At 41.0% G+C, this 144,179-nt stretch overlaps 2 protein-coding genes across 4 annotated transcripts; both read right to left on the bottom strand.

Annotated features, from left to right (window-relative positions):
• Window positions 1–7,406: 7,406 nt before the first annotated feature.
• On the bottom strand, window positions 7,407–15,141 carry LOC133576550 (uncharacterized). The gene is made up of 2 exons (XM_061929855.2): window positions 14,768–15,141; window positions 7,407–9,194 (listed from the first exon to the last, which is right to left on the bottom strand). The coding sequence occupies exons 1-2, from the start codon at window positions 14,958–14,960 to the stop codon at window positions 8,395–8,397; spliced, it is 993 nt and encodes a 330-aa protein (XP_061785839.1). The 5' UTR covers window positions 14,961–15,141; the 3' UTR covers window positions 7,407–8,394.
• Window positions 15,142–26,687: 11,546 nt separating this feature from the next.
• map3k7 (mitogen-activated protein kinase kinase kinase 7) lies at window positions 26,688–82,283 on the bottom strand. Of its 3 annotated transcripts, none has more exons than XM_061929853.2 (18): window positions 82,079–82,283; window positions 80,286–80,392; window positions 80,103–80,213; window positions 70,402–70,467; window positions 70,181–70,226; window positions 68,797–68,935; window positions 64,767–64,895; window positions 63,809–63,933; window positions 63,585–63,715; window positions 55,901–55,982; window positions 49,676–49,794; window positions 49,455–49,587; window positions 48,917–48,997; window positions 42,802–42,869; window positions 36,620–36,665; window positions 36,385–36,446; window positions 36,073–36,188; window positions 26,688–28,235 (listed from the first exon to the last, which is right to left on the bottom strand). In XM_061929853.2, exons 2-18 carry the CDS (start codon window positions 80,367–80,369, stop codon window positions 28,055–28,057), a joined length of 1,719 nt encoding a protein of 572 aa, XP_061785837.1. In that variant the 5' UTR covers window positions 80,370–80,392; window positions 82,079–82,283; the 3' UTR covers window positions 26,688–28,054. The 3 variants fall into 3 exon arrangements, with proteins under 3 accessions (XP_061785837.1, XP_061785836.1, XP_061785838.1); XM_061929852.2 differs by having other exon boundaries at window positions 82,060–82,282; XM_061929854.2 differs by lacking the exon at window positions 48,917–48,997 and having other exon boundaries at window positions 82,060–82,283.
• Window positions 82,284–144,179: the final 61,896 nt, after the last annotated feature.

Genomic DNA, 144,179 nt, shown 5'->3' with positions numbered 1-144,179 from the left:
CATATACGTGAACATAACAAACAAGTTGTACTTTTTATATGTCAGGGCCCTATGCTGCATTGCATTTGCAAAAGACCAAATTAGCCAAGAGTCTGTCAGTCATTTGTGCACGATGGGGGCGTAGTATGATGCCACCATGGCTGAAAACTCGCTCCACTGGAGCACTGGAGGCAGGCACTGCCAAGACTCTCATGGCCACTCGGAACAGTGAAGGAAGAGTCTTCATGTTCAATGCCCAGAACAAAAGGGGGGGGGGGAGTTTTTTTGGGTTGGTGCACTACTTGTAAGTGTATCTTGTGTTTTTTATGTTGATTTAATAAAAAAAAAAAAAAAAAAAAAAAAAAAATATATATATATATTTCTTGTGCGGCCCGATACCAATCGATCCACGGACCAGTACCGGGCCGCGGCCCGGTGGTTGGGGACCACTGAGGTAAACAACCAACAGTATGTCAGAAAGCTAGCTAAAACGGTACACATATTCATAATATAGTATACATTTTAACTGACCTTTATTTGACTATTTTTGTCTTTTTTTAGGTGGCTAAAATACGCGGTGCTGCTGACCGCCGTCTAACGTTACGTGTGATATATTGACGAACGTAACCCTGCTTAAAAAAATCACTGAACAAAAAGTATGAATAAGGTAGTGAACTGCAACAGATTCCCGTGTTTGCAATAACGTTATAACGTTAGCAGTGAGTTTACAGCCTCACTGATTTAACTACACAGCAAATAAAAGTCACGTTACTTAGCCAATAAACGTTATCTTACATTCAAAACTTACCCTTCTTTGTGCAGCTTCAAATGCCGGACGAAGTTGGAAGTTGTTGCCTCTCCATCAGTCATTTTCGAACCGCATGTGTTGCATACTGCAAACCGTTTTGTTGACCACCTCGTAATTTTTATACCCAAACGAAATTATTTTAGGTATCATTTTTTGTTCACTGGCGTGTGGTTTGGACATGTCTTCTTCGTTGGTTGTCCTGCAATTTGATTGGATGAATGCTGTGTGATGAAAACAAAGTAGATGTAATTTGATTGGCTGTTGTACTGAGAGCACACCAGCTGACACACGCAACGCTGATAGACAAGTACACAATGAAAAATACGGAGCGCTCCCGAATAACTTTTTCATCTTTGGGTTTTGGGGAAAGTAGCAAGTCATGTCAAGTCATGTCAATTCAAAAGGCTCAAGTCCAAGTGAAGTCACAAGTCATTGATGTTAAAGTCTAAGTCGAGTTGCAAGTCTTTTTACATTTTGTCGAGTCGAGTCTAAAGTCATCAAATTCATGACTCGAGTCTGACTCGAGTCCAAGTCATGTGACTCGAGTCCACACCTCTGTTGGTATGTCAGACTTAGCTTTGTCGTGGTTTAACTCTTATCTTACTGACAGGATGCAATGCGTCTCCCATAATAATGTGACCTCGGACTATGTTAAGGTAACGTGCGGAGTTCCTCAGGGTTCGGTTCTTGGCCCTGCACTCTTTAGTATTTACATGCTGCCGCTAGGCGACATCATACGCAAATACGGTGTTAGCTTTCATTGTTATGCTGATGACAGCCAACTCTACATGCCCCTAAAGCTGACCAACACGCCGGATTGTAGTCAGCTGGAGGCGTGTCTTAATGAAATTAAACAATGGATGTCCGCTAACTTCTTGCAACTCAACGCCAAGAAAACAGAAATGCTGATTATCGGTCCTGCTAAACACCGACATTTATTTAATAATACCACCTTAACATTTGACAACCAAACAATTACACAAGGCGAATCAGTAAAGAATCTGGGTATTATTTTCGACCCAACTCTCTCCTTTGAGTCACACATTAAGAGTGTTACTAAAACGGCCTTCTTTCATCTCCGTAATATCGCTAAAATTCGTTCTATTTTATCCACTAGCGACGCTGAGATCATTATTCATGCGTTCGTTACGTCTCGTCTCGACTACTGTAACGTATTATTTTCGGGTCTCCCTATGTCTAGCATTAAAAGACTACAATTGGTACAAAATGCGGCTGCTAGACTTTTGACAAGAACAAGAAAGTTTGATCATATTACGCCTATACTGGCTCACCTGCACTGGCTTCCTGTGCACTTAAGATGTGACTTTAAGGTTTTACTACTTACGTATAAAATACTACACGGTCTAGCTCCGTCCTATCTTGTCGATTGCATTGTACCATATGTCCCGGCAAGAAATCTGCGTTCAAAGAACTCCGGCTTATTAGTGATTCCCAGAGCCCAAAAAAAGTCTGCGGGCCATAGAGCGTTTTCTATTCGGGCTCCAGTACTATGGAATGCCCTCCCGGTAACAATTAGAGATGCTACCTCAGTAGAAACATTTAAGTCCCATCTTAAAACTCATTTGTATACTCTAGCCTTTAAATAGCCCCCCTGTTAGACCAGTTGATCTGCCGTTTCTTTTCTTTTCTCCTCTGCTCCCCTATTCCTTGTGGAGGGGGGGGGGGCACAGGTCCGGTGGCCATGGATGAAGTGCTGGCTGTCCAGAGTCGGGACCCGGGGTGGACCGCTCGCCTGTGCATCGACTGGGAACATCTCTGCGCTGCTGACCCGTCTCCGCTCGGGATGGTGTCCTGCTGGCCCCACTATGGACTGGACTCTTACTATTATGTTGGATCCACTATGGACTGGACTCTCACAATATTATGTCAGACCCACTCGACATCCATTGCTTTCGGTCTCCCCTAGAGGGGGGGGGGTTACCCACATATGCGGTCCTCTCCAAGGTTTCTCATAGTCATTCACATCGACGTCCCACTGGGGTGAGTTTTTCCTTGCCCTTATGTGGGCTTTGTACCGAGGATGTCGTTGTGGCTTGTGCAGCCCTTTGAGACACTTGTGATTTAGGGCTATATAAATAAACATTGATTGATTGATTGAGTAATAAGCAGATCGAGCTACAGTATACTGAAACACTAAGCATTAGGCCCTTTTCCACCACAGGAAAGTTCCTGTGGTGAAAACACGGGGGTAACTTTATTTACCCGGATGAGTGGTAAAGTTACCACTCATCCGTCGTTTCAGAAACTTATATTTTTGAACCTGAAACACGGGGGTAACTTTATTAACCCGGATGAGTGGTAAAGTTACCCCCGTGTTTTCACCAAAAATGACCTGGGTACATTTAGTTCTTCAGGAATCTTTCGGAGATCCTCCGAGCTAGGTGGGAGATTCCAAAGCTACCCTGAACATTTTCGGGGGCGGGCTGTCTTGTCGAACGCTGATTGGTTGAACACAGTTAGGGTCGTTCCTGAATTTTTTTTCAAAGGCATGACTGCCAATGTGGAGTATGTGAGGACAACTTGTTTATTTCTTATTTCTTGTGTGTTTTTATTACAACAAACTTGACAATGGAGAGAAAGAAGAACAAAAGGAGCTTTTGGGGTGCTGAAGAACGCTGATCAGTGGAACTATTTTGCAGTGTTTTTACTCAACCGAAGTGTTAAAACTCTATGCTGGTTTATGTTGTTTATTATTTTTACAAACCCTATTTCGATACGCAAAACTAGGAGAAGTGGACAGACTCTTTTAAACGTATTTACGGAGGATTATGAAGACGTCCTCGAAGCAACGACCTCAGCTGCTTACTACTCTGACTTTGTTGGATAAATGTGTAATAAAGGCAGCAGCACACAAGTGGAACAAAGGTAAATAGCATTAATTATTAACTATTTACTTTATTACATGTTGTAAAAGTAGTCAGTGACACTCCATTTGTGTTCTTATTAGCCTCCACCCGAGTAAACACATTGCTAATGCAAACAAGTTAACACTAAACCCGGTCGGTGTGAGATAAACTCTGACATTTATTATCTATATAATGTTATTTACAGCTGAAATGGACCAGAAGGAATCACCTGACCTTCATGAATTCATCATATTTACAAAGAGGACGACTTTCAGACGTTGCGGACAAAAGACTGACTTTTTATAAACAATTCAGTATTTTTTTTTTTTAAATCATATCGTTTTGTAAATTATTACTTTGTATTTAATTTATTGCTATTTCCTTCAAAAACAACTAGTACTAATTGTGACAGACTTTATGAACGCCAAGAAAGACTCACTCACTGCAATGAAGAAGCAGCCAGTCTGCGCCAGTTCAAACGGTCCTGGCTCTGGAGTCGACAGGTCCGTCCATGTCTTGACGTTGTCTGACCAGGATTTCCGTGGTCTTCCTTGCTTCCTTCCACCCTCTAGTGACAAAGACTACTTTGGGACAAAAGATGATCCAGAATCTTATACTTTTGAGAATGAATATAAGGAGGATGACTCTGAGCTACAAGTTTTAGAAGCTGAGTGATAAGCAGATCCAGCTCTAGTGAAACACTAAGCCTTACATAGCACTATTGATAAGTGCTAAACAAGAAATACAAAATATAAACAATCACTTACTGGACAATGTCTGCTCTCACTGGGATGCCGACTGATGGGATGTATTTATCTTTCAGGCAAGACTTGTGTTCCCCCGTAAAAATGTGTCATATTTACTCCTGTAAAAAAAAGGTAGGGGCAAACGTGCATCTTGTCGCATCATCCTTGCGACGTATAATTAAATTCTACATTTGACCAACTTCTGGGCTTATGGCAACAAAGTGTGACCATTTTGGAATAAAGCAGTAACATAACAAAATTGAAGCGCTGCAAACACTTTTCGGATGCACTCTACTTTTAGTTACCCTGCAGATAGATTTAAGTGAAGTACCTCAGTTAAAAAAATGACATTTATTAAAAGTGTACTTGTTGGGGTTCCGTAACCCCCGCCCCTCCGTGCGTCATTCAGTGCAAAAATACTGGAGTGAAATTGTGGTGATAAACAGCCTGATTTATTTTAAATCTAGTCATTGTTCATTGTACTGTTGTTTTTCTTTTACCATATGGATGGTTTTATTTTTATACAAAACATGAATAAAACATTCAAATGTCACAGCATGTGACATCATAGAAGCTCCTTTGAAAAAATTGCGAGAAAGGAAGTGACAAAGTTTTTTTTGCATGCGTGGGCCGATGGTGTGTCCCAGTAACGATTTTATAGGAACAAGGAACATGCCCATGCCGTGGAAGGAGAGGATCCTTTTGAAAGGGAATTGCACTTTTTAAAATGTATTTTGTCTACATTTCACAATCTTTATGAGACAAAAACACGTGCTTTTTTGTTTTTTGTTAACTCGTAAATAAACATGAATAAAAGTGTGCTTACAATGGAGTCAATGGGAGGTCCTCTCTTCTGCCCAAAAGCCACCAACAATACTCCATTTACGTTTTGTGACCTAATATTAACCAAGTATTAGTGATATTGGTATTATAAGCGCTAACACAGACTAACTATTTCTAGAGAGCTTACTTCCTTATGCTGCTATGTTGACATCACCAACTAGTGAGCTGCTTCCTCGCCTTACTCATGAAAGTTTATTCTAGATTATAAATCATGCCTATCACCTGGATAGTAAAAGGATGAGGACATAATCCAAGCGGTTGGTACACTTTGACAGCCAAGTTAGACCAAAAAGATGTTTGGTTCCACCCCCTTTTTTCTTCGCAAGGATTACGGTCATCCTTCATATAAACGGGAATATATGAACATCCTATCAGTCGGCATCCCAGTGGGGGCAGACATTGTACAGTAAGTGATGTTTTATTATGTTTGTTGGCTCTCATGAAGTCTGAAGTGAGTAGTAATCAGTGATGTTGTCGAAGGAAACGGCGACCGTCGTGATGCATTTTTGAAATGAATGCTTACAATGTACATTTGTAAATATGACATGTTATTGGAAATGTGCCTGTTACTACATAACATACAGGTAAAAGCCAGTAAATTAGAATATTTTGAAAAACTTGATTTATTTCAGTAATTGCATTCAAAAGGTGTAACTTGTACATTATATTTATTCATTGCACACAGACTGATGCATTCAAATGTTTATTTCATTTAATTTTGATGATTTGAAGTGGCAACAAATGAAAATCCAAAATTCCGTGTGTCACAAAATTAGAATATTACTTAAGGTTAATACAAAAAAGGGATTTTTAGAAATGTTGGCCAACTGAAAAGTATGAAAATGAAAAATATGAGCATGTACAATACTCAATACTTGGTTGGAGCTCCTTTTGCCTCAATTACTGCGTTAATGCGGCGTGGCATGGAGTCCATGAGTTTCTGGCACTGCTCAGGTGTTATGAGAGCCCAGGTTGCTCTGATAGTGGCCTTCAACTCTTCTGCGTTTTTGGGTCTGGCATTCTGCATCTTCCTTTTCACAATACCCCACAGATTTTCTATGGGGCTAAGGTCAGGGGAGTTGGCGGGCCAATTTAGAACAGAAATACCATGGTCCGTAAACCAGGTATGGGTAGATTTTGCGCTGTGTGCAGGCGCCAAGTCCTGTTGGAACTTGAAATCTCCATCTCCATAGAGCAGGTCAGCAGCAGGAAGCATGAAGTGCTCTAAAACTTGCTGGTAGACGACTGCGTTGACCCTGGATCTCAGGAAACAGAGTGGACCGACACCAGCAGATGACATGGCACCCCAAACCATCACTGATGGTGGAAACTTTACACTAGACTTCAGGCAACGTGGATCCTGTGCCTCTCCTGTCTTCCTCCAGACTCTGGGACCTCGATTTCCAAAGGAAATGCAAAATTTGCATGGTTGGGTGATGGTTTGGGGTGCCATGTCATCTGCTGGTGTCGGTCCACTCTGTTTCCTGAGATCCAGGGTCAACGCAGCCGTCTACCAGCAAGTTTTAGAGCACTTCATGCTTCCTGCTGCTGACCTGCTCTATGGAGATGGAGATTTCAAGTTCCAACAGGACTTGGCGCCTGCACACAGCGCAAAATCTACCCGTGCCTGGTTTACGGACCATGGTATTTCTGTTCTAAATTGGCCCGCCAACTCCCCTGACCTTAGCCCCATAGAAAATCTGTGGGGTATTGTGAAAAGGAAGATGCAGAATGCCAGACCCAAAAACGCAGAAGAGTTGAAGGCCACTATCAGAGCAACCTGGGCTCTCATAACACCTGAGCAGTGCCAGAAACTCATCGACTCCATGCCACGCCGCATTAACGCAGTAATTGAGACAAAAGGAGCTCCAACCAAGTATTGAGTATTGTGCATGCTCATATTTTTCATTTTCATACTTTTCAGTTGGCCAACATTTCTAAAAATCCCTTTTTTGTATTAGCCTTAAGTAATATTCAAATTTTGTGACACACGGAATTTTGGATTTTCATTTGTTGCCACTTCAAATCATCAAAATTAAATGAAATAAACATTTTGAATGCATCAGTCTGTGTGCAATGAATAAATATAATGTACAAGTTACACCTTTTGAATGCAATTACTGAAATAAATCAAGTTTTTCAAAATATTCTAATTTACTGGCTTTTACCTGTATATACTTACAGTGTGTATATAAAACCTTGATGGAAGTGTTTGTTTTTAAAGCTCTTTATAGGCGCCATTTTAAGGAGACATTTCTTTACTAATTAGAACGCATAAAAAAAAAGAAAAACATGTGTTCTTGTCTTACATAAGGATTTATGAATGATAGGCAACATTCCAAAAAAAAGAGCAGTTCCCCTTTAAGCCCTAACCAACGTGATTTTTTAATGGTCGGGCCTTCCCCAGTCACAGCTAATACTCTGTACATAATCATATATCACTCTTCAGGAAATGTAGGATGACTCGTTCTTTTATCGAACTTGAATGACACGACATAGTTTTAATTCAACAGCATAATTGGTGTACTGTACTTTATCTCCAGGACTCCACCGCCCCATTCTCCCTGCTTGTGATCAAGATTCAACCTTTGGTACGTATGAACGGTGCCAGACAGAAGTGCAAGCTAAAATGTTATGACCCTCGCTTGGAGTGACAATGACTTCTTTTCCATTCACAATAACACACAAAGTCTCTTTATAGTCAGTTACAACCACCATCATACATTGACACAGGTGTACAGTCATTAACGTTGGCATCTTTTCTTTTCACGTTCCTCGAAGTGAAATTAATTATATTTATATAGCGCTTTTCTCTAGTGACTCAAAGCACTTTTACAAAGTGAAACCCAATATCTAAGTTCCATTTAAACCAGTGTGGGTGGCACTGGGAGCAGGTGGGTAAAGTGTCTTGCCCAAGGACACAACGGCAGTGACTAGGATGGCGGAAGCGGGGATCAAACCTGGAACCCTCAAGTTGCTGGCACGGTCACTCTACCAACCGAGCTATACCGCCCCACAAAAATTTAAATTGGCCTTTCATGATGAAAAAAATAACACTTTTGTAGGACATGTAAATGTTACAAGCAAATGAACAACAGTTGCAGTATTTTATACACCAGCAATGATATTACAATTGTTATCAAAATATATTTCATTTACGGCTGCTGTTCTCATGAGCACACTTGTGATTGTTAATCTGGTACTTATAAAAGAATCTTTCATTGCACACATTGCAACTGAACACTTTCTCACCAGTGTGTCTTCTCATGTGTACTACAAGTGCTGTTCGCTCACAAAAGCTTTTGCTGCAGATTACACAAGAATATGTGTTTTCTCCGGTGTGTATTCTCATGTGTCTTTTCAAATGTTGAGAACGTACAAAACCTGCACCACAGACTGAACATGGAAACGGTTTCTCTCCAGTGTGTATTCTTGTGTGTATTTTAAAATCGGCCTTCTGATAGAAAGTTTTGCCACAAATTGAGCACACAAATGGTTTTTCTCCTGTGTGTGTTTTCGTGTGTCTTTTCAGACTACAACGATGATTAAACGTTTTGTCGCACTGAGAGCATTTGAAGTATGTGTGGTCAGTGTGATATGTCATGTCAGCTTTAGGGTCTTCATCATCAGTGTCAGGAGCGTTGGATGTTGGGTCGTACCTATCTGACAGTGGAGCTAAGAGATTGTCTGCCTGTGATCCTCCATCAGCTTCTGTTGTCATGTGTTGTGTTGAGCTGCTGCTTGAAGGCTGCACCTCTAGCTTCTCCTTATGTTCATCTTTGTCTCCATCATCTTCATTTTTCACAGTGACACTAATCTCTGGGAACTTCTCCAGTTCCTCTGGGCTGTGAAGCTGGTCTTCTTCTTTAATGTGACAAGGTTGTGGCGGCTCCTGCTCCACCCTGGCGATGAACTCCTGCTGCTCAGGCGAAATATGTTCTTCATAAACGTCTGCAGGACATAAGAACAACCACAAATACGTGCTTTAGGTAAGTCAAGCTTTGCTCTGTCACACTCGTAAATAAACATGTGCTTACAATGGAATCAATGGGAGGTCCTCTATTTCGCCCAAAAGCCACCAACAATACTCCATTTACATTTTGTGACCTAATATTAACCAAGTATTAGTGATATTGTTATTGTAGGTGCTAACACAGACTAAGTATTTCTAGCGGTGCATTGTCACAGAGAGTTGACTTCCTTATGCTGCTATGTTGACATCACCAGCTAGTGAGCTGCTTCCTCGCCTTGGAGCTCATGAAAGTTTATTCTAGATTATAAATCATGCCAAAAAGATGTTTGGTTCCACCCCCTTTTTTCTTCGCGAGGATTATGAGTCATTCGTCATCTAAACAGGAATATATGAACATCCTATCAGACGGCATTCCAGTGAGAGCAGATATAGTATAGTAAGTGATGTTTTACTATGTTTGTTGGCTCTCATGAAGTCTGCAGTGAGTAGTAATCAGTGATGTTGTCGAAGGAAACAGCGACCGTTGTGATGCATTCTTGAAATGAATGCTTACAATGTACAACATTTGTAAATAATACATGTTATTGGAAATGTGCCTGTTACTACATAACATATATATAAAACCTTGATGGAAGTGTTTGTTTTTAAAGCTCTTTATAGGCTAGTAATCAGTGATGTTGTCGAGGGAAATAACGATCATTGTGATGTGTTTTTGAAATTAATGTGGCGCTGTATGCTTACAATGTACAAAATATGTACATTGTAAAATGAGGCATTTGGTCAGGTTGACCTGGTGTGCGTGCACCGTCTGTGCGCTCCATTTTCTATCTTTTTAGTCATGTTTTTTTTTCTTTCCCGTTTTTGCTCTCCCGATAGACAAGGCCATATTTAGTACGGAAAGGATGAATTGTTGGATGTTAGAAAGCAGTTTGGACATTATGCACACCCACAACTAGATTGTATTCCACTAGAGATTCAGCGGACTACCAAAGCCTCCATTATCCCCCATCTGAGGCGCTGGAGACATCGAAGACACCGTAAATAAAAGCTGGGTTGGAGGAAGGGCCTGCAGGCTTGGCTACAAGCTAAGACACACAAACCGGCATTTCCCAGGTTTTTTCTCGCCTCCGGTCACCATACTTTCCAACGCTCTCGATTTTTACGAATTTCAGTGCACCTCCCGAAAATCTCCCGGGGCAACCATTCTCCCGATTTTCACCCGCACAGCAATATTGAGGGCGTGCCGTGATGGCACTGCCTTTAGCGTCCTCTACAACCTGTCGTCGCGTCCGCTTTTTCACCATACAAACAGCGTGCCGGCCCGGTCACTTGTTGCATGCGGCTTCTACAGGCACACGTAAGTGACTGCAAGGCATACTTGATCAACAGCCATACAAGTCACACTGAGGGTGGCCGTATAAACAACTTTAACACTATTACAAATTATGCGCCACACTGTGAACCCACACCAAACAAGAATGACAAACACATTTCGGGAGAACATCCACACCGTAACACAACATAAACACAACAGAACAAATACCCAGAATCCCTTGCAGCCCTAACTCTTCCGGGCTACAATATACACCACCCCCCCACAATCTCCCGAATTCGGAGGTCTCAAGGTTGGCAAGTATGCCGGTCACTTGTCATTAGGTTGCACACAATTAGACAGAAAATCACCTGACCCCAATTAGCTGTGCAGGGACCATAAAGTAGCCTACTAAACTGCCCGTTTGAAAAGCATTATAACTAGCTCATTGGTCAAAAGTACATCAAACAGTCAAATGGAACCAATCACCCAAGGATAACCACTTTTCCCTCTTATAGTGTGGAGGAGTGTATCCATTCAGAAAATGATAACTATTTATTTCCGTGGGGAGGGGTTGAGTGAGTACTTATTGGCCATCCTTTGAAATAAGACCCATCCATCCATCCATCCATTTTCTACCGCTTAATCCCTTCGGGGTCGCGGGGGGCGCTGGAGCCTATCTCAGCTACAATCGGGCGGAAGGCGGGGTAGACCCATTCATTTGAAATAGGATAAATAATCGCACAAAATATGGGCATGTTATAGGTTCCCGACGTGTTGCTATGGGGCTAAGGTCAAGGGAGTTGGCGGGCCAATTTAGAACAGAAATACCATGGTCCGTAAACCAGGCACGGGTAGATTTTGCGCTGTGTGCAGGCGCCAAGTCCTGTTGGAACTTGAAATCTCCATCTCCATAGAGCAGGTCAGCAGCAGGAAGCATGAAGTGCTCTAAAACTTGCTGGTAGACGGCTGCGTTGACCCTGGATCTCAGGAAGCAGAGTGGACCGACACCAGCAGATGACATGGCACCCCAAACCATCACTGATGGTGGAAACTTTACACTAGACTTCAGGCAACGTGGATCCTGTGCCTCTCCTGTCTTCCTCCAGACTCTGGGACCTCGATTTCCAAAGGAAATGCAAAATTTGCATGGTTGGGTGATGGTTTGGGGTGCCATGTCATCTGCTGGTGTCGGTCCACTCTGTTTCCTGAGATCCAGGGTCAACGCAGCCGTCTACCAGCAAGTTTTAGAGCACTTCATGCTTCCTGCTGCTGACCTGCTCTATGGAGATGGAGATTTCAAGTTCCAACAGGACTTGGCGCCTGCACACAGCGCAAAATCTACCCGTGCCTGGTTTACGAACCATGGTATTTCTGTTCTAAATTGGCCCGCCAACTCCCCTGACCTTAGCCCCATAGAAAATCTGTGGGGTATTGTGAAAAGGAAGATGCAGAATGCCAGACCCAAAAACGCAGAAGAGTTGAAGGCCACTATCAGAGCAACCTGGGCTCTCATAACACCTGAGCAGTGCCAGAAACTCATCGACTCCATGCCACGCCGCATTAACGCAGTAATTGAGGCAAAAGGAGCTCCAACCAAGTATTGAGTATTGTACATGCTCATATTTTTCATTTTCATACTTTTCAGTTGGCCAACATTTCTAAAAATCCCTTTTTTGTATTAGCCTTAAGTAATATTCTAATTTTGTGACACACGGAATTTTGGATTTTCATTTGTTGCCACTTCAAATCATCAAAATTAAATGAAATAAACATTTGAATGCATCAGTCTGTGTGCAATGAATAAATATAATGTACAAGTTACACCTTTTGAATGCAATTGCTGAAATAAATCAGGTTTTTCAAAATATTCTAATTTACTGGCTTTTACCTGTATATATATACACACATTATATATATATATATATATATATATATATAACCAAGGGTCCCTGGTTCAATCCCCACCTAGTACCAACCTCGTCATGTCCGTTGTGTCCTGAGCAAGACACTTCACCCTTGCTCCTGATGGGTGCTGGTTAGCGCCTTGCATGGCAGCTCCCTCCATCAGTGTGTGAATGTGTGTGTGAATGGGTAAATGTGGAAGTAGTGTCAAAGCGCTTTGAGTACCTTGAAGGTAGAAAAGTGCTATACAAGTACAACCCATTTATCATTTATTTATTATTATATATATATATATATATATATATATATATATATACATATATATATATACATATATATATATATATATATATATATATATATATACACATTTTATATATATATATATATATATATATATATATACACATTATATATATATATATATATACATACACACACACACACACATCTTACCCATACATACATACATACATACACATTATACCCACACACACACACACACACACACACACACACACACACACACACACACACACACACACACACACACACACACACACACACACACACACACACACACACACACATATATATACACCAGTGACGTGCGGTCACTAGAGGCAGGTGAGGCAGGGCCTCACCTGCCATCATGGAAAGGAGAAAAATGTAAAAAGAAAAAAAATAATTAAATTGTTATATGTATCCAGTGATTATACTATAAAGTTATTTTCCATTTAACGTCACCAGTTTTAGATTATCTTTATTCAAAATCGCTGAATTTTCACATTTGCCGTTCAAATACTGAGAAGAGACGGTGCGGTGATCAGCAGCCAGTTGAGGCACGTCACTCAATTGTGCCTCAACATGGATTGCGCAATGACTCGGCTAACTGCTGGCCTGTTGTGCAGTGAGACCGTATTGCTATATGAATTATATTATACATTCCCATAGTTTAGTTAGCTGAGGTATATAATGTACAGTGTATTTTGTCAACAACTGTATGTGTGTAACGTATTTCTTGTGCTGAGCAATCATAAAACTGCTGCGAAGACGCACTGTGTGAGGCTTGCGTAATCCCGCCTGGTGCCTTAACCGGTTAAGGCACCTCCGCCGCAGACTGCACCCCCAGATGGGAGCGCCACACCAACCAAAGCCCACACCCAAACCCTCCACGTGCAAGACTGAATCCACCCAAAAAAAGTCACTTAACAAGAAGCCAAAAAGTGCAAAAACAACAATGCTCGCGCCGGAGGAGCCACGAACGACTGCAGGGACACAACATTAGGTACACCTGCAGACTGCAGCACAGATTTCATATTTCATTCATTCACAACTCCTCCAACACGAACACCACTGTTCCCGCACTTATAAGTAAAGGTAAGACCATAATAACGTTTTTTTTGTTAAATGTGCTTTTTTGTGTGCTACAGTTTGTATGTGTAAAGTTAAAGTTAAGTTAAAGTACCAATGATTGTCACACACACACTAGGTGTGGTGAAATTTGTCCTCTGCATTTGACCCATCCCCTTGTTCACCCCCTGGGATGTGAGGGGAGCAGTGGGCAGCAGCGGCGCCACGCCCGAGAATAGTTGTTGGTGATTTAACCCCCAATTCCAAGCCTTGATGCTGAGTGCCAAGCAGGGAAGAATGCTGGTATGAGCTTTTAAACATAACCCGTTAACTGCTGCCAATCAAATGGTGAATAAGATATTTTTTAGGGTTCATATGTTTGTAAATCTGACTGTGATGAAGTCAGTGCCTCACCAGTCATGAACCTCACCGCACGTCACTGATATACACACACACACACACACACACACACACACACACATATATACATATATATTCCTCGCGCAGTAATGAACTGAAAGAGCGCTCACTTGCCGCGCGCTCGCCAGACACTGCGGCGCAAGCGATGTCGCCGTATCGTTGGGAACATGCATTTTTAGACAATATGATTTGCCTGCGTGGCACGGAGACCCCGAAAGTAACAAGCGGTAGAAAATTGATTAGAAAAGACAGATTTAAAAATAATAATAATTTTTAAAAAATGCTAATGGGGGTCCTTCAGGCATTTGCAGGGCAGCTCATTACTTATTTATTAGGAATATTTAGCTCCCAAAGCTAATAGTAATAATAGTTCACTCAAACACGCAACTTCATTTGGCTTTCACCCATCTCTGGCTTCTTCGCAATCTTACCCCTAACGCACCACAGATGCCACACTGACCCCTAGTGGAGTTCTCTCGGAACTACATTATAAAATCCCTTTTTTTCCCACCGGCTACACTGTTATTGACCAAATATAAATGTAGTAAGAATGAAACAAACCTGCTCTCTGTAACACAACCTGATTGTTGAAAACAGCGTCGAGTAGTTGACGTTGTCGCTCGTTGTCCTCTTTTGTTCGAGAAAGTTCCTCCTCGAACTCTGCTATCGTTCTTTCTAACACTAGAAATATTTCATCGACAGCCACATTTAGTCGCTGATTCACCAAAGTCCGCAGCATTTGTGTCTTGCACATTTTCACGCAGCCACGACACTACACTCCCACGGAGCAATGAGCTGAAAACCCCCGGGTCTCTTTGTTGGCAGTTAACAAGCTAACCAAGCCTGAGAAGGTTCATTAGGTGGACTGAGACGCCTCCATCCTGACATTAACAATACAAATGTAGAGACCAATTACCCGGAAATTCCCGTTGCCGTTTAACTACTTCCGGTAACACACAGCTACTGCGTTACAGCGCATTACTGCCCTCTTTAGGTGTGGAGATGTCATTACCTCCTTGATCGATTCAAGTATGTGGTGAGAGAAGAGTTCTTGTCAATGGACCATAATCATTCAGTTCAAAGTAAAAGCGACATAAAAAATAGTACATTAGCACGAAATGCACTTTGTTCGTGCCAGTACAGTTTTAAAGTTATTATAAAAACATTTTCTGACTGCTGACATCATCCAGTCCCGCGCCTCCTTTCCAAATCACCCCAAACTTGTTCCAGAATTCGTTTGTGCAGCAATTTTCTTTCGTCTATTATATTTTTTGTAATTGATTGTTTTATTATTCATAACCATTTAAGCTTAAGGGTAATCCTTCTTAGTTTAGGATGCCCCATGTTGCTCTCATATTGTTTTTGTTCCTGTGTGATATTATTCCATGCATGTCATTTTATTTTTTTCTACCTTTCGTACTTATTGTCAGACCTTTGTGTTTTAAATCAAAGACTTCAAACGTTTTCTATATTTATTGTATTTTCTTGTTACAAGCATTTCTCAATCATGGGATTACTTGTGGTGCGCCAAATAATTACTCAAGTAAATATTGTAATGACGTGACTCGAACTGTTATCAAAGCCTTCAATGGAAGTCAATACAATCCAACTACTATAGGCCGTAGACGATGACAAAACAAGACGCAAACAGATTTGTAGAGTGTTTTGTTTCCCTATATTCAAACACAGTGTTACTGTTCAAACTGTGCGTAATGTTACAGTGGCCAAAAATATTAAATGCACTTGTTAAATAATACATCTGCCTTGTTTTAATGAATACTTGGGCCTACTTTTATTGTTGGTTATTATGGTGGTACTCGGAGAGCAGAGTGTTTTCTGAGGTGGTACTTGGTGAAAAAAAGTTCATAGCAACCTTCATATCAGCTTGGCATCGTCTTGCTAAAATAAGCAGGGGTGTCCATGAAAAAGACATTGCTTGGATGGCAACATAAGTTGCTCCAAAACCTGCATGTACCTTTCAGCATTAATGGTGCCTTCACAGATGTGTAAGTTACCCATGCCTTGGCCACTAATACACCCCCATACCATCACAGTTGCTGGCTTTTGATCTTTGCACCCAGAACAATATGGATGGTTCTTTTCCTCTTTGGTCCAGAGGACACAACGTCCACAGTTTTAAAAAACAATTTGAAATGTGAATTCATCAGACAACAGAACACTTTTCCACTTTGCATCAGTCCATCTTAGATGAGCTCGGGCCCAGCGAAGCCGGCGGCGTTTCTGGGTGTTGTTGATAAACGGCTTCCACTTTGCATAGTAGCGTTTTAACTTGCACTTACAGATGTAACGACAAACTGTAGTTACTGACAGTGTTCCTGAGTCCATGTGGTGATATCCTTTACACACTGATGTTGCTTTTTGATACAGTACCACCTGAGGGATCGAAGGTCACAAGCATTCAATGTTGGTTTTCAGCCTTGCTGCTTATGTGCAGTGATTTCTCCAGATTCTCTGAACCTTTTGATGCTATTACAGACCTTAGATGGGGAAATCCCTAAATTCCCTGCAATAGCTGCTTGAGAAATGTTGTTCTTAAACTATTTGCTCACAAAGTGGTGACCCTCACTCCATCCTTGTTTATGAATGACTGAGCATTTCATGGAAGCTGCTTTTATACCCAATCATGGCACCCACCTGTTCCCAATTAGCCTGTTCATCTGTGGGATGCATATCAGCCTGGGAACAGACTGACTTTTCCTTCTGATTTAAAACTCCTTCCATCAACCACAGAGCCTTTTGAATGATTTGAACAACATCTGCGATGAGGTGGCGACTTGTCCAGGGTGTACCCCGCCTTCCGCCCGATTGTAGCTGAGATAGGCTCCAGCGCCCCCCGCGACCCCAAAGGGAATAAGCGGTAGAAAATGGATGGATGGATGGACATTCAACATTATGTTAACATGATTCTTCATCCGAATAATTTATTCTTTCTTTGCTTTGGACCTGCATCCGCCCCGATACACTCTTGGTAGTAGTGTCATGTTTGTAGCACAATCCAAGATCATTTTTTCATCCATCTATTTTCTACCGCTTGTCCCTTTCGGGGTCTCGGGGGGTGCTGGAGCCTATCTCAGCTACATTTGGGCCTGGACAAGTCGCCACCTCAACACAGATAGACATACTTTAAATAAAAATGCATTAATAAAATGCACTCACTTACATAACATAATAGTAGTTAATTACCAATATGCTTTAAATAAAAATAGATACAAATTACAAAATATATCAAATAAAAATACAGTACAAATTGAAAAAAAACATTACATGAAATAAAAACATCATCCATCCATCCATTTTCTACCGCTTGTCCCTTTTGGGTTCGCGGGGCGTCGCTGGAGCCTATCTCAGCTGCATTCGGGTGGAAGGCAGGGTACACCCTGGACAAGTCGCCACCTCATCGCAGATAAAAACATCATACAATCACATGAATTAAATAACTAAACATGCGGTCGGCTATTTAACATCAGCACAGCCATTAGAGACATAATATTTGTCATCAGTTAGAACAAGTTGTAAGGATCCACAGATGACTAGTGTGACGTCATAGGTCACCGGCGTCAAACTCAAGGCCCGGGGGCCAGATGTGGCCCGCCACTTCATTTTGTATGGCCCTCGAAAGCCTGGAAATAAAATGTATCAATTAAGTACTGTAACTTTTCTTACCAAGTGTACTCTTTCTTTCTATTTTGGCAGAAAAAAAATGTATGTACTCCAAATTAAATGTATGTTAACTTAAATAATGTCTAATTATACAAAAATATATTATCAAACAAGTTTTTAAATAGAAATAAATACTAATAATAATGATTTCAAAGCAAGTTATCCATCAGATTGTGCAATGTAAAAGTAGCAATAGATTTCATGGTAAAATTGTTAAATTTACTGTGGTTTTTACAGCATTTTTCTCTAAATGAAAAAGACAGTGCTTTTTTTTACTGTAATAAACTGTGGTGCCGTTTTGGCATTTACAGTAATTGATTTGTGGTATTAAAAAAACAAAAAACTGGCAGCTCAGGTGCCAAAATGTTACTGTAAAATTTAAGTTTTTTTTTAATTTACAGTAAAAAAACACATGTAAATTTTACAGTAACATTCTGGCAACTGAGCTGCCTTTTTTTTAACCATAAAAACAGCAGTACCGTTTTTCCATTTACAGTAATATACACTAAATTTTCAGGTAAAATTATTGCAACTTACCATATTTTTTTTTACATTTTAGCTAAAACAATCTACTAATAAAATGCATAAAAAGATGGTGTAATAATAGTATTCTCTGTTAGAAGCGGCCCTCTGTGGCCAAACATAACTGCGAAAACTACTTTGACACCTCTACCATAGGTCAACCGGAAAAGGAATTCATTTAACTGCGCTAAAATGAAATACGTGAGGCACACGGCGTATTACTAAGTCGCATTAGAGAGTGCACGGACACTTGGACTTCACACATAGGTGTGAAAATACAAAGAAAACGAACCATTTGAGAAATCAGACTAATTTAGTGCATAGACACGTAGTGACTATGTTTGCAGTAAAAAAAAACACCTTACTTTGATCAAGTGATTCTTTGGCGTACCACTATGGAGCCCAAGTACTACTAGTGGTACACGTACCACAGTTTAATAATCATAATAATAATGGATTCGATTTCTATAGCTTTTTTTCTATCAACTAAATCAGGGGTGTCAAACTTGTTTTCATGGAGGGCAACATAGCAGTCATGGCTGCCCTCAGAGGGCCGTTTGTAACAGTGAATGTAAGAATATAAAAGTATAATCGCCTCATTATATTATTGCCTATATATTTGGTTATTTGATTTTCAGTTCAGTTGATTTCAAACATGCATACGATACAATGTAATTCACCACACAATTCCAGTTGTTTCATGACAGCACAAGGAGTAGGAAGAAGCAGTGCTTATTTAATCCACATAGCAACTTTATCCAATTTCCTTATTCTCTGTAACAGAACAGTGAACAAATAATAATAAATCAATAATATACCATATTAAGCAAACAAATATTAAATACATAAATAATCTTTGTCTCAATAAAAAAAAGGGTTCAAGATGTTCAATATAATTCTTGTTCTATGTACTTTTTCTGTGTTTTTGTACATACAAATTGATGGATAACTTGCTTTGAAATTGTAAGTCAAGATGACAAGCAGATATTGAAGTATTTATTGTTATTTTTACAAACTATTATACGGTATATAATAATTAGAATCGGAATTTAACGGCGAGGTGCCCTAAGAGTCACACCAATAATAATTGAATATTTGTTGCATGAGCAGATAATATCAAAGTTGAAAACATATTCAATTGAATGTATTACGTACATTTTTTTCTGTCAAAATGGAAACAATGAAAACATTTAGTAAGAATGCACATTATTTCAAGGGTTTCAGGGCCCACTTTAAATGACGTGTTAGGCCTTGAGCTTGACACATGTGACCAAGATACTCAGTCTGAGCTACATCATTTTCACTGTACACATTGTCCTGATTTTGTTCTCTCAGATCATTCTTCAAATAAAAGCATTCATACATTTTTCTGAAATGTGTTTTTGTCATCCACGTTCCTCCTCCGTAGTTACCATCATAGATTGTGAAAGCTGGTAGCAGACCACTTGTTGTCAAAATCATTGTTAAATATATTATCAATGAGCGTAGCACAGGTCTTGTAATTTTAGGATATGAACTCATGCTATACATTTGATCTATGGTCTTAAAGGGGTTCTAGAGGTCCATAAAAAAACACTGAGGTTGCCTCGACCCAGGCCTCAAACTCAAATAACCTTATTGACCTCATTAAATTAATCTAACTTTGTACATTATTTGTTTGTGACAAATTGAGTACAGGAAATGAACAAACAAATGTGTAAGAAATTGCTATGAAATGGAAAAGGGGTAAGATTAAATAAACTCTGCTAATTCCTACTCCTTTTCGGAAATGTAAAACATGTGATGTACCATATTGTAACTGTGTGCGTGTTAAAAAAACATTTACACATTTATTTTTTGTTTCCTGACAGCATTTAAGGGAACTGCAATGTTGTCTATTGTTCACAATCATTTGAGAGACAAGAACAAGGACTTTAAAGATGATGGGGAAAAAAACGCTTGAAAAATGCGGCTCATGGTAGCCTTCAAATCCCTCCCTGTAATATGTTCAATATTTACTTTATTTTGGTCATTCTAAGCATTACCGGAACTTATTTCCTCAGCACATTTATTTCCATTTCCATTGCAGCACACTTCCAAGTTTCGTGAACAAACGCGAGTGTGCTCTAGTCACGGCAGACTAGTTAACAGACAACAAAGATGACTGTTTTTGGTCAAATGAGGATTCACAACCTTATCTTTTTGAAGCTGAATACACGTTGCTTGTACAAACCCCAAAACCAGTGAAGTTGGCACGTTGTGTAAATGGTAAATAAAAACAGAATACAGTGATTTGCAAATCCTTTTCAACCTATATTCAATTGAATAGACTGCAAGGACAAGACACTTAACGTTCGAACTGGAAAACTTGGTTATTTTTTGCAAATATTAGCTCATTTGGAATTTGATGCCTGCAACAGGTTTCAAAAAAGCTGCAACAAGTGGCAACAAAAGACTGAGGACGTTGAGGAATGCTCATCAAACACTTTTTGGAACATTCCACAGGTGAACAGGCTAATAGGGAACAGGTGGGTGCCATGATTGAGTATAAAATCTGCTTCCATGAAATGCTCAGTCATTCACAAACAAGGATGGGGCGAGGGTCACCACTTTGTCAACAAATGCGTGAGCAAATTGTCAAACAGTTTAAGAACAACATTTCTCAACGAGCTATTGCAAGGAATTTAGGGAATTCACCATCTACGGTCCGTAATATCATCCAAAGGTTCGAGAATTTGGAGAAATCACTGCACGTAAGCGATGATATTAGGGACCTTCGATCCCTTAGGTGGTACTGCATCAAAAAGCGACATCAGTGTGTAAAGGATATAAAAACATGGGCTCAGGAACACTTCAGAAAACCACTGTCAGCAACTACTGTTCGTGGCTACATCTGTAAGTGCAAATGAAAACAGTACTATGCAAAGCGAAAGCCCTTAATCAACAACACCCAGAAACGCTGCCGGCTTTGCTGGGCCCGAGCTCATCTAAGATGGACCGATGCATAGGGAAAAGTGTTCTGTGGTCTGACGAGTCCACATTTCAAATTGTTTTTGGTAATTGTGGACGTCGTGTCCTCCGGACCAAAGAGGAAAAGAACCATCCGGACTGTTATAGGCGCAAAGTTCAAAAGCCAGCATCTGTGATGGTATGGGGGTGTATTAGTGCCCAAGGCATGGGTAACTTACACATCTGACACCATTAATGCTGAAAGGTACATACAGGTTTTGGAGCAACAAATGTTGCCATCCAAGCAACGTCTTTTTCATGGACGCCCATGTTTATTTCAGCAAGACAATGCCAAACCACATTCTGCACGTGGCTTTGTAGTAAAAGAGTGCGGGTACTATACTGACCTGCCTGTAGTCCAGACCTATCTCCCACTGAAAATGTGTGGCGCAATATGAAGCCTAAAATACCACAATGGAGACCTCGGACTGCTGAACAACTTAAGCTGTACATCAAGCAAGAATGGGAAAAAATTCCACCTGAAAAGCTTAAAAAAATGTGTCTCCTCAGTTCCCAAACGTTTACCGAGTGTTGTTAAAAGGAAAGGCCATGTAACACAGTGGTAAAAATGCCCCTGTGCCAACTTTCTGCAACGTGTTGCTGCCATTAAATTCTAAGTTAATGATTATTTGCAAAAAAAAAAAATGAAGTTTCTCAGTTCGAACATGAAATATCTTGTCTTTGCGGTGTATTCAATTGAATATAAGTTGAAAAGTATTTCCAAATCATTGTATTCTGTTTTTAGTTACGATTTACACAACGTGCCAACTTCACTGGTTTTGGGTTTTGTACATGAATATTTACAGAATATACATTTACTGTTACAACTAAGTGGCCCTCAGAGGTCAGCCCTTCCTGCTAAGTGGCCCTAAATGAAAACAAGTTTAACACCCCTTGTTTAAGCAGAAGCAGCATCACATGAATAATATACATATTATTTGTACCATTGGTGTTTTTGTCTATTGTGTGTCTTACTGTATGTTTGTTTTTCTACCTGCTTTAGGACATCCATCCCATCCATTTTCTACCGCTTATTTGGATGCAATTTAGCTTTTGGGCTAATTCCAGCATATTTATGTTGAAGCTATTTTTGCTCACACATTGATTAATATGTACTGTCCTAATTCAAATAAATACACAATATACTTCATCAGACTGTCATGTAGCTCACCTTTGGACCTACCTTTCATCTCAGTTTATATTGCAATCATTTTAAATGAAATACAATTTGAGAACTATTTTGTAAAAAAAAAAAAAAGATCTGCCTCCATTTCCTTATTAAACACGACAACTATAGTTAAATAGGTGTTTTTTTGTTTAAGGAAATGTCGGAGCAGTTTTCAGCGCCTCTTATGTTGTGGTTGATTTAGCTCCAAATAATGTCAAAGGATTGCACATTGTTATTATTAATCTGTCTGATGCCGGAGGTAAGAGGTGCTATTATCAAAACATATTAGGGGATAATGGACGACATAGAGAATACATTTTAGTTTGAAATGAATGAAAAAAGGGCCCCAGCAGAAGAGGTACTTTTCTTATGCTTGAGCACCAGTGAAGGTCAGCACGTGCCTGCACATTTACCAAGTACAGTTCTGTAGCAGCCTCGACACCAATTTATACAATTACATTTGACGTTCTACATCACGCCCCTTTGGTTCAAATGTTATGGTTAAATGTACCCTTTCAGTATTTTAAATGCAGAGTTGTGCACTTTGTGAAGATTTATGGACTCACAAGTAAACTTAACACTCTACTAAGTTTATAAGCCATCACATGTACAGCTGACCAGTTCGTGCTGAAGGTGAAAATGATGATTTAAAGCTGATATGTAAGACAGAACAGTAACTCAAAACTCAACTCAGCTCAATTGCCACTAAGTCAGTACGCGTCCATGCACTAAATTAGTCCGATTTCTCAAATATTTCGGCTCTAAATAAGCATCCGGTTACGTTCTAGCGTGGCGTCGTTGGTCTGGACCTCAGGATGCAGATAGGGCAATGTATTTATTAACACAAATACAGATGTAGTGCAGCAGGGAAGTGCACAGGAAGCATGGGGAAACAATGCAGCATGGAACCAAACAAAGCAACAAGCAAAATGATCCAGCCAAGTCCAGAGGACGGGGCTGGCATAAGATACAGCCTGATTGGCAACTTGGAACAGTTGTGTCCTGGTTGCCAATCAGGGACAGGTACGGGATCTCAGAGTAAAGAAGTGGTGGCAAAATGAATGAAAACAGGAAGAGCGCTGGAAAGGAAGTAAAACTAATTACAATGAACTAATAATAATTGTCATGTGAGATCATGACAGGAACAGCGCGCTTAAGGAACAAAATCTCAGACCTGGAAGGTGGAACTGGCGGACGGTGCACCCCCGCAACCAGGCCAAGCCATGAGTCCCTGCTGCAAGCGAGGCAGAGTCAGAATGCGGCGGCGGGTGGAACGCTACTGGGGCTGGCAATAAGAAAGACGACGACTGCGGGTTAATTGCATCATTAGCAGCGAAAGTCCACGGCAAAAGTCCTTGCTACTGTTTGTGCAGAGGGCACCTGTGGGGAAGGCAACTACAGGGCTAAAATAATAGGGACGGCGTGGCGCAGTGGAAGAATGGCCGTGCGCGACCCGAGGGTCCCTGGTTCAATCCCCACCTAGTACCAACCTCGTCGTGTCCTGAGCAAGACACTTCACCCTTGCTCCTGATGGCTGCTGGTTAGCGCCTTGCATGGCAGCTCCCTCCATCAGTGTGTGAATGTGTGTGTGAATGGGTAAATGTGGAAGTAGTGTCAAAACGCTTTGAGTGCCTTGAAGGTAGAAAAGCAACCCATCTATCATTTATCATTATTTAAAATAAGCACGCTGGGCAGGAAATAAAAGAAAATATAAGAAACTAATAATAACTGTCATGTGGGATCATGACAATTAAGATGCTTTTAAATTAGGTGTTAGTAAGAGTTCAAACAAAATAATACATTCAAACAGATTTGATTTAAGAATACAACAACTAAATACTGACCAAAATGAGTTTTGTAGCTCAGCCCAAATGACATTTTAACAGACCATAGGTCAAATTCATGAAGTAATCGGGGCAGATGAGAAAAGCAATTAAATAATTTTGACAATTTTGTTTATTTGTGATGTTTTGCTCAAGGTCAAATGAAGCCACACATTAAGTTTGTTACCACGTGTATGCCAATTGAATACGTCACCAGAAAAAGTATGAAACAATTTGTGACCATTCATAGCCGTGCGTTAACTAAGCAATTTAAAAGAACAAATCTTCTAGTAAAACTAGAAATGCTAAAGTGGGAGATAAATAGTTTACTTCACCAGGCAGAACATCTGTTGTGTAAAAATATGTCTGGAATACTACATTCCAGAATGAAACCAATTACCGTATTTTCCGTACTATAAACAGCTACATTATTCCTACGCTTTGTACCCTGTGGCTTATAAAACGGTGCGGCTAATTTATGGATTTTTCTTTGCCAATGACCATAATGTTTTGTGTTCGACAAATAGTTTTCATATTACACAGACATGTTTGAGCAATGGTGTTGTTGTTTGGACAAGTTCTCCTACACCTAGACAAGTTGTAATATACAGTTGCAAGAAAAAGTATGTGAACCCTTTGGGATTACCTGGATTTCTGCATAAATTGGTGATAAAATGTCTTCTGCTCTTCATCAAAATCCCAACAATAAACACAAACAGTTTGCTTAAACTAATACTACACAAAAATGTAGGTTTTCATCTTTTTATTGAACACAAAATGTAAACATTCACAGTGTAGGGTGGAAAAATATGTGAACCCTTGGATTTAATAACTGGTTGACTCACCTTTAGCAGCAATAACCTCAACTAAACGTTTCCTGTAGTTGCTGATCAGACCTGCCAACGGTCAGGAGGAATTTTGGACAATTCCTCTTCACAAAACTATGTCAGTGCTGCAATATTCTTGGGATGTCTGGTGTGAATCGCTCTCTTGAGGTCATGCCACAGCATCTCAATCGGGTTGAGGTCAGGACTCTGGTTGGGTCACTCCAGAAGGCGTATTTTCTTCTGTTTAAGCCATTCTGTTGTTGATTTACCTCTATGCTTGGGGTCGTTGTCCTGTTGCATTACCCATCCTCTGTTGAGCTTCAGTTGGTGGACAGATAGTTTTAAACTTGGGAATTTGTTTTTCCATTGATGAAAGCAATCCGTCCAGGTCATGAGCCAGCAAAGCAGCCCCAAACCATGATGCCACCTCCACCATACTTCACAGTTGGGATAAGGTTTTGATGTTGGTGTGCTTTGCCTGTTTTCTTCCACACATAGCGTTGTGTGTTCCTTCCAAACAACTCCATTTTGGTTTCGTCTGTCCACAGAATATTTTGCCAGTAGTGCTGTGAAAAATCCAGGTGCTCTTTTGCAAACTTCAAAGGTGCAGCAATGTTTTTTTGAACAGCAGTGGCTTCCACCGTGGTGTCCTCCCATGAACTCCATTCTTGTTCAATGTTTTACGTATTGTAGGTTTGTTAACAATAATGGAGATTTCTGTAAGTCTTTAGCTGACACTCTAGGATTCTTCTTCACCTCACTGAGCCTTCTGCGCTCGGCTCTAACAGTCATCTTTACAGGTCGACCACGCCGAGGGAGACTAGCAACAGTGCTGAACTTTCTCCATTTGTAGACAGTCTGTCTTATCGTGGACAGCAAAGTTTTTACAGATACTTTTGTAACCCTTTCCAGTTTCATGCAAGTGAACAATTCTGAATCATAGATCTTCTGTGAGAAGCATGGTTCACAACAGGCAATGCTTCTTGAGAACAGCACACTTTTCACAAGTGTGTGTTTTTCATAGAGCAGGACAGCTTTAACCAACACATATGATCTTGTCACATTGATTAGACTCCATGTTGTCTTTGAGTTCTGGCTCCAATGAGCTCTTGGAGAAGTCTTTAGTCAAGGGGTTCACATACTTTTTCCACCCAGCACTGTAAACGTGTACATGTTGTGTTCAATAAAAAGAGGAACACCGATCATTTTTTGTGCGGTATTAATTCAAGCAGACTGTGTTTTTCTATTGTTGTGGCTTTGATGAAGATCCAAACACATGTTATGACCAAGTATGCAGAAATCCAAGTAATCCCAAAGGGTTCACATACTTTTTCTTGCAACTGTATGTAAAACTATTTTTTTCTTCTACAATTTGGGGGGTGCGGCTTGAATAGCGGTGCGCTCTATAGCCCGGAAAATATGGTACAACTGCTTTGGGTATAAATGATTCTTACTTACATGAGACGATAAACCTGTTTCATTCAACTACGCTTTTGTCATACATTTCATTAAATGTCTACAATGCAAGTCAAGCGGGCGACTTCTAAGGCAACATGTGAACTAAAAACAACGTACTGTATACAAGGTACAGGCTCTCTATTATTTCCACACCCCCATAAAATATGTCCAAAAGAAAAAGGTCAACTACTGAATAAAAAAGGACTAAAAAAATGTACAATAAAAAAACCAACACTGGCATACACTCAAATTATTTTTGTGGAATCCACAGCTTGTCTAATTTGCGATGAAAGCTTATTTTTGTGTTTTTGCCGTATATATATATATATATATATATATATATATATATATATACATACACACACACACACGCACACACACACACACACGCACACACACACACACAGTACAGGCCAAAAGTTCTCATTCAATAGGTTTTCTTTATTTTCATGACTATTTACATTGTAGATAGTCACTAAAGGCATTAAAACTGTGAATGAACACATGTGGAGTTATGTACTTAACAAAAAAAGGTGAAATAACTGAAAACATGTTTTATATTCTAGTTTCTTCAAAATAGCCACCATTTGCTCTGATTACTGTTTTGGACACTCTTGGAATTCTCTCGATGAGCTTCAAGAGGTAGTCACTTGAAAGGGTTTTCACTTCACAGGTGTCATAGTTTTGATGCCTTCAGTGACAATCTACAATGAAAATAGTCATGAAAATAAAGAAAACGCATTGAAATGAGAATGTGTGTCCAAACTTTTGGCCTGTACTGTATATATGTATATATATGGCAATAAAGTCATTTTTAGAACAAAGATACATGAAAGGAAAATGTGTTGGTACAGGAGGTGGAAGATGAAATACTATGTGATACAGGGTGCATCTTTTGCACAACAGGCATCCCCCATATTCTCAGAATTCTGCAATAGAACTTGTTGCTGAACTTCTTGCTTTTTTCACATATTTGAGGACAGCGTGTCTATTGGCTGCTAAATTGTTACTGAGTCCCCCAGAGGATGCTGAGGAATGAAAAAAACATCAACTGGTCATCCAAGAGGCCCTGAGAGCAACATGTAGAAATACACAATCCAGCCTTCAGCAGCCTGCCATTTTACAAGGCCGCAATAGATGCAAAGCTCCATTCTGAAACCCAGCAGGCCAGTGATTGTTTGGTCGACAATCACAGAATACACTGTGAGGATGTGCAATATATGTACAGAAGACACCTTCCTGTTGGACAGAGGCAAAGCGACTACAGTGTGCGACATGCAAGGCACATCAGCACTGGACTGGGAACTGTTATGAGTTTGTTTATATACTTGTTTGTGTTGAATGGCAGGAGTTCATATCACGTCTATGATGGGAAATGTCATCACGATGTCCCCTGTCTCTTCTGCTGCTGGACCCGGATCAGCTCCAGCTGTTTTTTGCACTTTTGGTAGTATGTGGACAGACTCTTGTTTTCTTCCAGTAGTTTTTTATGCTCTTGCACCAGACGGGATGTGTTCTGCTGGTCCTTCTCATCTTGGTCCAGTTCAGCAATTAGTTCTTTTCTGCACAAATGGGTGATAAAAATTTAAAAAAAATGGTATACCATTACTCAGTCCCATCTGGATTTCGCAGGCTTTCTTTTGATTATTGCGGCCTGAAATGCCTTGAATTTGTGACAGCTTTTTCAGAAAGTTGCAGGAAAAGTTCTAATATTTTAGGCTCATTAAAAAAAAAAAAACAGTCCTCCACTGGGAGGAGAAGATGCAAATATAATTTAGCGCGCGCAATGTGATTTATGGTAAATGGTAAATGAGTTATACTTGTATAGCGCTTTCCTACCTTTTTTTAAGGAACTCAAAGCGCTTTGACACTATTTCCACATTCATCCATTCACATACAGATGGTGGGAGCTGCCATGCAAGGCGCTAATCAGGAGCAAGGGTGAAGTGTCTTGCTCAAGGACACAATGGACGTGACTACGATGGTAGAAGGTGGGGATTGAACCAGTAACCCTCAGATTGCTGGCACGGCCACTCTCCCAACTTCACCACGCCGTCATTTATGAACACGCATCACGGCGAACAATGTTTAGCGTTTTATTTAGCATAGCACGGTCAGAAGTACGTGCAAACTGACAGTTGCACACACGGCTGCAGGATCAGTGCTCACACGACAAAAACAGATGATGGCCAGATTATTCAATAGATGCATTTCGGTGTCCTATAGTATTTTTTTTTAAATTATGTTTGTCTTTTTCACATATAATATCCATCCATCCATCCATCCATTTTCTACCGCTTGTCCCGTTCATATTATTAAAATATTTCTTATATGAAAAAAACTTCTTAAATACGCATTTTTGCATTTTGAGCGCAGTAAGCGCAGCCTCACTCCCATGTACCTTTAGTGGCAAAAAATAAAAGTGATATCAATGTAGATGCATTGGTTATAGATAGATATATTGGTTCTGTGATGCGGCTCCTAACCCAAAATACATGTCTCTCTAATCAATGTTACCGATTGAAATGTATTGAAATTTAATTATTCCGTTTTGGGACCTCCAATCACACCAAAATTTAAACATGTAACATGCTTTTAAATAAATAAAAAATAAATTTAGATAATGAATATTGTAAAAAAAAGAATACAATATAGTGTACTACAAAAAAAACTACATTTGTTTTATTAATGAATGTAATAATAATGGACACCCCCCTCATTTTCTGTGTTGTTTTGAGTGGCAACAGGCATTCATGAGTTCAGCTTTTTTGTGAGTAACGTTAACGTTATCCCCTTGTTGCAATGCGGGGCTGATAATGTGTCTCCGGCACATTTGACTCCGTTTTGAGAGAGAAAACGCACGGTTACCAATTTCTAAATAAATGTAACGGACAGAAATATCTCAGGTTCGTATCATAATGGATCAATGTAGCCGGGCCCGATAATGCTATATAAATAGATTTAGATTTGAGTGACGCTTAGTATAACTAAACATTATGAAGGTGCTGGAATATTTCATGCTATTATTCAGAGGCAGTCTAAAATGAATCCTTTATTATTCACAACAGAAACGTGTACAATATCTGATTCCGTTCTGATCTGATGAGTTACATTTCTGTCTTATTATTGGTGTATGCTGCATCCCCAATGTCCATTTATTTCATTTAGCTTTTTTTTTAATGTGGTGGCGTATTTGCCTTTTACGTCAGAAATGATTAATTAAATCAACTATGTATGTATTGAGTTACATGTAAATGATGCTACTATGTACAGTCATTATATGGTTTCTCTCATTTCAGAAAGAAACAAGCCAGCATTAGTGACTTGGTACAAAGGAAGGTATGCACAACACAGCAAGCGGCTGCATTGACTGAAAGGATAGAAATGTAGTTTGTCTCTTTTACCTGATTATTAATCGAAGTAATAATCGACAGATTAATCGATAATCAAATGAGTTGTTAGTTGCAGCCCTAGTTACAATGCATAAAAACATGTGTGCATGTCTCACATAAGGATTGTGAATGATAGATTGGGATTTTGCCTATTGTTCACAATCATTATAAAAGACATGACGATGGAATCTGGATAGATATTTTTTAATGCATTCTAAATATTCAATGAATTTAAGAAGTCCACTTAAAATGGAGCATATGGGAGCTGTTCAATTCTGCCTATAGAGCCCCAAAAACATATCCAAACACCTCCAATAGGGTTTTATATACAAACCCCGTTTCCATATGAGTTGGGAAATTGTGTTAGATGTAAATATAAACGGAATACAATGATTTGCAAATCATTTTCAACCCATATTCAGTTGAATTGTCGTTACCTTGCGTAACGACAATAAAGCTGATTCTGATTCTGATTCTGAATATGCTACAAAGACAACATATTCGATGTTTAAACTGATTAACTTATTTTTTTTTTGCAAATAATCATTAACTTTAGAATTTCATGGCTGCAACACGTGACAAAGAAGCTGGGAAAGGTGGCAATAAATACTGATAAAGTTGAGGAATGCTCATCAAAGACTTATTTGGAACATCCCACAGGTGAACAGGCAAATTGGGAACAGGTAGGTGCCATGATTGGGTATAAAAGTAGATTCCATGAAATGCTCAGTCATTCACAAACAAGGATGGGGCGAGGGTCACCACTTTGTCAACAAATGCGTGAGCAAATTGTTGAACAGTTTAAGAAAAACCTTTCTCAACCTGCTATTGCAAGGAATTTAGGGATTTCACCATCTACGGTCCGTAATATCATCAAAGGGTTCAGAGATTCTGGAGAAATCACTGCACGTAAGCAGCTAAGCCCGTGACCTTCCATCCCTCAGGCTGTACTGCATCAACATGCGACATCAGTGTGCAAAGGATATCACCACATGGGCTCAGGAACACTTCAGAAACCCACTGTCAGTAACTACAGTTGGTCGCTACATCTGTAAGTGCAAGTTAAAACTCTCCTAAGCAAGGCGAAAACCGTTTATCAACAACACCCAGAAACGCCGTCGGCTTTGCTGGGCCTGAGCTCTTAAGATGGACTGATACAAAGTGGAAAAGTGTTCTGTGGTCTGACGAGTCCACATTTCAAATTGTTTTTTGGAAACTGTGGACGTCGTGTCCTCCGGACCAAAGAGGAAAAGAACCATCCGGATTGTTATAGGCGCAAAGTTGAAAAACCAGCATCTGTGATGGTATAAGGGTGTATTAGTGCCCAAGACATGGGTAACATACACATCTGTGAAGGCGCCATTAATGCTGAAAGGTACATACAGGTTTTGGAGCAACATATGTTGCCATCCAAGCAACGTTACCATGGACGCCCCTGCTTATTTCAGCAAGACAATGCCAAGCCACATGTTACATCAACGTGGCTTCATAGTAAAAGAGTGCGGGTACTAGACTGGCCTGCCTGTAGTCCAGACCTGTCTCCCATTGAAAATGTGTGGCGCATTATGAAGCCTAAAATACCCCAACGGAGACCCCCGGACTGTTGAACAACTTAAGCTGTACATCAAGCAAGAATGGGAAAGAATTCCACCTGAGAAGCTTAAAAAATGTGTCTCCTCAGTTCCCAAACGTTTACTGAGTGTTGTTAAAAGGAAAGGCCATGTAACACAGTGGTGAACATGCCCTTTCCCAACTATTTAGGCACGTGTTGCAACCATGAAATTCTAAGTTAATTATTATTTGCAAAAAAAAAATAAAGTTTTTGAGTTTGAACATCAAATATCTTGTCTTTGTAGTGCATTCAATTGAATATGGGTTGAAAAGGATTTGCAAATCATTGTATTCCGTTTATATTTACATCTAACACAATTTCCCAACTCATATGGAAACTGGGTTTGTACATATATACATATACATACATACATGTTCCTAACATATGGTATATCCATGGATGTTATATATCCATCCATGGATGGATGGATGGATATATACATCCATCCATTTTCTACCGCTTTTTTTCTTTCAGGGTCACGGGGAGTGCTGGAGCCTATCTCAGCTGCATTCGGGCGGTAGGCGGGGTACACCCTGGACAAGTCGCTACCTCATCGCAAGGCCAACACAGATAGACAGACAACATATATATATATATATATATATATATATATATATATATATATATATATATATATATATATATATATATATATATATATATATATATATATATATATATATTATTTTATGTGCATATATATATATATATATATATATATATATATATATGTCTTAATAAGGTTATCCAAAAAATAGTGCTCGATACCGTAGTAGAGCGCAATATATGTATGTGTGGGGAAAAAAATCACAAGACTATTTCATCTCTACAGGCCTGTTTCATGAGGGGGGGTACCCTCAATCATCAGGAGAAATCTCCTGATGATTGAGGGTACCCCCCCTCATGAAACAGGCCTGTAGAGATGAAATAGTCTTGTGATTTTTTTTCCCACACATACATATATATATATATATATATATATATATACTCAGTATATATACATATACTGTGTATATACATATACATATATTGTGTACAAACAGTATATATACATACACAATAGGAGATTAATTTCAGAAGGCGGGGACTTGTAAAAAAATCACAATTTCCCAACTCATATGGAAACGGGGTTTGTACATGATGTAAGTATATATGTAATGTAGTAACAAGCACATTTCTAATAACATTTAATATTTACGTATTTTGATCATTTTAAGCATATGAGGCGCATTAATTTAAAAAACGCATCACAATGTTTGCTTTTTTTGTTTTCTTCATCACTGATTTCTGCTCGCTGCAGACTTCATGAGAGCCAACAAACATAATAAAACATCACTCACTGTGCAATGTGTGTTGTCATTAGGATGCAGACTGCTAGGATGTTCATATATTCCCATTTTCTATTCTCATAAACCTCGCGAAGAAACGGGGTGGGGGGTGGGAGGCGGGGGAAGAAGTGCTTTTTGTGTCGTCCTCGACAGTTCCAGGTCCTAAATGGCTGTCAATGTGTCCCAACTTCCATCCATCCATTTTCTACCGCTTATTCCCTTCGGGGTTGCCGGAGCCTATCTCAGCTACAATCGGGCGGAAGGCGGGGTACACCCTGGACAAGTCGCCACCTCATCGCAGGGCCAACACAGATAGACAGACAACATTCCCACTCACATTCACACACTAGGGCCAATTTAGTGTTGCCAATCAACCTATCCCCAGGTGCATGTCTTTGGAGGTGGGAGGAAGCCAACTTGTCGGATTATATTCTCAGCCATCTACTTTTCATGTGAGAGTTATAATTTATAATCTACAATACATTTATAGGGAGCAAGGAAGCAGCATACCACTCAATGATGTAAACATAGGCACACAAGCTTGTGATCACGGCGCCGCTATAAATAGTTGCCTGTGTTAGCGCTTATAATAACAATGTCACTAATACTTGGTTAATATTCAAATCACGAAATGTAAATAGAGTATTGTTGGTGCTTTTTGAATGATTATTTATTGGATTTTATGGGCGGAATAGTGGAGCTCCTATTGGCTCCGGTGTGAGCAGACTTTTATTTACATGTATTTAATATTTAGAATGCATTAAAAAAAAATCCATCCATTGTCATGTCTTTCATAATGATTGTGAACGACATGCAAAATTCCAAAAAAAGTGCAGTTCCCCTTTAAGAGCAATATCCCCACCTCCAGCGGCTCTCCCTGCACGGTGGCGTCCTCATGCTGGTCTTAACAAGAATTTTCACAAAATAAATTTCCATCCATCCATCCATTTTCTACCGCTTATTCCCTTCGGGGTCGCCAGAGGCGCTGGAGCCTATTTCAGCTACAATCGGGCGGAAGGCGGGGTACACCCTGGACAAGACGCCACCTCATCGCAGGGCCAACACAGATAGACAGACAACATTCACACTCACATTAACACACTAGGGCCAATTTAGTGTTGCCAATCAACACTAAATTGATCAGGTGCATGTCTTTGGAGGTGGGAGGAAGCCGGAGTACCCAGAGGGAACCCACGCAGTCACGGGGAGAACATGCAAACTCCACACAGAAAGATCCCGAGGCCGGGATTGAACTCATGACTACTCAGGACCTTTGTATTGTGAGGCAGACGCACTAACCCCTCTTCCACCGTGCTGCCCAATTGTTAATATTTAATTTAAACCAAGAGGAAGAGACAGCAGATCCCTTTGCTGTCTCCTCATTTTACCTAGCATATTCAAAAGATAGCTACATTTTACTGTTTGATTGAAAAATGTTTTACAGTGGTTCTCAAAGTGGATTCCAGGGACTCTATGGGTTCCAAGTTTAAGGGATCTAGACACTTCCCTGCTCTTCAAACCTTAGTACTTTCTTTATACCACTTCTCTTTCATTCTACCATTATCCTGATTTACTTTCTTATCATCTTTACTTCCACGTCAACCTTCATCTCCTCACTCTGGTTCATTCACAATACACAGCTGTTAGCTTCTTCCCTGCTTTCTTCATTCTTCCAATCAGTTCTTTCTTTAAAGTTCGTAGATTCCCAAGGCATCTACGAAGCTTCTTTTGAAGTTTTTATCCAAACATTTTACCATACACAAAGCATCCTTTACTTTAAAATCGTGGTCTTTCGCGCGTTGTGACAGTCGTCCTTTCGCGTTTGAGTACCCAAAACCCACCTTACGTTGGTTCTAAATTGGTTTATATTGTGTGGTGCCTTTGTGGTTGGTTATATTAAACCACATAGGACCGATGGATTGATTTGGGATCTCGGCCAGTCAATCAGCGTTACTCAAACTACGGCAAGTCTCAAGCACCAAAGCTTATGTTCATGAAAAAATATATAGTATTAAATGGGGATAGACAAGCGTGAGAAACGTCAAGTGTGACGTGTTGCATGAGAATGGGTTAAATTGCGTGACTGTCATGCTCAAAGCTAAGGATTGGCAGCTCTGAGTATGGAGTCGAAGTAGACTACTGTAGCAGTAATATGCTCACACTGCTTTACCAAGTTGGCTCCATGCAAAGCTAAATTTTTGATGATTTTTTTTTTTTTATTCACTGAATAGTTGAAATATATCCTTCTCAGCACTGTCCTTCACTCTCAATTTCTTCCGACCCATGGTTTGAAAAACAAAGTCATGTCTTGCTAACAACTAGCTAATGCTAGCGAGACACTCAACGTTTTGGTTGGCTATTAGGGGATTCATTGGGACATTTGCAACGGCAACTGACTGTGGGAAGGTTCGTAACCCAAATTTTTGCTTGCAACCAAAAGCGTAACAATTAGCTGAGACACATCAGATACATTTGTAAGCTTTACTAGAAACGTGATTTTGTAAGGTTTGCGAACATAAAAATGTGTTTTATTCTATATGACAGTAATGTTCTTACAATCCTGAGATAATGCGAAAAAAGCAATACAAATCTATTCAAGCATAACTGCTAAACCAAACATGCAATATGTCTAATAATGCCTGTATTAATGTATCTTTGTGAGTTTTACTATAAACATGTACTTTTGTATGGTTTGCAAACACAAAAATTGGTTTTTTACTCGATATGACAGTAATGTTCTTAGAAACCTGAGAAAATGTGTTGAAGCAATTAAAAATTGTTTCAAGCATAACTCCAAACCATACATGCAATATCTAATAATGCCTGGATTAATGTATCTTTGTGAGTTTTATTAGAAACATGTGCTTTTGTAAGGTTTGCAAACACAAAACATTTTTTTTTACTCAATATGACAGTAATGTTCTTAGAATATTAATGTGTCAGATGCACAGCTGTGGCACCCGTAAGCTGAGGTACCACTGTATCCTTTTTGTTTTGGGTCTTTTTCTTTTGTCAGAGTTAAACTTTTTCGGGAAAACATGGTCTCTTTTAGTGTGACTTTACTTACTTTCTCTGGATCAGCAGAGCAATCTCTGTCTGCACTTTCAGATATTCTTGAGCCATTTTGCAGTGTTGCTCAAAAACAGCCATGGATTCTTTTGAGTTGGGGAAAGGCGCTAAGGGCTAGAAATATAAAGTTGTCGTTTACCACTTATGCATTTCACTTTTCAAATTGCATGACGGTATTACTTTTGCTATTTGCAACATATCTCAGTTGTCTTTACAGGAAAACCAAATGATAGCAGCACCACAAAAAAAAATCAATGTAATAATTACAATCATGTAACATTAGCAGTAGTAGCTAATGCAGCATGTTTACCTGAAGCTGATGATCAAGCGTGAGGTAAGCCATGGGAATGGAATTGTCTGAGCCATTGGTGTCTAAGAAAGACAATATGCATGTCATGACTGATAGGACTGATGTCTGAAAGTATCAATTTGTTGTTCCCACATATTACATGACAGTATAGTCATCCATCCATCCATCCATTTTCTACCGCTTGTCCCTCTCAGGGTCGCTTGCAATATATATACAATATTTCAAACTAAAATACCTTTGGGCTCATCAGGCGAGATGTAACCTCTGCTGTTTCTGCATCCCTGCAATAAGAAAAACTATATCAGTAATGACAACTGCCAATAGACAGATAAGAACAGTGGAGTGAAGATAAACACATTGCATAAATTCTGCAAATAAAGCCATGGAAATACATGTTATGTATTTTTTCTTTTGAGTTTGCTTGCACTTATACTACAGCGAGGGCTGGGCGACATGGACCAAAACTGATACCGCTGTACTTTTAGTTTGAATACTGGTATCCGATATACAGTTCAGGCCAAAAGTTTGGAGACACCATCTCATTTCAATGGGGTTTCTTTATTTTCATGACTATTTACATTGTAGATTGTCACTGAAGGCATCAAAACTATGACACCTGTGAAGTGAAAACACTTTCAGGTGACTACCTCTTGAAGCTCATCGAGAGAACGCCAAGAGTGTGCAAAAGAGTAATCAGAGCAAAGGGTTGCTTTTTTGAAGAAACTAGAAGATAAAACATGCTTTCAGTTATTTCACCTTTTTTTGTTAAGTACATAACTCCCACATGTGTTCATTCATAGTTTTGATGCCTTCAGTGACAATCTACAATGTAAATAGTCATGAAAATAAAGAAAACCCATTGAATGAGAAGGTGTGTCCAAACTTTTGGCCTGTACTGTATACCGGTGTATTAAAAAAAAAGGTTCAAAGTGCTTAAGATTGCCTCAGTGTTTTACGGCTAGATAGCCAGTGTTGAGAGCATTCAGGTTATTTTTGTTGTAAGTAGAAACAAAATATGTTGTTTATTCTTTAAAAAGTAATAAGTTACCCGTTACTACGTCAGAGCAATTTTTGTTCGTTTTGTTTATGAATGTGAGTTTTATATCCTCACACTTGTGCGCAGTCTTGGCCAATCTGCCTTATCCATCCATCCATTTCCAACTGGTTGTCAGGGTCGCAGAGGGGAGCGTATTTCAGCTGCATTCAGGCGGAAAGCTGGGTACACCCTGGACAAGTCGCCACCTCATCGCAGGACTAACACAGATAGACAGACAACATTGACACACTAGGCCCAATTTAGTGTGACCAATCAGCCTATCGCCAGGTGCATGTCTTTGGAAGTGGGAGGAAGCCGGGGTACTCCGAGGGAACCCACGCAGTCACGGGAAGAACATGCAAACTCCACACAGAAAGACTGATCAAATGATTTAACACAAAGATGGTGTCACGTACCCATGCACAAAAAACTTCAAAACTCACAGGGGCGATGCAGAGCCCCTGTGATGCAGGGTCTTATTGAAATTGCTGTTTTTTCTTCTATATGTTTGGACGCCTTTTTGAGGCCCTTAACATGCACGAAAAGTCACCATAATTTGCAGCTGCGTCAGGTTAAAAGGTTAAAGACCTTATATATATAAATATAAAACAATATATATATGTATACCTATATAGGTATACATATACCTATATAGGTATACACACACATATATATATATATATATATATATATATATATATATATATATATATATACATACATATATACATAAACATACATATTTATATATATACATAAAAACCCCGTTTCCATATGAGTTGGGAAATTGTGTTAGATGTAAATATAAACGGAATACAATGATTTGCAAATCATTTTCAACCCATATTCAGTTGAATATGCTACAAAGACAACATATTCGATGTTCAAACTGATAAAAAAAATTTTTTTTTGCAACTAATCATTAACTTTAGAATTTGATGCCAGCAACACATGACAAAGAAGTTGGGAAAGGTGGCAATAAATACTGATAAAGTTGAGGAATGCTCATCAAACACTTATTTGGAATATCCTATAGGTGAACAGGCAAATTGGGAACAGGTGGGTACCATGATTGGGTATAAGAGTAGATTCCATGAAATGCTCAATCATTCACAAACAAGGATGGAGCTAGGGCCACCACTTTGTCAACAAATGCGTGAGCAAATTGTTGAACAGTTTAAGAAAAACCTTTCTCAACCAGCTATTGCAAGGAATTTAGGGATTTCACCATCTACGGTCCGTAATATCATCAAAGGGTTCAGAGAATCTGGAGAAATCACTGCACGTAAGCAGCTAAGCCCGTGACCTTCGATCCCTCAGGCTGTACTGCATCAACAAGCGACATCAGTGTGTAAAGGATATCACCACATGGGCTCAGGAACACTTCAGAAACCCACTGTCAGTAACTACAGTTGGTCGCTACATCTGTAAGTGCAAGTTAAAACTCTCCTATGCAAGGCGAAAACCGTTTATCAACAACACCCAGAAACGCCGTCGGCTTCACTGGGCCTGAGCTCATCTAAGGTGGACTGATACAAAGTGGAAAAGTGTTCTGTGGTCTGACGAGTCCACATTCAAATTGTTTTTGGAAACTGTGGACGTCGTGTCCTCCGGACCAAAGAGGAAAAGAACCATTCGGATTGTTATAGGCGCAAAGTTGAAAAACCAGCATCTGTGATGGTATGGGGGTGTATTAGTGCCCAAGACATGGGTAACTTACACATCTGTGAAGGCGCCATTAATGCTGAAAGGTACATACAGGTTTTGGAGCAACATATGTTGCCATCCAAGCAACGTTACCATGGACGCCCCTGCTTATTTCAGCAAGACAATGCCAAGCCACGTGTTACATCAATGTGGCTTCATAGTAAAAGAGTGCGGGTACTAGACTGGCCTGCCTGTAGTCCAGACCTGTCTCCCATTGAAAATGTGTGGCGCATTATGAAGCCTAAAATACCACAATGGAGACCCCCAGACTGTTGAACAACTTAAGCTGTACATCAAGCAAGAATGGGAAAGAATTCCACCTGAGAAGCTTAAAAAATGTGTCTCCTCAGTTCTCAAACGTTTACTGAGTGTTGTTAAAAGGAAAGACCATGTAACACAGTGGCGAACAGCCCTTTCCCAACTACTTTGGCACGTGTTGCAGCCATGAAATTCTAAGTTAATTATTATTTGCAAAAAAAAAAAAAAAGTTTATGAGTTTGAACATCAAATATCTTGTCTTTGTAGTGCATTCAATTGAATATGGGTTGAAAAGGATTTGCAAATCATTGTACGAAGGTCCTGAGTAGTCTTGGGTTCAATCCCGGGCTCGGGATCTTTCTGTGTGGAGTTTGCATGTTCTCCCCGTGACTGCGTGGGTTCCCTCCGGGTACTCCGGCTTCCTCCCACTTCCAAAGACATGCACCTGGGGATAAGTTGATTGGCAACACTAAAATTGGCCCTAGTGTGTGAATGTGAGTGTGAATGTTGTCCGTCTATCTGTGTTGGCCCTGCGATGAGGTGGCGACTTGTCCAGGGTGTACCCCGCCTTCCGCCCGATTGTAGCTGAGATAGGCTCCAGCACCCCCCGCGACCCCAAAGGGAATAAGCGGTAGAAAATGGATGGATGTATGGATGTATTCCGTTTATATTTACATCTAACACAATTTCCCAACTCATATGGAAACTGGGTTTGTACATATATACATATACATACATACATGTTCCTAACATATGGTATATCCATGGATGTTATATATCCATCCATGGATAGATGGATGGATATATACATCCATCCATTTTCTACCGCTTTTTTTCTTTCAGGGTCACGGGGAGTGCTGGAGCCTATCTCAGCTGCATTCGGGCGGTAGGCGGGGTACACCCTGGACAAGTCGCTACCTCATTGCAAGGCCAACACAGATAGACAGACAACATATACATATATATATATATATATATATATATATATATATATATATATATATATATATATATATATATATATATATATATATATATATATATACTCAGTATACAGGTAAAAGCCAGTAAATTAGAATATTTTGAAAAACTTGATTTATTTCAGTAATTGCATTCAAAAGGTGTAACTTGTACATTATATTTATTCATTGCACACAGACTGATGCATTCAAATGTTTATTTCATTTAATTTTGATGATTTGAAGTGGCAACAAATGAAAATCCAAAATTCCGTGTGTCACAAAATTAGAATATTACTTAAGGCTAATACAAAAAAGGGATTTTTAGAAATGTTGGCCAACTGAAAAGTATGAAAATGAAAAATATGAGCATGTACAATACTCAATACTTGGTTGGAGCTCCTTTTGCCTCAATTACTGCGTTAATGCGGCGTGGCATGGAGTCGATGAGTTTCTGGCACTGCTCAGGTGTTATGAGAGCCCAGGTTGCTCTGATAGTGGCCTTCAACTCTTCTGTGTTTTTGGGTCTGGCATTCTGCATCTTCCTTTTCACAATACCCCACAGATTTTCTATGGGGCTTAGGTCAGGGGAGTTGGCGGGCCAATTTAGAACAGAAATACCATGGTCCGTAAACCAGGCACGGGTAGATTTTGCGCTGTGTGCAGGCGCCAAGTCCTGTTGGAACTTGAAATCTCCATCTCCATAGAGCAGGTCAGCAGCAGGAAGCATGAAGTGCTCTAAAACTTGCTGGTAGACGGCTGCGTTGACCCTGGATCTCAGGAAACAGAGTGGACCGACACCAGCAGATGACATGGCACCCCAAACCATCACCCAACCATGCAAATTTTGCATTTCCTTTGGAAATCGAGGTCCCAGAGTCTGGAGGAAGACAGGAGAGGCACAGGATCCACGTTGCCTGAAGTCTAGTGTAAAGTTTCCACCATCAGTGATGGTTTGGGGTGCCATGTCATCTGCTGGTGTCGGTCCACTCTGTTTCCTGAGATCCAGGGTCAACGCAGCCGTCTACCAGCAAGTTTTAGAGCACTTCATGCTTCCTGCTGCTGACCTGCTCTATGGAGATGGAGATTTCAAGTTCCAACAGGACTTGGCGCCTGCACACAGCGCAAAATCTACCCGTGCCTGGTTTACGAACCATGGTATTTCTGTTCTAAATTGGCCCGCCAACTCCCCTGACCTTAGCCCCATAGAAAATCTGTGGGGTATTGTGAAAAGGAAGATGCAGAATGCCAGACCCAAAAACACAGAAGAGTTGAAGGCCACTATCAGAGCAACCTGGGCTCTCATAACACCTGAGCAGTGCCAGAAACTCATCGACTCCATGCCACGCCGCATTAACGCAGTAATTGAGGCAAAAGGAGCTCCAACCAAGTATTGAGTATTGTACATGCTCATATTTTTCATTTTCATACTTTTCAGTTGGCCAACATTTCTAAAAATCCCTTTTTTGTATTAGCCTTAAGTAATATTCTAATTTTGTGACACACGGAATTTTGGATTTTCATTTGTTGCCACTTCAAATCATCAAAATTAAATGAAATAAACATTTGAATGCATCAGTCTGTGTGCAATGAATAAATATAATGTACAAGTTACACCTTTTGAATGCAATTACTGAAATAAATCAAGTTTTTCAAAATATTCTAATTTACTGGCTTTTACCTGTAAATGAAGGTGTGTGTTGCTGAGCCCAACCTGGACATAATCTGGACTGTACATAAATGCTTATTTTGAAAATGTAAATGTGTTTATAGATTATATGCAATCTGTTGTTGTGTTCCCTAATTTTGAGAATGCATAAATGAAGGTGTGTGTTGCTGAGCCACACCTTCATCTAGACTGGACCTGGTTTTAAGAACTCTTTAAACAATCACATTTCATTGATAACCTGGTCTGGTGAAGATAATGTCCCGAAGTTTTTTTTTAAATAAAAAAATAAAAATACATTTTTTGAACAAAAAAGAAACTAAAATAAAATAAAAACAGTTACATAGAAACTAGTAATTCATGAAAATGAGTACAATTAACTGTTAAAGGTTAGTACTATTAGTGGACCAGCAGCACACACAATAATGTGTGCTTCACGGACTGTATCCCTTGCAGACTGTATGGATATATATTGTAGGAACCGGAATATTAATAACAGAAGGAAACAACCTTTTTGTATGAATGAGTGAGAATGAGTGAGGGAGGGTTTTTGGGTTGGTCTACTTATTGTATCTTGTGTTTTTTATAATGATTTAATAAATAAATAAAAAATAAAAAATAAAAAGTTTTTTGATTCTCATCCCTAGTAAACTGACAACAAATCCACATCTAAACTGAAGCTGCCAATATCTCCAATTTACACTTTGGAGGGGGAATATACACATGGACACAAGCACATACATTTTTTTTTCTATACATATAACGTTTGGATAAATTCCTGACTGTCTTACCTGGGAGGACTCTGTGCCAATGCCTGGCAAATCCTGTACGGAGCGACGTCTCTGAGGCTCACACGTGGCTATGAGCATGGTGGAAAAACAAGAAAGAACATAACCATTAATGAAAACATGCCTTTATAAATAGTACAAATGATTTGATCAGACTGAAAATCTAATCCGTTGTTATATTATTTTGGACATTTCCTAAAAGAAAAGAACAGAAAAACCCCGGGAATTGCATAACCTCCTGGCGGATTAAAAAGTAAAGCACTGCAATTTACTCTGTAAGATTTGGCCACTATGAGGGAGACTACAATGGCAGTTTAGGTGGTGGTGGAAACATACCACCTTCTATACCACCAGGAGGTTAACATGCCCCAAAACACCAAAACCTTGTATTTGCAACCTCAGGGCAGAACACTCATTTAAAGGGGAACTGCACTTTGTTTTGAAATGTTGCTTATAATTCACAATCCTTATAAGAGACAAGAACACATATATTTTTTTAGTACATTCTAACTCGTAAATAAAAATCTGCTTACAATGGAGCCAATGGGTGCCATGACATCATTGTGTCTATTCGGACCATAAAACCCAATAAATAACCATTTAAAAAGCCCCACCAATACACCATTTACATTTTGTGACCTGAATATTAACTAAGTATTAGCGATATTGTTACTATAAGCACTAACGTTAAATACCTTTTTTTAGCGGCACATTGATCATTGACATATCAGCTGGGAAGCTACTTTCTCGCCTCAGAGCTTTTGGAAAATTCATTCCAGATTATAAATCATGACTTTTCACCCGGATAGTAAAACTATGTGGTTGGAGTGGCAGTAGTTGCAAACTGGCAGCCACGCCTCAGTCAGTCTACCCCAGGGCAGCTGTGGCAACAAATGTAGTTTGCCACCGTGTGAATGTGGAGTGAATGAATGATGGGATCTCACTTCTCTGTGAGCTCTTTTGAGTGTCTAGAAAAGTGTTATATAAATCTAATCCATTATTATTAAAGTGATTTATGTTTATTGGCTCTCAAGAAGTCTGCAGTCAGTAGTAATCAGTGATGCTGTGGAAGGAAAAAGCGAATGTTGCAATGCGTTTGTGAAATGAATGCTCCACTGTATGCTTAAAATGAGCAAAATATGTAAATATTACATGTTATGAATGTGCCTACAAGACTTAAAGCATGTATATAAAAGGTTGATGGAAGTGTTTGGATGTTTGGTATAGGCAGAATAGAGCGACTCCCATAGGCTCGATTGTAAGCAAACTTTTGTTCGCATTTTTTCACTAGTTAGAATGCATAAAAAAGAGAAAAACATATATGTGTTCTTGTCTGTTTTTAAACTGGTTTTAACTTTTTTAACTGCTTTTTATCTAACAAATTGATTTTAGGGTAATTTGTAATTGCTTTTTTAATGTGTATTTTACTTCTGTTTTAAATGTTATTTTTTTAGTCTGTCCTTTGCCTCTATTTCTTTGTGGTGTACAGCCATTTGTTCTTCAACTGTGGTTGTTTTTAAAGGGCTTTATAAATAAAGTTGGTATGGAATGGTATCGTCTTACATTAGGATTGCGAATGATAGGCAAAATAAAAATAAAAAATCCAGTTCCCCTTCTAAACGTTAATTAAAAATAAAACTTAAGTCCTACGGCAGATACTCACTGAGTATTTGTGACTATCACTAGTTGACTATCCTACATACCTGGAAGTGGTTAAGTGAATACCGAGAGTCAAGATTCGCTGAGGAGCAATTGGGATTTTCATGGGGGAAAAACACGAGATGCCGGTGAAGCACAAGAAGGGGGCAGGACCCCCCTAAATCAAAGACTGTCTCGATAAAGACATATCTGCACTGAAGATTTCGTAATTGTTCATAGCAGTATATAGTGAGATAATGACTCAGGTTTGAAAGATAACTTTTTTTTTTTTTAACTTAAGTCATTTGATGTATGTGACAATAGTCTTCATATTTAATTTAACAAATGAAGATGCTGGGAACATGTGCTAATTGTGTGTAATGTGTAATGACAGAAACAAATGTAAATTATATTCATATTTTCCTCAATTAACTGTAACTCCCAGAGGGCCGGGAGCACTCATACAAACCAAGACACTCTTGCCAACATGCTTGAGCAGACTCGCTTGTCTTTGCACTCGTTGCCTGGTTGACACCACACCAATTTGACACTCGCTGAATCAATACGTTTACTTCGGTCTCATCAGACCAGAGGACATGGTTGTTTTAACTCTGTGTTTTGACTGTTGGTCCCCACTTTTAGTAAGAAATCCACGCAACTGGTTATTCCTGGTTAAATCTTAACAGGGGGCCCCTGCTCTCTATTTACACCTGAAACTGTAACACTATTAAGTCAAATGACAATGGGGAGGAAAAATTGCTTGATGTTTAAAGAACACTTGCAGACTTCCCTGTTAGATTGATATTGACGTTTTCCATGAATTTTGGAAAACCTAAAGTGTCGTAATTGCAATAAAAGTTTGACTCATTATTATTAAATTCATACTAACTTCAGTTGCCAGCTCACTAGCAAAAAAATAAATGCACACTTGAGGTTTAAGCCCAAAATAATACTTACTCCATGTACACACTTTACATTTTAAAGGATGAAGTGTATAGGTATTGTGGAGTCTCACTCAAGCACCGCCTGACAGGTAGGCACCTCACAGGGGAGGAGCCAGGGAATGGAGGAAGAGTGGAACACGGATATGGAACGCCCCAGCCTAGGCCGCATCATCGAGGGGCGGTACATTCCCCTGTACCTGCTCAATCAGCCTGAAGTGGCACGAGCTGTGCGGTCAGGTGGGGCCTAACTCGGGGCGGCATGGCGTAGTGGGTAGAGCAACCGTGCCAGAAACCTGAGGGTTGCAGGTTCGCTCCCCGCCTCTTACCATCCAAAAAATCGCTGCCGTTGTGTCCTTGGGCGGGACACTTCACCCTTTGCCCCCGGTGCCACTCACACCGGTGAATTGAATGATGAGTGATAGGTGGTGGTTGGAGGGGCCGTTGGCGCAAATTGCAGCCACGCTTCCGTCAGTCTACCCCAGGGCAGCTGTGGCTATGAAAGTAGCTTACCACCACCAGGTGTGAATGAATGATGGGTTCTACATGTAAAGCGACTTTGGGTACTTAGAAAAGCGCTATATAAATCCCAGTTATTATTATTATTATTATTAACTACAAACCTTTCTTAACTCTGCCTCATTCAGGTCTGGCTCTCCTCTCTGTCAAGGCAGGTGCATCCGGCGGTAAGTTGAGACATCCACTATTTCACCACTAAGGACATTATTAGTGAAATGTTTTACTTATGTTGGGTTTCTCTTGTGTTATAGGCAATTACCTACGACATATACAGAAGTGTGCTGTGTGAAGGATTGAGAGCCCCGGATGGGAGATATTTGTTTGTTAATGGACACTTTTAAATTTGATACTTCCACACCCTGCCCTTCCTACAAAGACTTGTGCAATAAATGCCCTTTTCGGCTTTCTGCAAACCCAATCCTGTGTCTTGGTGAGAATCAGGTGCCACAGTATTTACCACTAATGATAATGGCTCTTACATCTATTGCGAGCCTCTGAAGTGGCAAGCTGTGGTACGCTATATAAACTGCATGAAACACTGCTTGCTCGTTGTAATTCCAGTAAAGACTTTCAATCCTGTAACTTGTGTTCACCTCGCTGGAAGATTTTGTCAAAGTTGACTATCAATTCCACACTAGCCCTAGCTAGCAATACAAACAAGGCTGGATTTGAAGAAAGACTGTCACTGTAGACGGTACCTGCTGCCATGGTGACAAATACAACACCTGTTGCCATCTTGCACTGACGTCACATTATTACACTAAATGTAGCTACTGTTTCAATTCATAATTAATCACACATACTTAATTATTACCCACTTAGTGTGTTGGTCAAATGAAAAACGGCCTATTTTTTTTATTTTTTATTTTTGAATATGCCTTTTGTTGCCGTTTGAGGAAACACAAGAGTGTAGATAAAAAATATTTTCATATGTTGGCATACGCATAGTAACAACAATGTGCAGCATGTAGTAGTGAAAATGGGAATAAAAGTTTTGTTTTGATGCAGCTCTTTATCGATCGGAGAGTGTGCTGGTGTACCTCATGTTGTGACAGGGTAAATTTATATGGAATAGAGTAGAATCGAAGCTGTTTTGTTATCAAACATGAAAGCATGACAAAAAGAAAGGTGGTTATTCTGTTAGGTGCAGTTGAAAAACAATATAAATAACATGGAAAAAAATAGCGTTAATGTTCGTCTTCAAGACATACAGTACAGGCCAAAAGTTTGAACACCCCTTCTCATTCAATGTGTTTTATTTTCATGACTATTTTCATTGTCACTGAAGGCATCACAACTATGAATATGTGGAGTTATGTACTTAAAAAAAAAAAAAAAAGGTTAAGTAACTGAAAACATGTTTTATATTCTAGTTTCTTCAAAATAGCCACCCTTTACTCTGAGTACTGCTTTGCACACTCTTGACATTCTCTCGAACTTCAAGAGATAGTCACCTGAAATGGTATTCACTTCACAGGTGTCATAGTTTTGATGCTTTCAGTGACGATCTACAATGTAAATAGTCATGAAAATAAACTCATTGAAATGAGGTGTGTCTAAACTTTTGGCCTGTACAGTATATTTAAATGTACATTTCCAGAAGACAATTTATGATTCTTTTGGAGAGGGTGGGGCGTGGTTGCCTTTGTAATCTGGGAACGCCTCGACAAATTAAAATCTTGCAGACTTACACAGAAACATACTTGTCAACACTTGCATTTCACAATATGGGAAATCTATCCATCCATTTTCAATACCACCTATTGGCCTCAGGTAAACTGGAGTCTATCCCAGCTGACTTCGGGCGAGAGGCGGGGTACGTCCTAAATTGGTCGCCAGCCAATCACAAGGACACATAGACAAAGAACCATTCACACTCAAATTTAGAGCCTTCAATTAACCCATCCATCCATCCATCCATCTTCTTCCGCTTATCCGAGGTCGGGTCGCGGGGGCAGCAGCCTAAGCAGGGAAGCCCAGACTTCCCTCTCCCCAGCCACTTCGTCCAGCTCCTCCCAGGGGATCCCGAGGCGTTCCCAGGCCAGCCGGGAGACATAGTCTTCCCAACGTGTCCTGGGTCTTCCTCGTGGCCTCCTACCGGTCGGACATGCCCTAAACACCTCCCTAGGGAGGCGCTCGGGTGGCATCCTGACCAGATGCCCGAACCACCTCATCTGGCTCCTCTCGATGCGGAGGAGCAGCGGCTTTACTTTGAGCTCCCCCCGGATGACAGAGCTTCTCACCCTATCTCTAAGGGAGAGCCCCGCCACCCGGGGCCTTCCCTTCAATTAACCCAACATGCATATTTTTGGACAGTGGGAAAAAGACTGAGTACCCGGAGAAAACTCATGCAAACTCTGTACAGGTATGTCCAAACGGAGATTCGGACTCAGATCTCCCCGATTTCCCGACTGTGTGGCCTATCGATTAAAAATATGAATAAAAATACTACGTGCATTACGCTGAATTTGAACCTATATCCCTTGGATTGCAAAACATGCCAAGCCAGTCAGAAGAGAGACAATGCAGACAATGAGTTAGGAGCAACAGCAACAAGATGTTTTCATGTTAAAGAGTTTTGTTTTACCTATAGGATACCTATCAATGGATGTTCTCATTCATCCAGGTCATTGTAATCTCAGGGCATTTAATCGATTGCAACTAGACTGTTTGGTTTTTCTTACAAGACGTTTCATCCCGAATGAGAGGCGCAACGACTGAATGCCCTCAGATTATAGGATACCTACACAAAATTAAGATGTATTTAGGATGGGGTGTGAGAAAGCGAAGATTCTAACTCATGTTCTGTTTAAAATCATTTTAAAAAAGGAAAACACAAAGCTGCTCTGTGCGTATAACTCCAGGACAAGATCACTTTTGCATAAAATAATGTGTTGCAAATTCTGGAGCTGTTATTCCCTGGAGTGACACAGTAGATGGATGTGTAAGAAAAAGGCAAGCCAAGATCTTGAGCAGAACAAACTCATCCGTGTCAGCAGGCGGCCCAAGTCCAGTGATACCTGTGACGACGATCTTGGGAATGTCCAGGATGGTGCCATGTGACGCTGTTTTACGATGGCCTCGTTTATACTGGGGGCGTGCTGCAAAAACACATACACATGCATACAGCGGCATACACAAACAGCATGCAGACTTTGCAAGATTTAAAGCCAACAACTGTACTGGAGAAAGGCAGGCCATAAACACATACCAGTATGCATAGTTTTAGTGCGAGGGCAGCATGCATTCCATTAATTCAAGCTCATGCATGGGTAAGTGTTAATGTGGAGTTGACTGGTCATTCCTACATTCCTGAGCACTTGAACAGACATGCAGAATGCAGACAATTACAGCTAGATTTGTTGTCCTCAAAAAAGTCTGGCATTGTAGATCATATCAGATCAATCAAAGAGTGCCACAATTAAGAAACATATGTGGACCTTCCATGAACACCGAGCATGGTAATAACTCAAGCTTAACCTCAAATATGTTAAAATACAAATAAATACTTTTAAATGTTACTGTTTAAATGCTTTGGTTTGTTATGGCTGGTGTTACCTGTGTTGGGGTCCAGTTCTGAAAGGTCAGCACTCATTCGTTTACTGTCGGATGGTGTCAAGCCTTGTGTTCGCACAGACAGACTTTCAAAACTGCCTCCTCTCGAAAGAGGCAGAGTCCTCAATGGCTCACACTGAAAGATCAAACAAAGAGTCAGGTGAGCTTTACCTACACAAACTGATCTATTTATTTATATAGAAATTAAAACAAAGTGGGTTTGCCTTTGGCTTGAAGTGAGACGGAAACTGCGGTGTGATCTTAATGGTGTCGCTGCTCCCTTGAGAATCACTGTGCTCAATGTTTGCATCACTTTTGTTGCTGGTGCTGTCCACATATGAAGCTGTTCCCAAAGAAAACAAGACATAATTTAAACACATTAAAATATTTTCACACAAAAATGTGCAGTGTGTTATTTCAGCCAACATACCGTATTTTCCAGACTATAAGGCGCACTTAAAATAGTTTTTACTAATGTAAGGAATAATTCTGGTTTTCCTTACCGACCTCGGAGCTATTTTATTTGGTACATGGTGTAATGATAAGTGTGACCAGTAGATGGCAGTCAAACATAAGAGATATGTGTAGGCTGCAATATGACTCAAGTAAACACCAACACCAACATTTCATATGTTCCATTGAAAATATAGAACATTACACACGGTGCTCAAAAACCTTTCAAAATGTTTCAGTATGACTTTGGTAAGCTATGAAGTCGCACCGCTTGATGGATTGTACCGGCGGATGAGGAGATGCTGCTCTGTTGTTGATTTAAGTAAAGTCTGAATGTCGTTAGTGTTAGCTCCTTCTTTTGACACTTCTTCCACTCCCGTCAGTACAACAAAGATGACTGAGAAAAGACGCTGCCGAAGATGAGCCACGTAAATAAGACCGCCCACAAAACGGCGCATCCTGAAGCGACTGTCAGGAAGCGACTTGTAGATGATCTGTAAAACATAATCTTGGCAACATTTTGACCAAAGAACCACCATTAGACCAAAAGGGAGTGTTTTCAGTTGAGAAAAAAAAAAAAATGATATGACTCCTTTAATGCGCCTTGTAATCCGGTGTGCTTTATATATGAAAAAAGATTGCAAATAGACCATTCACCGGCAGTGCCCCTTATATATCTGGTGCGTCCTATGGTCCGGAAAATACGGTACTTAAAGAAAGGAACAGATGATATATGATGCTGCCATCAATATTTCACACTGGGCAAAGTGTTTTTCTTTTTGTGCTTAACACACCTTTTAAAAAAAAAAATTATATTCACAACATCACACATGTTTTGGGGCTCTGATGAATGTTTACCACAGAACTGCAATTTATTTCTGCAGGTGGGTGAAAAAGATTAGCATAATTGACCATGGCGCATACGCATGGACACATTTTAAGAGAACTTGGTCATCCAGGAGGAGCTCAGAAATGCAAATCCTTTGTATCGAGAGGAGCCAGTTGAGGCGGCTTGAGCATCTCCTAGAAATCTCCCTTGTGAGGTGTTCCGGCTGGAACGGGGCTAATATTATGAATTTTTATGTATCTGACTTAGCTGTTGCACGTGTACAGAGATGCAAACACTGCACTATGACATAGATCAGGGGTGTCCAAACTACGGCCCGCGGGCCAAGTGCAGACCACCAGTATCATCAGAGCGGCCCGCAAGACATCACAATTTTAGCAAGAAGATTGGCCCGAGGAATGTTTTTGCCTAAACTTTGTCCAATTGTGAAATGAAGCGGAGCGATCTTGTGGGGATTATGACTGAACACCTCTAAGTCAGAAGTCCAGAAGGAATAATACCCGAACGATCTTGTCGCCCCTCAGAAAGGAACTTGAGCACAGCATCAATTTATATGACCCAGTCCAAACAACTTTTTCCACTCATGGTATAAATTAACTATAACCAACAAATAAAGTCAACATATGGTCACATATAACACCTTCTGCTCACTGAACATTGTGGACATTATAAAACACGTTCAATCATTACATATAGTTTAAAATTACACATACCGTATATTCCGGACCATAGGGCGCACTGCCGATTAGCGGGTCTTGTTAGGTCTATTTTCATATAAAAAGCGCACCGGATTATAGGGCGCATTAAAGGGGTCATATTATTATTATTATTTTTTTTCTAAATAGAAAACACTTCCTTGTGGTGTACTTAACATGTAATTGTGGTTCTTTGGTCAAAATATTGCATGGATTATCTTTTACAGATCATCTTCAAGCCGCTTTCTGACAGTCGCTTCAGGATGCGCCGTTTTGTGGGCGGTCTTATTTACGTGGCTCACCTTCGACAGCGTCTTTTCTCCATCTTTGTTATGGTGTGCGTGCAAGGACGGGAGTGGAAGAATTATCAAAAGATGGCGCTTACTGTTTTAATGACATTTAGACTTTACTTAAATCAATAACAGAGCAGCATCTCCTCATCTGTGGCTCACGAGTGCAACAACAACGCCTGAAATGTGTCCCGTGAAAAACTGTCCGACCGGAACTGTCTAATAACTAAAGTTCCTTGGGTGAATGATGTAAACTCACTACACTGGTATGTTTTAGATCTTTCTTTATTGACATCTATAAGTAAGAACTTTACACTACTTTATATTAGAAATGGCAACAGCAGAGGATGAATGTCCCATAACAAGAAGATTGAGAAAAATAAGAAGCTTATCGACTACAATGTTGGCACTGACTACAAAGGCGGACACGCACACATTTTCAGGACTTATGCAGATACCAAATACAGATCAGCAGGTACCAGAAGGTAAAAAAAAGTTGATTTTGCACAATATTACGAAACAAAACGCCAGATATGTCTTACCTTATACACACACCATAATAATAATTGTATGTTGAAGCACAGTACAATCCATCAAGCGGCGCGGCTTCATAGCTTACCAAAGTCGTAGTAAAACATTGATGGATTTTTGAGCGCCGTGTGTAATGTTCTATATTTTCAATGGAACATATACAATTTTGGTGTTGTTTACTTGAGTCATTTTGCAGTCGACATGTATATCTTATGTGTGACTGCTCTCTACCGGTCACACTTATCATTTCACCATGTACCAAAAAAATAGCTTTGAGGTCGGTAAGCACAACCAAAGCACAACCGCATTATAAGGCAAACTGTCAAGTTTTGAAAATGAAAGGATTTTAAGTGTGCCTTATAGTCCGAAAACTACGGTATACAAGTCCATTACACTGCATGATGGGCGATATGCAAAAAACTCGCTCCATTTCCCATGTTTAGCGCATTTTAGCTGCTTAAAATTTCTGATTGATTACAAAACTTTATGGATGTCGTCAGGGAAAGAAACAAGGTAGGAGTCAAACTTTTACATACCGGTACTCTTAATATTCAATGTGAGGGTCTGATGCTTTAATCAATGCAAACTGAGGTGTTATTTTAGTACAAATGATTGTTGTGACGTCACAATCAACGCTACACTGTGTGGCGAAAAAAAGTGTTGTAATGTGTGTATTTGTGTATGCGTGTCTATGTGTGTGCGCGCATCCATATAACAGCATTTTGGCGATTACCATCGAAAATATGGCTTTACCAAAGGCTGTACTGTATTCTTACAGGTTTAGCAAACTTCTCTCTTTAATTTGGTATGAAATTAAAATGCAGACTTAAAGCATTACGATCGCAGATTACGTGTAAAAACAGCTGTGTAAAGGTGATCACAGCACACTCAGTTGTAATAACTAATAAGAAAAACAACTGAAGTTTTTATTATTATTAGTATATTTCAATATCAGATTTGCCTAATGCTTATTTACTTACAAACTAGAATATAAAACATGCTTTCAGTTATTTCACCTTTTTTTGTTAAGTACATAACTCCACATGTGTTCATTCATAGTTTTGATGCCTTCAGTGACAATCTACAACATAAATAGCCATGAAAATAAAGAAAACACATTGAATGAGGTGTGTCCAAACTTTAGGCCTGTACTGTATATTTAATATCTAAATGAGTACACTAACTTTAGAAGTGTAGATAGAACATGTTAAAACAGAAAGTAAGCAAATATTAACAGTAAATGAACAAGTAGATAAATATTCCTTCTATTTTCTACCGCTTATCCCTCATAATTTTGACAAAATAAATACAATATGTTACTGTATACTTCAGCAGCCACATTAGGAGCCTTTGTAACAGAGACTTTTTCTAGTATGTTCACTATGTTATTTAATGACAAAATTGTTCTTTGATTGCAATACAAAAAACACATGTTTATTAATGTATCATAATATTTTATTATAAAATAAAGCCAATAATAACATTTTTTGTGGTTTCCTTTATTTTGAAAAGTATCGAAATACATTTTAGTACTAAAACCAAATTATTGGTAAAGGCACAAGCCTACTTCTGACTCATCTTTGCACTGGCTTATGCTTTGACCTGGGGTCACATTTATAAAAGGTTGCTGCGCACAAAAAAGTTGCGTCAAACAAAGTGAAATTTGCGTAAGTAACGCAGGTATTTATAGAAATATTTAATGCGAAAAGGGTTGCGTATGTCTACACACCCTTTTGACCAAGCATAGAGCTCACGTAAAGTTTTTCAGACATCGGACTCACCGAGGCCCAATGGTGTTGCCACAATATAAAGCTCATATTCACATGAAAATACATAGAAAAAATATATTACGTAGTGAATGCATTTTCTATTTGTTAGAGCCTAAAATGGAAGTATTTATCGTTGTTTGTTTTGATCATTTCTAATAAAATTATGCACATTTATAAATATGTCAGAAGGGGCATTTTTGACCCATTGAAAAGTATTTCTTTACGACTAAAAAACTAAAATATGGATTGCAGCACAATATTTTTTTTTGTTTTTAGATGAATTCATGTTATTTATTTAGAAAATGTTTACATTTAACTTTTTTCGATACATTTAGACTTTGGGAGTTTATAACACTTTTGGGGTGCAAATGTTTGGATCTCACGCAGCCATGCTGCATATACCATACACAGCCACTATGTAATATTTTATTATTACCATTCAAATATTTTACAGGATAAACACCTGTACAAAAACACATCTGTTGTGTCAATAATATATTGAAATCATCTTGATTGCGCACCAATTGCCCAGAAGAACTTTAAATATTGCTCATGATGACTAATTGTGTCATGAAACGGAATGTCTGCTTTGCATTACTTAACAAAATAAAGACATGTGAATAATAAAAACATTATATATATTGTGGCGAAGTTGGTAGAGTGGCTGTGCCAGCAATCGGAGAGTTGCTGGTTACTGGGGTTCAATCCCCACCTTCTACCATCCTAGTCACGTCCGTTGTGTCCTTGGGCAAGACACTTCACCCCTTGCTCCTGATGGCTGCTGGTTAGCGCCTTGCATGGCAGCTCCCGCCATCAGTGTGAATGTGTGTGTGAATGGGTGAATGTGGTAATACTGTCAAAGCGCTTTGAGTACCTTGAAGGTAGAAAAGCGCTATACAAGTATAACCCATTTATCATTTATCATTTAATTTATTTGGACAAAAACAGAAGGCTAAACGTGAACATGTTTTTCTTCATCTCAGTAACAGTTCTCAGTCACAGTGGATCTGACACTATGATTGGGCAAGTAGTGACATTCAAATTCCAATTATTTTTATGAAATATGGCGTTACTTTACCCTCCAAAAATAATCTTTTTACGGTGCTTGACGTAATAAGCAGCAAACTGAAAACATCGCTTTCTTTTTTGGAGTTGCCGCCTCGGCCTTCCGTCATTGACAGTCCAACAAGTGATATGTATACTCACCATATTCATGAGCTGATTAGCATGACCATTTAAGGATGATTATGGGATGAGTATTGAAGGACATCAAGGAGGAAATCTTCTGCACAGATTTCACTGCAGGTGCAATTTATAAGGACACGAGAGCATACAAGTGTGCTCAGCATGGTTTTATAAATCAGAGTTGTTGTGTGCACACGTACATTCTGAGGTTTTCGCTTACATAATGTTTTAGGCACAGTTTTATAAATTAGAGCCCTGATCCCTGGCCGTATACCAACCCACGCCAGCTTTCAGGTCACCATTCATAGTTAAGGTAAAGGAGCATGTGCGGTCAAAATAAATTGCGTGATTAATCTGCCTTGAAATGGAACTCGTTCATAACCAAATGACCACTTTTATTCACTGTTTAATTTAAAACAATTTTATACTACAAATATAAGTAGTGGGGTCCCTGCTCCATTTCTACTTCTGTTTGAGGGTCCTTGGCCCAGAAAATATTGAATATTCATCAATGTTCATTGTATATGTTCAATATTCATTTGTTACCTTTCTTTTTTTTTTTTTTTTTTACTTTGTGCCCAATCTTACAATTTAAAAATAAATTCTGAAACAACTGGATGTTGTAGTACATGCAAACTATGCTGAGTTGTAGCTGTAAATTGTGAAGGTGACCAAGTACCTGTACTAGTTGCAGAGCTGCTCTGTCCATCATCTGAATACTGGTACGGACATTGTAGGGGTTCTTCAGATCCAGGAAAGTACTGCATGAAAACATTAGAAAAGGATCAAGATTGCGGTTGCCTTTATTTTTTTCAGCCATATCTTTATTCGGAAGTATTACAATGTACAAAACTTTTGGGCAGTGGTTTTACATAAATACTACAGTATCTGATTACCATTTTTACCGGAGTAGAAGCCGCTACTTTTATCCCAAGCTTTGAACCCTGCGGTTTTATACAAAGGTGTGGCTAATAAAAAAAAAATATATATAAATTATATATATATATATATATATATATATATATATATATATATTTATATATATAGGGTTGTCCTGTTAGAACACCCAATTGCGCCCAAGACCCAACCTCCGGGCTGAAGATTTTAGGTTGTCCTGAAGAATTTGGAGGTAATCCTCCATTTTTATTGTCCCATTTAAAGCACAAGTTCCATTGGCAGCAAAACAAGCCCAGAGAATAATATTACCACCACCATGCATGACGGTAGGAATGGTGTCCCTGGGATTAAATGCCTCACCTTTTCTCCTCCAAACATATTGCTGGGTATTGTGGCCAAACAGTTACATTTCTGTTTCATCTGACCACAGAACTTTTCTCCAGAAGGTCTTAACTTTGTCCATGTGATCAGCAGCAAACTTTAGACGAGCCTTAAGGTGTCGCTTCTGGAGCAAGGGCTTCCTTCTTGCATGGTAGCCTCTCAGTCCATGGCGATGCAAAACACGCTTGAATGTAGGCACAGACACCTGTGTTCCAGCATCTTCCAATTCATTGCAGACCTGCTTTTTGGTGGTTCTCGGTTGACTCTTAATCATCCTGACCAATTTTCTGTCAGCAGCAGGTGATAGCTTGGGTTTTCTTCCTGATCGTAGCAGTGACAAAACTGTGTCATGCACTTTATACTTACGAATAATTGTCTGCACAGTTGCTCTTGGGACCTTAAGCTGCTTTGAAATGGCTCCAAGTGACTTTCCTGACTTGTTCGAGTCAATGATTTGTTTTTTCAGAAACGTGCCGAGTTCCTTTGACTTTCCCATTGTCGCGTTTGTAACCGAGTCTAATGACTGCATCACATGAGCCCTATTTAAATGGGCTCAGAGAAGTCAACAGGTGTCGTCAATCATAATCACTCACATGAAGTTAAGAGGCCAAGCCATGAAGCTAATTTGATTTGATTGTAACTTTTCTATATCACCAAAATTGATAATGTATGTTGCTGTATGTATACTTTTGACCCAGCAGATTTGGTCACATTTTCAGTAGACCCATAATAAATTCATAAAAGAACCAAACTTCATGAATGTTTTTTGTGACAAACAAGTATGTGCTCCAATCACTCTATCACAAAAAAATAAGAGTTGTAAAAATTATTGGAAACTCAAAGACAGCCATGACATTATGTTCTTTACAAGTGTAACTTTTGACCACGACTGACAGCATTTTTTTTTGTTTTCCTCCACTTCTTCTTCCTTCAATCATTCCTTTTAGGCAGATTTTGCCTGCCGGACATTCCCAAATATTTTTTTTAGATCATTAAGATGGAAACTATAGCTGCCATTAAGATGTGCAGTGATGTTTATATATATAAACATCACTATATATATATATATATATATATATATATATATATATATATATATATATATATATATATATATATATATATATATATATATATATATATATATATATATACAGTGGGGCAAAAAAGTATTTAGTCAGCCACCAATTGTGCAAGTTCTCCCACTTAAAATGATGACAGAGGTCTGTAATTTTCATCATAGGTACACTTCAACTGTGAGAGACAGAATGTGAAAAAAAATCCAGGAATTCACATTGTAGGATTTTTAAAGAATTTATTTGTAAATTATGGTGGAAAATAAGTATTTGGTCAATAACAAAAATTCAACTCAATGCTTTGTAATATAACCTTTGTTGGCAATAACAGAGGTCAAACGATTACTATAGGTCTTTACCAGGTTTGCACACACAGTAGCTGGTATTTTGGCCCATTCCTCCATGCAGATCTTCTCGAGAGCAGTGATGTTTTGGGGCTGTCGCCGAGCAACATGGACTTTCAACTCCCTCCACAGATTTTCTATGGGGTTAAGGTCTGGAGACTGGCTAGGCCACTCCAGGACTTTCAAATGCTTCTTACGGAGCCACTCCTTCGTTGCCCGGGCGGTGTGTTTGGGATCATTGTCATGCTGGAAGACCCAGCCACGTTTCATCTGGCCACGCCCCGATGCAAGATGGCGCCAGTATGTGCTTTGGCCTGCCGTCTCTCGCTGTCAGCTCTGTTCGTTTTTGTGTTTTTTGCGTCTATTTTCGTCTCTGTCAGCCCACTGCTTGTGTATGACCGCCAAACACTGTTGGATCTTTGCCCCTCTCCCACTGATATGATCAACTTCGACGTTGGTTTTTCGACGTCCCAGTCAGCTTTTTCACCTGGCCGGATTCCTGCCTTCCTTTCCCGCCCCCTGGCTCCTCTCCCCCGGCGGAAGCGTCTCCGGCGCCGCGGTAAACGTGGCGGCCAGCTGGTGAAAGTTAGGGCACTCCTGGCCCGGCTTCCCGTGGCTCCCCGAAGGATGAATGGTGCGGTATCCGGTCTCCTCCTGCACCCACGCTCGCTCGATCCGATCGGCTCCTGGCTGGTTCCTATCGTTGGTTTGGAGGAAGAAGCTTGCCGTCGTCGCTCCTGCTGTCCCCGCCCCCGGAGGCGCGGGGTGGATCACCGCCACCTGCGGGCTGTGTGTCGGGCCCCACCCGGATTAATTGCGGCCTTGGACGTGCTGGCCCCCGCCAGGTTCGGTCTTGTGAACGCAAGATCTTTGACAAACAAAACTTTTATCCTGAAGGATTTCTTCACTTCCCGCGGACTGGACTTCCTCTGTGTGACGGAGACATGGCTGAGAGCCGGTGAGTCCGCCCCTCTTAATGAACTTCTGCCTTCGGAGTGTTCCTACTTTAATTCCCCACGGCCGTCCGGTCGAAAAGGAGGAGGATTAGCAGTCGTTTTTAAAAATGACTTTAAATGCCGTCAGATCCGCCTACAATCCTCCTTTTCAAGCTTCGAACTGTGCATGTTTGAACTGGGTCTTTCTGATGTCGTCCTGTGTGCCGTCATCTATCGACCACCCAAGTACCACAAAGACTTTATAACTGACTTTTCTGAATTTCTGGCTGAAATCCTGCCCAAATATGATCGTGTCCTTATTGTGGGTGATTTTAATATTCACACCTGCTGTCCAGATGAGCCGCTTTCCAGGAGCTTCCTGAATATAATCGACTCATTTAACTTTGTACAGTCTGTGTGTGGTTCTACACATGAACGCGGGCATACACTCGATTTAGTGCTCTCGTATGGTTTGTGTGTTTTTAATTTGGACATTTGCGACGCTGTGTTCTCTGATCACATGCCGATCCTGTTTGATATTGCCACGCAGTGTCCAGTTAAATTGTGCGCACCGCCCCAACGCTCTCGCATGTTTAATTCTTCGTCTCCTGCTCGGTTCTCCTCTATTTTTTTGACTCTTTGTGATGATAATTCTGCAGCATCTGTGTGTCTGAATACTGAAGAGTTGGTTTCTGGGTTCAACTCTATCTGTTCACAAACACTGGACACGATCGCGCCTTTCAAATGCCGCCGCGCTAAAGCCACGCCTCAACCCTGGTTGAATGACGTCACTCGGGCTGCCAGGCGCGTATGTAGAAGAGCAGAGAGAAAATGGAAAAAAGACAGGCTGCATGTGTCCTTTGCCATTTTTAAAGAAAGCCTGTTTTCCTTTCAGATGACTGTAAAAGCAGAAATTAATATATATCTATCTCAGATTATATCTTCTAACTGTAACAACCCCAGAGTTCTGTTTAAAACTATTAACACTGTCATTGATGCTCCCAAATCTGCTGGTTTTGATGCTTCTTTTGAATTCTGTGAAAATTGTCTCCATTTTTTCACTGACAAAATTGTGTCAACTAGAGCCAGTCTATCTCAGCCTTCATATGACCCTTCTGTTCCCCTGCATTTCTCTTCTGTTTTCCATCAGTTTGAGCCGGTGTCCTTTTCTTTTTTAAGTGACACAGTTAGTCATATGAAGCCCTCTGGTTCTCCTGCAGATGCCCTCCCACCTCGCCTGTTTAAGGAGGTACTTGCTACTATTGGATCAAGTGTCCTTAACATTATCAATAGTAGCCTCTCTTCTGGAATAGTTCCAGTAGAGTTTAAACATGCAGTGGTACGACCTCTACTTAAAAAACCCAGCCTCGACCCCTCTCTCCTCTCTAACTTCAGACCTATCTCTAATCTTCCATACATTTCCAAAATATTAGAGAAGGTTGTCTACAGTCAGTTGCTGCCCTTCTTAGAGGATAATGGTATCACTGAGCTGTTCCAGTCCGTTTTTAAAGCCCTCCACAGCACAGAGTCAGCGCTTCTAAAAGTTTTTAACGATATCCTCCTGTCCACTGATTCTGGTAAATATGTTGTCCTGGTGCTTTTAGATCTGTCTGCTGCGTTCGACACCGTCGACCACGCCACCTTAATCACTCGTCTTGAGAACTGTGTGGGCATTAAGGGCGCCGCCCTCAACTGGTTCCGGTCGTACCTAACCGACAGGAGTTTTTGTGTAAAAGTAGACAGTTTTATGTCGTCCACAGCTCCTTTACCACATGGGGTCCCCCAGGGTTCAATCCTTGCCCCAATTTTATTTGCGCTTTACCTTCTCCCCCTTGGTTCTATTTTTAGGAAGTACAGTATTGCATTTCATTTTTATGCCGATGATTGCCAGATTTATTTTCCCATGGCACAAAATAACACGGTTCAAAGTCTTATTGACTGCCTGCACGACATCAAAGTCTGGCTTTCAGCTAACTTCCTGAGCCTAAATGAAGACAAAACAGAAGTTATGTTGTTCGGTCCAAGTCGCTCTCCCTCCCCCAACGTTGACCTCGGCACTCTGACCCCGTATCTCAGCGACTCTGTCACAAACCTGGGGGTAAAGTTTGACTCAGATTTTAAATTCGAAAAACAAATCAGCAGCGTCGTTCAAAAAAGCTTTTATCAATTACGCCAAATAGCGAAAGTGAAACCGCTTCTATCAAGACATGATCTTGAGAAATTAATCCACGCTTTTATCTCGACTCGTCTTGATTACTGTAATGCCCTGTATGTTGGCATTAGCCAGGCCTCCCTCGCCCGCCTGCAGCTCGTGCAGAACTCTGCTGCTCGTCTGCTAACACAGACCCGCAGACGTGAGCACATCACCCCTATTTTAGCGTCCCTTCACTGGCTCCCTGTGCGTTACCGAATACATTTTAAACTCCTTTTATTTGTTTTTAAATGTCTAAACAACCTCGCGCCAACCTATCTCTCCGACCTCCTTCAGCCTTACTGCCCCACCCGATCCTTAAGATCAGCCGATCAGCTGCTGTTGACGGTCCCTGACACAAGGCTGAAGCTTAGAGGTGACAGAGCTTTCGCCGTTGCTGCTCCCAAGCTCTGGAACGACCTACCCCTGAGTGTTAGACAAGCCTCCTCTCTTCCTGTTTTTAAATCTCTCTTAAAAACATACTTTTATTCCATGGCTTTTAACACTGAGTGATATCCATCCTGCAATGGCGCCCCATAATACACCTGCTGTGATCCTGTTTTTATGTTTTTATGTTTTTATTAATTCTATTTTAATTATTTATTTTTTATCATGTTCTGTTTGTGTTGTGTTGTGTTTGCTCGGTACTCGTTTTATCTTTTAACCTGCTCATTGTACAGCACTTTGGCTACCCCTGTGGTAAATTTTAAATGTGCTTTATAAATAAAGTTGATTTGATTTGATTTGATCTTCAAAGCTCTCACTGATGGAAGAAGGTTTTGGCTCAAAATCTCACGATACATGGCCCTATTCATTCTTTCCTGAACACGGATCAGTCGGCCTGTCCCCTTAGCAGAAAAACAGCCCCAAAGCATGATGTTTCCACCCCCATGCTTCACAGTAGGTATGGTGTTCTTGGGATGCAACTCAGTATTCTTCTTCCTCCAAACACGACGAGTTGAGTTTAGACCAAAAAGTTCTATTTTGGTTTCATCTGACCACATGACATTCTCCCAATCCTCTGCTGTATCATCCATGTGCTCTCTGGCAAACTTCAGACGGGCCTGGACATGCACTGGCTTAAGCAGGGGGACACGTCTGGCACTGCAGGATTTGATTCCCTGTCGGTGTAGTGTGTTACTGATGGTAACCTTTGTTACTTTGGTCCCAGCTCTCTGCAGGTCACTCACCAGGTCCCCCCGTGTGGTTCTGGGATTTTTGCTCACCGTTCTCATGATCATTTTGACCCCACGGGATGAGATCTTGCGTGGAGCCCTAGATCGAGGGAGATTATCAGTGGTCTTGTATGTCTTCCATTTTCTGATAATTGCTCCCACAGTTGATTTTTTCACGCCAAGCTGCTTGCCTATTGTAGATTCACTCTTCACAGTCTGGTGCAGGTCTACAATTATTTTCCTGGTGTCCTTTGACAGCTCTTTGGTCTTGCCCATAGTGGAGTTCGGAGTCTGACTGTTTGAGGCTGTGGACAGGTGTCTTTTATACAGATAACGAGTTCAAACAGGTGCCATTAATACAGGTAACAAGTGGAGGACAGAAGAGCTTCTTAAAGAAGAAGTTACAGGTCTGTGAGAGCCAGAGATCTTCCTTGTGTGAAGTGACCAAATACTTATTTTCCACATTAATTTACAAATAAATTCTTTAAAATTCCTACAATGTGAATTCCTGGATTTTTTTTCACATTCTGTCTCTCACAGTTGAAGTGTACCTATGATGAAAATTACAGACCTCTGTCATCATTTTAAGTGGGAGAACTTGCACAATTGGTGACTGACTAAATACTTTTTTGCCCCACTGTATATATATATATATATATATATATATATATGGAGAGAGAGAGAGAGAGAGAGAGAGAGAGAGAGAGAGAGAGAGAGAGAGAGAGAGAGAGAGAGAGAGAGAGAACATATATATATATATATATATATATATATATATATTAGACTTAGACTTCCTTTTTACTGTCATTAAAATTTGAACTTTACAGTACAGATAAGAACGAAATTTCATTGCATTAGCTCATGGTAGTGTAGGATAAAATAGCAATAAGGTGCAGATATAAATAAATAGATTACTGTACAGCTAAATATATTGCACTTTTGCATATGCATCCATGTTTATGGATGTATGTTATATTGTCTTTATATTCCAGTGAGTTAATTAATTTTTGGGTCGAATTCAGGGGATTATTATGATATATATATATATATATATATATATTTATATATATAGTATATATATACTGTATGTATGTATGTATTTGTATATGTGTGTGTGTGTGTGTGTGTCAATATAGTTACTTTACAAGCAGTCGGCTTTCAGACCCCAGCCAAATTCTTTTAAACCAATGCGGCCCCCAAGTCAAAAAATTTGGACACCCCTGTTCTATATGCATGTTTAAATGTAATTGGCCTGTCTTGGTTGAGTGAATAAAATGCCCACAAATCTAACTGTACCAGCACTGGCAGTAAATAGTTGTAATTTCATGCATAAAAAATATTTTTATTGGAATTGTCCAGATTACCCTCATAAGATGAGTCATGATCTTCACAATCTCTTCCATGGAAGGCCTCTGAGAGGGGTCTTTTGACCAACAGCGGGTCATCAAACTCTCAATTGGCTTGGGCAAATTTGTGATTAACGGTGGTCTTGTGCCTAAAAAAATATAGCATTTCTCGTTATTAAGCTCTGTATTAATGTACTATACAGGAGTGCAAATATATTCTTTATTCAAGCCCTCTCACTCACCATTGTGCACTGCCCACATAATACGGAAAGCCGGTCCTCCAATTTCATCAAAGGGCTTCCTGCGTGTGATCACTTCCCAGAGAATTATCCCCCAGCTGAATACATCACACTTCTCACTGTAATTGCTACCTGGAAGTTAAAAGGAATATTGTTATTTAAAAAGATAGTTGTGATCAATTGCTTATTAGAGTAATTGAGTATTGCTAACAATGACGCTGTGTGTGTGTGTGCAAGTGTACATATATTTATATACCGGTATGTATATATATTTACATACAGTACAGGCCAAAAGTTTGGACACACCTCATTCAATGCTTTTTCTTTATTTTCATGACTATTTACATTGTAGATTGTCACTGAAAGCATCAAAACTATGAATGAACATGTGGAGTTAACAAAAAAGGTGAAATAACTGAAAACATGTTTTATGTTCTGGTTTCTTCAAAATAGCCACCAATTGCTCTGATTACTGCTTTGCACACTCTTGGCATTCTCTCGATGAGCTTCAAGATGTATGTGCTTGAAGAATGCCAAGAGTGTGCAAAGCAGTAATCAGAGCAAAGGGAGTTTCTAAGATGGTCAGGTTGGTGACTAGCTGCTTTTGCTCCTCACCTGCAAAAGCTGCGGTACTTCACTGACTAACGCCCCCTCTTGACTTTACCGTTTAACTGTTAATAGTGTGCTTGATTTGATACGCAGAGAGACAGCTTTTTAAATGTTATCGCCAACGATCATCGTCATTTAATCGGATCAGCCACAATCGTGATCGTGATTTCAAATATAACAATTGTGTAGCCCTATTAGATGGTATATAAAACTTTAAGAGTATCGTAATTTGCCTCGTCTCAAAGTCACCTGAAAAATCCCATTTCAAATAAATATGTCAGATTTATGCAGGAAGTAATCATGCAGTAAGAATGCACATCTACAAAAGGTATAGGAAAACCCAAATAAATACTTGCCTTCAAATACCTCTGGAGCCATCCATGCTGCACTTCCTTTGTTGTTGGTCATATGAGTCTGAATGTCACATGCCGTTCCGAAGTCACATATCTTAAGCACAGTGCCGCCAGCCACAAGCAGCAAACTAAAATCACAAAAAGTAAATTAGAGCATGAAAAGGTGTTAAAATGTTTTTATTGCGCATTAAAAATCTTGCAAACTTGTCAACATTTACATGGCAATGGGGAACCTGGCTTAATCACCCATCATCTTTATCACACCGTATCACTTCAGTAGGACTATTTTTGTGGGAAAATACTAGTTTTAGTGTGGTATAGCATTTTGCATAGCATTCATGTAGGTATAAAAAAAAACAACCAAACAGTTTTACAGAACAATAAGAGTTCAAAAACTACTACCCTAAGCATTAAAATCCCCCAAAACACAGAAGTGACACAATACATTACCGTATTGGTCAGCAGCCAAAAAAGTTGCTTTTGTAACCTGTAACCATACGTAAATAGTTTTGGGGACCACATTTCTGGAAAACTAAGGACCGGGAAGGCTGGAGTTTTTTCTTCACTATTACTAGTTTCCAGGTCAAGATGGTATAGCAAGGTCATGCACAGTCCGCCGGCCTCAGGGTCATTACGGAGGACACCTGTTTTAATTATTGCACAATTTAGATATTTTGTTGGAAATGTCATCAGGGCAAGAGCAACTTATATTGTTAAGTATTGTCTGTTAAGAGCTAATTATTTAAGTTGTTTTCTTTTCAATTTTATTTCTTTACATTTTCAGAGTGGTTGCTGCTTATATATGCCAATGTTTAGTCATTTATAAAGAGATGTAGATTGCAGATGTACAAAACCCAAAACCAGTAAAGTTGGCACGTTATGTAATTCGTAAATAAAAACATAATACAACGAATTGCAAATCCTTTTCAACTTATATTCAATTGATTACAATGCAAAGACAAGATATTACATTTTAGTACTGAGAAACGTAACGTTGCAAAAAAGTTGGCACTTGGGCATTTTTACCACTGTGTTACATGGCATTTCCTTTTAACAACACTCAATAAACGTTTGGGAACTGAGGAGACAATTTTTGAAGCTTTTCAGGTGGAATTCTTTCCCATTTTGCTTGATGTGCAGCTTAAGTTGTTCAACAGTGCGGGGTCTCTGTTGTCATATTTTACGCTTCATACTGCGCCACACATTTTCAAAGGGAGACAGGTCTGGACTACAGGCAGGCCAGTCTAGTAGCCGCCCTCTTTTACTACGAAGCCACGCTGTTGTAACACGTGGCTTGCCATTGTCTTGGCATTGTCCATGATAACGTTGCTTGGATGGCGACATACACCGCTCCAAAACCTGTATGTACCGTTCATCATTAATGGTGCCTTCACAGATGTGTCATTTACCCATGCCTTGGGCATAATACACCCCCATACCATCACAGATACTGGCTTTTGAACTTTGCGCCTAGAAAAGTCAAGATGGTTCTTTTCCTCTTTGTTCCGGTGGACATGATGTCCACAGTTTCCAAAAACAATTTGAAATGTGGACTCGTCAGACCACAGAACACTTTTCCACTTTGCATCAGTCCATCTTAGACGAGCCCGGGCCCAGCGAAGCCGGCGACGTTTCTGGGTGTTGTTGATTAATGGCTTTCGCTTTGCATAGTAGAGTTTAACTTGCACTTACAGATGTAGCAACAAATTGCAGTTACTGACAGTGGAATTCTGAAGGGACCTACTCAGTGGCCTAGTGGTTAGAGTGTCCGCCCTGAGATCGGTAGGTTGTGAGTTCAAACCCCGGCCGAGTCATACCAAAGACTATAAAAATGGGACCCATTGCCTCCCTGCTTGGCACTCAGTATCAAGGGTTGGAATTGGGTGTTAAATCACCAAAATGATTCCCGGGCGCGGCCACTGCTGCTGCCCACTGCTCCCCTCACCTCCCAGGGGGTGATCAAGGGTGATGGGTCAAATGCAGAGAATAATTTCGCCACACCTAGCGTGTGTGTGACAATCATTGGTACTTTAACTTTAACTTTTTTTCCTGAGTCCATGTGGTGATATCCTTTACACACTGATGTCGCTTTTTGATGCAGTACCGCCTGAGGGATCAAAGGTCCGTAATATCATCACTTACGTGCAGTGATTTCTCCAGATTCTCTGAACCTTTTGATGATATTACGGACGGTAGATGGTGAAATCTCTAAATTCCTTGCAATAGCTCGTTGAGAAATGTTGTTCTTAAACTGTTCGACAACTTGCTCACGCATTTGTTCACAAAGTGGTGACCCTCGCCCCATCCTTGTTTGTGAATGACTCAGCATTTCAGGGAAGCTGCTTTTACACCCAATCATGGCACCCACCTGTTCCCAATTAGCCTGTTCACCGGTGGAATGTTCTAAATAAGTGTTTGATGAGCATTCCTCAACTTTTCCAGTCTTTTTGCCACTTGTGCCAGCTTTTTTGAAACATGTTGCAGGCATCAAATTCCAAATGAGCTAATATTTGCAAAAAAATCTTGTACTTCAAATAACGGTAGAAATAGTTCAAATATTAAAATAAACTGTGGTAATACAGCAGAATTAAATGTATTGTTTAATTAATGTGAGCGCCCCTCTTGCAAATAATTAATGACGATGGCAACCGTCCACGTCCAAAAAATAAATAATAACAACAACTCAAAACAAGGATGGAACATTTTCACAAAGTCGGTGAAATTGTAGTAATACACAGAAGACAAGTGAGTGGACCAGAAAACGGGCATAGGCATATGCCCGTTAAGACCCAATGTGACCCCAAGGCAGAGGAGGTTAAAAGAATGAGAGTGAGAATTGTGCCTAAGTCCAGCACAGTACAATTGCCTGGTCTGAGTATGCCCTCTCAGAACCAGTGGTTTTGACATTAATGGCTGGGAGTTGAGTTATTTTGAGACAACAGTAACTTTGCACTGTCATACAAGCTGTTTAATGTTCCACTGAAAATACGTAATAAAATACTTCCATACCGGTAAATTTGCGGTGGGCAGGCACTTTTTGTGAGGTACTGTGTTAGAGATGGGACGGTTAATGAAAGAAATCAGAACTGTTGGGCTAACTTGACACGGTTCGGAGTATGGGTATGTGTCCCCATCAGATTCAATGATACTACATAAGATGAGAAACATCGCTGCTAAAATAGAGGATTAATGTTTTGTTACTTAGACTAATTTACTTTGCAGCACACATCAAGACCGGCATTTGCATGTCACACCAATGTTCAAGTTGTACACGTATGTCAGAATTTTAATGGGTACTAAAAAGGAACTTGTTGTTCATTGAACACCTCTTTTGTGGACAAGGATAGATGCAGCCACCAAAGCCCATTCATTCCCTTTATTCACCAGCGCTAACATTATGCATTCAACATCGGTTGGCAAAATCTTGTAGTTTCAGCCACTCCAGCAGACTGCAGCAAACGTCGCTTAGCAACTCAGATCTCATGAAACATCTTCTAACGATATACACGCCACCTTTTTACTTCTGCATTGTTACTACCTCTGTCTTTTAAAATGTATAAACTTGGAAAAGTTAAAAACTCATCTACAATATCCCAATATTTATATTGTTTTTGTTTTGATTTAGACAAAGAAAACTTTAATGCTGATAAAGTTTGTACTTCACTTAATGTTAATAGTATAATAATGAGATTACAAAGATTGTAGTTATTATTTTTTTTTGGTTTACATAAAATTAAGGGACCATGTTTAAGTTGTATTTCATAAGATATTTTTTGTAAGAACCACAACCAATAAATGGTAATGGTACTGATAATGGATATATGGTATTCTGGGGTGTGAACAACAAAGTACACCAAACCCCGACCAAAAACCATAAGGTTTGAACCATTGACTTTGTGAACCGTTCCACCCCATATGTTGTATGTATTATTGATTACATACTTTTGTTTGTAGTTATACTAACTGTATAACTAAAGTATAAAATACAATTACACGGGTGACAACATGTCAGGTGACAAAGGGGCATACTTGGGTGGCTTGAGGTCCCTGTGGATGAGAGCCTTTGGTTTCATGCCATGGAGGTAGGCCACACCCTGGGAGCACTGTAAACACCAGCTCATGGCATGGGAAGCAGTGTAACAGGGGAGGGGTTCAGCACCATGCAGCACTACAAACAAGAAAGTGTAGTCACAACGACGACAATGACAAAATACAAAACTCTGGAGGAATAATTCACATGCATGGGTTTGTCAAAAGACTTCTGTTATACAGTAGTACCTTTGTTCATTCAAGGAAAACAACGTAATTATAAATGAAAAGCAACCTTGTTGCAGGCTGTTCGTGTAACTGACTTTTATTGGCTTAAACCAGGGCCAAACCTTTTAATAATAATAATAACCAATCCAAAGTAGGTCAGTATATGCTAAGCCATTTAAAGTAAATATGATTATTTTAGTTGTTATACTGAAAGTGATAAAGCAAATAGGTATTTGTGTTATATTCAATAATACTTCTTCTAAATAATGACTTAATTTAATTTCACTATGCCAATGAAAAACAAACTGCGAGCCAAAAATGGCCTTCTTGCTGCACATTGGACACCCATGGACCTGTCAAACTTGACATTTGTCCTGGGTATCTTCTTGTTCCCGTATTATTGGCATAAATGAAAATCCATTTTTCCCCCCAAAAAAATTGCTACAGTATATTGAATATGGAAATGTTGACAGGTATGTCCTGGCTTAAACTCTTAAATTTTGAGGACTTTTTAGCTGAAGTCGCACTCAAAGCAAATCATGTCCTTTAACCACTACACTTTATAGACATGAAATCTATTTAATGTGATTGCTCATCTTGCAAGTAATTAATGGCAGTGACAACGTTGCACAAAAATTAAGTTACAAATGAGGATTTGTAGAAAAAAGTTACATCTGATGATAATAATGAAAGCCTACAAAGCTTATACTTTTTGCTATAAGACAGTATTTTTTTTCCAAGAATATGTAAAAAAAATATATAGAAGGTAGCAAGATCATGCTGTAAGAGAAGAGTCTTCCACAAATATTAAAATAGATGGAAGCCAGTCAAAAATGATTTTGTAAGATTAATTTATATTTCAGCAACACTTTATCAACGAGTTTACTGCAACTCTTGACTTACTTATAGTTACACTCAAAAATATACAACCCACATTAAGTGCATTTCTTTTCAAAATTTACAACTTTTTATCTGCTGGCCAATTTAGCATTATAGTAAATGTGTTGAGCTATTTAAATTGTTTCTGTTTTGTTGGTTTATTGCATATTAGATAATAATATAAAATATAAAATTATGAAGGTCCAATCATTTTGAATATAACTGTACAAATGCAGATCCTTGGTCAATTAACAATGTTGTTTAAGTGTAAACTCACCATTGTAGAGTGATCCACCTTCTGCATATTCCATCACAAGGCAGACCTAAACATAATTTAAAAAAAATCCCTTATTCCACCAATACGTATTATGAATTTCATTGTAGCTAAAGCAATACAATGCACAGTCAAATAATATTCTGCATTATATATTTTCAACACAATGATGTGACAATATCTACATACCACAATGTTATGTAGATTTTTAGTTTTTTACTTACTGGATTATTGCACGAGCCATACAACTTCACAATATTAGGGTGATTTACACGTGAAAGCTGTCGGAGCTGGAGAAAAAGGCACACATAAATGCACAATAATACGATTGAGCATCTGATGTAGACGGTAAGCAATGATTTTTCAGCTAGACTGACAGTGGTTTACATTTTTTATCAAATCTGTCCAAAGACAAAAGTGAAGTGAATTATATTTATATAGCGCTTTTCTCTACTGACTCAAAACTCTTTAAATAGTGAAACCCATTATCTAAGTTATATTTCAACCAGTGTGGCTGGCACTGGGAGGAGGTGGGTAGAGTATCTTGCCCAAGGACACAACAGCAGTGACTAGGATGGTGGAAGCGGGGATCGACCCTGGAACCCTCAAGTTGCTGGCACGGCCGCTCTACCAACCGAGCCACGCCACCCCAAAACAAAGTGACAATGCTTTGGGTCAAGATCCTGTAAATCTAAAAGGGGTCATACTATGATTTTAATTGACATTTAAAACACTTCCTTGCTGTCCACATGACAAGTAATGGTGGGTCTTTGGTCAAAATTTTGCACAGATTATGTTTTACAGACCATCCTTAAGCCACTTTCCGACCGTCTCTTCAGAATGCACCATTTTGTGGGCGGTCTTATTTACATGGATCCACTTCGACTGCGTATTCTCCTCGCCAGTAGTTTTTAGCGCTTCCATATTGAGTCTACTCACTGATGTAAGTTCGAAGAATACGTTACTTTGTACTAGAAATTAGGATACATGTGTATGTACGAGCCAGTTTACCCCACAACAGGAGGATAGAAAAAAAGAAGGAGCACCAGACTACAATGGCGGACTTGTGCAAAGCGCTTTGGGTAACTATCTACAATATATTGCGATATCCGCTGACGTCACAACTGTGAAAAACGTCACAAATTGGGCAAATTCCAAAGCGCTCGTTTGGAGGAAGTATGAAAGAAGGCAACATTATTTTATAAATATCTTCGCCTGCATGGTTTGATTTCACATTTTCGGGATTTATGCAGATCCCAAATATAAAAAATACAGGTACCAAGAGGTAATAAAAGTTGGTTTTGCATAATATATACCCTTTAAGGGTGAGAGAGATATTTTACTTATTTTCACTAAAGTGTGTGTACCAAAACATACAAAAGTCAGTCCAGGTGATCTGGAATGTTTCATTGTTAAATACCACCATTAATTGTATACAAAAAGAAAAAAACAATTGTTAAGTGTAAATCAAATCAAATCAAATCAACTTTATTTATAAAGCACATTTAAAATTTACCACAGGGGTAGCCAAAGTGCTGTACAATGAACAGGTTAAAAGATAAAACGAGTACCGAGCAAACACAACACAACACAAACAGAACACGATAAAAAATAAATAATTAAAATAGAATAAATAAAAACATAAAAACAGGTTCACAGCAGGTGTATTATGGGGCGCCATTGCAGGGTGGATATCACTCAGTGTTAAAAACCATGGAATAAAAGTATGTTTTTAAGAGAGATTTAAAAACAGGAAGAGAGGAGGCTTGTCTAACACTCAGGGGTAGGTCGTTCCAGAGCTTGGGAGCAGCAACGGCGAAAGCTCTGTCACCTCTAAGCTTCAGCCTTGTGTCAGGGACCGTCAACAGCAGCTGATCGGCTGATCTTAAGGATCGGGTGGGGCAGTAAGGCTGAAGGAGGTCGGAGAGATAGGTTGGCGCGAGGTTGTTTAGACATTTAAAAACAAATAAAAGGAGTTTAAAATTGATTCGGTAACGCACAGGGAGCCAGTGAAGGGACGCTAAAATAGGGGTGATGTGCTCACGTCTGCGGGTCTGTGTTAGAAGACGAGCAGCAGAGTTCTGCACGAGCTGCAGGCGGGCGAGGGAGGCCTGGCTAATGCCAACATACAGGGCATTACAGTAATCAAGACGAGTCGAGATAAAGGCGTGGATTAATTTCTCAAGATCATGTCTTGATAGAAGCGGTTTCACTTTCGCTATTTGGCGTAATTGATAAAAGCTTTTTTGAACGACGCTGCTGATTTGTTTTTCGAATTTAAAATCTGAGTCAAACTTCACCCCCAGGTTTGTGACACAGTCGCTGAGATACGGGGTCAGAGTGCCGAGGTCAACGTTGGGGGAGGGAGAGCGACTTGGACCGAACAACATAACTTCTGCTTTATCTTCATTTAGGCTCAGGAAGTTAGCTGAAAGCCAGACTTTGATGTCGTGCAGGCAGTCAATAAGACGTTGAACCGTGTTATTTTGTGCCATGGGAAAATAAATCTGGCAATCATCGGCGTAAAAATGAAATGCAATACTGTACTTCCTAAAAATAGAACCAAGGGGGAGAAGGTAAAGCGCAAATAAAATTGGGGCAAGGATTGAGCCCTGGGGGACCCCATGTGGTAAAGGAGCTGTGGACGACATAAAACTGTCTACTTTTACACAAAAACTCCTGTCGGTTAGGTACGACCGGAACCAGTTGAGGGCGGCGCCCTTAATGCCCACACAGTTCTCAAGACGAGTGATTAAGGTGGCGTGGTCGACGGTGTCGAACGCAGCAGACAGATCTAAAAGCACCAGGACAACATATTTACCAGAATCAGTGGACAGGAGGATATCGTTAAAATTTTTTAGAAGCGCTGACTCTGTGCTGTGGAGGGCTTTAAAACCGGACTGGAACAGCTCAGTGATACCATTATCCTCTAAGAAGGGCAACAACTGACTGTAGACAACCTTCTCTAATATTTTGGAAATGTATGGAAGATTAGAGATACTGTAGGTCTGAGGTTAGAGAGGAGAGAGGGGTCGAGGCTGGGTTTTTTAAGTAGAGGTCGTACCACTGCATGTTTAAACTCTACTGGAACTATTCCAGAAGAGAGGCTACTATTGATAATGTTAAGGACACTTGATCCAATAGTAGCAAGTACCTCCTTAAACAGGCGAGGTGGGAGGGCATCTGCAGGAGAACCAGAGGGCTTTATATGACTAACTGTGTCACTTAAAAAAGAAAAGGACACCGGCTCAAACTGATGGAAAACAGAAGAGAAATGCAGAGGAACAGAAGGGTCATATGAAGGCTGAGATAGACTGGCTCTAGTTGACACAATTTTGTCAGTGAAAAAATGGAGACAATTTTCACAGAATTCAAAAGAAGCATCAAAACCAACAGATTTGGGAGCATCAATGATAGTGGGGAATAGAGCTTCGTAAGTCACATTACTAGTTTTGCTAAGCCCTCCATTTTGGTTGGGTGAAAAGAAGCTAAAATGGATCCTAATATCCTGCGAGTTTACTAGACATTTTAATCACATGGATACTGAACAATAGAACACGCAATTTTATAGATGAAACCCGACCCATATAATGCCCCTGTGTGCTTTTATGTCTATCGAGTCAGCTATAAAGAACGACCAAAGTTCTACAGTATCCTAACATACAGTATACACATATTAGGGGTGCTAGGTACTTGGTAAAATACCAGACCATTCTGTCCGCCTCGCATGGAACAATCCACCCCTATGGACCACAGTTTTTTGGTTTTGTAATGAATTTTGCTGTGTCTGTGTGTGTGTGTGTGTGTGTGTGTCTGCATATATAGTCCGCCTCTCGCCCGAAGTCATAGGCGCCAGCTTACCCGCGACACTAATGAGGATAAGGAGTAAAGAAAATGAATGGATGAATATCTAGTTGGGTTAATAAACATTTGCAATTTGGGTCACTACTTGCCAATAAGGTGTCATGGTGCATCTTTCTGCCAAACCACAGGTAAGACGCACATGTGTGTACGAGTAGTCAAGGAATAAGATATAATTTACCATTTGAAAGCGTTGTGTTTCATTAGTTACCTGAAGAAAAGTCTTAAATTATTCAGTACACCAGTGATACTGTATTTACTGCCAAATGCAGGTTTTGCTGTCAAGCCATGTGTTACAACAGTAATAGACTGGCCTGCCAGTAGTCCAGATCTGTCTCCCATTGAAAATGTGTGGCACAATATGAAGCCTAAAATACCACCCGGACTGTTGAACAACTTAAGCTGTACATCAAGCAAAAAAATAATTCCACCTGAAAAGCTTAAAAAAATGTTCTCCTCAGTTCCCAAACGTTTACTGAGTGTTACAAGGAAAGGCCATGTAACACAATGGTAAAAATGCCCCTGTACCAACTTTTTTGCAATGTGTTGCTCCCATTAAATTCTAAGTTAATGATTATTTGCAGTTTCTCAGTTCGAACATTAAATATCTTGTTTTTGCAGTATATTCAATTCAATATAAGTTGAAAAGGATTTGCAAATCATTGTATTCTGTTTTTATTTCTGAATTACTCACTCACTCATACCATGGCCTAGGAGGCCGTAAGGGTGTCACGGTGGATGCTTGGGCAGTCAGGGATCTCCAGCGCTCACGATCTTCTGCTGTTCGTAGCAGGGTTTGGAAGCTGCAGCCAGTCCATTCTTTGATGTTGTCCATCCAGGCCTTTCTCTGTCTGCCTCGTCTCAGCTTCCCCTCTACTGTTCCCTGCAGGATGGTCTTTGACAGGGAGGTGTGCCTTGTGACATGACCAAACCAGGTCAGCTTGCGACGTTTAACTGTTGAGAGTATAGGTTCCTGTTCGCCAGCATGGGTGGTAACTAGCTGTCTAACATAATCATTTGTCCAGTGTTCACTGTATGATATATGTAGCATTCTTCTGTAACACTTGCTTTCAAAGGACTGTATCCTGCGCTCAGTGTCCGCTGTGAGCGTCCAGCTCTCACAACCATAGAGTAGGGTGGAAAGAGCAAGTGACTTGTAGAGTCTGACCTTCACCTGGAAGCTGATGGTATTCTTCTTCCAGATACTGGTCAGTCTTGTCATGGCTGATGTTGCTATGCGATTCTTGCTCTGATCTCTTTTGTGGAGCTGCCATCTTCACTCACAAAGTGAGTGAAGATGGCAGTATTTAAAAGTCCTTTACTTCCTCCAGGGTTTGTCCATTCAATGTGATGTTCGGTGGTGGTAAGTGATTGTGACTGTTGTCCAGGACCTTGCTCTTCTCTGCACTTATCTCCATTCCATAAGCTCTCGCCGCTTCCTCCAGTCTGGTGGTCAGTTCCTGGAGTTCAGCCTCACTTTTTCCCATAATGTCGATGTAATCCGCAAAGCAAAGGTTGAAGACGGGTCTTCCTCCGATGGTAACGGAGGTGTGGAATTCTTGGGAGTGCTTTTTCCATGATGTTCTCCAGGAAGACATTAAATAGGACAGGGGAGAGGAGACAGCCTTGGCGGACACCAATAAATGTTTTAAAAGGTTCTCCTATGCTGTTGTTGATGAGAACTACACTGTTTGAGTCTGTATAAAGTGCTTGGATGACCTGTATGAGATTATTGTCAAAGTTGTAATTTCTGAGAACCTGCCATAGTCCTTCATGCCAGACACAGTCAAAGGCTTTTTTAAAGTCAATGAAGTTGTGGTATAAGTTGTGTTGGTGCTGAAGGTGCTTCTCAATCAGTAGTCTGACGTTGAAGATCTGTTCGGTGGTGCTCCGTTTTGGTCTGAATTCAGCCTGTTCCTCGGCTGAATTACACAACGTGCCAACTTCACTGGTTTTGGGTTTTGTAGATCTGGGCCTCCATGTGTTGAAACGATATCAGTAAATTGCTGCAAAAACTTGGTCTCCATTTGCAGCTACCGTTGTAATGGCCACAGGGATCAATCCATATAGATAAATATTGCCAGTCACAATTTGCTTGTACTGTCGTTTATTTATGAATCGTTATGAACCGTCACAGGCATATCCAATAATAACGGTAATATAAAAAATGTAAATTAATGGAATTTGGGAATATACATGGCATCGGGTGCTATCACACGGGCGGAAGCGGAAACTGACGTTAGACACCACCTGGACCACCTGTCAGCCAGATCGTTTTACTGCGGAACCACTACTTGGAGCAAATTTACCATTGTCCTGTAGAGAACTAGGACAAAAAGAGACATTTACCAGGAAGATTTGAGTAGGACGCGCGGTACCGCAAGTACGCTGCGGCTTCCAACGTTTTAGCGCTCGCCTGTACATGCATGCCGCTACTAGTATGGTACGTATGTAACTTTGGGGACTTTGGGTAATATAGTTGCTGTATAAACTTTGGGTGGTGAATTGCACTTCGGGATATGGGGTATGTTGCGCAGATGTTGGCATTGTATTGGCGGGTTACATGGACAGGAGGGGGAGATATTTGTTATGCAGGATTAATTTTTAGAGTATTAAGAATAAGCCTGATAATGTTGTGGCTAATGGTCATATGTCTTTTGTTTATTTGTTGTTCAACACATTCCCTGCTGAATATCAGGTCCTACCCTGTGACTCCTTAATTAGCGTAGTGGCAGCGACACCCGGAGAACATGGGTGCGTTTGTTACACAATCATTAGGCTTATGTGAGCATTCCGTGATAGCACTCAGTAAATATCTTAATCGATTGCCACAACATAAAAATAGCAAATAAGACAAATACTGCACTATAATATATACAAGATATGTATAAGACTTAATTCAACACTAAATTTAAACCGAACATAGCTAGAATAGGCATTATGTACTAAAGTGTGATATAGCAAGGGCCGATCATACTGAAACAAATATCGATGTATTCCAGCACTACATCTGTTTATCTCAGCTCTATATGCATCTTAACTTTTTGGTGGAGGAAACAGTACACTTCCCACTGGTTTCATCTTCTTCGCTTGTAAATTATTGCTGATCTTCAACCAAAAAGAACTCTATTTTAAGTATAGATGCAAGAGTGAACTGGTTTCCAATCACATAATTTAGGTACCATATTTTCCGTACTATGAGGCGCCATTAAAAATGTTTTTCTTTCTCAAAACTCGACAGTGCACCTTATAACCCGGTGCGCCTAATGTATGGAATAATTCTGGTTTTGCTTACTGACCTCGAAGCTATTTTATTTGGTACATGGTGTAATGATAAATGTGCCCAGTAGATGGCAGTCACACACAAGAGATACGTGTAGACTGCAATATGACTCAAGTAAACAACACCAACATTTTATATGTTCCTTTGAAAATATAGAACATTACACGTGGTGCTCAAAAATCTATCAAAATGTTTTAGTACAACTTTGGTAAGCTATGAAGCCGCACCCCTTGATGGATTGTACTGTGCTTCAAGATACAAGTATTATTATGGTGTGTGTATAAGGTAAGACATATTATCTGGCGTTTTGTTCCGCAATGTTATGCAAAAGCAACTTTTCTTTCCTTCTGGTACCTGCTGATCTGTATTTGGGATCTGCATAAGTCCTGAAAAATTACGCCGTTTATCGACAACGTAGTCGATAAACTTCTTCTTTTTCTCTATCTTCTTGTTATGGGACATTCCTCCTCCGCTGTTGCCATTTCTAATATAAAGTAGTGTAAAGTTCTTAGATCTGCCATGAAAGCGCTAAAACATACCGGTTTTACATACATACATTATTCACCCAAGGAACTTTAGTTATTAGAGAGTTCCGGTCAGACGGTTTTTCACGGGACACATTTCCGCCGGATGAGGAGATGCTGCTCCGCTATTGATTTAAGTAAAGTCTGAATGTCATTAAAACAGTTAGCTCCATCTTTTGACACTTCTCCCACTTCCCTCCTTGCACGCTACACCGGTACAATAAAGATGACAGGGAGAAGACGCTGTCGAAGGTGAGCCATGTAAAGACCGCCCACAAAACGGCGCATCCTGAAGAGACTGTCAGAAAGCGACTTGAAGATGGTCTGTAAAACATAATCTATCCAATACAAGGAAATGTTTTAAATTTAGAAAAAAATCATAACATGACCCCTTTTAATGCACTCTATAATCCGGTGTGCTTTTCGTATGAAAAAAAAAAAAGAATAGACCCGCTCATCGGCAGTGCGCCTTATAATACGGTGCACCATATGGTCCAGAAAATATGGTGCTCTCATTTTTATAAACATGGAACATCATAAAGATGTAACAGAAGCGACAGAAGACAAGTTTCAGCGACAGACGGACCAAATGGCCGAGGGTGTAATAAACAAAGTTGGAAAAGTAAGTGGTGTGACCACTTTTTCAGTCATACATTTTTTTTGGTACTTTTTCAACAATACTAATATACTATGTTCATTTCACTGTTTTTATCTGTCTCAACCTGATCCATCACCCGTAACTTGCTCTGCTGTCACTTCCGTTTAGTCCGCCACATGTTTTGTGGCTTAAAGTTGAGTTGTTGTGTCGTAATGTATAATATTGTCTTACGGCGTTTGCATTTATGACCTTTCTCAACCATCTTTTGGGCAGACAGACTTAATGTTTAACATTTAATGTTTTTCTTTATTCTACTATCGATAACATTTACATATTGCCTTTTAAAACGATGTTGGATCGATACCTATCTTCCGGAAGGTCTACTTTCGGAGCACAGATCGATATACTTGAAATTTCTATCAATCAATCTTTAGACCCCTAATTTACATGCATTTCAAAAATTCTGTAACTCATAACTATTATATGGGATCCCATGATTAGACTGTGCCAGTGTAAGTTATGAAGCATATTAACTAGGGGTGGAACAATTAATCGATATACGGATTTATATTAATTAGAATCAATCGATCTGTGCTATTGCAAGACTGGCTTCCAGAAGATAGGTATCTATACAACATTGTTTTAAAAGGAAATCGATTGATTTTATCGATACTAGAAAAAGGAAAACAATGAATGTCAGAACGGCAGAGTTGACATGAAGTTTAGCACTTGTAATGATAAGGACGTTGAACGTTAAAACTATTTGCCCGTCTTTGGCGTTGTCAAAACAAAAATGGCGGATAGCTACGGTGACTTAGAAATGTCAGAACAAATGCCACAAGACAATAGCATTAATTACAACACAAAAACTTTCAGGTACAGCATGTTTGCAAAAGCTACAACAAAGACAAATGACAACACCATTATATGAATTAGCAACAACTTCTTCTTTTGTTCACTTCCTGTTCTCAATTTATTCACAATATACTACATAAGTAATAAAAATAACAAATAAATAATTGGTGAAGTAAGTTATATTTCATATGGTGAGATGAGTAAGATTATCTAGAAAATGAATGGATGGATGAAATAAATTCAGAATGTTTATCATGGTTTTTCTTCTTTGTACTTTGTAAACACTTTAAATTTGAAGAGTTTCTTGAAGTGGATTATATTAATACATTGTTTGATTTTATTTGCTTAATCCATTCCATAATTTAATTCTACATACTGATATACTGAAGGTCTTAAGTGTTGTACATGCGTACAAATGTTTTAAATTACATTTTTCTCTAAGATTATATTTCTCCTCTTTTGCTGAGAAGTATTGTTGTATATTCTTGGGTTTGCTTTGTGAATAATTTTATCTGTTTGCAAAGTCACTAAGTCGTGGAATTTCAACTCACCGATTCATTTCAGATCGTGTTGTTCCAAAAAAATTAATATTGTCTCTGAATCGTATCGGCAACAACACAATCTGAATCGAATCAAATCGTTGTTAAAACGAACCGTTAAAACCTTAATGTAAACATTTTAGTGCCATTAAAAACTTAACAGCCATAATTAAACTGTGCTGGTATAAGTTATGACGCATATTAACAATATATTAAGCCACTGTCAGTCTGAGCCTATAAAGCAGCACTCTGGTTGTGTGAATACCTCAACAATAAATGCTTTTCTTTCCGATTCACTTTCAATAGTCTTGATTGCAACATCTTTGCCTTTCCACTTGGCTTTGCAAACCACCCCAAAAGCTCCTCGTCCCACTACCTGAAAATGTAACGGCAACAAATGTTGGTGTAAGCTTGTGGTAAATGACAACACAAAAAATATACAGCCTACCTCCTCCACGTCAATGTCTTCATAATTAATCTCCTCAAATGGATATCCAGGGGGTGTCTCGAGCATATCGGTGGACAGAGACATTACTAGCTCACGTCAGCCACCAACTGCGAAAGTAAAAGCATACATGGAACAGAACATCTATTAGTCCAGTGTTTTCCAACCTTTTTTGAGCCAAGGCACATTTTTTTCATTGAAAAAATCCTGAGGCACACCACAAGATCCATCCATCCATCCTTTTTCTACCGCTTGTCCATTTCTGGGGTAGCGGGGGGTGCTTTAGCTTATCTCAGCTGCATTCGGGCGGAAGGCGGGGTACACCCTGGACAAGTCGCCACCTCATCACAGGGCCAACACAGATAGACAGACAACATTCACACTCACATTCACACACTAGGGCCAATTTAGTGTTGCCAATCAACCAATCCCCACAAGCAGAAATCATTAAAAGACGAAACTCAGTAGTTGACAATAAAAAGTTGTTCTCGCAATTGTTGGATATGAATTTAACCCATAACCAAGCATGCAGGGGTGATCAAGAGTGATGGGTCAAATGCAGAGAATAATTTCACCACACCTAGTGTGTGTGTGACAATCATTGGTACTTTAACTTGAAAAAAAAAGTAGCCTCTGCGCATGCGCATAGCATAGATCCAACGAATCGATGACTAAATTAATCGGCAACTATTTTTATAATCGATTTTAATCGATTATTTGTTGCAGCCCTAACGCCGTGACTTATTTTGAGTTTGTTGGTGTTTTCCTGTGTGTAGTGTTTTAGTCCTTGTCCTGCGCTCCAATTTTGATGGTTTTTCCCTGTTGTGTTGGTATTTTCCTGTTGCAGTTTCATGTCTTCCTCGAGCGCTATTCTCCACACCTGCTTTGTTTTCGCAATCTAGACTATTTAAGTTGAGCGGACGCTTTCCTTATTTGTGGGGACATTGTTGATTGTCATGTCATGTACGGATATACTTTGTGGACGCCCTCTCTGCAAGTCTTTGCTGTCGTCCAGCATTTTGTGTTTAGTTTACTTTGCAGTCAGTTCAGTTTTAGTTTTGTTTTGCATAGCCATGCCTTAGCTTCAATGCATTTTCTTTATTTTTGGTTTAAGCATAAGATACCTTATTACCAGCACACTGCCTCCCGCTGTCGTCTGCATATTGTGATCATGCATGACGTGTTCCTGACTACAAAGCAATTAGCTACCTGCTGCCACCTACTGATATGGAACAGTATAACACGGTTACTCTGCCGAGCTCTAGACAGTTCAGACACTCAACAACGGCACATTATTTAAGGATTATAATTACTTTTGTGCAAAAAATATTGTTAACCCAATTAGGTGAAATGACATAATCTCCCACGGCACACCAGACTGGATTTCACGGCACACTAGTGTGCCGCGGCACAGTGGTTGAAAAACACTATTAGTCAGTGTAACGACACAGTATCATAGATACGTTAAACAATATCTATAGGTGCAATGCCCAGGACGTTACTTTATACAGTATATAAAATGGAGACAGATAGTTGGTGTTTAACGCAGTAAAAAGATGATAAACTAGTGATCAACGAGGGCTACTAGCTTACACTGCAAGTAAACTAGAAGTTATTTCAAACGATCATTTGACAACAAACCAAGCTAACGCACCACTATGATCATATTTGACTTATTAGCATATGAAAAGCTATAATAAACATGAGTGAAATGAGGCCTACAGTTGTTATTAAGTAAGGTTTAGCTGGCCGGCCTGCTAACACCACACGGACATACCGGGGCTTTTTTAGCTCACCAGCACCGGCTCTCTGGACGTGGCGATGTCTTTTATTCATGAACAAAAACTCCATCAACAACGTCCTTTAAACAAAAGTGGCGTTTCGCTCTCACGTCGACAGTCGAACATAACTGGTCTAGCAGGATGGGTAAATGTGTATTTTTATTCTTCGCAACAACTCCATCAGGAAGTGAGTGCGCACTTCTATTTCGTCCCCCGGCTCATTGAACACAATTTATTCTAACCTGGAAGGAAGCGCGGCTAAATGTTCAAGTTAATTCAACTATTGTTTGGGGGAAAATACAAAAAGCCTGACCGCTTAACGCTTACATTTTCCAGAAATACAAAAAAAAGAACCGTTTTTGGATCCAAAATGACGTCACTGAGGACGCATAGGGGCGGCAATATTGCAGATTTGAAAATGATCTGATATATATACGTGTGTGTGGATGTGAGTGTGAATGTTGTCTGTCTATCTGTGTTGGCCCTGCGATGAGAAGGCGACTTGTCCAGGGTGTACCCCGCCTTCCGCCCGATTGTAGCTGAGATAGGCTCCAGCACCCCCCGCGACCCCAAAAGGGAATAAGGTAGGAAATGGATATATATATATATATATATATATATATATATATATATATATATATATATGAAATTGTACATGGCCAAAATTAAGTACGAAAATATTGAAATAATATATTATTTCAATGTTTATTTTTATTGATTATTTATTTTATTTATTTTTGCCATGTACAATTCATAATTAATTGGCTGTTGATTTTCTTGTATTTATTATGTCATATATATGTATATATATATATATATATATATATATATATATATATATATATATATATATATATATATATATATATATATATATACACATATATATATATATATATATATATATATATATATATATACATATATATACATATATATACATGTATATATACATATATATATAAATATATATATATATATATATATATATACATATATATATACATATACAGTATATACATATATATATAAATATATATATATATATATATATATATATATATATATATATATATATATATATATATATATATATATATATACATATATATATATATATATATATATATATATATATACATATATATATATACATATATATATATATATATATATATATATATATATATATATATATATATATATATATATATATATATATATATATATATGTCTTAATAAGGTTATCCAAAAAATAGTGCTCGATACCGTAGTAGAGCGCAATATATGTATGTGTGGGGAAAAAAATCACAAGACTATTTCATCTCTACAGGCCTGTTTCATGAGGGGGGTACCCTCAATCGTCAGGAGATTTTAATGGGAGCATTCGCATACCATGGTTTATATAGGGAACAGAGTGGGTGGGTACAGGCTGGCCTAGGGGCGTGGTGATTGGTTCATGTGTTACCTAGGAGGTGTTTCCGTCTATGGCGGCATGTTGTTACAATTTCGCTGCGCTTGTTGAGGGATGACAGGTCTGGACGGTAAATAATAAACAGTTTCTCTTTCAAGCATAGGTTGCATCTTTTATTACCACTATTGTAAGGTGTGCTGGATGCAAGAATTTGCCATGTTATTGAATATTCAACATTATTGTCCTTGAGGTCCCAAATGTGTTTGCTGAGTTCTGTGGTATTTCGCAGGTTTTTGTTCCTGAAAGAAGCCTTGTGGTTGTTCCATCTGGTTTTGAATTCACCCTCGGTTAATCCTACATATGTGTCGGATGTGTTAATGTCCTTGCGTATTACCTTAGATTGGTAGACAACTGATGTTTGTAAGCATCCCCCGTTGAGGGGGCAATCAGGTTTCTTTCGACAGTTACATGCTTTGTTGGTTTTGGAGTCGTTCTGACTGGGGGTCGACGGCTCATTTGCAATTGTTTTGTTGTGGTTTGAGATGATTTGTCGTATATTGTTCATGCAGCTGTAGCTCAATTTGATGTTGTTCTTGTTGAATACTTTTCTTAGGTTGTTGTCTTTGGGAAAGTGTTTGTCAATCAGGTTGAGGAATTTGTGTCCAATGTTCGTTGAGACGTTTTTGCTGTATGGGGGGTTGTACCAGATGATGCCGTTTCGTTTTCTGTTCTTTTTTGGCTGGTTTCCTGGCGTGGGTTCATAGGTGAGGGTGAAATTGTATCCGCTTTCATCAAGGGCTTTTTGGTACGGGGGGGTTGCTTGGTCAAATTCAGCTTTGCTAGATGACAGCATCGATAGCCTTTTATTGATTCCGGTAGGTATTCTTTTCGTGGTGGTGGGTGGATGGTTGCTGTCATGGTGCACGTATTGGAGTGTTGTGTTGGGTTTCGTGAATGGTTGGTAGCTGTTATTTCTCAGGTTGAAAGTTACGTCAAGAAAGTTGACGGTTTGCTTGTTGGCTTCAATCGTGATCCGTAGGCCGTTCTCTTTGAAAATTTGGCATATGCGCTTCTTGGTATTCTCGCTGCTCCTTGGCGAGGCGCGACACACTGCCAGTCCGTCATCACGGTAAATACCAAGGTTCAGATTGAGGCTAGCGAGCTGGGAGAGGAGGAAACTCCCAACGAGTTCACACGTTTCTGCTCCGTCAAAACTTCCCATAGTGACGTCAAATGTTGCATTGTTCTTTTTTTGCCATGGTGTACTGTTGTGGATGAGAATGGAGTTTTTTGCGTGGATGATGATGTTTCTTTCGTTGCCTGTGATTGAGTCGTAGTCTGAGGCGAAGTCTAGTGCTTGAGTCAGTAGGTCTTGCGTGATGGAAGGGTAAAATTCCTCGATATCAAAGGAGATAAAGTTGTGCTGTTGTTTGTCTTGGATGTTGTTGAACCATTTGATTACTGCTGCTGTATTTCTCCATTGGTTGAGTGGTGTTTTGTCCTTGATTCAACATCGACTACTCCACGAAGAACATTCCCATACCCGCGCAGAATGACTACAAGCTAACAGAGGACGCCATCGCTGTTGCTCTCCACTCTGCTCTGAACCACCTGGAGCAGCAGCAGAGCTACGTCCGGATGCTCTCTGTGGACTATAGCTCTGCCTTCAATACAATAATCCCGGACAGACTCTGCAATAAACTGGACACTCTTGGCCTCCCCCCTCTCACAAACGCCTGGATAAGGGACTTCCTAACGGACCGACCCCAGAATGTGAGACTTGGCCCGCACCTCTCATCCTCCCGCACGCTGAGCATCGGCTCCCCACAGGGCTGTGTGCTGAGCCCCCTCCTCTACTGCCTTTACACCCATGACTGCAGTCCGGCCCACAGTGACAACCTTACCGTCAAGTTCGCCGACGATACCACAGTGGTCGGGCTCATCTCCAGGGGTGACGAGGCTGCCTACAGAGAGGAGGTCCTGAAGCTGACGGCCTGGTCTTCGGAGAACAACCTCGCTCTCAACACCAGCAAGACCAGAGAGATCATCGTCGACTTCAGGAGGAGCAGCACCGACCCTGCCCCCCTCTACATCAACGGCGAGCGTGTAGAGAGGGTCCACACCTTCAGGTACCTTGGAGTCCACATCTCTAATGACTTCTCCTGGACAGTCAACACCACATCAATCATCAAGAAGGCTCAGCAGCGGCTACACTTCCTTAGAGTCCTCGGGAAGTACAACCTGAAGCCTGACCTGCTGCTGACCTTCTACCGCTCGTCCATCGAGAGCCTGCTGACCTACTGTATTACGGTATGGTACGGCAGCTGCACTGCAGCAGACAGGGAGAGGCTGCAAAGAGTGGTCAAGACGGCTCAGAAGATCATCGGCCGCCCTCTCCCCTCTCTGACGGACATCTACACCTCCCGCTGCCTCAACAGAGCCAGTGCCATCATCAAGGACAGCACCCACCCTGGCTCTGACCTGTTCCACCTGCTGCCCTCTGGGAAGCGCTACAGGTGCATTAAAACCAAAACAAACAGGCTAAAGAACAGCTTCTTCCCCAGGGCCATAACCATCCTGAACGGACTGCCCCATTGTCCCTCATAACTGCCTTCTCTTCGGTGCAATAACCCATTCCACCAACCACCCTGTTTTTGTTTTTGTTTTTTTCATGTATATATTCATTTCACACCATATTCATTGCACTTCTACATTTTTTATATTTTTATATATTTGCACATTGTTTTTCTAGCATGCACACATCGCACTGTATGGAATGGCCTCAATCTCGTTACCTTGCGTAATGACAATAAAGCTGATTCTGATTCTGATTCTGATTCTATATATATATATATATATATATATATATATATATATATGAAATTGTACATGGCCAAAATTAAGTACAAAAATATTGAAATAATATATTATTTCAATGTTTATTTTTATTGATTATTTATTTAATTTATTTTTGCCATGTACAATTCATAATTAATTGACAAGAAAATCAACAGCCAATTAATCCAAACTGTAGGCACCACAGTTTCAACTTGCTAGGAAGTAAGGTCTTGTCAATGCGGACAAGGCCTTTGATGGTTTCTTCCCTCAGGTGATTGCTCTAGTCCGAGTCTTTGAGACTTGCGTTTTACAATCGCCATAGACTCTTGACTAGCAGCTCTGACACCAACGGAATGGGAGTATCCTCGATGTAGAACCTCTGGTCCGTGAGTTTCCCCTTGACAATAGATATGCTCCTGGACTTGCTGGGTTTAAACTTCATCTGTGCCCATGTAATGTTGGTATGAAACTTTCCCAGCAGATGTTTAGTGCATGCAACAGTTGAGGTCAAGGTGGTCATGTCGTCCATGTAGGCACGGATGGGAGGTAGACGCTGTCCCCCTCTCTCTCAGACGTTATCCACCCACAACCCATTTGGAAGCTCAAATTATCACTTCCATTGCCATGGTGAAGACTAGAGGGGATATGGTACATCCAGCCATTATTCCCTCTTCCAGAGATTGTCATGATGTGGTGTATTCTGTTGTTTTGACACAGAATTGCAGATCACGGAAGTGATTTTCACCAGGTTTGTTATGGTGTTTGGGATGTGGAAGAAGTTGAAGGCTGTCCAGATGAGAGAATGAGGGACGGATCCAAAAGCATTGGCTAGGTCTAGGAATAAGACGTGCAGGTCTCTTCCTTCCCTCTTGGCAGATTGGATTGGGTGCCATATCATGCTTGTATGCTCCAAGCAGCCTGAGAAACCAGGTATTCCAGCTTTCTGCACGGATGTATCAATCAAGCTGTTTTGCTTCAGGTACGTTGTTATCCTTTTAGCAACGATGCTAAAGAAGACCTTCCCTTCAACGTTTACCAGGTTGATCTGCCGTAATTAATACATTTTTGAGGCATCTTTTTCCTTTGGAAATAACACTCCCCCAGCTCTGCGCCACACTTTTGGGATGGTTTGCTTCGTCCACATCACCTTCATCTGCCTCCACAGAAAGCGTAAGACATTTGGGGAATTTTTGTACAGCTGATATGGAACTCTATTTGGTCCTGGAGTTGAAGCTCCCCTTGATTTCCTCACTGCTTCCTCAACCTCGCTCCACCTTGGGGGACTGTCGTCCAGCTGGTGTTCTGGTTGAGGTATTGGTGGCATGTCTGATGGTATCTCTCTCTGTTCGAATCTTTGACTGTCTGTGTGAGTGGTTTTCAGGTGGTCTTCCAGTTCCCTCTTTGGCACCTTAAGTGACCCACTCTTTTCCTTTGTGAAGAGGCCTTTCACAAATCTGAAAGGGTCCTTGTAGAAGGATGTTCTTGCCCTTTCCCAGGTGTGCCCCCCTCTGCCTTTACCCCTAGATGTCATTTAGCAGCCCAGTTTGGGTCCTTTCTCTTGAACCATATCCATCTGCTACTTCGTTCAGCAGCATCCGACAGCGATTTGACAGCCCGCCGGAAGGCCTGACCTCTCAATCCCATTCCTTTCAGGAGCTTGGTTGTGGACGTAGCAACGAAGCCTCTGTATATTTATATATATAAATATATATATATATATATATATTAGAATTGTATTTATTATTTCTTATATTATTATATATGAAGTAATAAATAAATGTGTATGTATATATGTGTGTATATATATAAGAAAAAGTATTTATTATTTATTATATAAATATATATTAAGTAATAAATACATTTATATATATATAGTCGAGGTTACTGTGGTTTATCCGTTATACGGTGCTTAATACTGGGGTAGAGCGGAATATACGTTAGGTCAGAAAAAAAAACAGAGGCTATTTCATCCCTACAAGCCTGTTTCGAAGGTTATTATATATATATATATATATATATATATATATATATATATATATATATATATATATATATATATATATATATATGTATGTATGTATGTATGTATGTATGTATGTATGTATGTATGTATGTATGTATGTATGTATGTATGTATGTATATATATATATATGTATATATATATATATATATATATATATATATATATATATATATATATATATATATATATATATATATATATATATGTATGTGTGTGTGTGTGTGTGTAATTAACTTACAAATCAAGGATTTTTCAATACAACACGATTCAATACTTCCTTCAATACTCAGGCCGAGCGGTCCACAAAGCAATACAAAATAAAAAATAATTCAATACAATCCTCATACAAATAAAACCTGTTAAAGTAAATCTGAGAGACAATACAAATGAGATTAAAATAAGATATATATAAATAAATTATTTACAGAAAACACTGGGCTTATATAAAATAACTTTCCCCAAAAAAGATTAGAATGTAAGGGCTTTTCTACGATACGAAGTAAAAACTGATGCATAAACTTAAACTTACTTACTTATATTTATACACATGTATGTATGTACATATATACATATGTGCTTGTATTTATATAGTATAAAACGTGATAAAATATATGTACATGTACAACGTTAATTTTAGTTATTCTCCAGTGTGGATACCTCAAAGGTGGCGTTTTACCTCCAATCCTCAGTTCCATGCCATGTTTTGTTTTTTGCCTTGTTATTGTCAATATTGCCATATGTGTGTGCTTGTATGTGCTGTGTGTGAATGCGTGTTATTGTTTAGTTTTTTGTCTGTTTTTTTGTTTTGTTTTGTTTTGTACAGCAATTTGGGCTTGCCACTTTCCTGTGCACAAAAAGTGCTATATGAATAAAGTTTGATTTGATTTGATTTGATAAAAGCTTGAAACCGTTTGCTGTCACATGGCAGTACATTGTGTATAAGTTATGGTCAAGGAGGTCAAAAATCGACAATTGCTGTTATCTAACCTCGCACCAGCTACTGTTGTCATTGGCATTCCAGCCTTCCTGGCGACCCTTCACTTCCCATACTTGTATCTTTTCTGGGTTGCAGGGAAAGCTTTTGATACCAACGGTATTAAAATATGGCAATCTATACATTTGAGTAACATAATTTATACAACTTTTTCATTTGAAAATTTTATGCACTAGTTTGTAGTATATTTTCTAAGCCAACTTTTATCTGATCATAATGATGCCTTGCTTTTGCAGACATTAAAGCACTGTTGTTGATATTAAGTCACACTTTCAAGGTGTTCTCTATCCCCTGTGCAGGACAAGGACATTCTTTGAGTGAAACATCTTTAACCCTCACAGGAATAATTTAAAATGGTGTGGATGTTTGCTCTGTTGGCTCTGTGAGTTCAGCTCAAACACTCAATAAATACTAGATGAAGCTCTTTGAACTGCCTTTTTACAAGTCCTTGGAAAAAAATATTAATGTAAAAAAAGTGCAAAAATCCAAAGCACTCTCTTATTGTGTCAAAATGACTTATTATTCATGGCAGGACTTAATGGACCTTACTCAGACCCAATGCGTTTTAGCCATCTGACCTTCATCAGCGGGGAAACAGATTTCACAATACTCCATTAAACCTTAAAAAGGTGTTCTGCTACTGAGGCTTTGCCACCTGTAACCCTTAAAAAGCAAAATAAATCTGGTTGATTTTCAGAATAAAACTCCATGTGTTTAATGATAAGTTGCTTATCAATGTTAAAACCACACAATTCTGTAAAAACAAACCGACACATTCATCTTTCTTCTCTTTCTTCAGTTTATTGTTGAAAAAAAATTTTTAACTAGAAAATCTGTGCCCTGGACCTCAGGCCGTGTGTCGTGTCGCCGGAAGCCGCTGTACTTATTTGATGGTGCCCAGTGTCTGAATCTGTGAGTTTTAGGTGTAACTGTACAAAATGAGCCACTGAGCTGCCTAAAACAGTTTATGCAAACAGCATGTTTACATAAAATGCTAACACTGACCATGTGTGCTAACCATAGCATGATAACAGTCAGCATGTTCCATATACCAAGTTATGTGACTCAAAGGTGTATGGCTGCAAAAATAGAAAACAAAGTGTAACATTAGATGAAAAAGTTAGCATGCTTAAGTTAGCTTGCTAGCATGCTATCGTTTGCATGCTGACATTTAACAAGTGTCACATACCAAGTTGTATGACTCTGGGTTAAACGGTTGCAAAACTAGCTTAAAAAGTTAGCATGCTAATCTTAGCATGCTAGTGAGCTAACGTGAGCATGATACTAGTTAGCTTGTGTCACATACCAAGTTATATGACTCTAAGATGTATGGCTGGGGAATTAGAGAAAAAAAGAGCACAATTACCCTAAAAAAGTTAGCATTTTAATGTTAGCATGCTAACATTAGCATGCTAGCAGTTAATAAGTGTCACATACCAGTTATATGACTCAGGTAAACGGTTGCAAAATTAGCTCAAAAAGCGAGCACTTTGATGTTAGCATGCTAACGTAAACATGCATACAGTTAGCATGTTCACATTAGCATATATATATATATATATATATATATATATAAATATCAAATCAAATCTAATCAAATCAACTTTATTTATAAAGCACATTTAAAATTTACCACAGGGGTAGCCAAAGTGCTATATATATATATATATATATATATATATATATATATATATATATATATATATATATATATATATATATATATTTATTTTTTTTTGTGTTAATTACCAACACAAACTTTAAACAGTCTATAAAAATACAGTTGATGTCCTGATTTAATTCAGAAAATGTTGTGGCTTGAATGTTTCATGTTGTTTCAATTATTTAATCCCATTTCCTTTCCATATGGTGTGCAGTATATGCAAAATATTTCACAAAAACATCTTCACAGGATGTCTTAGAGCACAGGTGTCAAACTCAAAGGCCAAATCTGGCCCGCCACATCTTTTTATGTGGCCCGTGAAAGCCTGGACATATTATACATCATAAAGTACTTCACTAAACATATTCCTTCCTTCCATTTTCACATAAAAAATGCATGTATTTTTAACTTGCAAATGGTCTGACCAAGCTAAAAACAGTATATTAAAACAGGGGTGCCTGCAGCTCCAGTTTTGTTGGCCCGCAGCATATTTTTGCATGAAATACAGTAAGAATAATAAAAAAAACGAGCTAAAATGTGAGATGTAACGAGAAAAAAGCTGACAATTTCATCCATCCATCCATCCATCCATCCATCCATCTTCAATCGCTTATCCGGAATTGGGTCGCGGGCATACGTGCTAACCCTCCCAAATTTTCCAGGAGACTCCCGAATTTCAGTGCCTCTCCCGAAAATCTCCCGGGACAACCATTCTCCCGAATTTCTCTCGATTTCCAGCCGGACAACTATATTGGGGTCGTGCCTTAAAGGCACTGGCTTTAGCGTCATCTCTCACCTGAAAAGGAGACTATTATATATGTCTCCGTTATCCATAGGTTTATCTATAACCCATAAAGTAGACAGGCACGGAGCTATTTCTCAGCGTGTGTTTATACCAGCCGGCACGTTAATACACTGACACACAACATCCGGATACCCATCATGCATTGCTTCAAAACTACGGCAAGTAGTAATGTCAAAAATTTCCAGCCGAACAAACAATATTGGGGGCGTGCCTTAAAGGCACTGCCTTTAGCGTCCTCTCAACTGAAAAGGAGACTGTTATATATGTCTCCGTTATCCATAGGTTTATCGATAACCCATAACACGGTGGCCGAATGGATATAGTCACTCATGAATGGTCAGAGAAGCACAAGGCAGCAGCAACGCAGTATTATGGGCCACCTTGCTAAATGGAGACCTGAGGGTGTAACATATGCCGAGACAAAGATGGCTATGGTGATAGCTGCAAACAACATCCCGTTCTCATTTGCGGATGTTTTCAACAAATCCGTGAAGGATATGTTCCCGGATTCAGAGATCGCTAGCCAGTACTCAAATTGCAGAACAAAAGCTACTCAAATAGTGAAAGGTAAGTGTTATTTTTTTTTTAAAGTAAGCAGCAAGTACAGTACAGTTAGTAGAACAACTGTGTTTTCATTACTGTGTACTCTACTATATCCATATATATATATATATAAGAAATACTTGAATTTCAGTGAATTCTAGCTATAAATATACTCCTCCCTCCTTAACTTTGCCCTCCGGTACCCCCCCCCCAATCTCCCGAATTCGGAGGTCAAGTATGGTCGCGGGGACAACAGCTCCAGCAGAGACTCCCAGACTTCCCTCTCCAGAGCAACATTAGCAACTTCCTCCTGGGGGATCCCGAAGCGTTCCTAGGCCAGAGAGGAGATGTAATCCCCCCATATGGTCCTTGGCCTGTCCTGGGACGTGCAACGAGGACCTCCCTAAAGAGACGCCCGAACCACCTAAGCTGGCTGATTTCCAAGCAAAGGAGCAGCGGCTCTACTCCGAGTCTCTCTCGGTTGACTGAACTTCTCACGCTATCTCTAAGGGAGATGCCAGGCACCCTTCTGAGGAAACTAATTTTGGCCACTAGTACTCGCGATCTTATTCTTTCGGTCATGACCCACACTTCATGTCGGAATGTTAAGGGACGGCGTGGCGCAGTGGAAGAGTGGCCGTGCGCGACCCGAGGGTCCCTGGTTCAATCCCCACCTAGTACCAACCTCGTCATGTCCGTTGTGTCCTGAGCAAGACACTTCACCCTTGCTCCTGATGGGTGCTGGTTAGCGCCTTGCATGGCAGCTCCCTCCATCAGTGTGTGAATGTGTGTGTGAATGGGTAAATGTGGAAGTAGTGTCAAAGCGCTTTGAGTACCTTGAAGGTAGAAAAGCGCTATACAAGTACAACCCAATGTAGATAGCTCGGTAGACCGAAAACTTTGCCTTCTGGGTCAGCTCTTGTTTCGTCACAACAGTGCGGCAGAGAGACTGCAATACTGCCCCAGCTGCTCCGATTCTCCGGCTGATTTCCTTCTCCATCTTTCCCTCACTCGTGAATAAGACCCCGAGATACTTAAACTCCTCCACCTGGGACAGAGTCTCATTTTCTACCTGGACTGTACAAACCATTGGTTTCCTGCTGAGAACTATGGCCTAAGATTTGGAGATGCTGATCCTCAATCCAGCCGCTGAACACTCGGCTGAGAACCGATCCAGTGAGAGCTGAAGGTCACGAACCGATGGTGCCATCAAGACCATCTGCAAACAGCAGTGATGCAACCTTTAGCACCTCGAGACGTATACCCGCTCCGCCATGGCCACGACTCTGCCTAGAAATCCTGTCCATGAAAATCACAAACAGAATAGGTGACAGAGCGTAGCCCCGGCGGAGACCAACCCCCACTGGAAACGGATCCGACCTACATCCAAGCACCCGGACACAACTCTCCCTTTGGTTGTACAGCGATTGGATGGCCCTCAGCAGGGTCCCCCTAACCCTGTACTCTCTCAGCACCTCCCACAGGATCTCCCGGGGGACCCGGTCATACGCCTTCTCCAAATCCACAAAGCACATGTGATAGGCATACTCCCAGGCCTTCTCCAGGATTCCCGCAAGAGTAAAGAGCTGGTCAGTTGTTCCACGACCAGGACGGAATCCACATTGCTCCTCTTGAATCTGAGGTTCGACTATCGGCCGGATCCCCCTTTCCAGTACCTTAGCGTAAACATTCCCAGGGAGGCTGAGTAGTGTGATACCCCTATAATTAGCACACACCCTCTGGTCCCCCTTTTTGAATAGGGGTACCACCACCCCAGTCTGCCACTCCCTTGGCACTGTCCCAGACTTCCAGGCAATGTTGAAAAGGCGTATCAACCAAGACAGCCCCTCAACACCCAGAGCCTTCAGCATTTCTGGATGGATCTCGTCAACCCCCGGAGCTTTGCCACTGTGGAGTTGTCTAACTACCTCAGTGACTTCATTACGAGAGATCGACGTCAATCCCCCATCATCCTCAGGCTCCGCTCTTGTCAGGGAGGGTGTGTCTGGTGTAGTTGGGTTCAGAAGTTCCTCAAAGTGCTCTTTCCAACGCCCTATGACTTTCTCACTTGAAGTCAGCAGAGTTCCATCCTTGCTGTACACAGCTTGGATGGTTCCCTGCTTCCCCGTCCTGAGGTGCCGTATGGTCGTCCAGAACAGCTTTGGTGCCGCCCGATAGTCCTTCTCCATGGATTCCCCGAACTGCTCCCACACCCCAGATGATCGCAAAAAGCCGCTGCCTGACCAGGGCTCAGAAAATCTGCAGGGACTCCTCCCACCCCCATGACTGTTTTCACTGACCTAATGTCACGAAATTTCGTTCTTATCTGTACTGTAAAGTTAAAATTTGAATGACAATATAAAGGAAGTCTAAGTCTATGTCTAAGTCTAAGTCTAAAAGAAAAGGACTTTAAAGACATTACTCAAGCTACTACTAGAATCCAACAAAATAATTCCGGACAATTACAACCATTTAATGCCTGCAGCCTTTGCTGAACCCGTATATATGAAACTCCAAAAACACATAAGACAGACACACCATTACGACCAATAGTTGACAGCATAGGATCACCCACAGACAACTTATCAAAAGCTTTTGTTGAAATCATTAGCCCTCTCCTTGGTAACACAAAACACCACTGCAAGAACTCCCAACAGCTCGCACAGGAACTAAAAAACATAACTCTTAAAAAGGATTAAACCTGCATACTTTCTATATGCTAATGTCAAGGAAGCATACACATCTATCCCCATTCCCCTCTTGGCTGTTCTGATCACAACCTGGTTCTCTCACGCAACACCCCAGTGGTGAAAAACAGTCACCACAAAAGAGAAGTGTGATGAAGTGTACGGACAAGGAACTGTATTGACACCACAGACTTGAATATAATCTGCAGCCCACATGGAGAAGGTATCGACAGTCTGTCTGTGTGCAACACAGGCTACATAAACTTCTTCGTGGAAAACACTGTGCCCTCCAAGATGATCGGGTGTTTTCTCAACAATAAACCCTGGGTGACCACTGAGCTGAAGGCTAAAAAGTCCCCACCTTCTATAAGACCTCCTATGTAGTTCCAACCCCTAAAGCACCTTGAAGTCAATTAATTAACTCATATTATGTTCTACATATGGTGAATGTTTATATTCAACTTGGAGAAAGCGAACCACCAGGTTTAAGTAAATAATGGTTGAGCCCATAATAAATTAAGGAGCCTTAGTTGTACATTCACATGTGAACTGGGTTACCTCTCTCACGAGAAGAGGCAATAAATTCAGACTTCAGAATGCAAAAGTGATAGCTCTATCCTGGAGGAGAGACTCCATGTTTATCCTAAACATCAACCTATAAGTTACATCTGTTGTCTTCCCAGTCACTTACACACGCACATCTCCTTACAGTGTCAGGTTGTACTCTCCTGAATTAACACACACCCAGACAGAGAAAGAAGGAATATAAGACTGTGGTTCGGCTCCTCCAAGTTAGGAGTCCTTATGTTTGACCTGAGCTCCTCCAGGAACTGCAGTCCTGTATAATGACGCTCGCTTGTAATAAAGCAACTTTTGGTTCAGTAAGGTGTCTCCGACGTCTCTTTTGATCCAGCCGCACTGCCGTGTCACCCTTCTGTCTGGACGAGGATGACAAGACCAGAAATACACATCGACCTCATGCCCTTGGAGTTTGCTTACTGTCCAAACATTGGGGTTGACAACACACATCATCTACCTGCTGCATCGATCCAACCTGGTGACCACTGGAAGTGCTGTGAAAGTCATGTTCTTTGACTTCTCCAGCGCTTTCAACACCATCCAGCTAGCACTGCCTGAAGTGAAACTCGGAAGAAACGGGAGTGGACTGCATGGACTCTTAACTACATAATCGACAGACTGTTTTTCAGATGTGGTAGTTTGTAGCACAGGTGCTCTCCAAAAGACAGTACTCTCACCTGACCTGTTCACGCTCCATAACTCAAACTTCAGGCATGACTAGGGCTAGGTACCAAATTCGGTACTTTTATAGGCACCGACTGAATTCCAGGGTATCAGTTCACGCAATCAACTGCACTTGAACATCAGTAAGACAAAAACCACTTGGGATTGACTTCCTGCGGTCAGCTCTACCACCCGCACCGGTGAACAATCAGCGATCAATTCTCATTTTAATACCTGGGTGTTCACCTCAACAATAAACTGGACTTGAATCACAGTTCAAATGCCCTGTACAAGAAGGGCCAAAATCGCCTACACCTCTTGAGGAGACTGAGGTCCTTCGGGGTGTGCAGGTCACTACTGCGCTTCTGCGGTGTTCTATGTCATCATTGACTGGGTTGGGGACAGCATGGTAAATTAATAAACTAATTAAGAGAGCTGACTACATCCTAGACTGCCAACTAGACAGCATTTAGTAGGTGGGTGACAGAAGGATGTTGACAAAGTTGACTTCCATGGTGTCCAATCCATCTTACACCATGCATAACACCGTGGAAGTTCTGAGTAACTCCTTCAATAACAGACTGTGACATTCACAGTGCAGGAGGAGCACTACTGCAGATATTTTCTACCCACATCCATAAGACTTTACAACACACTTATGTGATTACTATGATCTGTTTTTTTTCTTCTTTCACTCAGTGTGCATTGTGTGTGACAATCATTGGTACTTTAACTTTAATATCCAAACCTATCCAACCCTCTACTTGCCTCTCTTTTACATGGTTGTTAAAAGTAAGTTGGCGATCAAACTAGGAGACAGTGGTGACCTGGCCGATGAAGGTGAACTGTGATATGGGAGAGGAGTGGGTTTGGGTGCCAACAAGGAGTTCCTTTGTTACTGCTGTTTAACTGGAAGAAGTTGCTGTTCATCCATTCCTTTACCTACTCAGGGTATGGAATGAGGTGTGATATGGCTGCAGAAAAGTTTGGGGGAAGTTTTATGTAAAGTTTTATGTAGAATGGAATGACAAACCTTGTTTGCTGATGATGTGCCAAGTGGTAACATATAGATGGTGAAAAGAATGGGGCTGAGGAGTCCTCAGTTGGTCCTGAGGAGTCCTCAGTTGGTCCTGAGGACCGACCCTTGTGGCACACCACATTAGACAGGGAGCAGCCTGGACTTGCATCCTCTCAACAGAACCCATTCAGTCCTGCCGGACAGGTAGGGCATGAACCACTGCAATGTAGTTCCTTAAATATTTAATATAAATGCCATCCATTTTCTACCGCTTGTCCCTTTTGGGGTTGCAGGGGGTGCTGGAGCCTATCTCAGCTGCATTCGGGCGGAAGGCAGAGTACACCTTGGACAAGTTGCCACCTCATCGCAGGGCCAACACAGATAGACAGACAACATTCACACTCACATTCACACCCTTGGGCCAATTTAGTGTTGCCAATCAACCTATCCCCAGGTGCATGTCTTTGGAGGTGGGAGGAAGCCGGAGTACCCGGAGGGAACCCACGCAGTCACGGGGAGAACATGCACACTCCACACAGAAAGACCCCGAGCCTTGGGATCAAACCCAGGACCTTCGTATTGTGAGGCACATGCACCAACCCCTTTCCACCATGCTGCCCTTAATATAAATGTTGTTGAATCTAAATATTAATGTTAGATCTAATAGTCTCACCAAATGTAAAGTCAAATGTAAACAAGCCCACATTTCTGACGGCCATGCTGTCGAAGCTGGTGTGCAATGAGGAATGGAAACAAAGTAAGACATCAAAGAAGGAGGCATTTTGGCAACTACTAGATTTGAACCTGTGGCAAAACTATGATTTTACACTCACTATGCTCTTTTTTTCTATCTATGTAACAGGTCAATATCACAGGTCTATATCTATATCTATATCACAGGTGTCAAACTCAAGGCCCAGGGGCCAGATCTGGCCCGCCACATCATTTTGAATGGCCCGTGAAAGCTTGGAAATAATATGCATCAATAAAGTAAAAATAAAGTAGTTTATTTTTCTTTATTGTTCTATTTTGACAGAAAAAATACATGTACTGCATGCAGTTATATATATTTTAAACTTTATCTATCTAATAATGCAACAGATATTATATCATCATACATTTGAAAAATTTTGGGGGTAAAAATATCTACTTAGTCTTATGATTTCAAAGCAAGTCATCCATAAATTGTACACTGTCCATCCATCCATCCATCCATCCATCTTCTTCCGCTTATCCGAGGTCGGGTCGCGGGGGCAGCAGCCTAAGCAGGGAAGCCCAGACTTCCCTCTCCCCAGCCACTTCGTCCAGCTCCTCCCGGGGGATCCCGAGGCGTTCCCAGGCCAGCCGGGAGACATAGTCTTCCCAACGTGTCCTGGGTCTTCCTCGTGGCCTCCTACCGGTCGGACATGCCCTAAACACCTCCTTAGGGAGGCGCTCGGGTGGCATCCTGACCAGATGCCCGAACCACCTCATCTGGCTCCTCTCGATGTGGAGGAGCAGCGGCTTTACTTTAAGCTCCCCCCGGATGACAGAGCTTCTCACCCTATCTCTAAGGGAGAGCCCCGCCACCCGGCGGAGGAAACTCATTTCGGCCGCTTGTACCCGTGATCTTGTCCTTTCGGTCATAACCCAAAGCTCATGACCATAGGTGAGGATGGGAACGTAGATCGACCGGTAAATTGAGAGCTTTGCCTTCCGGCTCAGCTCCTTCTTCACCACAACGGATCGATACAGCGTCCGCATTACTGAAGACGCCGCACCGATCCGCCTGTGGATCTCACGATCCACTCTTCCCTCACTCGTGAACAAGACTCCGAGGTACTTGAACTCCTCCACTTGGGGCAAGATCTCCTCCCCAACCCGGAGATGGCACTCCACCCTTTTCCGGGCGAGAACCATGGACTCGGACTTGGAGGTGCTGATTCTCATCCCAGTCGCTTCACACTCGGCTGCGAACCGATCCAGTGAGAGCTGAAGATCCTGGCCAGATGAAGCCATCAGGACCAAATCATCTGCAAAAAGCAGAGACCTAATCCTGCAGCCACCAAACCGGATCCCCTCAACGCCTTGACTGCGCCTAGAAATTCTGTCCATAAAAGTTATGAACAGAATCGGTGACAAAGGGCAGCCTTGGCGGAGTCCAACCCTCACCGGAAACGTGTCCGACTTACTGCCGGCAATGCGAACCAAGCTCTGACACTGATCATACAGGGAACGGACCGCCACAATCAGACAGTCCGAAACCCCATACTCTCTGAGCACTCCCCACAGGACTTCCCGAGGGACACGGTCGAATGCCTTCTCCAAGTCCACAAAGCACATGTAGACTGGTTGGGCAAACTCCCATGCACCCTCAAGGACCCTGCCGAGAGTATAGAGCTGGTCCACAGTTCCACGACCAGGACGAAAACCACACTGTTCCTCCTGAATCCGAGGTTCGACTATCCGGCGTAGCCTCCTCTCCAGTACACCTGAATAGACCTTACCGGGAAGGCTGAGGAGTGTGATCCCACGATAGTTAGAACACACCCTCCAGTTCCCCTTTTTAAAGAGTGGAACCACCACCCCGGTCTGCCAATCCAGAGGTACTGCCCCCGATGTCCACGCGATGCTGCAGAGTCTTGTCAACCAAGACAGCCCTACAGCATCCAGAGCCTTAAGGAACTCCGGACGGATCTCATCCACCCCCGGGGCCTTGCCACCGAGGAGCTTTTTAACTACCTCAGCAACCTCAGCCCCAGAAATAGGAGAGCCCACCACAGATTCCCCAGGCACTGCTTCCTCATAGGAAGACGTGTTGGTGGGATTGAGGAGGTCTTCGAAGTATTCCCTCCACCGATCCACAACTTCCGCAGTCGAGGTCAGCAGAACACCATCCGCACCATACACGGTGTTGGTAGTGCACTGCTTCCCGTTCCTGAGGCGGCGGATGGTGGTCCAAAATCGCTTCGAAGCCGTCCGGAAGTCGTTTTCCATGGCTTCCCCGAACTCCTCCCATGTCCGAGTTTTTGCCTCCGCGACCGCTGAAGCCGCACACCGCCTGGCCTGTCGGTACCTGTCCGCTGCCTCAGGAGTCCCATGAGCCAAAAGAACCCGATAGGACTCCTTCTTCAGCTTGACGGCATCCCTCACCGCCGGTGTCCACCAACGGGTTCTAGGATTACCGCCACGACAGGCACCAACTACCTTGCGGCCACAGTTCCAATCAGCCGCCTCGACAATAGAGGTGCAGAACATGGTCCACTCGGACTCAATGTCCAGCACCTCCCTCGTGACATGTTCAAAGTTCTTCCGGAGGTGGGAATTGAAACTCTCTCTGACAGGAGACTCTGCCAGACGTTCCCAGCAAACCCTCACAATGCGTTTGGGCCTGCCAGGTCTGTCCGGCATCCTCCCCCACCATCGCAGCCAACTCACCACCAGGTGGTGATCGGTAGAAAGCTCCGCCCCTCTCTTCACCCGAGTGTCCAAAACATGAGGCCGCAAATCCGATGACACAACTACAAAGTCGATCATAGAACTGCGGCCTAGGGTGTCCTGGTGCCAAGTGCACATATGGACACCCTTATGCTTGAACATGGTGTTCGTTATGGACAATCCGTGACGGGCACAAAAGTCCAATAACAAAACACCACTTGGGTTCAGATCCGGGCGGCCATTCTTCCCAATCACGCCTCTCCAGGTTTCACTGTCGTTGCCAATATGAGCGTTGAAGTCCCCCAGTAGAACGAGGGAATCACCCGGGGGAGCACTCTCAAGTACTCCCTCGAGTGAATCCAAAAAGGGTGGGTACTCTGAGCTGCTGTTTGGCGCGTAAGCGCAAACAACAGTCAGGACCCGTCCCCCCACCCGAAGGCGGAGGGAAGCTACCCTCTCGTCCACCGGGTTGAACTCCAACATGCAGGCTCTGAGCCGGGGGGCAACAAGAATTGCCACCCCAGCCCGTCGCCTCTCACTGCTGGCAACGCCAGAGTGGAAGAGAGTCCAGCCCCTCTCGAGAGAACTGGTTCCAGAGCCCTTGCTGTGCGTCGAGGTGAGTCCGACTATATCCAACCGGAACTTCTCTACCTCGCGCACTAGCTCAGGCTCCTTTCCCCCCAGCGAGGTGACGTTCCACATCCCAAGAGCTAGCTTCTGTAGCCGAGGATCGGACCGCCAAGTGCCCTGCCTTCGGCTACCGCCCAGCTCACATTGCACCCGACCTCTATGGCCCCTGCTATGGGTGGTGAGCCCATTGGAGGGGGGACCCACGTTGCCTCTTCGGGCTGTGCCCGGCCGGGCCCCATGGGGACAGGCCCGGCCACCAGGCGCTCGCCATCGTGCCCCAACTCCGGGCCTGGCTCCGGAGGGGGGCCCCGGTGACCCGCGTCCGGGCGAGGGAAATCTGAGTCTCGGTTCTTGCATTTCCATAGAAGTCTTCGAGCTGCTCTTTGTCTGATCCCTCACTTAGGACCTGTTTGTCTTGGGAGACCCTACCAGGGGGCATGGAAGCCCCCGGACAACATAGCTCCTAGGATCATTGGGACACGCAAACTCCTCTACCACGTTAAGGTGGCAGCTCAGAGAGGAGAAATTGTACACTGTAAACATGAAAATAGGTTGTTTTTTTAAACAGCTCGATCTTCAGAATCCTACCGTAAGGAATAAAACAGTGGTACCACTTTTACAATTACAGTAATACACTGTGAAAACAGCAACCATATTTTTCATGCAAAAAAAAAACAACAAAAAAACTGGCAGCTCAATCACCAGAACTTTACAGTAAAATAGAGTGTGGACCATTTTACTGTAAATTTTATGGTAAAATTCTGCCATTTTTTTGACTGTAAAATCCAAATTTTTTACAGTGTAGGTAAAATATACATTTACTAATCAAAAGTGTGACAATATCATGCGGCTAATCCTTATACATGTATGTTTATTTTATTAATGTGACAAACGGCCAGCCCTCTGAGGGCAACCAAAACTGCAAGGTGGCCCTCAGTGAAAACACGTTTGACACCCCTGATCTTTATATAGTCTGTTTGGATTTGCTCTAAAGTGCATGCATCTTGAACATGATTGCATTGTTTTTAATAAATTAAAGTTTATATTTTACACCACCTTTAAGTAAAGTTCTCACAGTTGTTTGATCGCAGTCTTTTCAACGTTTCCATGTCTTTATGCAACACACCATGCAGACTCACACGTTTGGAGCTACACATTTGAACACGCACTGTTAATGGCACGATTCATCCGTCATGTTTCCTACCTCGGCCTTCAGTGATGTCCGACTTCAATGATTACCCCTCAAAATACCATCATTTATGTCACCACATGACCATCGCTGGAGAAATACTATACAGCAGTGTTTTTCAACCTTTTTTGAGCCAAGGCGCATTTTTTTCATTGAAAAAATCCAAAGGCACACCACCAGCAGAAATCATAAAATAATGAATTCAGTAGACAATAAACACTCAATATCCATACTTACATCTTAACTTACATACAATGCTTGGATGTAAGTCGGATCCGTTTCCAGTGGGGGTTGGTGTCCGCCAGGGCTGCGCTCTGTCACCTATCCTGTTTGTGATTTTCATGGACAGGATTTCTAGGCAGAGTCGTGACCATGGCGGAGAGGGTACACGTCTCGGGGGGCTAAAGGTTGCGTCACTGCTGTTTGCAGATGATGTAGTCCTGATGGCACCATCGGTTCGTGACCTTCAGCTCTCACTGGATCGGTTCGCAGCCGAGTGTTCAGCGGCTGGAATGAGGATCAGCATCTCCAAATCTGAGGCCATGGTTCTCAGCAGAAAACCAATGGTTTGTACAGTCCAGGTAGAGAACGAGACTCTGTCCCAGGTGGAGGAGTTTAAGTATCTCGGGGTCTTGTTAACGAGTGAGGGAAAGATGGAGAAGGAAATCAGCCGGAGAATCGGAGCAGCTGGGGCAGTATTGCAGTCTCTCTGTCGCACTGTTGTGAAGAAACGAGAGCTGAGTCTGAAGGCAAAGCTCTCGGTCTACCGAGCTATCTACATTCCTACTCTCACCTATGGTCATGAAGTGTGGGTCATGACCGAAAGAATAAGATAGCGGATATAAGCGGCCGAAATGAGTTTCCTCAAAAGGGTGGCTTTCATCTCCCTTAGAGATAGGGTGACAAGTTCAGTCACCTGAGAGAGACTCGGAGTAGAGCCGCTGCTCCTTCGCTTGGAAAGGAGCCAGCTCCCACTGGGAGGAGACCCCGTGGCATGCCAAGGACCAGATGGGGGATTACATCTCCTCTCTGGCCTGGGAACACTTCGGGATTCCCCAGGAGGAAGTTGCTAATGTTGCTCTGGAGAGGGAAGTCTGGGTGTCTCTGCTGGAGCTGTTGTCCCCGCGACCCGATTCCGGATAAGCGGTTGAAGATGGATGGCTGGATGGATGTCGCAATTGTTGGATATTAATTTAAACCATAACCAACCATGCAACACTGTAGCTCCTTTCTCAAAGTAGGTGTACTGTCACGACCTGTCACATCACGCCGTGACTTATTTTGAGTTTTTTGGTGTTTTCCCGTGCAGGCGCATACATTTAGTTTTTGTCTTGCGCTCCTATTTTGGTGGGTTTTCCTGATTTGTTGATATTTTCCTGTTGCAATTTCATGTCTTCCTTTGAGCGCTATTTCCCGCACCTGCTTTGTTTTAGCAATCAAGAATATTTAAGTTGTTGCTATCTTTTTTTGCGTGGACATTGTTGATTGTCATGTCATGTACGGATGTACTTTGCGGGCGCCGTCTCTGCTCCACACACTCTAAGTTTTTGCTGTTGTCCAGCATTCTGTTTTTGTTTACTTTGTACTTCATAGCACCGACACTCAACAACGGCACACTATTTGCAGATTATAATTACTGGTTTGCAAAATATATTATTAACCCAAATAGGTGAAACTGCATAAGTTCCCACGGCACACCAGACTGTATCTCACGGCACACTAGTGTGCTGCGGCACAGTGGTTGAAAAACACTGCTATACAGAAACACATTTCTGTGCATTTAAACACCTCAACAGTGTACAAAACAGGCTATATTTACTGTCAAAATTAAACTAATTGTAAAAAAAAACATATTAAACGTGAACAAATAAAGAAATAAAATATATGCCATATAAGGCAGTGGTATATCACTCGTAGTCGGTTGATTCAAGTAGCTTAGCTAGCTTCCGTGGTCGGCTGACCTCGTCTCACAAGATCTAGTTTCTCTTTAAATATCCTATTTCAACCCTTCTTTGTGGGTTATAATGAAATGAAATTCAAATTTCTCTGCTCCGGTGCCACTTCCTCCTTTCGCAAATCACAATTTGTGATTGTCACGTGTAACGTAAGGGGACCTAGGTGGGATACTCGTGATCTGATTGGCTATCGCAACTGTCTATCAACTGTATGTCCTCCCTTCGTTTACACAGCTGCTGCTAATGTTGATTTCATACAACAAGATAGCTCAATTCTGAGATATGGGCGTGTCTGTGCACATTGAGAGGCTCGTGATAACTGTGGTATATTTGCACATTTTCTAAATATTTATCTTTGGTCTTGGAGAGATTTAGATTTAACATCTACATTTACCATTTAGGTTTTCTTTTGACCTGAAAGTAAAGAAAATCAGATAAAGATGAGAAACATGAAAAAACAGATTTTCTTCAGTCCGAACTCCACCCCTGAATCCCTGAATCATAAACACTGAATACAATTAAATTAGATAAAATATTAAACTAAATTATTAAAGTATGACATTGATTTTACAGTGTGTTTATGAACTGTTTTACTTTCTTAAAATTGTTTTTTTGTGTTTGTGGTCAACACTACCATCTAGTGGTCACATTTGGAAACATGCCTGACTAATGAAGACCAATGACTTAAACCAGGGGTCGGGAACCTTTTTGGCTGAGAGAGCCATGAAAGCCAAATGTTTTAAAATGTATTTTCGTGAGAGCCATGTCATATTTTTATAACACTGAATACAACTAAATGCGTGCATTTTTAAGTAAGACCAACATTTTTAGAGTGTAATAAGTATTTTATTATTTTTAATAACATTGTTATTCTGAAGCTAACCAATAATAAATAAAATACTTCTTACCATTATTGCGACTTCTTGAACAGGTGCGGTAGAAAATGCATGGGAAGGTTTTATATTTTGAACGTTATTTTTAACACTGTGATTACCAGAGGAATTATTCATTACTGATCGTGTTAAGCAATGTCAGCTAAGATTTATCTGAGAGCCAGATGCAGTCATCAGAAGAAGAAGAATCAGAATCAGCTTTATTGTCATTACGCAAGGTAAGGAGATTGAGGCCATTCCATACAGTGCGATGTGTGCATGCTAGAAAAACAATGTGCAAATATATAAAAATATAAAAAATGTAGAAGTGCAATGAATATGGTGTGAAATGAATATATACATGAAAAAAACAAAACAAAAACAGGGTGGTTGGTGGAATGGGTTATTGCACCGAAGAGAAGGCAGTTATGAGGGACAATGGGGCAGTCCGTTCAGGATGGTTATGGCCCTGGGGAAGAAGCTGTTCTTTAGCCTGTTTGTTTTGGTTTTAATGCACCTGTAGCGCTTCCCAGAGCCACATCTGGCTCGAGAGCCATAGGTTCCCTACCCCTGACGAAGCAATAGGAATTTTAATAAGATAAGAGATCACTTTGATTTTTATTTTGCAGTTTTGATAATTTTGTGTTTCTTGCAAAGAGCAGAGGTGGTAGAGTCGCCAGAAATTGTACTCAAGTAAGAGTACTGTTACTTTAGAGATTTATTACTCAAGTAAAAGTAAGGAGTAGTCACCCAAATATTTACTTGAGTAAAAGTAAAAAGTATGTTGTGAAAAAACTACTCAAGTACTGAGTAACTGATGAGTAACCTGTTCGTTTAATGAGGACGGCAACAAATAATGCACAAAAACATAAAAATAGCAATGAGCAAATTCAGAGCCAGGAATATCTCTTAAGCAACTAAAACAATTATATATATTAAATAATAATACATTAACATAAAAAAATTAAGGCAAATTGAGCCACAATAACTTAACAGCATTATAGGCCCAGTAGGCATTCATTGATTGATTGATTGAAACTTGTATTAGTAGATTGCACAGTACAGTACATATTCCGTACAATTGACCACAAAATGGTAACACCCCAATAAGTTTTTCAAAGTTAATCAATTACTTAATAAATGACCAAGTCGAGGTGATTTACCTCATATATACATATACATACACACACATATCATATATATATATATATATATATATATATATATATATTAGAGATGCGCGGTTTGCGGGCACAACCGCGGAGTCCGCGGATTATCCGCGGATCGGGCGGATGAAATTAAAAAAAATAAGATTTTATCCGCGTGCGGGTCGGGTCGGGCGGATTAATTAGATTTTTTTTTTTTTTTTTTTTTTTTTTTTTTTTTTGCGGTTGGCAGTTAAACCAATTGGTAAATATATATACATAGTTAAATGTTGTTACCCACATACGAAAAACGAGCAGGCACCTGCTGCATATGCCACAACAGAAGAAAAAAAAAGAAAAGAGATGGACACTTTTACGGAGCGGAGAAGGGACGCCTCGCCGGGGTCCGGGACCGAGGCCCCTTCCCCCGAGAGGGCCCCACCGGGAGCCGTAGCTGAGGCGATCCGCGAGAAGGGCCCGACGCACGTCCAGGGTCACTACCGCGCCCACCGCACCGACACCCCGCCTCGTCCGCCTTCGCCGCGGCCGGCGTCACGCGCAGCAGGTAAGCAGCTTACCTGCCCGCCACCCCCGTGGCCGGGGGCTCGTAACATGGGTCACTCCGCGCGCTCCGCCCGCGCAGCTTACCTGCCCGCCACCCCTGTTGCCGGGGGCGCGTAACAGGGGTCACTCCGCGCGCAGTGCGCTCACGAAAGGGGTGGGGCTCACCCTGGTTGATATAGAGAGCAGGACGGTGGCCATGGAAGTCGGAACCCGCTAAGAAGTGTGTAACAACCCACCTGCCGAATCAACTAGCCCTGAAAATGGATGGCGCTGGAGCGTGGGCCCATACCTGGCCGTCACCGGCAGCGAGACGCGCTTGGAGGTGCGCTCAGCGCGGCTCCCATATGATTGCGCACTGGTGTGCGTCTGGGTCGTGACAGCGTGGCACGCGAAAGTCTGTGCTGCATTGGATTAGTCTCCTTTCTTTAACAGGCAAAAGCTTTATAACCTCACCATACCTGCCAACTTTTGAAATCAGAAAAACCTAGTAGCCAGGGTCCAAGGGCCGCAGGCCCCGGTAGGTCCAGGACAAAGTCCTGGTGGAGGGTTCAGGGCTTCGCCCCCCGACGCAAAATGATTATTAGCATTCAGACAGGTTAAAATGTTGCTAAAACCATCACTTTTCTATCAGTCACAGTGACTTTTCAAAACAAAAATATTACAGCAAAAATCATATGGGTTGATTGGCATGTTTATTCTGTAAGCTAACTTCAATAGTTTGAAATTATTTTGACAGTTAATGCCAGTTATCCTGTCAACCTTTCACAAGACTTCAATTTGTTAATTGAAAGTATAAACAGTATAAACACTTTTTACAGTAAACAAATGGTAAAACAGTACTAAACAATTCCATAAAAAAAAAATTGGTGTCATTATTAACTTTCTGTCCAAGCTTGTATAATCTACTGCCTTGTTCAATTGTAAAAAATATTCTGTGCCTAAAATTCACATTTCTATCACAATTATCATACTGTAAACATGGTAAGCTAACTTCATTAAAATTAATAGTCCTGTCAATAGCATGGAATTACAATTCAAATGTAGTTTTTTTGTAAGCCTTTCAAAAGAATTCAAAATATGAAAAATTAATGAAAATTAATTGAAGCCATCAGACACTTGAAAAGTGGCACATCACATCTCTAATGTAATCATTTGAACTTTTCAACAGAAATAGCACTGCAAAAATATTAAGGACATACTTCTGTATTTTGGTAGTTATGCTGTCAACTTTTAACAAGATTTCTTCAACTTGGACTTGAAAGCATAAATAGTATAAACACTTTTAACAGTATGTCGTGCTGTGAAATACAGCCAACAGGATTGCGCACCAAACACGAAGCAAGGCTAAAGCGCATGCAGGTGCAGGAGAAGAAAGGACTTCTTTCATTTAAGGTTTGTGATAAACCATCAAACTCATTCGTTAAAAGGACTCTATAGTAATATAAAGCGAATTTTTCTGGACATTATCATGCAAGAAAAGTTTATTTTTGGGACCGCGATCACCGCGTAATGATTTTTAAAGGTTGCATTACAAACATTTAACTGTCCCATGTGATCAGCCAGTGCGATTGGAAATCCATGCTCAATTATTGCCTCCGTAAATAAAACTTCGGGCGGGTGCGGGCGGATGGCGGGCGGGTGCAGTTCTGATCAAACGTTACATCGGGTGGATGGCGGATGGTTGACGACTTTCTGACGCGGTTGCGGATGAAATAAATTGCCTATCCGCGCATCTCTAATATATATATATATATATCCATCCATCCATCCATTTCTACCGCTTATTCCCTTCGGGGTCGCAGGGGGCGCTGGAGCCTATCTATACATATATATATATATATATATATATATATATATATATATATATATATATATATATATATATATATATATATATATATACACATACATTTATATATACAGTATATAATTTATGTTTATTTATTTTGCCGTGTTTGTTCACATGTTAAAGGTGTTTTGAATATACATGCATGTTTAACATATAGATTCCTTTCTTTCATGAAGTCAAAAATATAAGTTGGTGTATTACCTGATTCTGATGACTTGCATTGATTGGAATCAGACAGTAGTGATGATAACGTCCACGTTTTCAAATGGAGGAGAAAAATACCACATGAAAGTGGTTGGTTTTTGGCATCTTATTTGTCCAGCTTCCATATTCGTTTTTATACACTTTACAAGAAATACATTGGCGGCAAACTCCGTAGCTTGCGAGCTTGTTTGCACTGGCTTTCGGAGACTCTTATTTTGTTAGCGCAGGCGCAATGAGCGGCACTTTTATTGTGAAGTTTTATTGTGAAGACAGGAACTGGCGGTCAGTCTTTAGGCTTTTGACAGAGGTACGGTTGAAGTAAAAAAGTGTCTTTTTTCCTTCACACTTTTGATTGATTGATTGAAAGTTTTATTAGTAGATTGCACAGTACAGTACATTATCCGTACAATTGACCACTAAATGGTAACACTCCAATAAGTTTTTCAACTTGTCGGTGTTCACGTGTGCGGTCATGTGACCGCCTGGCTCTGTTTGATTGGTGAAACGGAGTCCAACGTCACCAGTGACTGCATGTGATTGGATGAAACAGAGTCCCACGTCACCAGTGACTGCATATGATTGGATGAAACGCAGTCCAACGTCACCAGTGACTGCATGTGATTGGATGAAACGGAGTCCAACGTCACTAGTGACTGCATGTGATTGGATGAAACAGAGTCCCACGTCACCAGTGACTGCATGTGATTGGATGAAACGCAGTCCAACGTCACCAGTGACTGCATGCGATTGGATGAAACGCAGGCATGCGCTAGAACCTACTTTGAAGGTATGTCTGACAAACCAAAACAAACAAAGCGTGCATTAACAGATCGATAAAAATTAGTATCGAGTAGCGAGCTGAATGTAGATAAATGGAGCGGAGTAAAAGTAGTGTTCCTTCTCTATAAATATACTCAAGTAAAAGTAAAAGTATGTTGCATTAAAACTACTCTTAGAAGTACAATTTATCCCAAAAGTTACTCAAGTAGATGTAACGGAGTAAATGTAGGGCGTTACTACCCACCTCTGGCAAAGAGCACTTTCGACCTTGGTCTTGGCAGCACGCCTATTTTTTTTTTTTTTAGATATTATTTTAAATTGTTTGGCCAAAACTAAGCAAATGAGATACATAAGTACAACTATATATATTTTCCTTCCACAAACTGGTGAGTAATGGTTATTGATATATCAGTAAATCTATGCATACAGTAGGGCACAGGCCCGTGGGCTAGATCTGGCCCACCACATCAATTTGTGTGGCCCCAGAAAGCATGGAAATAATATGTGTAAATAAAGTACCTTATCTTTTCATAATACATGTATTACAAAAATAAATGTACTGCGTACAATTACATATATTTACACTTTAGTCATCTCTAATAATAAAACAAAATATTATATCATCATACATTTCAAAACAATATCATTGTTCAAATAAAGATACATACATATGTGCTTGACTTATGATTTCAAAGCAAGTAATCCAACAAACGGTTCATGTAAAAATTTTACAGTAAACCTTTTTTACAGTAAAATCCACTTTCAATATAGAGTGATAATACACTATAAAACACAACCACAGTAGATTTTGCAGTATAACAAAATTGCATTGATTTTTACATAAAGAAAAAAAACAGTGGCCCCTTTTTTCTATTCCATTTAATTTAATGTATGTATATGCTGTAAAAAAACAAAAAACAACAACCTGCAAATATTACTGTAAAATTGTGGCGACTGAGGTGCATGTTTTTACTGAAATCTAAAGGTTTGGTTTTGTACAGCGTACGTAAAAAAAGACAGACAATTATACACATGTTTTATATATACACATTTGTTTTCATACTGTATATTATTCACTGTTAAAAACGGCCCTCTGAGGGCAACCATAACTGCGATATGGCCCTCAATGGAAAGGTTTTTGACATGTCTGCAGTAGGGCATCCGAAGGGTGGTTTATGCTCAGACAACGCCTTTGATTCATGCAATACACTATTATATTTGAAATACTCATATATCTCAAATCAATGTTGTCCACATGAATTGAAATGCCATTATTCCCACAAACCCCCCGCCAAAAAACAACAAAAAAATTTGAACATTTAACATGCTATTAAATAATAATTTGTATATATATTTAATAATATTATGTAATAATAATATGTCGTGTCCCGGGAGAGTGGCACGACCAACCAATATACAACAATTGTCAACGAGTGTCATGGTTGCTGACTGAGGTGATTTAACACCGGCCCTCGCGAGAATTCCACAACACACACTCAGCCCTAGGGCATGGATGGGTGGGAGCACACAACATTTTGATTTCAGTTGTGTGTAAGACATAATTGGCTGGAGTACAGGGAGGGTTGGCTTGAAAGGATGAATGTTTTGCAACACATGGGAAACAAATTGTTCAGTATTTTTTTTTTAATGAACAAAATAAACAATTCAACACGCACACAAAAAAAATTGCATGATTATTTGGTTTAATGTTTGCCTCATAAGTACTGGCTGAGTATCAAATCATCGTTCTCTACAATGAGTTCTATTTTGGCAACATTATCACCTTCAAGTAAAGAACAAAGCTGCTCTTATTTTTTTCGTCCATATTGCCATTTAGAGGCCATTTCTCCTCCTGCATCCAATTGGCCATCGGCGCATGATCGCGTTGTCAGTTATTGTGGTGTCACTAGCAAGAAACCGCAGGGCCACAGAGCCAATCAATGAGCTTGTCTGGAGTCAAAAGGAAAACAAGTTTTCAGCTTGAAGTGACATTTTCTGCTTGGTGCTTGACTCTTTTCCATTCAATATGGTAAGATTATTTTGGGGCGGTAAAAAGTGCCTTTTGGTTTCCTGCCTAATTACTTCCCTGAGCATACTGATCACTGAGGGCCACATGCAGTTATGTTTCTAACAGTAAATACTATTGTTACACAATTTTTAATGCATTTTATTAGTTAAATGATACTTGTATAGCGCTTTTCTACCTACAAGGTACTCAAAGCGCTTTGACAGTTTGTCCACATTCACCCATTCACACACTGATGGCGGGAGCTGCCATGCAAGGCGCTAACCAGCACCCATCAGGAGCAAGGGTGAAGTGTCTTGCCCAAGGACACAACGGACGTGACTAGGATGGTAGAAGGTGGGGATTGAACCCCAGTAACCAGCAACCCTTCGATTGCTGGCACGGCCACTCTACCAACTTCGCCACGCCGTCCCCTAGTTGTTGTTTTTTTTAAACTAAAATGTAAAAAAAATATGGTATGTTGCAATCATTTCACCTCAAAATGTAGTGTATATTACTGTAAATGGAAAAACAATACTGCTGTTTTTATGGTAAAAAAAAAAAAAAGGCCACTCAGTTATATTTTTCCTTGTTTTTTTACTGTAAATAAAAAAACCTGCAATTTTACAGTAACATTTTTGCATTTAAGCTTGGTTTTTGTTGTTGTTGGTTTTTTTTTTTACCGCAAATCAACAACTGCATATTTTACAGTGTATTACTGTAAATACCAAAACGGCACCACAGCTTATTACAGTAAAAAAAGTACAGTTTTTTTCATTTAGAGAAAAATGCTGTAAAAACCACAGTAAATTTCACTAATTTCACAAATTTACCATGAAATCTATTGCTACTTTCACATTGCACAATCTGATGGATAACTTGCTTTGAAATCATTATTATTAGTATTTAGTTCTATTTAAAAAATGGTTTGAATGTTTAATATATTTTTGCATAACTAGACAATATTTAAGTTAACATAATTTGCAATTACATGGAGTACATATATTTCTCCCAAAATAAAAAGAAAAAATACATGTAGTAAGAAAAGTTACAGTACTTTATTGACACATATTATTTCCAGGCTTAAGGGCTAAATAAAATAAAGTGGCGGGCTACATCTGGCCCCCGGGCCTTGAGTTTGACACCTGTGAATTATGCTGATGCATAAACCACCAATAAGCACAATGAAAGGCATAAAGAGCTGTATAAAAAAAAGTAATATATGCCAAAGGCCAAGACAAACCAAGCTATAGACAACAACATCAATGCAATTTATTAATAACACTTTATTTGTACTCAGTGTGCAATTAAGGGAACATATAGCAGCAGATGAATAATAAACAGTGCAACAACTGTAAACAAGGGACAAGAAAAATCCTGGGGATTAGCCTACTAGGTCCAAATTGACAAATTAAAGTAGTTTGAGGTAGGTATACTGTATTACAGGGCCCAATGACATTACACATGTACAAATAGGTATTATAAAGCATACATATTTAGGATGTTTTGAATTGAGGAACAGCACAGCTTTGGGCAAAAAGGTGGCAGAAAGGATAAATGGTTCAATGTCTGGATTTGCTGTATTTGTGTAAGAGAATTTTCATAGCACTGTTTATTATTCATTTCTGAATTACTCTTTGTAATTTTAGATCAGAAAGTAAATGGTGGAGGGCTGTGCCATAACATGACCAAAGTAGCAAACCCTCAAAACACAAGAAACTTTGAAGTAAAATGCAGAAGTTTCCAACCTTGCTTAATGTTTTGTTAATGTCAGTGATCCATGTCCTGGGTTAGATAATGGGATTTACATGCTTCTGCTCCAGACAAGCGCAACCAAGTCTTGCAAAGAGTCTGTTTTTTCACCTAGCCAAGTGCATGGCATTAATAATGCCTTAGGGATTATTTCAGTGCTGCAAAGATGGTTGTATGTGGGTAGAGAAATATCTGTGCTCATATTTTCAACAGTCTATACTAGGGTTGTACGGTATACTGGTACTAGTATAGTATCGCGGTACTAATGAATCAAAAACAGTACTATACTCTGTTTGAAAAGTACCAATTCCCGGGCAAGACGGTGCGTTGTCACTTCATGACATTGATGGTTTTACAAGCAGAGGAGCATGTTCGACAGCGCACAATCTCCGAGTACTTACAAGCCAACATAGTGTGTGGACAGAAAAGGGAACGGACGCATTTGGCCTGAAAACTAACGACAAAGGTGAGGCTATAAGACTAAAACGCCCTCAGGAAAAGGTGCTTTAAGACATGGCTAGCTACCTAGCAGCGAACATCCATCCGCAATCGGCAGTGTTTTAGCTTCTTCTAAATCACAAATCTTCGCCTCCATGGTGACAAATAAAGTACGTTTTTTACAAGTATCATCCCTGCAGAACGAGGGATAGCTAAACATGCTTCACTACACACCGTAGGAGGATACAATAGCTCACCGGCGTCACCGCTAACAAAAGCTAGAAGCTAGCCAGAATGTAAACAAATGCCATGGGTGGATCTACAGTTGACATCCACTGTAATGATACCAAGTACAATAGCATATCTAGTCGGTACTACTATGATTACATCAATATTTTTTATCGTCACAAAATCTTTTTTCCTTTTAAAAAAATTCATATTATGTTTATAAACTCAGGAAATACGTCCCTAGACACATGAGGACTTTGAATATGACTAATGTATGATCCTGTAACTATTTGGTATCGGATCGATACCTAAATTTGTGGTATCATCCAAAACGAATGTAAAGTATCAAGCAACAGAAGAATAAGTGATTATTACATTGTACATGTTGAAACAGAAAATGAGCAGATATTAACAGTAAATGAACAAGGGGATTAATAATACATTTTTACAGCTTGTCCCTCATAATTTTGACAAAATAATAGAATGTGAAATGACACAATATGTTATTGCATATGTCAGCAGACTAATTAGGAGCCTTTGTTTGCTTACTTACTACTAAAACACAAGTTGTCTAGTATGTTCACTATTTTCTTTAAGGACAAAATTGTTCTTCGATTGCAATAAGAAACATATGTTTGGATTTTTTGTGAAAATAAAGCCAATAATGCCATTTTTTGTGGTCCCCCTTCTTTAAAAATGTATCGAAAAGTATGGATTCAAAATATTGGTATCGGGACAACCCTAGTTTATACAGGAACTTTGTATGGTTATTCTTTTCCATGAATGTGTCGATGCCAAACGATGCACTGAATTTGTGGATGCTGAAAAAGTCTGCATTTCATTTTGTGTTTTGTGTCTTGGAATGTGTAATGCTTGCGGACAGCCAATAGTGATACGGAGCTACCATTTGAACATCGATAACACTCATGGAAATAACAGGGAATTACCAAGGTGATTCAAAAACAATGTTTATGGACTTCACAAAAGCATTTCATACAACTTGCCATAAGATATTAATGAACAAATTAGAACGGTATGGCATCAGAGGGTTGGTATTGAACCTCATCCTGCATCACCTCGATTCACCCACGCTGGGATCCTGTTCATGAATTTCAACTCTGCATTTAACACTATTGTACCGAATATCTTGCACCGTAAACTCACGCAGCTCACATACTCAACTTTCTAACTACCAGGAGGCAGCAGGTAAGGCTGAGAAGCATCACATTCAGCAGGTGGGTTCTCTCCCCAATGCTTTACTCCCTCTACACCAAGACTGCACCTCAGGGGGTCCCTTCTGTGAAACTCTTGAAGTTTGCAGATGACACCATTGCCACCGGCATCAAACAGGACGGCGACGAGTCTGCCTACAGACGGGAGGTGGAACAGCTGGCTCTTTGGTGCAGTCGGAACCATCTGGGGCTGAACCTGCTCAAGACTGTGGAGATGACAGTGGACTTCAAGAGAAGTTCACCCTCATTACCCCTACCCTTTACCATTTTAAATAACACATTGTGTGTGGACTATTTCAGGTTCCTGGGATCCGCAATCTCACAGGACCTGCAGTGGACCTCACCATACTTGCCAACCCTCCCGGATTTTCCGGGAGACTCCCGAAATTCAGCGCCTCTCCCGAAAACCTCCCGGGACAAATTTTCTCCCGAAAATCTCCCGAAATTCAGGCGGACCTGAGTGACGTGTCGACAGCCTGTTCTCACGTCTGCTTTTCCACAATATAAACAGCATACCTGCCCAATCACGTTATAACTGTAGAATGATCGAGGGTGAGTTCTTGGTTTCTTATGTGGGTTTATTGTTAGGCAGTTTCATTAACGTCCTCCCAGCGCGGTAACAACACACAACAACAGCAGTCAAGTTTTCGTCTACCGTAAAGCAGTTCGTCTGCCGTAAACAGCAATGTTGTGACACTTTTAAACAGGACAATACTGCCATCTACTGTACATGCATATGTGACCCACCCAATGTGTCACATTTTTGTGTTGATTTATTTATTTTATTTTGTGGTTTGAATTCGCTTTTGGAGCTGTCATTACACATTTATCAGTATTCACATTGGTCAGTAGGGAGCAGTAGGGCGTTTCTTCCCAATTGAATGCTATCACCTGCAGACCGGAAGTGTCTTGTCATTCTGATGAGAGCGACCAGTCTGTGAACAATTGAAACGTCCTGTGTGCTTTTTCCTCCTGTATAACAGGTTAATTTCGGTGAATCAACTCACTGAATAATATCCATGTGATCTTTATAAGTTTAAGTACACATTCTGATGGTGGAGCCTAACTCTAAAGTGTTTGTGAGTTGTAGTTTGTATTTGTGAATGAATCCAGTGCACAGCTGCAGTAATCAATACAAAATGGCGACATGAGTGCGCAATGTTTATTTATATAGGAACTTCTGATCCTAATTCAGACTCCCAAATTAGAGCTCCCGTTTTCTTATTGATTTTATAATGTATATTTGTATAATGTGTGTGTTCTGAAATAGTGACAGAGAATAGAACAAGGATGGACAATTCAATCCTTAACAACTGTTATGTGTGTGTATATGTGTAAATAAATGAAGACTGAAATTCAAGTATTTCTTTTATTTATTTATACATATATATATATATATATATATATATATATATATATATATATATATATAATTAAAAAAAAAAAAATAAATAAAAATAAATAAAAAAAAAAATATATATATATATATATATATAGCTAGAATTCACTGAAAGTCAAGTATTTCTTATATATATAGATAGATAGATAGATAGATATATATATATCCATCCATCCATTTTCTACCGCTTATTCCCTTTTGGGGTCGCGGGGGGCGCTGGAGCCTATCTCAGCTACATATATTATATATATATATCTTAACCACGCCCCCCCGCCCCCCACCCCCCACCTCCCGAAATCGGAGGTCTCAAGGTTGGCAAGTATGGACCTCACACAGGGACACAATTCGAAAAAAGGCACAGCATGATGTACTTCCTGCGTCATCTCAAGAAGTTCAAGCTGTTTCAGTAACTGCTGATCATGTTCTACACCTCCATCACTGTCTGACTTAGATATACAACCAAGCTGGATAGACACAGACTGCAAAAGACAATTGGAAAAAAAGATAAATCTGTACAGCAGAAATGGGAATCTACATCAACAAGATGATTTCCCTGAGTGGCTGGACAGGAGATAAAAAAAATATATATATAGTATTATTTTTTCAGCCTATAGGCTGATTGGCAACACTAAATTGGCCCTAGTGTGTGAATGTGAGTGTGCATGTTGTCTGTTTATCTGTGTTGGCCCTGCGATGAGGTGGCGACTTGTCCAGGGTGTACCCCGCCTTCCGCCCGAATGCAGCTGAGATAGGCTCCAGCACCCCCGCGACCCCAAAAGGGACAAGCGGTAGCAAATGGATGGATGGATGGAAGTGTTTTACATTCAGAAAAAAATCATAATATGACCCCTTTAATGTGCCTTATAATCCAGTGCGTCTTTTGTATGAAAAAAGACCTGAATAAAGCCACTCATCGGCAGTGCGCCTTATAATCCGGTGCGCCCTATGGTCCGGAAAATATGGTATTTATCTCTGATAAAACGGCAAACGACAATATTTAAAAAATGCCTTATTGTTAGAATATGATACAAAAATAGCAGCACTTATTCTATCTGTAGAAAAAAGCCAGTGAAAATCAATGCTCGTTCAGAGATGAAAGTATTGTCTTTTAAAATGGCTAATCTGTGTGCTCTACAGCCATTTACTCCATCACCGTTGAAATCCCCACAGTACAGCCTATCCGTGTTCCTGCAGCTCTGTGTTCAGACCTGTCAAGACTGATAAAAAAGTATGTTCATCTTCTCTATTTGAGAAATATCGCTGAAGTAAAAGCCATAAAGATGTGCTTCTAGATCTTCACTTCTGGAGTTTTTTTTCTTCATTGAACTGTAATCACAGCTGCAAGTGGGGTTCAAATTTATGAATCATTTATTAAGAAGCTAATGCATTGCACTCGAGGAGAGAGTGCTCACTTTGGCGGTAATTACTCTGGCAAGAGATAAAGCATTGTTTCACATGGGAAACCCCTTTTTGTCTTTTGTTCAATGATAAATATATTTAAAGTTTTTGTGCACACAATGCTTTTACGGTTAGAGTGGGTAATAAAAATAGCAACCTTTGAGAGAGACCTTGGGATGGAGTTTAGTGTTGTGAATAATATTTAAGAACCACAATCCAGTTTCATATACATTTTATGGTACGTCATATTCTAAAGTGCAGCTCCAACTAGTTGGGGGCAAGGAAAATATTTGAAGCAGCAATACGCCAAAATATGTTATGGTTCAGTAGAAATCTAAAACAGAGACTCATACAAAAATCAACTAACAAGTGCCGGCTCAATGTTACCGATTCCATCTGCAGGTGGATCACTGACTTCCTGACAGACCGGAAGCAGCATGTGCGGCTGGGGAAGACAATGTACTAAGATCAAAATACAACATGCTAAACAGCACTTGTAAACTATAAAATTGAGTGTACTATGAGCAGTGTTGGGTTAGTTACTACTTACAGTTACTAGTTACTTTATTTCAAAAGTAACTCAGTTACTTACACCAAAAAGTAATGCATTACTGTGAAAAGTAACTATTTAGTTACTTCTTTTTTTCTTCTTTTTTTTTAAAGCTCCTATTAATGCCCTTTTAGCCTTCATTTCAGTACTGTTATTGCACTGGAGAACATTACAATCTGTTGATCAACTTGACATGCATTTGCACCACTGAACTTTGCTATGCAATGTGGTCTACGTACAACACACAAAGACAAAGATATGTTTCAAAGGGCCAATGTATTTCAGGCCAGCACAAATTGACAAAACTATTATAAATAGCTGCAACATAACATACATAAGTAACAAACAGCATAATAGCGACATGTCACAACATAGCTGTAAACCTGGCTTCACCCAGGAAGGCACACATAACTAACCAGGCATTTTTTTCTATTCAAGGAATTCTGAAATAAAATCATGTCTAAAGCCCAGAGCACTCTACACATTTCCCCAGTTTTTGTTTAGAGAAAAGGAAATATTGGCCTGGCCCACTAGGATCCCTCTTTATGTTTGTGAACTTTATAGTCTATACATTTAGAGTGATGTGATAATCAAACACTCTAGAAGTCTAGAATGAAAGAGTATATAAGAGAATTGACAGAGTGTGTGTACCTTCAGTGCTGAATGATGAGCAGAGGCAGAGTTTGGAGTGTTTTCTTTAGCTTGCTTTCCATGTTTATGTACTCACTGTCCACTGTGTCCAGGGACGTGGAAAATGTTTTCCTTGCCATTTGCTGTTTGACGCCGGTATCCTGCTAATTAGCTGCCTGAAAGCGGGCGACTCCACTGTAGAAATAGCCTGCATGTCTTCGAGCATATACGCTGCAATGGCTCTATCAATGTTGTCCTGGCAAGCAGTCCCTCCATTAAAATCCTTAAATGGTGGTGGTGGTGGTGGTGGTGGTGGAGGTGAAGTGGCATCAGAGTCTGTGTCTCTCTTTACTGGCTTCGTCAAAGCATGTTGCTTTTGTAGCTGTTTCAGCAGATTTGAATTGCTGTTTTGGGCAGTAGATAGGATCTTTGATCCAAGACAACTTACATTGAACTGAAATGTTATTTTCTTTGTGCTCGACAAAAGAAAGGTAGTGAGAATATCTCCATGTTAAGAAACTCGACTGCGGCTCCGCCATGATGTCTTGTTAGTAAACACTAGGGGTGCAACGAATCAAAAAACTCACGGTTTGGATCGTTTCTCGGATCAGAGTCACGGATCGGATAATTTTTCGGATCAGCAAAAAAAACAAAAAGACAAGACAAATAAACAGAAATGTTGTCTTTTTGTTTAGTAACACTTTTAAATTATTAAATTAAAATATATAAAATCCGCTTAAAGTGCACAATGCATAACATCTTCTTTTTAACATAATTAATGAAAAACAGTAAACATAAAAAACATAAAAAGGCATTGCTCCTTTCTTTAAACTTGGACCAACGACCATTAATAAAAAACAACTTAAAGTGCATCATAGATTCAAGATTCAAGATTCAAGATTGTTTATTGTCATATGCACAGTTAAACAGACAGTTTGCCATACAAGGAAAATCTTATTTTGCTAGTCCACCCTTAAACAAGTCACACGGTACTTAGCTAAAATAAAATAAAAAATAAAAATGTATATACAAGGCACAGTAAGTAACATAACATTATTGCACATTCTGATTGACAGTCAACAGCATAAATATGGAGGTGACATTTGGTCACAGCAGCAGTTAAAGTGTCTTTGGGGATCAAAAGTGAAAAGTGTCTACAGTGATGGTTCACAGTTCGGGGGTGGTCATGGTAGCTGTCTTTTGTTCAAAAGGATAAATTAAAACGGGGGGGGGGGGGGGGGGGGGGGTGTAGCTAGCATTCACAAGTTAGCATTCACAAGCCTGTGGGTAGAAACTGTTTGTCAGTCTCGTAGTCCTGGATTTCAGGCTCCTGTATCGTCTGCCTGATGGTAGGAGGCTGAAGAGACTGTGCTGGGGGTGGTACTGTCCTTTATGATGTTGTGTGCTCTCCTGGTTGCCCTAGTTAGAGTACATGTCCTGTAGTGAGGGGAAGGCTGCTCCTGATATGTACTGAGCAGTTTTAATCACTGGCTGGAGTGCCTTCCTGTCCTTAGCAGTGCAGTTTCCATACCAGACCGTGAGTGAGCTGGTAAGGACACTCTCAACCGTACTTCTATAGAAGTTGCTGAGAATTTTGGGTGGCATGCCAAAATTTCTCAGCCTTTGTAGGAAGTACAGTCACTGCTGGGCTTTCTTTATTGTTTGTTGGGTGTCGTGATCCCAGGTGAGGTCCTCGCTGATGTGGGTCCTGAGGAATCAATGTTGATCCGTTGCACCACTAGTAAACACAGACACGCCCCCCCCCTCCCTACACCCGCACCCACACCCAGACACACACAGAGTGCGCCTCCCGCTTGTGACAGAGGAAGAATCAGAAGGCCGTCACTGCAACTCTCCAATAAAACACACTCAGATCTTCTGTTTTTAGCCGATACTACATAAAAAATAATGTAAAATAACGTAAAATAACGCAGTAACGCATCATGTAGTAACGGTAACTGAGTTACTGAATATAAAAAATAACGCGTTAGACTACTAGTTACTTTGTAACGCGTTAGTCCCAACACTGACTATGAGTGGGTGTGTTGCATGTGATCTACTAAGACTGTGTGTGTAATTGATTAATTAGGTTTTTGCCTGTGGAAATGGAAACACTCATTTCCCTCCACATTCATGTTATCATGCTCCTACCTGTGGACAATGTTGTTAAACTAGCCCGGGGGGTCAGCAACCCGCGGCTCTAGATCCACATGCGGCTCTTGAGCGGCGCCCTGGTGGCTCCATGGAGCTTTTTCAAAAATGTATAGAAATGGAAAAAAATATGGGGTGAAAAATATATTTTTTGTTGTAATATGGTTTCTATAGGAGGACAAACATGACACAAACCTTCCTAATTGTTAGAAAGCCCACAGTTTTTAATATGTTTGTGTTTATGCTTCACTGATGAGAGTATTTGGCGAGCGCCGTTTTGTCCTACTAATTTCAGCGGCCCTTGAACTCACCGTTGTGTGGACTTTGACTCAACAGTTTGTTTACATGTATAACTTTCTCCGACACTGCCACAGAAATATGTGTTTTATGCCACTTCTTCTTTGTCTCATTTTGTCCACCAAATGTTTTATACTGTGAGTGAATGCACAAAGGTGAGCTTTGTTGATATTATTGACTTGTTATGGAGTAATAATCAAGCACATTTGGTCACTGCATGACTGCAAGTTAATCAATGCTAACATGCTATTTAGGCTATCTGTATGTACAAACCCCGTTTCCATATGAGTTGGGAAATTGTGTTAGATGTAAATATAAACGGAATACAATGATTTGCAAATCATTTTCAACCCATATTCAGTTGAATATGCTACAAAGACAACATATTTGATGTTCAAACTGATTAACATTTTTTTTTCTTGCAAATAATCATTAACTTTAGAATTTGATGCCAGCAACACGTGACAAAAAAGTTGGGAAAGGTGGCAATAAATACTGATAAAGTTGAGGAATGCTCATCAAACACTTATTTGGAACATCCCACAGGTGAACAGGCAACTTGGGAACAGGTGGGTGCCATGATTGGGTTTAAAAGTAGATTCCATGAAATGCTCAGTCATTCACAAACAAGGATGGGGCGAGGGTCACCACTTTGTCAACAAATGCGTGAGCAAATTGTCCAACAGTTTAAGAAAAACCTTTCTCAACCAGCTATTGCAAGGAATTTAGGGATTTCACCATCTACGGTCCATAATATCATCAAAGGGTTCAGAGAATCTGGAGAAATCACTGCACGTGAGCAGCTAAGCCTGTGACCTTCGATTCCTCAGGCTGTACTGCATCAACAAGCGACATCAGTGTGTAAAGGATATCACCACATGGGCTCAGGAACACTTCAGAAACCCACTGTCAGTAACTACAGTTGGTCGCTACATCTGTAAGTGCAAGTTAAAACTCTCCTATGCAAGGCGAAAACCATTTATCGACAACACCCAAAAACGCAGTCGGCTTCGCTGGGCCTGAGCTCATCTAAGATGGACTGATACAAAGTGGAAAAGTGTTCCGTGGTCTGACGAGTCCACATTTCAAATTGTTTTTGTAAACTGTGGACGTTGTATCCTCCGGACCAAAGAGGAAAAGAACCATCCGAATTGTCATAGGCGCAAAGTTGAAAAGCCAGCATCTGTGATGGTATGGGGGTGTATTAGTGCGCAAGACATGGGTAACTTACACATCTGTGAAGGCGCCATTAATGCTGAAAGGTACATACAGGTTTTGGAGCAACATGTGTTGCCATCCAAGCAACGTTACCATGGACGCCCCTGTTTATTTCAGCAAGACAATGCCAAGCCACGTGTTACATCAACGTGACTTCATAGTAAAAGAGTGCGGGTACTAGACTGGCCTGCCTGTAGTCCAGACCTGTCTCCCATTGAAAATGTGTGGCGCATTATGAAGCCTAAAATACCACAACGGAGACCCCCGAACTGTTGAACAACTTAAGCAAGAATGGGAAAGAATTCCACCTGAGAAGCTTAAAAAATGTGTCTCTTCAGTTCCCAATTGTTTACTGAGTGTTGTTAAAAGGAAAGGCCATGTAACACAGTGGTGAACATGCCCTTTTCCAACTACTTTGGCACGTGTTGCAGCCATGAAATTCTAAGTTAATTATTATTTGCAAAAAAAAAAATTTTTTTTATGAGTTTGAACATCAAATATCTTGTCTTTGTAGTGCATTCAACTGAATATGGGTTTAAAAGGATTTGCAAATCATTGTATTCCGTTTATATTTACATCTAACACAATTTCCCAACTCATATGGAAACAGGGTTTGTATATATTGCATCATTATGTCTTGTTTGTAGGTATATATGAGCTCATTTAATTTCGTTTACTTATGTTAATTTATATGTGCATGTCTCATGACACATAATCTGTTTGTAATATTGGCTGCAATTCTGATAGTTGTTTGTGTGCCATGTTGTTCCAGACCACAGCAAACTTTAGCCAGCTTGCAAAGATTGTAATAAATCCATCAGATGAAGACAGCCTGCTGTTTCCTTTAACTTGGACACACACATCTGTACCTTTGGCCATTCTAAGACAGTCATTTCCAGGAGTTATCTCATCTTCTGAGACGTTTTACTTATGTTTTCCAAAGTTGTAAAAACGTGTAGAATAAATATTAAATTTCAACATTTCTGTCAACAGAGATTTGTGTCAGTCTGCGACCTATAGTAATTTTTATAGATTTTGATAGATAATGCAACTTAAATCCTTAAGTCATCCAGCAGCTTTAAAATGATAAAATTTTATTGCTGAATAGACGGTACAGTATGTCTAATATTCTTTATTTCTGACAGTCCAAATATGTTGACACACACACACACACACACACACACACACACACACGTAGGACAGAAGATTCTCTGTTCATTGTCTGTCTTTGCAGTGCAATCGCCTCCTTTTTCACAGCCTCGTGTGTAATTGTGTCAGTTTGCACATTCTTTTCAGACGTGCTAAATAAACCAGGGCCATTGAGCAGGTCATAAACTATATTGAATCTTAATGGATCTTTCATACACTAAATAGAATCGTATCGAATCATTCATAGACTAAATCAATTTGTACCCAATCGTTCAGACACTATATCGAATAGCATCGAATTGTTCTGTTTTATTAATACATCGTTTTTGAATCGTATCGTAACCTACGCATTGCGATGCGAATCAAATCATCCATCACAAAGAGATTCATATGCCTATCTTTTACTGTAAGAGAGTGAATGTTTTTTTGTTTTTTTATCAGGGCTCACTTTTGCTGAAGCTTGCTTGTGAAGCGCCTGCTCATGTTTTTACGTAGACTATTGAGTCAATAGTCTACGTCATTGTCAATAGCATTGACAATGCTTTAGCTCAGACCAAGGCAAAATACGGCCCGTTAAGATTTTCAATCCAGCCCGCCGGACATTCTACATCATTTTTTTTGGACCTTTGACATCAAAACTGTTATGATGTGCAGTGCTGCGATGAGGTGGCGACTTGTCCAGGGTGTACCGCGCCTTCTGCCCGAGTGCAGCTGGGATAGGCTCCAGCAGCCCCCGTGACCCCGAAAGGAACAAGCTGTAGAAAATGGATGGATGAATTATAGATACTCGTTACTTTACCAAACAAGTAATTGTATTACTAACGGAATTACTCTTCAATCAATTACAAGGGAAAGGGATTAATGTGTTACTAAAAAAATAAAATAAAATAATACAAATAATAAAATGTCTGGCATACAGGTATACAGTTGAGAGACGTTTCATGAGAGCAGAGTGTGTGTGCGTGAGTGCCTTTAAAAGGCAATGCTTGTTGCCAAGTCACACGTGACATCAGTAAGAGCGTACTCAGAGCAGCATTTTAGCACAGCTGGGTTTCTTTGCTTAACACGGCAGCTCTGTTGAATGTTTTCACTGGATTGTTTTTGCATTCATTAATAAATAGATTGAATGTGCTTTGATGGCTGTCTTTTCTCCTTATCCATACACAAGGTACTGTACGATTGCGAGCCTGTCACTCCTTTGATTTGTTGTATATTATTTATTCGTAGTAATAGCAGTTGTAGTGGTAGTAGTGTGTGTATGTGTGTGTACACACACATTCACATGTTGTTTGCTGTTCTGATGCTGTTTTGTCAACATACAACCACATCAAAAGTAGCATCAAACGCATCGGTAACAATGTTGTAACGTATGTAATTATTTGGTTACTCATTACCAGTGAAGGAATTTAATATTTTAAATGCTAACTACATATATTGCTATCACATACTCTTGATGAAATGATACATTGACATTCCCATTATATTTCTGCATGCTATCTATCATATAATTATTATAGTACGTTTTATTAGGTATTACTGAAAAGTAACACAGATATCACAACATAGAGCCCTGGCACAGGGCTGTGAGGTATTTGAAGTGGCAATACTCAACAAGATAAGACAGCGCAGGAGCCGTTACCATGGAAACTGGAGTCAAATGAACTTTCTCAAAGGGACATTGACAGCCATGTCTATCAGACTTTGGGGAGAAGGAGAGGACAGACATTTTGTAAGGAGCCCTGGGTGGCAGAATGTTTCATTTTCCCTGGTTGTATTTCTTTGCTTCAAACAATTACACTGTAAAATAATTCCAAGATGGTGAATCTGAAAATTGACGACTTGGTGAGCTTTATTTAAGGTTAAATGAACACGCGAAGGACACAATGGACACAAAGTTCTCCTCCCTTCACTAGTTGTTTACGTCGTCATTATGTAACACCCTTTTTCCTAACACTATTGGACACAGAAGGGATTGGAGGGGAAAAAGCCAAAGTATTGAAAAGAGAGCCAATAGCATTTTTTTCTTTTTTTACCTACTGCTGTAAGTCAGCGCAACTACTGACTTTATTTTGCTCAAACAATTGGATGTGATAAAAGGGAAGGATGGAATCACTTGATTATTTTGTTGACTTTGTTAGAGTACATGATCTTATATTGTTGTATGAAATAATGTTTAATTGTTCGCAAATTGCGTATTGATACACATGTTTGTTTTATGTACCTGAAATCTATTGAATGTTTTATTCTGATTGTAATCACACACAATCAAGTAAAATGTATCGTTATCCCTGAAACTGTATAAACGTATACTTATCCCAACAATATAAATCACATTGCCCACCTCTACTATGGATGTGTTTGCTGCTGTTGTACGATGTCATGCTTTTTTGTAGTTGTTGACCGTAATAGATGCTATTGTTAGTACCAGCTACCAGTGCTTTCACTCTGATCTCTCAACTGTATCCTAAAAGTGGTAAACAATAGTTTTTGTTCCCAAAGGATAGCAGAGTAGATTTCCCATAATAGAAGCTCTGGTGTATATAGTATATTGCTAAAAGAAAAATGCAGTCATGCCTTTGTGTATCTTAGTGCACTCCAAACCACTCATCGAAAACAATAGTTGAATATGACAAAGACAAGGAAAAGACAATTTAATTGCTAAAGTCTTTATTCTAAATGGCTCATCCGCCACAGTTTCTTTTGTGTGATTGTTGTATTTGTCAAGGTTAGCGGTGATGCCAAAGAGCAAACGTGCAATGATAATCTTATTCAGTCATCCATTTTCTTCCACAAACTTACTGTTCAGGGTCAGGGGTGAGTTGAGGGTAAACATAAATCACACTCAAAATCACCCCCGCGGTCAACAGTACAGCTGAGCAGTGGCCTTCAATAGGACGCCTGTGGTCCACATTCAGACTATTTGACAATGAGCCCAATACTGAACTTGGGACTCCTTCACTGTCATAGCTCATGTTGGAAATGGTATGATTTTACAGTATTGCTTGCAGATATGCTTAACAAAGTTACATTGAAGAACATCACGTTTACACTTGAAGTTCAACATTGAAAAATAGATTTATCTTCAGTTGTGCTCCTTTGTTTTACTGACAGTTTGTTCACTTCCTGTGCTTAAATATGACCATATTTTCATATAAAGAAAAAATAGTTTAAAATGTGAGGAAGTTAGTAAATATTTGGATTTTGTACATCTATCCTCTTTCAAAAAAAATGAACAGTTGAGAGCAGGGGTGTCAAACTCATTTTAGCTCAGGGGCTGCATGGAGGAAAATCTGTGCACACACGGGCCGGACTATTAAAATCATGGCATTAAAACTAAAAACTAAAGACAACTTCAGATTGTTTTGTTTGTCTTACTTTGGCCTAAAATGGAACAAACACATTCTCAAAAACAATTTAACAATAAAAATGTCACACCTGGGTGAAGTCTTGTCTGGGTTTCGTCTGTTGTCATGTTGTCTTGCCATTTCCTGTTTTATTTTGAAAGGTTAACTCTCCCTCTCGTTTCAGGTCCCTTGCCTTTCCTCCTGTTTCACTGGTCTGATGTCTCTCCTGATTGCCTGATTGTTCCCACCTGTGTCACACTCCCTCATGTGTATAAATGTCTCGTCCTCCTCTTGTCTTGTGCCAGAGTGTCTCGTTACTTCATGCGTTCCCTTGCCATAGCATTGTCCACAGCCACAGCCACGTTTCTTCTATCTTTTTTGGATCCATGGGAGTATTTTGATTTGTAAGTTTTCTCAGGTAAGATTAGCTTCCTAGCATCACCTCCATTGGAGCGGTTTTTGTTATACTTAGTAGTTTTTGTTCATAGCCCCTTTTTCCCTCCGTAGACGGAGCGTTTTTGAGTTATTGATATTTTTGTTAGTTTAGAGCTCAGGTCAGTTGTGTTTTTATAGCCTGTTTATTTCTCCTGTTTTGGACCCTTTCCCTTGTGCAAATAAATGTATTGTCTTAAAATCCTCAATCTGTGTTCAGAGTCCTGTTCTGGTCGTGACAAAAAATATAGAAAAAAATACCGGCAGCGGTAAAGTTTAGATCCATGAAGGAAAGAAGAAAGTGAATAAATGTTTAGAATTAATACATTTTTACATATGCATAAAAAATGTAATTAAGTAACACTTATGACAACTTTTTTCCAAAACACAATATAGAATGTGAGATATAACAGGATAATGCATTCATTTATCATTTGTTTTCAAAACGGTTACAAAAAAGTAGGACCCCAAAAATGTACTGTTGGACCCCATTTTTATGACTTGATGGGGTCCCTGGGATCCCATTTTGAAAATTCCTAGCGCCAACACTGATAGAGTATTGGTGCGTGCAAAACAGCAGTAGGCAGCTTTGGCCTTTGGGCCGGTTCTAATACTAATCAAATATCATCCCAGGGGCCATAGATAATTCAGCCTTCACTTTGACACTTAGGGTCTAGAGCTTTTATGGTAGGTTTTTTTCCAGCTGAAAGTGTCAGAGTGTGGGGAAAAAAGCGGAAAAAAAATAACATTATGTATGGTTATGAATTGATCCGTATATGATTGAGGGAAATAAGTATTGAATCCCAAAGGTGGGATAGAGAAAAACCCTTGCTGATAAGCACAGAGGTCAGATGTTTCTTATTATTGGTCACCAGGGTTTCACACATCTCAGGAGGGACATTTAGCAGAGAAACAGCTCCATATCAGCATATTTCCATCTCCATGTTTGACAGAAGGAATGATTTTGGGATCAGATTTAGCATTTCTCTGACAGCTGAGTCAAGTTGAAGAGCTCAAATTTGATCTGATCTTAAGCCTGTCTGAATTATTCAGACGTTCAATGGTAGATTTCACATGCCTTTTTGAGCAGGGGGACCTCCCAAGAACAGTAGGCTCTTAGTCCATTACGGTGAAGTGTTGACAAGACAGCAAACTATACACAGACTAATTAGACAACTTAATACTTCAGGACTGGACAGGAGAAAGGAAGGAGAGAGCTGATTGGAGGAAACGGTTGCACCAGAGTAGTCACGTGACTCCTCTGCCGCAAGCGGTGAGCAGTCCAAACACCAACATGGAGTAGGCTTCATCGCAAACAGGAACAGAGTAAACACATTCATATCCATGCCAGTTTCCAGCTCATCGCCATACACATCTCTGCTCAGCCACAGAATAGCACCATCATTCAAGTCTGCGCCCTAACTCTAGACTATGATAACGATGCAGTTGAAGAATTTTGTGAGGAACATGGGATGTTATCAAAAAGACTCCAAAGAAAGATCTCATCATTGTCCATGGTGAATGGAATGCCAAAGTGGGCCCAGATGCAGGGACAGTGGGTCGCTTTGGCTTAGTAGGGGCTTGCAACTCATCAAGTTTGCTGGCAGCCATAAGCTAACCCTGACCAATTCATTGTTCCCACACAAAACCTCCCGTAGAACAACGTAGCATTCACCCAAAGGAAAGTCGCACAACCATTCAATTTCATTCTCGATCACAGAAGATTCAAGTCAAGCATCAACAATGCCAAGACCAGATTGTTTCCTGGCACAGACAACTTGGTCTTACTAATGTCGTATACTTGATGGTCGTGCCACTTTCCCAGGACAGAGTGACTGTGTGATGGGTGATGAGCCAAGAAGACGCCAACGAGGAATCGTCGAACAAAAAGCTTTTTTTGTTTCAGCAAGCCTTAGATTAGAACTTCAGTTTCCAGGAGAAAGATAATGGGCCTTCTGTCTTCTTGGACTACTGTCCTTAAATACCTTTTACACGAAGACAGTTACTCTTTGTTGTTCTAGCCTTGGGGCCGGTCAGTCTGGACAAAGCCCTGTTTGTTTGTACAAATGCAGACAACACCTGGGCGTTGTCACTTTGCTCAATGAAGTCAGGTGACCTCCAACCCCTGATCGCTGCTCCTACCAGATGTCGTTATTGTGCTTACACTTCTTCCTAAAATCCTACTGCTGCTATCCTTTAAGTTCCCCAATGTCCTAGGGGAAATAACCACCACTCTCTGGAGAGCTTGTGATGGACATGTGCACTTTTGAAGCTATCTAAGGGCATATGTCCTTAGTAGAATAAACCTCTAAAGGACTCTGTGTCCAAATACAAATACATGCTAGTGTTGCAGGTCCCAGGTAGCCAGGACAAGCAGTCAGATAATATTGTCCTGTTATACAGGAGGAAATAAGCACACAGAACGTTTCAGTTGGTCACAGACTGGTCGCTCTCGTCAGAATGACAAGACACTTCCGGTCTGTAGGTGATCGCATTCAATTGGGAAGAAACGCCCTGCTGCCCCCTACTGACCAATGTGAATATTGATAAATGTGGAATGACAGCTCCAAAAACGAATTCAAACCATAAAATAAAATAAATATATCAACACAAAAATGTGACACATTATGGGTGGGTCACACGCTCCCAAACAAAGAAAATGACTCCCGGCATTCAAAACAAAATAATCTTTTCAATACACTTTTTTTTTTCAAATCAAAACTTGTATGTTAGTATGCAAAGGAAGGTACAATGTATGGCATCATGACGGTGTATGGCAGTGTTGGGTATAGTGTGGGATAGGGTGGGTAATGTGGTGTTGGGCCTGACTGTATTCCCCATGCTGGCAATGTCTGCGGCCCACAAAGTCCAATATTGTTGACTGACCCAATTTACTGGTAGGATGGCTGACCAAGAGACTCGTAAGTCAGTGTCCTGGGTGGTCTCCTGACTCGCACTGGTCTCCTGACTGAACCACACTGAGAGGAAGTAGGACTGTCCTGGTTAGTGTCATATCTGGGTTGTCAATGTTCATTTTCAGCATTCTGTTCATATTCGTGTTCACTGGATTGTTCTTGCTCCATCAGTTCAGGTTCCTCTGCTGTGAAGCTGGGAGGCTGTCTGTGCTCTCCTGCTTGTGTGGTCATCCTTGCTTGTTCATGTAAGGATGGAGAAGTAACATGGTTTCTATTAGGCACATGGGTGGTTGTTATATTTGACCTTTGTGACTCGGCTGGCCTTGATACTCTGAGCCAGTACTGTGGTCTTGGGCCATCTTCATCAGAGTCAGATGAAGCACTGCTTTGGAATGTCTCTCTCTCTGCATTCCTTTCAACCTGACTCCTATTCCTTTGTCTCTCTTTAGTCGGTGCTTGGTTCTTTGACTGTTCAGCCACACTCACAGGTAAGTCGTTTACAAGGTGGAGGAGATTCCTATGTAGAGTACGGACTTTGCCACCACCTGTCTCTGGAGACACTTTGTAAACAGGGCTGTCATTTATTTGTTCCTTAACAATGTTTACCGTTTGTTCCCAGTAGGACCTGAGCTTTCCTGGGCCTCCTCTCTCACTCATGTTGAGAACACTGCAAGAGGAGAAAAAGAGCAACTGGAAGGATCATTTACCACAGGTGGTGCACGCATACAACTGCACTAGACACGAGGCCACAGGTTTCTCACCTCACTACCTCATGTTTGGGCGGGGGAGCGTGTTGGTGGTGCATTTGAACAAAATGGCTCATCATTTGAAACAAAAACAGGCAATTCAAAACAATCACGTTTTTTGATAACCTTCAATATTACATCATTCAATATCATCAAACGACCAATACCCTCATCATTAGAATTAAACAGATCATCAGATTGCATAAAGGAAAGGATATGGTCGATGCAGCTTTCTTCATCGGTTAAGCTCAGCTCATCTGTGCCTGCATGATCAATTCCGATGGACATCGCAACCTCATAGGCTTCGGTGCCTGAGAGATGGTATAGTTGCTTTTAGATGCTCCATAAGAGTTCTTTTCGTCCTTCAGACATGGCCTTAGCTGCAGTGATGACACCTTGCTTCTGTCGTCGCTCTGCGGCCACTTCACCTCGCCTCTGTAGTCGCACTAAGTCACTGTAGTCGCACTGCAGTCTTTGTAGTCGCACTGCAGTCTCTGTAGTCGCTTTGGCTCTATGGTCGCACGTCACCTCTGTACTGAAGTCGTACTGCAGTCAGGCCACCTCTGCACTGTAGTTGTCCTGCAGTCGCGCCACCTCTTCTCTGTAGCCGCACTGTAGACACACCACCTCTGCTCTGTCGCCGCACCGCAGACACGCCACCTCACTTCAGTAACGTGCAGTCACTCTGGCCTTACGGGTTCATATATATATCACTGGATCAGCAACCGTCAAACCATCAATGGCGTTGCCGATCCCGGACGAGCCCCCAAATATCTGTTGCAGGTCCCAGGTAGCCAGGACAAGCAGTCAGATAATATTGTCCTGTTATACAGGAGGAAAAAAGCACACAGAACGTTTCAGTTGGTCACAGACTGGTCGCTCTCGTCAGAATTTATTAACAGAATTTACAAATCCACAATTCACTTAATTTCCCATATATTTTGTCACTTTGTATTATCATGTCAATGTCTTTTACTTTATCTTCACCTCTATTTTCATCAAAACACTCAATAAACTATCATTAAACTGTTACTGTATCACTGGAGTTATAATTACCATAACAATACTGTATGCCTTTGCCATATATTTTCACATATCCACATCATCACTCCAAAACATACAATATAGTGCTCAATTAGACATTATTTCACTGTCTTGTCTTTCTCAGGAATATTCACCTTTAACTTAATGCACAATTTAGCAACATTCATTTAAATACTTTACTTTTCTTCATATTCTTCTTCTTATATAGCAGCTTTAAGTTACTGTACTTGAAATGTTCATTGACCATTCCTGAGAGCTTAACTTATATAACCATGTCTAAACATAACAAAATAGCATGTAAAACCTATTTCAGAACACACACATTATACAAATATACATATGAAATCAATAAGAAAACGGGAGCTCTAATTTGGGGAGTCTGAATTAGGATCAGAAGTTCCTATATAAACATTGCGCACGCACGTCGCCATTTTGTATTGATTAATACAGCTGTGCACTGGATTCAGTCACAAATACAAACTACAACTCACAAACACTTTAGAGTTAGGCTCCACCATCAGAATGTGTACTTAAACTTAGAAAAAAACATGGATATTATTCAGTGAGTTGTTTTACCAAAACTAACCTGTTATACAGGAGGAAATAAGCACACAGAACGTTTCAGTTGGTCACAGACTGGTCGCTCTCGTCAGAATGACAAGACACTTCCGGTCTGTAGGTGATCGCATTCAATTGGGAAGAAACACCCTGCTGCCCCCTACTGACCAATGTGAATATTGATAAATGTGGAATGACAGCTCCAAAAACGAATTCAAACCCATCCATCCATCTTCTTCCGCTTATCCGAGGTCGGGTCGCGGGGGCAGCAGCATAAGCAGGGAAGCCCAGACTTCCCTCTCCCCAGCCACTTCGTCCAGCTCCTCCCGGGGGATCCCGAGGCGTTCCCAGGCCAGCCGGGAGACATAGTCTTCCCAACGTGTCCTGGGTCTTCCTCGTGGCCTCCTACCGGTCGGACATGCCCTAAACACCTCCCTAGGGAAGCGTTCGGGAATTCAAACCATAAAATAAAATAAATATATCAACACAAAAATGTGACACATTATGGGTGGGTCACACTAGCTCACAATCATATAAGAAAATGGTACACGGTATAATTCACCTCACTAACACTGAAGCGCAGGCTGAAGAAGAACCACAAGCGATGCAGTCCGTGCTTAAATTTCAATGTGGACAAGCTGAATATTGAAGCAGGGATGAGAAATGGCAACATTGACTATTGAAGACACTGATGAGAACTCACAGCCATCGAGAGAAAAGATGGATCTCTTCACAGAGGAGGCAGGTGTAATTGGAAGATGGACAAAGTATTGCAGTGAACTCTGCAATTACAAGCTGGGACTAGAACCAACATGCACTTCTATAGACACAACTCTCTAATTCTTAAAATAAAAGGTATGGACACTTTCTTCCGATCTCTGCTTATTATTGAAAAAAAAAAAAACTAGTTTGCAGCCGTGCTTAAGTGGATGGTTTGGCATATAGTCTTTGCAGGATATCTAGTACCAGTATTTTTTTGTCCAGGTTTGTCTCTCCTAAAGCCCCAAGGACAAAATCTGCTTGTTGCTGAGGACATAGCCTCTGTGCACGTAGCATAAGCCCTCCATTCTGTAAATGTATTCTTTTCACCACTGAATTTGGGAATCCAAGCAGCCCCCATGAACCATGGCATGACACGTTGTGCACTTACTTGTGGATTACTATTACCCTGAGTGGTATCCATTCTCAACAGTGGTGCTGGGATCCTGCTGGTAACGCCAAATTATATTATTAAAAACATGGCGAAGTTCTTTTTACGTTTAACAGCAATTAAAAGACAAAGTTCCACTGTTAAGAAAAAAATGCCATCCATCCATTTTCTACCGCTTAATCCCTTCGGGGTCGCGGGGGGCGCTGGAGCCTATCTCAGCTACAATCGGGCGGAAGGCGGGGTACACCCTGGACAAGTCGCCACCTCATCACAGGGCCAACACAGATAGACAGACAACATTCACACACTAGGGCCAATTTAGTGTTGCCAATCAACCTATCCCCAGGTGCATGTCTTTGGAGGTGGGAAAAAATACCAACAGTTGTTTAAATTATTTAATTCTAGCTAAAAAGTAATTCAACAGGATGGTTTAAAATGAACAATAAAAACAATGATTAAAAAATGTGCTGTAAAGGATTAAAAAGACAAAAGTCAACTAAAATTGTTCTCAGCTATTTCCGTCCAATGGAAGCCACCGGATTTGGTCCAGCTGCCTTTCTTTGCTGGGGGGAAGAAGAGTTTAGAGGGTGGCCGTGCTCCTTGACCTCTTTTAGCTTGGCTACGGCCCTGCAACTCCTGCTCCAGTTTTTCCTGCGACGCCACTGTGAGGATAGCATAAGGGTGCACTCACTGAACAGTAGGCGACAAATTGTCATTAAGAAACATGACCACCAGGCACAGAATTATTTCGCTTTCCTTTACTTAGCGTATCGCGAGCGTTGAACCGATATCTCCTGTCGGCATGTGCTCGTCCTGGCCACCTGCCGTCTGTCTGCCATGTGTCAGCACTCTAGTGCGTTCCTCCGCGTCAGACTCTCGACCTCTTCTGGGTCCCTGCACGTCACTCCCGCTTGTCCGGTTGTCTTGTGCGGCTTGGCCCTGCTCCTCCGTCGTGACATCCTTTTCTGCCTTCCTCCTCTCTGTCTGTGCGTGTTCCTCCTGCTGGCATTTAAACAGCGACTTCCAGTCCCCGTCTCCAATCACATCGCTTGATTGTTAATTGTGCCACCTGTCTCCAATCAGTCCACCTAACAGTTCAGGAAGAACGACAGCAGCTCTACTAGAACATGCACTTTAACAAGCTAAAAATCTACAAACACCACACTATAGCTAAAACTGCTTGACAGTAAAAGCACTGTGGAGGATGCATATATGTTTAAGAGTTATTTCTCTATTCATAGCCATGTTTGATCATCTAGTACTTTACCTTTGTGTATTCTACCAGTCTCTCTTTGTCTTCCCTCTCCTCAGCCACTTTGTCCAGCTCCTCCCGGGGTATGCCGAGGCGTTCTCAGGTCAGCCGGGAGACATAGTCTTCCCAACGTGTCCTGGGTCTTCCCCGTGACCTCCTACCGGTCGGACGTGCCCTAAACACGTTCAGGTGGCATCCTGACCAGATGCTCGAACCACCTCATCTAGCTCCTCTCGATGTGGAGGAGCAGCGGCTTTTCTTTGAGCTCCTCCCGAATGACAGAGCTTCTCATCCTATCTCTAAGGGAGAGCCCCACCACCCGACGGAGGAAACTCCTTTCGGCCGCTTGTACCCGTAATCTTGTCCTTTTGGTCACAACTCAAAGCTCATGACCATAAGTGAGGATGGGAACGTAGATCGACTGGTAAAATGAGAGCTTTGCCTTCGGGCTTAGCTCCTTCTTCACCGCAACAGATCGGTGCAGCGTCTGCATTACTGAAGACGCCGCACCGATCCGCCTGTCGATCTCACGATCCACTCTTCCCTCACTCGTGAACAAGACTCCGAGGTACTTGAACTCCTCCACTTGGGGCAAGATCTCTTCCCCAACCTGGAGATGGCACTCCACCCTAAATACAAAAACATACCAAGTAACATATAAAACCACACTTAAAACGTCTCTTCTTGGTGACAGCTACACAGTGGGCACCTTCCCAACTTGAAATATTAACAAGATTAATCGGGCCATGGATACGATTTTCTGGGAATGTGGATTTGGCGAGCAGACTGCAGAGCACGTCATCTACAAGTTTTTATTGAACACAACATGTAAACATTCACAGTGCAGGGTGGAAAAAGTATGTGAACCACTAGGCTAATGACTTCTCCAAGAGCTGATTGGAGCCAGAACTCAGACAACATGTGTTGGTTAAAGCTGCCCTGCCCTATAAAAAACACACACTTGTGATAAGTGTGCTGTTCTCAAGAAGCATTGCCTGATGTGAACCATGCCTCTCACAATCCAGAATTATTCACTTGCATAAAGCTGGAAAGGGTTACAAAAGTATCTCTAAAAACCTTGATGTCCATGGTAAGACAGACTGTCTACAAATGGAGAAAGTTCAGTACTGTAGCTACTCTCCCTAGGCATGGTCGACCTGTGAAGATGACTGTTAGAGCACAGCGCAGAAGGCTCAGTGAGGTGAAGAAGAATCCTAGAGTGTCAGCTACAGACTTGCAGAAATCTCTGGCACATGCTGACATTATTGTTGACAAATCTGCAATATGTAAAACATTGAACAAGAATGGAGTTCATGGGAGGACACCACGGAGTAAGGCACTGCTGTCCAAAAAAACATTGCTGCACCTTTGAAATTTGCAAAAGAGCACCTGGATGTTCCACAGCACTACTGGCAAAATATTCTGTGGACAGATGAAACCAAAAATGAGTTGTTTGGAAAGAACACACAACGCTATGTGGGGAGGAAAAAAGGCACAGCACACCAACATCAAAACCTTATCCTGTCAGGTTTGTCACTGACAGTTTAGTTATGTTTTGAGTTTTTCCTCTATTTGTCTTTATTTCCTGTCGGCACTCTTATTTTGGTTATTTCCTACTTGTCTCCCTGAGTACTGTGTCCCCTCAGCTGTGGCTGATTGGCACCTGGCCACACCTGGTGTCAATCAGCCAGCTACTATTTAGACCTGCTTTTCCCTCCAGTCAGTTCTGGAGTATTGTCAATGTCGCTAATACTTGTTGATGTCATTTCTACCTGTCGATATTGTTACAGCTACTACCTGTTATGCTACTACTTGTCCTTGTACCTGTCGTCGTAGCGGTAAGCTGTTCCTGTTAGCTATTTGTAGTTTGCTTTCTCTTAGCTCTTTTGTTTCGTGTTTTCTTGTTAGCCATTAGCTGTATCCATTTTTTTCTGTTTGCTGGTTCCTGTTTTCAGTTTTGGCTATTCATAGTTCCTGGTTTGTGTTTTTACTTTTATTTTATGAACATTAAATCATGTTTTCCTGGACAAAGCCTGCCATCTCTGCATCTTGGGGTTCATCACCTACACATTGTGACATATCAAACTGTGAAATTGTCACCAATTTATGCAGAAATTCAAGTTTTAATCCCAAAGGGTTCACATACTTTTTCTTCAAAAAAACTCACAATAATATCTGATAGAAAGCTAAAAATGACAGACACCCAGAATGTACATGATAATAAAGAATGTGGGATTTACAATATTATCTATCAATGATAATGTTAGGAACTGGTCAAGGGGGTGATGCAGAGACGAGAGGCAAGTTTGAGTAACAAAAAGGGAATACATTTAATGAGTCCAAAAAGTGTAACAAAAAGCGATGGAGGCAGAAGTGCACTCCATGAAATACTCAAATGAAAACAGGTTCCTCAGTGGTCGGCAGGGGGAGAAGCCAGGGCACACTAAAACACAGGGTAAAGTCCTTGTTGCCTCAAGGAGGCTAGGAAAACAAACACAACAACGTTAGGAATTACAGGACTAGGAAAAAACAACATACCAGGACTGACGAGGCGAAGCAGGCACGTGCACGTGGAAGGTGCAGGATAAATTAACCGACAAGAGCCAGCTGTGGGAGGTGAGCTTAAATAGTCCTCGGTGGAAATAGGTTGCATGTGTGCCTTAGTGTCCGCCCCTCGCAGGAGACTAATGAGCTGCGGAAACAGATCACAACAACAAGAGAAGGCAGGGAAATAAAAACACAACAGTACCCCCCCCTTAATGGACGCCACCTGGCGGCTTACCTGGCTTCTCTGGAAAACGATCATAAAATGTATTTAAAAGTGTAGGGTCTAAGATAAGGGAACGCGAGACCCAGGATCGGTCCTCGGGGCCGTAGCCCTCCCAGTCCACCAGATACTGGAAACCCCTTCCCCTTCACATCGAGAATGGCCTTGACAGAGAACGCCGGATGGCCATCAATAAGCCTGGGAGATGGAGGAGGCACCTCTGGAGGACTCAGGGGACTGGTGGAAACGGGCTTGATAAGAGAGACGTGGAATGAGGGATGTATCCTTAGGGAGTCGGGAAGGCGTAATTGAACGGCAGAGGGGTTGATGATACGCTCAGTGGAATAAGGACCAATAAATCTAGGCTGGAGTTTCCTTGAGTCCACTTGGAGAGGGAGATCCCGAGACGACAACCACACCTTCTGACCGGGCCTGTAGTCTGGTGCTGTGCTGCGGTGGCGGTTAGCGATGCGCTGGTTGCGCTCTGATGTGCGTAGCAGTGCAGAGCGGGTGTTGCGCCAGGCTTGAGGTGCGCGGTGCAAGTGGGCCGCCACCGATGGGACAGCTACCTCTGATTCCAGAGAAGGAAAAGCGGGAGGTTGATACCCGTAGGCAGAGTGAAAAGGTGACATGCCTGTAGCAGAGCTGATGAGCGTATTGTGAGCGTACTCTATCCACGGTAGACTGAACGCCCAGGATGCCGGCTGCTGGTGGCAGACGCAGCGGATGGCGGCCTCCAGGTCTTGATTAGTGCGCTCAGTCTGACCGTTAGTCTGTGGGTGGTATCCTGATGTGGGTGGTATCCTGAAGAAAGGCTGGGTGATGCTCCTAATGCTTTGCAGAACGCCTTCCAAACAGCAGACGAGAATTGTGGACCTCTATCCGAAACCACATCCACCGGGATACCATGTAGCCGGAAAACATGGCGTACGAGCAGTTCTGCAGTCTCGAGTGCAGAGGGCAACTTGGCAAGAGCGACGAAATGGGCCATCTTGGAAAAACGGTCCACCAAGGTCAATATCACCGTGTTGCCCTTGGATGGTGGAAGTCCTGTGACGAAGTCCAATGCTACATGGGACCACGGGCGGGAGGGGATGGGAAGCGGGCGCAGAAGACCAGCTGGTGCCCGGTGTGAAGCCTTATTACGGGCACAAGTGGCACAGGCCGATACGAAGTCCTTTGTGTCAGCCCTGGAAGTTGGCCACCAGAAGCGCTGGGATAGGAGGAAAAACGTACGGGTTATGCCCGGGTGGCAGGCAACCTTGGAGCTGTGGGCCAAGTTCAGTACTTCAGGACGGAGCTCTGGAATCAAACAAACGCCCCTGAGGTCAGTTCTTAGGTAAAGGAACGTCTTTGAGTCCCTCCTTGATGCGGCCTTCAATGTCCCACTGCAACGCTCCCAGTACACGTGATGGGGGGATGATTGTCTCAGTCTTGACCTCTTCCTCGGGGCAGGAGTACATCCTCGACAGGGCGTCTGGTTTGCCATTCTGTGAACCGGGGCGGAAGGTCATGGTAAAATTAAATCTGGCTAGAAACAACGCCCACCTTGCCTGTCTAGGATTGAGCCATTGAGCAGTACGAATATAGGATAGATTTTTGTGGTCTGTGAACACCACAAACGGGGTCTCCGAGCCCTCCAGCCAGTGCCTCCATTCTTGTAGTGCCAACACTACGGCGAGTAGCTCTCTATTGCCAATATCATAATTTCGTTCTGCAGGAGTCAGGCGGCGTGAGAAGAAGGCACAGGGGTGCAGCCTCTGGTCGGAGGTGGAGCGCTGGGAGAGAACAGCCCCCACGCCGGAGTCAGATGCGTCAACCTCGACAAAAAATTGAGAGGATATGTTAGGATGGACCAGAACAGGTGCAGAGGTGAACAAAGACTTAAGTTTTTCAAAAGCAGACTGAGTCTCTGAGGTCCACAAAAACGGAAGCTTAATGGAAGTTAGTTTCGTTAATGGTATCGCTACTCGACTAAAATTACGGATAAAACGACGATAAAAATTTGCGAAACCTAGAAATCTTTGAAGGTGCTTTCTAGAAGTGGGTGTGGGCCAATCAACCACTGCCTGGATCTTCGCCGGATCTGCCCGGAGTTGACCCCTCTCAACAATAAAACCCAAAAACGGAACAGACTCAGTATGAAAAACGCACTTCTCAGCCTTGAAGTACAGACGATTTTCGAGAAGGCGTTGGAGTACTAAGCGAACATGCTGGATGTGTAGTTCAGGGGTAGGCGAGAAAATGAGGATATAGTCTAAATAAACTACCACAAAACGGTCGAGCATGTCACGCAGGACATCATTTATGAGGCCCTGAAAGACGGCAGGAGCATTGGTAAGGCCAAAAGGCATGACAAGGTATTCAAAATGTCCAAGTGGTGTGTTGAAGGCAGTTTTCCATTCATCTCCTTGCTTAATTCTGACTAAGTGGTAAGCATTGCGGTGGTCCAATTTCGTGAAATGTCTAGCATTGTGTAGTGGGTTGAAAGTAGAGTCTAGAAGTGGTAGCGGATATTTATTCTTAACAGTAATATTATTGAGGGCACGGTAATCGATGCAGGGGCGAAGTGTCTTATCCTTCTTTTCCACAAAAAAGAACCCGGCGGCTAGTGGAGAGTTGGATGGACGGATAAGACCAGATGCAAGTGAAGTGGTGATATAGTCCTCTAGTGACTGTCTTTCGTGTCGGGAAATGTTGTATAGACGCGAAGAAAGAAATGTAGCACCAGGGAGGAGATCAATACCGCAATCGTAGGGACGGTGTGGAGGTAACGACAAGGCTCGATCTTTGCTAAAAACGTCTTTAAGGTCGTGATAAGCAGTGGGCACCACCGACAAATCAATTACCTCCTCGGTGACTACACGCGATGACCCTGTGCGAGGGCATGCGGACCGCAGACAATGAGAATGACAAAAAATACCCCAGTTAATTATTGTAGCTTTAGCCCAGTCAATATGGGGGTTGTGTTTAGATAACCAGGTAAGCCCAAGCACAACCGGAGCAGAACGAGAGGGAATTACCAGAAAAATTATTTATTCAAAATGGTTACCAGATAATTGGAGAGTTAACGGAAGGGTATGATGGATAACACTCGCCAGGTGGCCCCCGTCGAGGGATCGGACCACTCTTGGTTTATGTAACTTAGCAACGGGTATAGAAAAACGCTTAATTACGGACTCATCGATGAAATTATCGTCAGCACCCGAATCAATAAGAGCTCTAATGTCCAATTCCTGGTCTTTATCCCAGGTAAGCGTACCCGAGATTTGAAGTCTGGACAGCGTCTGACCTGTAGCTGACAGTAGAGGAGCAGGGTCGGTCGCTGGGGGAAGTGACGCTGGAATGCGGCGAGGCGGCGACGCTTGAGTACGCAGGGGAGGCGACGCTTGGGTGCGCAGGTGAGGCGACGCTCGGGTGCGCAGGGGAGGCGACGCTCGGGTGCCCAGGGGAGACGACGCTCGGGTGCGCAGGGGAGACGACGCTCTGGTGCGCAGAGGTGCGCTTGAGTGCGGCGGCGATCCTGACGATGAGGACAGTGGGAGAGGCGATGCTCTGCTTTGCCGCAATATAAACACAGCTGGAGACGAAGGCGACGATCTCGCTCAGCTGTAGAGAGACGATTTCCACCGAGCTGCATCGGTTCCTCTTCCAGTGATATCGGCAGGACATCGACACTGGGTATCGGTGTGAATGCTTGATGCGCTTCGTGGCCACTCCTACTATGCGTCACAGAGCGGAGTTCCTGGCGTCGAATCCTCTCCACACGAGGCTTTTCAGTGTAAAAAGAAGTGGGCAAAAGTTCAAAAAAAATTTCACACTGGGTGAGGAAGGACCGCACGTCACCTGACTCGCCGGAGAATCGCTCGGGCTTGGAGAGTGGTGGACACGTAGTAGGAGAGGTGTCGTCAGGCAACGGAATATCTGCGGGTCGAGGATGGCTCAGCGGTACTGCTGGGTTGGCCGTGGGGGCAGACATCGCCTGCAGTGCGGTGAGTACACTTCCCAGCTTTGTCTCCAAGATATTAAGGCGAGCGTTCTGGCGTTCCGCCATGGCGTTGATGCAGGTCCCAAGCACGCCAAACTGTTCTTCCTGTTGGCCTAGTCTCTTGGCCTGTTGGTCAAGAGATCTTCTGACGGGGTCGATCTCTGCGAGGTCCATGATGTGGTCGGTTAATATGTTAGGAACTGGTCAAGGGGGTGAGCCCGGGATGCAGAGACGAGAGGCAAGTTTGAGTAACAAAAAGGGAATACATTTAATGAGTCCAAAAAGTGTAACAAAAAGCGATGGAGGCAGAAGTGCACTCCATGAAATACTCAAATGAAAACAGGTTCCTCAGTGGTCGGCAGGGGGAGAAGCCAGGGCACACTAAAACACAGGGTAAAGTCCTTGTTGCCTCAAGGAGGCTAGGAAAACAAACACAACAACGTTAGGAATTACAGGACTAGGAAAAAACAACATACCAGGACTGACGAGGCGAAGCAGGCACGTGCACGTGGAAGGTGCAGGATAAATTAACCGACAAGAGCCAGCTGTGGGAGGTGAGCTTAAATAGTCCTCGGTGGAAATAGGTTGCAGGTGTGCCTTAGTGTCCGCCCCTCGCAGGAGACTAATGAGCTGCGGAAACAGATCACAACAACAAGAGAAGGCAGGGAAATAAAAACACAACAGATAAAACACTAAATATTAAGAACATATGAACGTCGCTCATCTTTTACTTCTCAGATCACCTCCTCGATAGACATCTTTTACAATCAAGCAAAACGGAACCAAAATGCAACAAACATAGCTAAATATGAATGCAAAGGGTAAAAACACCCACGATCTTATATATAATCACTTTTTTGCAGAACTGTGTTGTAAAAATCTACTTCCACATCTGTCCATGACACCCGTGCCTCAGGTTGGCTGCTTTGTAAACAAACCTTTTTAGAGCCTCGTCTGCTTCGAGCTGCTGTGACACAGTCCCTATGATTACCGTAATAACTCGTATATCACCCTGGAGCGCAGATTCTCACCATTGGAATATTTTTTATAGTTCAAGATTTAAACGATAATTTCAAAATGGCACTGCACATTCATAGTTTATGTCAAAAGTTTAAAAACAATAATTTGGAATTGTTCGGCGGGCTGGATTGAAAAGCCATATTTTGCTTAAATCTGAGCAAGAAGCTCTCTGTGTTGCATTATCCATCCTGCTTGCTGCTTGTCTTTCCTGTGACTCTGAAGGCTGTTAGCATTATCAACACTGACTGGGCAGAGAATCCTCTACAGCCACACCTGCCATCCTTTCTTTCTGCAATCATGCAAAAGGTCTTGATATTTGGCTCTCTTTCTTTCAATGGCCTGTTCACACCCTTCTTCCATCGATTGTAAGTTTTTATTAGAACCACAGCACCACCTCCAGCCTCGGGGCTGTCTGGGCAATTTGGGGGAACTGCTGCCTTCCCACCAGATCGACCTTCGTTTGTCATGATAGAACCCTTTGTAGCAGACTGGTTCTTATTGTCATTGTGGTTGGTGGATTTTCTGCCTCCCTTACAAACTGGATTACTGTTTCCAAGGGGTTGGCGTTTCTGCCTTCTCTTCTGCTCTAGGGTGTTAGCAAGTGTCATGGCGCCATCTGA

The sequence above is a fragment of the Nerophis lumbriciformis genome, linkage group LG34 (assembly GCF_033978685.3).
Source record: "Nerophis lumbriciformis linkage group LG34, RoL_Nlum_v2.1, whole genome shotgun sequence".
In the NCBI taxonomy this organism is placed as follows: Eukaryota; Metazoa; Chordata; class Actinopteri; order Syngnathiformes; family Syngnathidae; genus Nerophis; species Nerophis lumbriciformis.
Note: the sequence above shows the minus strand (reverse complement) of the source record. Positions and strands in the feature narration are given on the sequence as shown.

Coding starts and splice junctions, on each gene's coding strand:
- LOC133576550 (XM_061929855.2), bottom strand. CDS start 14,960: ATGTGCAAGACACAAATGCTGCGGACTTTGGTGAATCAGCGACTAAAT. Junction 9,195..14,767: donor GGTTGTGTTACAGAGAGCAG/GTTTGTTTCATT, acceptor TATGTCCTGCAG/ACGTTTATGAAGAACATATT.
- map3k7 (XM_061929853.2), bottom strand. CDS start 80,369: ATGTCTCTGTCCACCGATATGCTCGAGACACCCCCTGGATATCCATTT. Junction 55,983..63,584: donor TCATGACTCATCTTATGAGG/GTAATCTGGACA, acceptor GTTTTCATGCAG/TACTTTCCTGGATCTGAAGA. Junction 48,998..49,454: donor AGAACTGGACCCCAACACAG/GTAACACCAGCC, acceptor GTGTTTTTGCAG/CACGCCCCCAGTATAAACGA.